Source organism: Podarcis bocagei (assembly GCF_964188305.1).
Source record: "Podarcis bocagei genome assembly, chromosome: 10".
NCBI lineage: Eukaryota > Metazoa > Chordata > Lepidosauria > Squamata > Lacertidae > Podarcis > Podarcis bocagei.
In genome coordinates, this window is record NC_138135.1 from 11,595,730 (window position 1) to 11,700,794 (window position 105,065).

Consider the following 105,065-nt stretch of genomic DNA (forward strand, 5'->3'; position numbering starts at 1 on the left):
AGGCTGGCCACATGACCCAGAAGCTGTACGCTGGCTCCATTGGTCAGTAAAGCGAGATGAACGCCGCAATTCCAGAGTCGTCTGCAACTGGACCTAACGGTCAGGGCTACCTTTACTTTTATCCCATATCTCAATTCAGCGGATTCACAAGGAATATGTTGTCAAAGAGCCATCCTGTAATAAACTTTGTATGTGTTATGTACTGAGTTGAATAGGATCCAAAATGCAGCAGTCTGATTGGTCCTAGAACAATAGGAATCAGAAAGCAGCAGTCTGATTGGTCCTAGAACAATGCAGCAGTATGATTGGTCCGCAGGAGCCACCCAATCCAGCTCCAGGTGGAAGTGAATCCACAACCTGATTGGCCTACAGGAGAATCCCGGTATTAGCCAATCACGTGCAGCCCACTGTGTAAATAATGTACATAAAGCAGATATTTTGGGGGAACTTTCATTCCTTCTCACCACTATGAGCTGAATAAAGAGCATGAAATCCACTCTCGACCCTGAGTATATTTCAGTATGCTTTAACCAATTCATTTCAAAACCCCTCTCTACTGTTAGCTCCCTGTGTCAGAGGTTAGCGAATGACTTCTCCAGAAAATGGTGGTGCTACAACATACACAGGGACCATAATTTAAATAGAAAAAAACACAACATCTGACCACAGTAACCGCTAACCTGCCTGCCCAGGGACCAGGTGTGGATGGGCAACTTCTGATTTTCCTTCTCCTGGTTCTTTGTCTTTGAACTGGAATTGGACTGGGCAACCCTTCATGGACGATACCTTCAGTGGAGACAACATGGTGCCCTTCAGATCTTGTTGGACTACAACTCCCATCATCCCTGACTGCTGGTCCTTCTCTCTGGGGCTGATGGGAGTGGCCAGGGACTGTATTGCTGGCTACCTCTGCAATGCATATGTTCAGTATATATATTCAATATATATATTCAGTTTTTCAAATTTTCTTTATACTTTTCAAGTTTATACATTTCACTAGTTTTATACATTTCACTAATTTTGCAATCATTTTAACATTTCAGAACTTGACTTCCTTCCCCCTCTTTCTGCAGTTCCTTAAATTTATTTTTAATATTCTCTGCATCTCCAAATTGACTTAATTTGCTCACTTATTCATCTACTTTAGATATATACTCTTATAAAACTGCAGTTTATTACAACAATCCTGCCAATGTTTACAATTTATCTGCAAATATTTAATAAACCATTTCCATTCTTTTATAAAAGGTTTGTTAGCTTGATTTCTTATCCTTCTGGTAAGTTTCGCCATTTCTGATTTCCGTAAGTTTTTGTATCCATTCTTCTTTTGCTGGGACTTCTGCTTCTTTCCATTTTGGGACGAGTAACATTCTTGCCGCTGCCGTGGCATACATGAATAAATTTCTATACATTTTAGGTAGTTCTGTCCACATAATCCCCAAACGCATGACATATAGGCATAAATATATACGAAGAGCCTGCCAGACACAGCCAATGGACCACCTAGTACAGAATCTTGTTGGCCAGTCATTTACTCGTGGGTAGCCCACAAGTATGGGACGCGGATGGCTCTGTGGGTTAAACCACAGAGCCTAGGACTTGCCGATCAGAAGGTCGGCGGTTTGAATCCCTGTGACGGGGTGAGCTCCTGTTGCTCGGTCCCTGCTCCTGCCAACCTAGCAGTTCGAAAGCACGTCAATGTGCAAGTAGATAAATAGGTACCACTCTGGTGGGACGGTAAATGGCATTTCTGTGCGCTGCTCTGGTTTGCCAGAAGCGGCTTAGTAATGCTGTCTGCAGACAAATGCCAGCTCCCTCGGCCAATAAAGCGAGATGAGTGCCGCAACCTCAGAGTCAGCCACGACTGGACCTAATAGTCAGGGCTCCCTTTACCTTTACCTAGCCCACAGGTAGGAACTGAAGGCAACAAGAATCTCACCTCTGATGTTCCCCAACTACTGGGATTGAGAAGCCTGCTGCCACCCTATGACTTCCAAAAGCAGAGAGATCTGGAAAAATGACCTGGTGGATCATGTTTTCCTAGAACTTCCACTCAATCTGTATTGATATCTGCATTTATCACAACTGCAGCGCACAACGGTTGGTCTCAATTAACTGCAACAGGCCATTAAATTTATTTCTCTTAGAGAACTCGAGCTCTTATCTTGGCATTGATGAGCCAATTAACACATGGAGTGTGATTTTTAAATATATATATATATATAAAATCCAAAGGGCTAATTCAGTCCACAAGTGATGTCACTGAGGTTCTGGATAAACTAAATCCAGTGGTTTCATGTAGTGCTAAAAATGTGAACTGAAAGCTGTGGCTTTCTTAGGGGAAAAACAACAGGATATATCACAATTTCTGTGGAAAGCTCAAGTTTTTCTCATCTTCTTTCCAAGCAAGAATGGGCAAATCTGCCAATTTCGGTTCCCCCCAGATTCTCAGCTTTCCAGTCTGAAGTTCATTTCTCTACATTTCTGCATCCGTTTGGGTTGGTTTGTTTTTCAAATAAAAAAGCCTCCCCCCCGATAATTCATCAGCAATTTCTTTTAATAATCTCTATTGTTCCGTGGAAGCAGGGGACTGCCTGGGGGCGGGGTCTTATTATTTCCTGTATGTTTCCTTTCTTCTTGTCATTTGTATATTTCCATGTTTTCTGAAAGTCAATAAATGTCTTATTTTAAAAAAGAGAACTTGTCAGCATTCTAGTGCAAATTGAAACACAGTATTAAAAACTCAAGAGCAGTCCTATTTTTCTCGAAAAAAAGAGGTGCCAGAACTCACCATGAGAATTCTCTTGGAATGGCCATGGTGCCCACTTAAGGGGGGCCAGAACTGAGTTCCAGAAAGTTCCAGCTGAAAAAAGGCCTTGGCCGAGAGAGTCCGTAGGGAAGATGGCAGTCTTTCAGGTATTTGGGGCCTGGTACTTAGGGCTTCAAACACTAATGTGAGAACCTCAAACAGGGAAACGAACTGAGAATCAATTCAGCATATTTCCAGTGTGATTTTGACTAAGGTTCACAAATTTGCAAAGCATTTCCCTCCGATCTGACGCATTTTTGTATTTCATCTTCATGAGCATATGCACTTTTATGCACGCTTTACCTCAGCATGTGCGTTTTTGCACACCGCGACTTGGCTGGTGGCGCTGTAGGTTAAACCACAGAGCCTAGGACTTGCCGATCAGAAGGTCGGCGGTTCGAATCCCCGTGACGGGGTGAGCTCCCATTGCTCAGTCCCAGCTCCTGCCAACCTAGCAGTTTGAAAGCACGTCAAAGTGCAAGTAGATAAATAGATACCGCTCCGGTGGGAAGGTAAACGGCGTTTCCATGTGCTGCTCTGGTTCGCCAGAAGCGGCTTAGTCATGCTGTCCACATGACCCGGAAGCTGTACGCCGGCTCCCTCGGCCAATAAAGCGAGATGAGCGCCGCAACCCCAGAGTCGGCCACAACTGGACCTAATGGTCAGGGGTCCCTTCACCCTTTACCTTACTTGGCTGGAGAGTTGCACTGCAGAATCTGGAGGTGCCCAGATTCCCGGCTGTGTTTTGGTCCAAGTATTGTCTCAGAATGTGAAAAGGAGTAGCTCCTCCTTTAAACGTGAGCCGAATCCTTTTTTTCTCCTCACCCTTTTTCCCAGGACAAGCATTCTCCATGAAAGATTAATTCAGGCGTTTTACATCCAGGCCTTATTGCCAAAGAGTGACGTCCTCGCCGAGGAAACTCGCAGCAGGTACCACGGCGAAAGCTGCTGGCTAGGACCTAGTGAAGGGGAGAAAACTCATTGATTCTCCATTAGCACTCCATTAATTTCCCAGTCTGCCTTCCTGACTCCATTCCTCTCGAGTTCAGGCTTGAAACAGGTACTGAAATTAGAAATGAAGGGGACTCATGGTGGCAAGCTGGGAGGTCAGCTCCTTCTCTCTCTCTCTCTCCCCCTCCCTTCCTCCATTGAACGGGCCAACACAATAGAAATAGCCTCTTCTCGTTCCTCATGACATTGCTTTAATTGCTTTTTGGTACTCTTATTACCATCAGTGCCTTTTTACGAACAATAAGATACTTGCAGAAATAGAGTGATACTGGTAAGCAAGAAATACCGTATTTTTTGCTCTATAAGCCTCACTTTTTCCCTCCTAAAAAGTAAGGGGAAAGGTGTGTGCATCTTATGGAGTGAATGCAGGCTGTGCAGCTATCCCAGAAGCCAGAACAGCAAGAGGGATTGCTGCTTTCACTGCGCAGCGATCCCTCTTGCTGTTCTGGCTTCTGAGATTCAGAATATTTTTTTTTTCTTGTTTCCCTCCTCCAAAAACTAGGTGTGTCTTGTGGTCTGGTGCGTCTTGTAGAGCGAAAAATACGGTACATAAAATATAATATTGGAATACACACACACACACACACACACATACATACATACACAAAACAAAATAATATGAATCTGTGCAAGGAATACAGATAATATAAGTAGTATAATGAGAATTATTGGAAATTATATATTTTAATTTGTCATGTAAGTGTAATATATTGTATTTGTTTATGTCTGTTTCTTTCGGGAGAATAGCTGCCTCAAACTGTAGCAGCAGACCATAGCCATCATGACTAATAGCCATCAATAGCCCTCTCCTCCATTAATTTGTCAATTAATGCCATCTGAATTGGTGGTGATCACTGCCTCTTGTAGCAAGGAGTTCCATAGGTTAACCATATCCTGTGTTCTTTCCTTTATCTGCCCCAATTCTCCGAACCCTCAGCTTCATTGGATGTTCATAAGTACTGGTGTGATGAGAGAAGGAGAGAGAAACTTTTCTCTATGTACTTTTTCCGTGCCGAATAAAAGATGGCGATCCAATGGGGTGGCGTTGGGCAGACCTGCCCATAAAATGATCTCTGCATTAAGGCGATCAGCATTCCATCTCTATCATTCTCCAGCCGATAAATGTTCTTGCAAGCAGGAGGCAAAGCGATCAAGAGAATTCTAAATGCTCGCGCACACAGCATAGGGCACCCTGACAACTCAGCGTCGAACATAGATCACGAGGTTATTAAATTACACTGGATAATGCAGGCCAGAACTGATGGAAGTTTACACATATTGATCTTCCATCTCTTTCTCAAATTATTCAATTTCCCTTGCAAGAGGAAAATCAGGTGCTGAAATGCAGCTTAAAATCTGGGTGGCCACGGATCCTGGTTCACAGAAGACAATCCTCTATTTTCCCATCGCAAGCCCTGTTTAAAGATTGTTGTTGTTTAGTCGTTTAGTCGTGTCCGACTCTTCGTGACCCCATGGACCAGAGCACGCCAGGCACTCCTGTCTTCCACTGCCTCCCGCAGTTTGTTCAGACTCATGTTCGTCGCTTCGAGAACACTGTCCCACCATCTCATCCTCTGTTGTCCCCTTCTCCTTGTGCCCTCCATCTTTCCCAACATCTAGGTCTTTTCCAGGGAGTCTTCTCTTCTCATGAGGTGGCCAAAGTATTGGAGCCTCAGCTTCACGATCTGTCCTTCCAGTGAGCACTCAGGGCTGATTTCCTTCAGAATGGAGAGGTTTGATCTTCTTGCAGTCCATAGGACACTCAAGAGTCTCCTCCAGCACCATAGTTCAAAAGCATCAATTCTTCGGTGATCAGCCTTCTTTATGGTCCAGCTCTCACTACCATACTTCACTACTAGGAAAACCATAGCTTGAACTATACGGACCTTTGTTGGCAAGGTGATGTCTCTGCTTTTTAAGATGCTGTCTATGTTTGTCATCACTTTTGTGGTCAGGCCACATTCTTGCGTACATGACACTGGGCTCACTGATACTGGGTTCAACAGTTGGCCGAAAAATGGAAGCAAGAAGAATTACCGACGATGGAAGAATGGAGGATGAAATTAATGGACTATGCGGAACTTGACAAACTAACAGGAAGGATCCGAAACCGGCAAGACCAGAAGTTTACCGAGGACTGGAGTAAATTTACGGATTATTTGAAAAGTATTTGTGACGACCAGACAATGTTTGTAGGTTTGCAAGAAGTTCTGTGAGGAACAATATTAGAAATATTGCAAAAATGGAGAAGGAGACGTGATATGTTAAGAATGTAAAGGCAATATTAAGTTAGGAAATGCGTAAGAAGTGATTAAGATGGAGGATTATCAGAGGTGCTGATGGAAGTCCAATAAGAATGTATTTGTGATAAATTGTGTGGTATGTTTTATAATTTTGTATGTTAAAAACCAATAAAAATATAATTATTATTTTTTTAAAAAAGATACTGGGTTCAACAGAAATCCCAAATCCGTCCTCCGACATCACGGACGCGGACTTATAAAAAATATTGGGGGGGCCCGGGAAAGCTCATGAATAATAAATAAGCTCATGAATATGCAAATAAAGTGGTGCCGCCTCCTCGTGAGCGAATAGCGCCTATTAATCAGCTCCGGAGTGGAAATTGGGGGGAGCTTTTGCTCGGGAGGGAGGGCAGGAGGCATGCAGCCCGATCCTGTGCATTTTGGGCTGGGGGAGGGGCGGCGATGGCGCTCTGCTGGAGGGGCGCCGGAGATTATTGGGGGGGCGGAGCCAAGAGCAGTTGTTCTTTCGATTCAAAGGCAAGAAGTGCACTTGTGGGTGAAGATTATGGGTTTTCTTGATTACACAATAACCAGCGGGCATAAAAACCACATGTCTATTCTGCACAACGTCTAAGTCAATCTGCAAAGCCTTTAAACTCCATTGCAACAAAAGCCTTCTCAAAATAATCTAGCTCATGTCTTTTTGTCTGCCTGGCTCTCTGCTCTTACGCTGAGTTTATTTATTTATAAAAAACATTTGTATACCGCTGCACCATCAAGAAGATAGTGGTTTGCAGCAATAAAAGCGTAAAACCACACATTGAAAACCATTCGGAAACAAACGTGAGTTAGCCGGTCTGGAAGAATGTATTCTTAGTTGCTTGCACAGACCTGGCAGAATAGAAAAGTTTTCAGCAGGTGTTTAAAAATTGGCACAGAAGGCGCCTGCTGAATTTCTGTTGGCAGAGAGTTCCACAGGACTGGGCTAATGATACTAAAAAGCTCAGTTTCTTCTTGTTGTCAAATGAGCCTCACCAATTTGGGGAACACCCCACCATGCTCCTTCAGATGATTGAGCTGAGAAATGAGGGCTCAGGCGGTCCCTGAGGGACCCTGGACCTAAGTTGTTCAGGACTTGGTAAATTAATATGAGAGCTTTGAAGCTGGCTGGTTAGTAGTACCGTATTTTTCGCTCTATAGGATGCACTGTTCCCCCTCCAAAAATTAAGGGGAAATGTGTGTGCGTCCTATGGAGCGAATGCAGGCTCCTTGGCTTCAGCGATAGCAACGCAAAGCCTCCGAAGCGCAGAGGGAGCGCTCCCTCTGCGCTCCGGAGGCTTGGCATTTCTTTCGCTGAAGCCTGGAGAGCTAGAGGGGTCGGTGCACACCAACCCCTCTCGCTCTCCAGGCTTCAGGGATAGCCGCCTGAAGCCTTTGGAGCTCAGTGCGAGTTCCCGCTGCATTCCGGAGGCTTCAGGTTCCTTTCGCTGAAGCCAGGAGAGTCTGGTCTTTGAGTCTGGTGGTGGGGGAAAGCAGCGCTTCCCACCACCACCAGCCCCACTAGCTCGGGGGGCAGCGGGAAGGCAAAATAGCAGAGAGAAGGTCTGGGAGAAGCGCACAGGCTGCCTGCAGCCTGTCCGCTGCTCCCAGAGCTGGGGGGTGTCATATTTTCCCCCTTGATTTCCCCCTCTGAAAACTAGGTGTAACCTATGGTCAGGTGCGCCCTATGGAGCTAAAAATATGGTAAGTTCTCTGAGGAACAGTGTTTCTGTCTCTTATATACTGGCGCTGCTGCACCTGGGAAAATTGCAAAGAGCTGCGGTCCCGAGGCCACCTAGGGGAAGTAACAATGGCACTGTCTCCTCTGCGAAATGTTCTCCCCAGGGAGATTCACATGGCGTCTTCATTATACACCTTTAGGCACCAGTCGACAATGTTCCTCTTCAACCACGTCTTGGGCTGGTTGACATCCGACAGCCTTTTAAATGTGTTGTGGGAGGGGCAACGACTGGTTTGCCTTTGTTCTTATTTTTGCTATGCATTCTGCGGTTTTCAGTGATCCACGCGATGGTCACCTCCGGGCTCGACTACTGTTATTCGCTCTATGCGGGGCTGCCCTTGAAATGGCCCCACAAACTCCAGCGGGTGCAGAATGCTGCAGCGAGGCTCCTCACGGGGTCCCTGCCATCGGAGCATATTCACCCAGTGCGTTACCAGTTGAACTGGCTCTCGGTGGAGAATAGGGTCAGGTTCAAGGTGCTGGTCTTGACCTTTAAAGCCCTTTGTGGCTTAGGGCCCTCGTATCTACAGGACCGCCTCTCCTGGTATGCCCTGCAGAAGACCTTAAGGTCCATGAATAACCATAGTTTAGAGGTCCCAGGCCCTAAGGAAGTCAGACTATCCTCCACCAGGGCCAGGGCCTTTTCAGTGATGGCTCCGACCTGGTGGAATGCTCTGTCCAATGAGACTAGGGCCCTTCAGGATTTAACCTCCTTCCGCTGGGCCTGTAAGACAGAGCTATTCCACTTGGCCTTTAATTTGAATTCAGCCTGATCTTTGATTTCCCTTCTCTTCCCTCCCCCTCCCCTTTTATGAAGATCACCCTCTCTGAGACCCCACAGCTAATTTTCCCCTGGCCTCCTCGCTGGCCCAAGTAGGACCAATTCAGCCAGCTAGCCCTGGTGACTATCTAATGCTTATTAGATGGATTTCCCTTAAATTGATTTCTGAACTTTGAATTTTATTGTTATTCATGTTTTTAGACTGTATTTTATGCTGCTTTTACAATTAAGTGCTTTAAATTTGTTGTTAGCCGCCTTGAGCCCGGTTTTTGAACCCGGAAAGGCGGGGTATGTATAAATAAATAAATAAATAAATAAATAATATATTGCAATTTTACGTCATGAACCTTCCTGAGATCTATGTATGAAGGGCAGCATACAAATTTAATAATTAACAGCAACGTCAACAATTCCATTTCCTGGCACATCAAAGGGTTGGTAAGCTGCCCTCCTCAGCTATCATTGCAGGAGTTTTGCTAAAGCTCCGTCACTGTCTTCCTGCAGCTCTGAACCTGCAAAACTGTTATGTACTGAGTTGAATAGGATCCAAAATGCAGCAGTCTGATTGGTCCTAGAACAATAGGATTCAGAATGCAGCAGTATGATTGGTCCGCAGGAGCCACCCAATCCAGCTCCAGGTGGAAGTGAATCTACAACCTGATTGGCCTACAGGAGAATCCCGGAAGTAGCCAATCACGTGGGGCCCATTGTGTAAATAATGTATATAAAGCAGATATTGTGGGGGAACTTCCATTCCTCCTCACCACTATGAGCCGAATAAAGAGCATGAAATCCACTCTCGACTCTGAGTATATTTCAAAAACCATAAGGCCATCCAAGTCGGTGGCCATCTTGTGGGAGCGAAGGCTGTAGGTTAACTACATAACCTGTGAGCTCATTGGCAATCCACCCAGCAGAAATAAAAGCCCAGAAATGTGTGTTTCTCCCCACCCACCAACCCCCTTTTCCAATTCAGGGCGCCGTGGTTAGGGCTCTGAAAGCAGCAAGCCATTAAAATCAAAAGAAACAACAGGAAATGGTGAATGCGTTTTAGATTTCTCTAAAAGCGAGGTGGGAAGTGTTATCTGACTCATCCGGCAGTCTGTCAGATTCGACAAGCCATCGAAAGCGATGGCTTCGTGTTTTCGTTTGTTTGATTTAAAAAAGACTTTTTGGTTCTTCCCACCGCCGAAGGGGCGACGAAAACAGGCCCCACCGCGATGCATTCATTCTTCTTTGAATGAGGCACTTGAGGGTGGGCTAAAACGTACCCAAGCTTTTAATTGATTTTTTTTAAAAAAAAAGGAAAGAAAATGATGGCACTTTTACAAGCCACTTATCTTCCTAAGCCTTGTTAGGGTAGCATTATCCCGTTGAAAGGCGCTGTTGTGCCAAAATGAGCTGCTTTGTAATTCCGAGTCCCTAATTGCTTATAAACCATACTGTTTACTGAGTATTAGCTCAGGCAGAGTTGTTTATTACGGGGGGTGCTTTGCTTAATGCCTGTAAAAAAAAAGCCATATAACTTAAATACACATTGCATTGTCACATTCTCCCCCATTAGCCTGCGCTCACATGTACTCCATCTTGGATGAGGGAGAGAGAGATTGAGAAAGAGGGAGGGAGGCAGATTACTAGGAATCTTTTTATAGGAACAAATAGAAATAGCGGGGACTCAGTATGATCCACACTGATCTTTCTCAACCTTGGGTTCCTGGATGTTGTTGGTCTACAATTCCCATCACCTCTGACCACTAATCCTGCAAGCTAGGGGTGATGGGAGTTGTAGTCCAACAAACATCTTGGGGACTCAAGGTTGAGAAAGCCTGGTCAACTGTGCTGGGCCCAGGGGTAACCCGGGCAACGCGGTCCAGGTCTGGTCCCGAATCCAATGGTTCTGCGAGGAGCCAGTCTGTCAGGGCCAACGCAGGACACAAGGCAGGAAACCAGGCAGGGACAGGTACAGGGTCTCAGGCAGATTCTAGCAAACAGCAATGTTGCTCCTGCAACCTGGGGCAGGGTCCGACAGCCTTTTATCTCTGTTGGGGTAACGGCCGGTCCTGATCCCCCGGCTTCTCACCTCCCTATTTCGCCCGAAGGCGAGCACTCCTCCTGCGAGTACTCAGGTCTCTCCTTCTCTCAGACCTCAGTCTCTGCAGCTCGGGAGACGTTGGTGGGTTACTAGACCCAGAGGCTGCCTCAGCCTCCCATGACCCAACCGGTAGTGGAGCAGCTGTAAGTGATGTCCCAGCTGAAGGCAACAAGGTAATCCCCGCATCTGGAGCCAGGGCAGGCTCAGGCCCCTGACTTGGCCCAGCTGGTACTTGTTGCAGGGGAACCTGTGCAGACTGGGGCTCTTCAGAATCAGGCCCCAGACTTGATTCAGATGCCGCCTGAGGCAAAGGATCCGGTGCAGACTGAGACTCCTCTGGTTCTGAGTCCGAGCCCGAGTCCCAGGCCATCACATCGACAATGGCTCGTAGCAGTTCTTCAGGATTTCAGACAGGGTTTTCTCCAAGCCGTACCTGGAGATACCAGGAACTGGACCTGGGACCTTTGGACCATGACGCATGTGCTCTACCACAATGAACAGTAGTCCTGAGTGCACATTTTAAAGCTGATTTTCACATCAGGTAGGAGCATGGCTTGGGCCAGTCCTGAGTAGAATTGGCATCCATCACTACATCTTACATGCTGTCCAACATTTTGGGAGGGCAAATCAGCCTCATATATATGCTTGGATGAAGCATGCACATAAGTGTAGGTATAATAATAATAATAATAATAATAATAATAATAATAATAATAATTGTATTAGTCTTCAATTACAGTCCAATAATAGCCTCATTATAACAGTACCAATTTATAATACAATTATTCATACCAATCGTTCAAATACTGAATCATATAATTTAGATAAAGCTCCCCTCCCCGCGTGCTAGATTTGATGATTGTCTTTATTTCTGCATTCCCAAATCTTATTAATTGCAATTACATTCCGCTCATCATAATAATCCCTCATACAACTACTGCAATGTTAATAACATCTAACTGGAAAATGGAGAAATTGACACCCTGAGACTTCGAATTAAAGGAGAAGGAAGGGACGCTGTCTCACTGTCTGCAATTTTGGACCAAAACATGGAAACAGTGTGCAAAGCCGATAGGCAGTCTTTCGCACCAGGTTCCTCGCCCCAGCAAGCTGCTCCGCTTTCCTCCCCTTGCTAGATAAGTGGCCTCCTGTACGTTTTGCTCTTATTAACAGGTCAGCGACCTAATGAAGCATTCAGATTAAGTCAGGCCATTAAAACAAATGCGGTTAGAATACTCTTGTACGCTCGCTTGGCGTGATCAGCGTACATTATGCTCTGACAAGGCGAGCATGAATCACCGGTGCAAATATGCTGCTCTCAGCAGCAATGAAGTGGAATTATCTAGTCTGGTGCTGGAAGGGAGGGCTTCCATTAAGCCTGATTTGTAGAGCTGCCGGAGGGTGGGAAGGATGTGCCAGCCCCATTTGTCCCTCCAGAGCAGTGGCGGACCTTGGCAATATGGCACCCTGTGTGTTACGGAAATTACGGCGGGGGGCACATCTTTAAAGTTGTTAAATGTTACAAATATTATGTATAAATGTATCCTTTCGACTTGGCAGCTCAGGGAAGTTACCTAGCTTTAACAATCATATAAAATCAACTCCTTTGCCAGTTTCCTCCATTCCAACACTATTTTGCCCTTGAAAAATAGGGACTCCAGGAAGTCCCCAGAGGTGACAATTGCTGAGCTGATTGTTGGCCAAGGAAAGCCTAATGCCATCACCAGACTTGCCAAGGGGTCCAGACATGCAAAGGAAGTTCTATTGTGCGTTGGGTGGTGGGACTTCAGAGGTGTTTGCCTATGCTAATCTTATACCTGGGTCTTGCCCTGACATGTCTGCTTATGCTAATCTTGTACCAAGGACTTGTCTGGACATGTTTGCCAAAGTTAAACTAGTGTAGCCTCTGTCTACCCCTCCCCTTTTGTGACATGTCAGTGATGTCGCAATGATGCTGTACGAATTGTATTCTGGGATATGGTGGGAAAGTTTTAAAAGTCCTTGTCACCCCATCCTCGGGGTTCAAAATCCCTCTTTGAACCTGTTGCGCAATAAACTTTGGTCTACAGCTATTTGCTCTGGTTGGTGGCTGGACTCTTTCCTTTATTCCTCAGGGACCTGCGGGCTCTGCCCGACGAGCTGGGTGACTGAGCAGCCTCACACCTAGATTTTTCCGTAACACTGTGCAAGGCCAAAATTTGACACACAGCCCCTCGTGGCGCCTTACCAAAGCTGAGTAAGGGAGGCACTGGACTTTGGAAAGGAGGTGTGAGACTCCGGCAGGATGCTGGAAGACTTCCGCCTCCTTCCCAAAGTGAGCAAGAGCAAACTAGGCTTTGGGATGGTGGAAAGAAGATTCTAGGATTGGGGTCAGCAAAGTTACCGCGCCTCGGGCCGGTGTCTCCAGCGCCGATCGCGTGGCGGGCTGGAGGGCAGGGGAGCGTGTGTCCATATGCACACATTATTTCCGGCGCACTTCTGGGCATAACTGTCAACTTTCAGATTTGAAAATAAGGGATCAGCAGCCTCACCTGTCCCGGGGACAGTCTATGGGATATCTAACAATCCGGGATAGCAGCAGGAAGCAGCGGGAAATGGCGCTGGAATAAGGGAATTTCCGGCAAAAAAGGGAAGGTTGGCAGCTATGCTTCCGGGTCGGAGGAGCACCAGAAATAGCTTGTGTGCATGTGCACTGGCCTCCTCCGACCCAGATGTGCACCGGAAATAATGCTTGCGCATGCGCACGACGCTTGCGCATGCGCACAAGCTATTTCCGGTGCTTCTCCGACCCGGACGTGGGCAGCCGTGCAGTGCAGTATCGGTAAGAGCGGGTGGCGGGGATCGCTGCAGGCTGGATAAACGAGTCCCTTGGGCCTTATCCAGCCCGCGGACCTTAGTTTGGGGACCCCTACTCTAGGACCCTGTCAGAGCCCTCATGCCTTCTTCCCAAGGCCCAGCCCTTACTAGACTTTGGGAAGAAGGAAGGAAGGCAACCAATTGGTCCCTATGCCCTGTGCAGGAGAACTGTCCTAAATCTACCAGTGCCCACACTTCCACACCTGCTCCATTGAACACGTGGGGCTCCACATCCCATCTCATGTGACATTTCCTATTTATCAGATCATTGCAAAAGGTATCCATCATCAAAACTGACCTCAAAAGGATTTGGAGCCAGAGGAGTCTTAGTCCGCACAGGATCCTTGGCCTCAGGTGGAAGCTGAACCAAGTCTGGGGCCTGACCCTGAAGAGTCCCAGTCTGCATAGGTTCCCCTGCAGCAAACACCAGCTGGGCCGAGTCAGGGGCCTGAGCCTGCCCTGGCTCCAGATGCGGGGATTCCCTCGTTGCCTCCAGCTGGGCCATCACTTACAGCTGCTCCACTACCGGTTGGGTCAGGGGAGGCTGAGGCGGACTCTGGGTCTAGTATCCCACCATTGTCTCCCAAGCTGCAGAGACTCAGGTCTGAGAGAAGGAGAGACCTGAGTACTTGTAGGAGGAGTGCTCGCCTTCGGGCGAGACAGGGAGGTGAGTCACCAGGGGATCAGAACCAGCCGTTACCTGGACACAGATAAAAGGCTGCGTGGACCCTGCCCCAGGTTGCGGGAGCAATGTTGCTGTTTGCCAGAACCTGCCTGTGATCCTGTGCCTGTCCTTGCCTGGTTTTCTGCCTCATGTCTTGCCTTGGCCCTGTCGGTTTGACTTCTTGAGGAACCCTTGGATTCAGGACCGGACCTGGACCGTGTTGCTGAGGTTGCCCCTGGGCTCAGCACACTAAGATCCCTTCCTCTGTCCCTTTGTTACAGGACCGCATCCTGGATTGTGCAGATTCATTCACGGAAAGCTGGTGGATCTTCCTGAGCTCTGAGAGGCACTGGGTGGGGTGGCCTCTGGTCTATTTCCTCGCCAGGATCTAGGAACCTTATATTTCTCTCCGCAGGTTTACACCGAGCGAGAGCCGTCACTCAGTTCCACGTGAGGAGATCCCAACAGATTGTGTTTGCCATTTGTGGAATCGTTCCCAGACAGGAAGCATATGGCACCAGCAGCTGCGGTTCCATTTATTTGTCATTAGCGAGGATTTTTAGTAATTGCACCATTTGACTGTCGGAGGAGCTGCTAGCGCCTGACACGGCAACCTCTCCGCCTGGTCCCCGGATGACACCGCTGGTTACTGCTCTGCAGAAAGCGGGTTCCCCTTTCTCCTAACGCTGTGCACGAATAAAGAGCTAATAGTGAGATGTTGGTGGGAATTATGCATGGCAGAGAGCGATGATTCTCTTTGCCTTTGACAGTGTAACCCAGTAGCAGGCAATTTGTGCAAAATATAATGATTTCAAATGAGCTGTTTTTCATGATTTTTGAGAAGGCAAGAAGTGCTTTCCTGGATCTGGTCCAAAGCCTATTCCATCTACATAATCATAACAACACTGAAATGTGGGTATTTCAACAGAGATCTGTAGAAGCTAAGAATTCCGTCACTTTACTTTTGGATAAATGCACATGATCTTTTAAAGCAGGACTGGGGAACCTTAGTTCTCCAGAATTCTGTCTAGAGTAGGGACAATACTTAGCTGAATGGAAAACAGTTGAACAGTTCCCTATTTTCCTGTTCAGAAACCCCAGAGGTCCTTAGAACGCTACATGCAAATAATAATAATAATAATAATAATAATAATAATAATAATAATAATAATAATGTTTTGTTGTCGTTTAGTCGTTTAGTCGTGTCCGACTCTTCGTGACCCCCTGGACCAGAGCACGCCAGGCACTCCTGTCTTTCACTGTCTCCCGCAGTTTGGTCAAACTCATGCTGGTAGCTTCGAGAATACTGTCCAACCATCTCATCCTCTGTCGTCCCCTTCTCCTTGTGCCCTCCATCTTTCCCAACATCAGGGTCTTTTCCAGGGAGTCTTCTCTTCTCATGAGGTGGCCAAAGTATTGGAGCCTCAGCTTCAGGATCTGTCCTTCCAGTGAGCACTCAGGGCTGGTTTCCTTAAGAATGGATACGTTTGATCTTCTTGCAGTCCATGGGACTCTCCAGAGTCTCCTCCAGCACCATAAGTCAAAAGCATCCATTCTTTGGCAATCAGCCTTCTTTATGGTCCAGCTCTCACTTCCAATTAATAATAATAAAAGGTTCCTATATTAAATGTAAAAGTTAACATGGAGAATTGAGGGCCGGGGGCACTGAACCCTCAGCAGTGTTTGGGATTTCTTGATGTCTGACACCCAGGTTTGAGAACAGGCATACTTCTCCATGCCATATGACACGCACATCTCAGAGAGAACCATGGCAGATACACATCCTCTCCTCCTAGTATGGAAGTGGGTGGCACTGTGGTCTAAACCACTGAGCCTCGCAGACTTGCCGACAGAAAGGTCGGCGGTTCGAATCCCCGCAACGGGGTGAGCTCCCGTTGCTCTGTCCCAGCTCCTGCCAACCTAGCAGTTCAAAAGCACATCAAAATGCAAGTAGATAAATAGGAGGGAAGGTAAACGGCATTTCCGTGTCCTGCTCTGGTTCGCCAGAAGCGGCTTAGTCATGCTGGTCACATGACCCGGAAGCTGTACGCCGGCTCCCTCGGCCAATAGAGCAAGATGAGCGCCACAACCCCAGAGTCGGCCATGACTGGACCTAACGGTCAGGGGTCCCTTTACCTTTTTAATCTCACTGTATCGTGTAATCTCACTGTATACAAGTTGTACAAAGTATTTCAATTTCAAGTAAGAAATTGTCCAATATTATCACTCCTATTAGATTGGAGTTGGAGCCCTTCTGCCCTGTGACACGAGGTGATGGCATCATCATTATGCACCGAGACCAGGGCCTAGATGTCTCAGAGTATGCTGCCACCTTCACCCCACTAACGGGGTCCTCCTGGTCATCTTCCCTGCCCCTGATGTGGAACAAAAAGGCTGGGGAGAATATGCTCTGCAACACAGAATTATTGGCAAATGATTTGGGGTGTGTGTGTGTCCAAGATTGGTTAGTCCCTAATTATTTAGCACATTGCAAAACACTCTGTAACACAGCGGAGGTTCTTGGCAAGAGATCTTGGTGGGTCCGAGATCTGTTGGCCCCTTCAGCACTCAATAGGCCCCAAGAAACTGCCCCGTCTTTCCGGATGCCACTGCTAGAGATCAGACTTGATACTGGCACGTCTGGGATGCATTGATAGAGCTAATTACTGAGCACAAAAGGAGCAGCAGCAGTGAGAAGACTTGCTAATGCTGACTGCTAAGAGATTATGCCAAACTCTCCGTATTATGCAGTCATTCATCTACATATTTTATAAACTCAAGGGAGGAACTGATACAATTTGAAATTGCCATATTGTTGTTTCTCCTGACTGCTTTCTCTACCCGCTGCTGCACAATTTAATAAGATATTTTGAATACCCATCTCTCCAATGGCGCCTTGTTTATTCATGAGCAAGAAGTGGAAAGATGAAATTTGCTTCTGAGGACCGTAATTAGCAGCCACTTTGCCCGTCCTGAAGGGACGCGGGTATTGCTGTGGGTTAAACCACAGAGCCTAGGACTTGCCGATCAGAAGGTCGGCGGTTCGAATCCCTGCGACAGGGTGAGCTCCCGTTGCTCGGTCCCTGCTCCTGCCAACCTAGCAGTTTGAAAGCACCTCAAAGTGCAAGTAGATCAATAGGTACCGCTCCGGCGGGAAGGTAAACGGCGTTTCCGTGCACTGCTCTGGTTCGCCAGAAGTGGCTTAGTCATGCTGGCCACATGACCCGGAAGCTGTATGCCGGCTCCCTCAGCCAATAAAGCAAGATGAGCGCCGCAACCCTAGAGTCGGTCACGACTCGATCTAATGGTCAGGGGTCCCTTCACCTTTGCCCGTCCTGTCTAAACGAGGTGCTTCCCAAAGTAGCCAGGTTTGAATTTAGGAGTTCTGAATTAGGTAGTCCTCAGCTCTGAGTGCTCACTGGAAGGACAGATCGTGAAGCTGAGGCTCCAATACTTTGGCCACCTCATGAGAAGAGAAGACTCCCTGGAAAAGACCCTGATGTTGGGAAAGATGGAGGGCACAAGGAGAAGGGGACGACAGAGGACAAGATGGTTGGACAGTGTTCTCGAAGCTACCAGCATGAGTTTGACCAGACTGCAGGAGGCAGTGGAAGACAGGAGTGCCTGGCGTGCTCTGGTCCAGGGGGTCACGAAGAGTCGGACATGACTAAACGACTAAACAACAACAACAAAATTTGCAAAGTGGAAATGATGCTTTAAGGCAGGGGCGATCAGCCTTTTTGAGCCTGTGGGGCGCCGTTTGCAAATTGGGGGCAACTGTCACGGGCAGCAAACACACACCACAGCCTTTCCTATTAGCTGCAACAGAATGGGTTGAACCTTACATCTAAGGCAATTGTTTGAGGGGTTCCTATTGTTCTGGGAGAGGAGAGGAGCCTCTGTCAACTCCAGTGGTAGTTCAGGTTCAGATAACGACCAAGAATTATCAGCTGAAGCAGCCACAGAGATGTGCGCTGGCAACAAGGGTGCAAAACGCAAATATGACTTATCTTATCTAAAGTTTGGTTTCATTAGTGCTGGGCCAGATTAGCTGAAGCCACAAAATGTGCTTTATTCAGAGGCGCTGTCTGATGCTAGTATGAAACTGCTGATGCAACAATGAAACCACGACAAACACAAGATTTTTCCAGCTCTAACGTGACCAAATGAAACAAAAGAAGAAACGCCGTGGTGCATCTGCAAGCAGCACAACAGGACGCCTTCATCTGCCCCAGCTGCAGCAAAACATGTCTTTCCCCTATCGGTCTCTACGGCCACAGCAGGCGCTGTAAAATCTCCAGTGGTTTGACTTGACATCCCTGAATGCGCACTCCTCCACTGTCTCCCCAGGCAGATGGATGCCTATAGCAAGAAGTCGCTTGTGAAAATAGCTGCAAGAAATCCTGCTGTAATGAAAGCAACTTTGCAAAAGCTAGGAAACCTCACACCACAGCTGATTTGGCCATATGTTGCAGGCATGGTGAAAGAAGTCTAGGGAGGGCGAGATGTGTGTCGTTCTTCTTTCGAACAATGCAATCAGTCCCCAAATTTCTGGGATGTCAGACAATGTGAATGAACAGTTAATCAAAACGTTGAAAACTGATGTTGCAAATTTGCTGAGCCCTTACAATTTGTGTACATTTCGTTAATCCTGTCTTTGTGGTTATTGAGGAAGGCTTTTTTACTCAGCAAAGAGCTGACAAGGGGAGAAGAATTTGAAGGAGCTGGGTATGTTTAGCCTGGAAAAGTGGAGACCGAGAGGAGATATGATAGCCATCTTCAAATATCTGAAGGGCTGTCACATGGAATATAATAATAATAAGGGTTAAGAACTTAATTCATTCTGGAGGTCTGTTCTTAACCTGAAACTGTTCTTAATCTGAGGTACCACTTTAGCCGCCACCGCGCGATTTCTGTTCTCATCCTGAAGCAAAGTTCTTAACCCGAGGTACTATTTCTGGGTTAGCAGAGTCTGAAGCGTCTGTATTTTGAAGCGTCTGTAACCCGAGGTACCACTGTATTATTATTATTACGACTACTACTACTGTTGTTGTTATTATTATTATTATTATTATTATTATTATTATTATTATTATTATTATTATTATCAGTAGTAGTAGTAGTAGTATTTTATCCAATTTCTTACCTACCAAAAAACAAGATCAGGTAAATTCAGAACCCCAAAATGAAAAAATAATTTTGGCTGAGGAGAATCAGACCCCTGTCCTTTTGCATGCAGGGATTTGGAGGCAGACACGCGAGGGCCCCTCAGCAGAAAAACTGACGTGAAGAGAGTTTCCCATATGAAGAGCAGTTTTGCAAACCTCTCAGCTCCAAGGGGTTTCATCACGGAATAATCCAATAACAGCCTGTTATGTTTCATTAGCATCAGCATGTGACTGTAAAGAATCCCATACAATTAAATTTGCAAGAGGAGGCACTTAATGCTCTTGGAACTACTATTTAGCTGTAATTTCTATTGCCTTTCTAATTCAGAAGACTCAAAACATGGGAGAGGGAGACGACATTTAACTAGACACAGGGGGCCAATAGGAGAGGGGAAATTCTCGAGTTCTTAAATAGAGGAATCACATATTCCGTTGCTCCTCTAGAAGCCCATTTAGCATATGGCACCGGGTGGCGCTGTGGGTTAAACCACAGAGCCCAGGGCTTGCCGATCAGAAGGTTGGTGGTTCGAATCCCAGCGACGGGGTGAGCTCCTGTTGCTCGGTCCCTGCTCCTGCCAACCTAGCAGTTCGAAAGCACACCAGTGCAAGTAGATAAATAGGTACCACTCCAGCAGGAAGGTAAACAGTGTTTTTGTGTGCTGCTCTGGTTCACCAGAAGCGGCTTAGGCATGCTGGCCACATGACCTGGAAGCCGTACGGCGGCTCCCTCGGCCAATAAAGCGAGATGAGAGCCGCAACCCCAGAGTCTGCCACGACTGGACCTAATGGTCAGGGGTCTCTTTACTTTTACCTATAGCTACCCGGCACAGCCCCAGGAAGGAAGGAAAGCAAGAAAACTGAATGAATGAACTGCCTAGCAGAGGATACCTGACACCCTAGGAGGGCCTCCCCCAAAACTCTTACCAAATGGTGGCGTACAGGGGGCCCATAAAATCATACAAGTTGTATTTTTTTAAAAAAAAAAAATCATACAAGTTGTAAGGGACCCCAAGAGTCATCTAGTCTAACCCCCTGCAATGTAGGAATCTCAGCTAAAGCACCCATGACAGATGGCCGTCCAATCTCTCTTCCGAAGCCTCTGAATGCATGTTGGTGGGCAAAGGTAAGTGGCAAGATTTGTCCTTCTTCCAGTTTACTTTAAGCATCTTTTCCATCGCTAGGTTAGATGAGGGCTCTTCTTCCATTCTCGTCCAGCTTTTGACTAAAACCTGTCCAGATGTCACCAAGAATTCCAGAAGCGGGACATGAAAACGGCAGCCCTGCCCGTCCCTCTGTTGCTAGTATTTGAGAAAACCTTGGGGTTCCATTGAGCTATAATGCTCAGCAGCGTCTCTCGGAGGGCTGTCCACAAGAGAACTTCCGTACGGATATTCAGTGTAGTCGTAATTTGGTTGTTGAACTTAAATCCGTTCCGGGAGTCCGTTCGCGACTCCCGGAACCGTTTGAAAACCAAGGCGTGGCTTCCGATTGGCTGCAGGAGTTTCCTGCACTCGATCGGAAACCACATTGGATGTTTGGCTTCCAAAGAATGTTCACAAACCAAAAGACTCACTTCCGGGTTTGAGGAGTTTGGGAGCCAAAACGTACGAGAACCAAGGTCATTTGAGAACCAAGGTACCACTGTACCCATGATCTGCGGTGGATGATGGGTCAAATTGTGTTCAAGCAGGAGGGAAAATGAGACATAAACAGACAGGCATCCTTTTGAATGACTTTATTAACAACAATCTGGTTTACAACGCTTCGAGTAAAAAGTTTTCTTTTGCTCCGTTTTTGAATAAAAATTAAAATAGAACTCTGAATATAGATTTCCCCCATTATTTACATGAAATCATATATATATATTTATATATATATTTATTTATATACAGAATACAATCTTGTACAGCAGAATTAACAATGTGCCTCATTCTTTTGTGGACAGGAAGCATAAGGAGACAGGATTATTCCCATCTCTCTCTTACCGTCTCTCGGGATTTTCGCCTTCCAAAACACTCTCAACCTGGGCTGTTACACACACCACACATTTAAAGCACATCCCCCACCCCATTAAAAAAATGCTGGGAACTGTAGTTTGACCTCCACAGAGCTACAGCTCCCAGCACCCTTAACTACAGTTCCAAGGCTGCTTTGGGGGAAGTCGTGTGCTTTATAAATGCATGGTGCGTAATGCAGCCTTGAAACTTCGATGCTGGTGTCGAACATTCACATCTGATGATGGGAGGCTTCCATCCTCCTGCTAGTAACAAGAAAAATAACAGGGCACGGACAGAAAAGTTTAATAATGCAAACGAATCCAATTCTTGTGTTTTCATAGAGCGCTGGGAGGGACCCTACGGGGTCATCTAAACCAACCCCCTGTAATGAAGGAATCACAGCTAAAGAATCCCTGACTGATGGCCATCCAACCTCTGCTTTAAAATCTCCTCTGATGAAGGAGAGTCTACAGTCCGAGCCGGGAACAAGGGCTAAAAGCACACCGGCCCTTTAAAAAGCCTGGGATCCTTCTAATGAGCTGCCTGAGAGTGAGGAAGGACTAGATTCAATGCGCCCAACTCTCCCATCCCTTCCAAAAGAGCTGCTTGTTGGGATGTTGGGTTTAAGAAAAAGTGATGCTCCTGTAGCCCACACGGCTACACATGTGCTCTGTTGGAGTGGAGCAAGCAGGCTGCCTGGGGCTGGAGGCAGGGCTGGAGAAAGGGGGGTGCGGTCCGTCCCGGGTGTCACCACTGAGGGGGGTGACAAAATACGGGCGGCACTCATCGCGCGGCCTGCAGCGCGCCTGAGCCACGCATCTCCCCTGGGAGTGACACAATGGCTTGGGCGCCTGAAAGCTCCGCGTTGCCCAAATGGTTCGCCTGCTGCCCCCCCCCCCAGCTGTAGGGTGGCTAAGTGGGAGGAGGCAGGCAGACTCTGGAGGCACCGGGGTGTATCCTGCCCCTATGGGCGGCTCGCCCCACGTGCCCAAGCAGCTTCCTCAGCCGCTGGCTGTAGGAATCGGGGAAGCGGGTGTCCCTCAATGCTCTGCAGTGCAAAATGGTTTGTATGATTTGGACCTTTAACCTTGCACAGTGGTTGGAAACTAGGAATGGCCGGGCCCGTCCATTTCAGCTTCTCTCAATTTCTCTTTTTTCCAATCTCAAATTCGGCTCTCGCGCTTTTAACCCACCAGCTGGTGATTTGAGTCCTCCTGAAAAATCCGTCCTGCCGACTTCTTCCCTATGCAGTTTAGCACACATTTCTTTGCAACGCAGCTTCCCCCACCGTGAACCAGTTTTGTGAGCTTTCCTTCTCATTTCTGCACACTTCAACTCAGCGCATGCGTTTCTGTACACAATTACTCGGCCAGGGAAATTGCACCGCAAGGATCAGGCCCAAATGACAGCCGCCCTGCCTTGAAGACCCCTCTTTCCCCTGTCAAGCGAAGTCATTCAAAATGGTGCTCTTGTGTGTGCTTTTGAATAGTGGATATAGGTTGCCGAGAACAGCAAATCAACACACGAAATAACCCCAGCGCTTACAGCGACGGGAAAGCAAGCTCGATTTGAGAAAGCGAGTGTCATCCTCATCATCTCATTTCTTTTCTGCCAGAGGTTCTCTACTGCAAAGTCCAGCCCTTGCGAGCTTACGCACATCCCTTTTCTATGCTGCAAATGTTCTGGGTGGGTATTTTTCTTCTTTTAGCTGTGCTTTAGTGCAAAAGTGCCCAACGCTGGGGAAAGCATGGCAGAACAACTCATGAAGCAGAATGGTACGCGTACGGTTTGGTATAAATCCATCACTAATGCAATCTTAATGAATCAGGGACAAGTTGCAGAATGCATCTGCAAAAAGCACCCCCAAAAACAAACAAACAAAAAAACCATCCATCTGGAGGGATCCTCTGCCTAACACTCTGTATCTTACCCCTTTACCTGACTCTCTTTGAGGCTCATAATCTCTCAGAAGGAGCCTGGAGTCTTACAGCCCTTACTCAGCCCCACCCCAATGCCCCAGCTGCAGGCCAGCCTACTCGTGAGCAAGCAGCTGGGCTGCCACCTTCTTCCCCGCAATATATATTTTATCAGCGCTTCCAAAAGGGTTCAGGGTCGGGAGAGCCAGGCACAACCTTGGAACGAAAGTCACGGAGACGGGAAAGTGGCAATTGGCGTGGTCAGTTGGCGTACTGGGCATAGAAAGCCAGTTTGACCCGCTCAATCTGGTGGCACAGCTTGATGGCGGGGCCGAGTTTGAGGTCCATGCACTCCTGGACGGTCGGCAGGGTCAGCAAGAGGAGAGCTTGGCCGTCAATGTCCTGCAGAAAGGAGAAGAAACATGCGTGATTTTTAATTTTTTTAATGTATGCTGCAATTTCAAAAAACTGTGGCACAGGAGCGTGCCAGTCAGTCATCACACCGTTCAAAGTTGGAGTTAAAGGCTGGGCTGCATGAATCCCAAGCCGGAATTAAGATTGCCAGAAGAAATATCAACAACCTCAGATACGCAGATGACACAAGCTTGATGGCAGAAAGTGAGGAGGAATTAAAGAACCTTTTAATGAGAGTGAAAGAGGAGAGCGCAAAATATGGTCTGAAGCTCAACATAAAAAAAACGAAGATCATGGCCACTGGTCCCATCACCTCCTGGCAAATAGAAGGGGAAGAAATGGAGGCAGTGAGAGATTTTACTTTCTTGGGCTCCATGATCACTGCAGATGGTGACAGAAGTCACGAAATTAAAAGACGCCTGCTTCTTGGGAGAAAAGCAATGACAAACCTAGACAGCATTTTAAAAAGCAGAGACATCTCTTTGCCGACATAGGTCCGTATAGTTAAAGCTATGGTTTTCCCAGTAGTGATGTATGGAAGTGAGAGCTGGACCATAAAGAAGGCTGATCGCCGAAGAATTGATGCTTTTGAATTATGGTGCTGGAGGAGACTCTTGAGAGTCCCATGGACTGCAAGAAGATCAAACCTATCCATTCTGAAGGAAATCGGCCCTGAGTGCTCACTGGAAGGACAGATCCTGAAGCTGAGGCTCCAATACTTTGGCCACCTCATGAGAAGAGAAGACTCCCTGGAAAAGACCCTGATGTTGGGAAAGATGGAGGGCATAAGGAGAAGGGGACGACAGAGGACGAGATGGCTGGACAGTGTTCTCGAAGCTACCAGCATGAGTTTGACCAAACTGTGGGAGGCAGTGGAAGACAGGAGTGCCTGGCGTGCTCTGGTCCATGGAGTCACAAAGAGTCGGACACGACTAAACAACAAAATTTATTAGCAAAAACACATAGCAGCTCACTCCCAGCGGTGTTATTCCGTGAAAATCGAGTTGCCGACACTGAAAGTCCCCATCTCTCTCCAGGGCTTTCCCCAGGCTCCTCCTCCCTTTTCATACCTCTTCTGGTTCTGGGAGCTGCCAGGAGGAGGGAGGAGAGCTTGTTGCAGCAGCAGGAGGCATCACAAGCAAAATGAGCGCATGAAGGCAAACCTGGGGGGTGGGAATTATGTTCAGTGGAAATTGCAACCTCAGACGATCTGGATTCAACTCTCAGCCCTGACACAGAAGAAGCGACAGAATGAAGAACGGCCCACCTGCTCCTGAAATATTTTGGCAAGAGGGGCACAGTCGGTCAGCTTGATGAACTTCACCACATCTGTGACAGTCCATTCCAATGGGTTGCTCTCCAGCACAAGCTTCTGTTCCGGCTCTGGCTTCATCACCTAAGAGGGCAAATAAATATATAAAAATAGAATCGCAGAAATGGATGGGATCCTGTGGCTTATCTAACCCAGTCTCCTGCCATAATAATAATAATAATAATAATAATAATAATAATAATAATAATAATAATAATTTATTATTTATACCCTGCCCATCTGGCAGGGTTTCCCCAGCCACTTTGGGCGGCTTCCAGAAAACACTAAAATACAATAACCTATTCAACATTAAAAGCTTCCCTAAACAGGGCTGCCTTCAGATGTCTTCTGAATGTCAGATAGTTGTTTATCTCTTTGACATCTGATGGGAGGGCGTTCCACAGGGTGGGCGCCACTGCCGAGAAGGCCCTCTGCCTGGTTCCCTGTAACTTGGCTATTCGCAGCGAGGGAACTGCCAGAAGGCCCTTGGAGCTGGACCTCAGTGTCCGGGCTGAACAATGGGGATGGAGACGCTCCTTCAGATATACTGGACCAAGGCCGTTTAGGGCTTTAAAGGTCAGCACCAACACTTTGAATTGTGCTCGGAAACATACTGGGAGCCAGTGTAGGTCTTTCAAGACCGGTGTTATATGGTCTCGGCAGCTGCTCCCAGTCACCAGTCTAGCTGCCGCATTCTGGATTAGTTGTAGTTTCCAGGTCACCTTCAAAGGTAGCCCCACGTAGAATGCATTGCAGGAGTCCAAGCGGGAGTCTTGTTGCAGTTATTAAACCGCTTCAGTAGCAACCGGAGCATGCTGGAAACATTGGTGACACGAGAAAGGGGTCCAAAACCTCACCTGTCTGAACCGAGCCCTTTTCTGCCCTTTGGCGCACAAGACAGCCAAGGTTTTCCGGGCTCGCCTGCTCCTCCCGCTGCGAGAGATTCGGTCCAGGTCAGCACTGCTGCGCAGCCTCATTGTGCTCGCAGGCTTGGCTGCAGGCAGCTCGGCCGAGGAGACGTCTGTCTGGTCATCTTGTAGCTCTGGGCTGGTCTCTTCACTCCACGTCTCGTCGTCCAGGGCCTCGGGTTCCTCCTCGTCGCTTTCCTGCAGGGAGTTGGGTTTCCACAGGGGTCAAAGACACAAATGGCAATGAAACTGAGGTAATATGAACTGGGTGGATGGTGCTGTTCAAGCAGTCCTGAATTCATAAGTTATCAGGAATGTATGTTTTTGTGGGGAAAAGAGGAAGCTGAGCGAAGGTTGTTCCCCAAATAATACTTACTTCATAAGAATTTTATAATTGTTTTCATTCTTGGAATCCAATTAAAAGCCATTTGGACATGTAAGTGGTTTATAAATTAGATATTAAGTCACAAAGTGTGATAATTGCTCCGGTTTCTTATTTCCCCAACTTAAAGTCCAATTTGCCCATTTCCACTTATTCACGATAAAATTATGCACAAAAATAATCACATGCATTTTTGGTGCTGATTTCTCCAAATATGCACATTTTTGTGTGTGCAATCATGGCCGATATATGCATTTCTTAAAGCTACCTCTTGCCTCTGCCAAATTTAATGTGGCCCTGTAGGCCGATTTAACTAATAAACACATTATCATGCACACTTTTTACTTGGATAAGTGCATTGCAATTTTTGGAGGTGTGTGAATTTTGCAGGGCAGTTTCGTTCCTGTCTGCTTACTGATTTAGGAACTGCAAATCTGGCAGGCTTGCAAAAGCTACCTTATCGGGGAAAGGCCCTAGCACTTTCCATGATATGCTAGCTTTCTACTAGCAGGGAGAAAGAGTTTAAAAGACAAAATGAGAAATCATTCCTGATATTGCACCTTACCCTCTACCTCCTCAAGGCTCTATCAACTCACGTTCCACTGACAATTTGCTTTTGAAAGAAATAAGATTTTTTAATCCAAAAATTCACCTCCGCGGATTCCGCTAGGTCTGTTATAGATGGCTGACTCTTCCTTTGCGCTGGAATGGGCTTCTGCATCTTCCTGCGCCTGGCTGGCTTGCCATGCCTGCTCTCCGGGCTGCGGTTGTTGTTTTCTCCAGCTGGAGCCTTGATGACTTTCCTCCTCTTTCCACAATAATAAGCTGGAGTGGAAGACGAACATCAAAAATACACCTGGTTAGTCGCCGAACTAACCTAAACCTATGGAGCTAATCCAGGCAGCAACGGCAGGAGGATAACACTATACTCTCATGATTTCGGGACATTCCTTAGCAGCTGACTGAGACTAAGTGGCTGATCGGTGCTAAACAGCTCTTTAGTGCTAGGGATGTGCAAAAGGTTCAACTGTTCATTCCACTACATTGGACGCTCGGGTTGCGAACGTGATCCATGCAGGAAGCACGTTCGCAATCCGCAGCGCTGTGTCTGCACATGCGTGGGTTGCGATTCGGTGCTTCTGCGCATGCGCAAAGCGTGATTTAATGCTTCTGCGCATGCACAAACGCCAAAACCTGGAGGTAACCCGTTCCAGTACTTCTGGGTTCTGTGCAACCCGAAATCGCGCAACCCGAAGCACCTGTAACCCGAGGTATGACTGTATTTAGTCATCCTAACCTGTGTTCATTGTCACCTGTGGCCCTCCAGATGTTGTTCGTGATGGGAATCTGCCAGAGGATATATTATTTAATCATCTACAGAGGATGCAAATTAATTAATAAAGGGGGGTGGGGTGGCTGATGCCTGTTATAAACAGGGCTTGCACATTACAGAGTTTAAATCCCAGCGTTGAGGCAGATTAAATGAGCCTAAGAATAGGTTATTAAACCTTTGTTCATTATGTTCCAGCTGCCTAAGGTGGCTGGCCCCCTTCCTCGCCCTCATGCAATGAAACAGACCACACTCCGAAGTAAGTTTAAAAAGGCTGTACTTACTTAATCTGAGGTCACGGCCATGCATTAGCCTTTGTGCAACAACAAGAAATGCAGGCAAATGTTCTCGGGTAGTGAAATATAGCAAAGGCAGCCTCAGACACATGTCTAAGGCAGAGAGCTAAGGTGAGACATTTCTGCCTCTGTTACTTGCAGAGTAAATAGGGAAAGAGAATGAGAGAGAGAAGGAACAGGAAACAAGCCTTCCTCCCTCTCAGGAGAAGAGGGGATGTGACATCACCGAACCTACTCTAACAAATTAGAACTCTGTGACCTTAACCCCTTCATATACTAACTAGCATGTCTAGGTTTGACTGCAGATGTCCACAGCTGAACCTCGGCTCTCACCTGTCCCAGGCAACATGGCAGACAGTCAGGGATGTTGGGAGGGTTACATCTGAAGGGTCACAGGTTCCTCACACCTGCTTAGCTTCTTCCCACTCTTTGGCTTTTAGGGAAAGGGGTCATTTTTCCTCTTTCTGAACACGAAACGTTCCATCTGTCCCCAAAGATAACCTGGGCAAGTTGGCAGGAAACTTCCACGAGCCAATGCAGTTCCATCATACTCACTATATTTCGTTTTAGTGTGAACGGAGCAGTTTTCCGGGCAGGCTTCAGTAACTGGGATGGGGCTGAATAAATTCGGGCAGCATTCCAGTTTAGCGCAAACTCTCCGGCAGAAATCCAGGACTTGATCAGACGTGCGGACAATCTTCACTGTGGCCCTGTAGGTTTTGCCTCTGTACCTGTGCAGGTGGGTTGTTGCAACACGGCAAACGTTACACAGGTCACGGGCCCAGCTAGCATGGCACCTGCCTACACTGGCTGGCAGTGACTCTCCAGGGTTCAATCTTTGGAATCAAACTTTGTGGGCAAGGGTACAGCATTTTGAAAGCAGCAACGGATCAGCTGGCTGCTGGAGGAGGCAAAGCCCAGTTGCCGCAAACCCCCTTAGGGTCCAGCCATATCTATCTATCTATCTATCTATCTATCTATCTATCTATCTATTTGGAGCATCTACATCCCCCTCTTCAGCCAAAAGGACTCCTGGAGCAGCTTAAATACAGTCAAAACAAGACTTCTGCATGTCCCTACATGCAGGCTCACAATCTTAAAAATAAAAATTAAAAAATGCAAGGCACAAGGGGAAAATGACAGAGGGGTGAGAGGAAAATCGAAATTTGACATTACACGTGACATCAGGTGAATATTGTTTAACCCATAGGTGTCCATTCAACCCCTTAGAGAACTTGCCCTGTTACAGGTGCCACATAATATTCTTTATGTGGCAGAAATTGATCTTGTAGTGTGGCAGCACCCTCTGGAACTCCCTGCCTATTGAAATCAGACCGATGCCTTCGCTGGACTCTTTTTGGCGCCTCCTTAAAACATTTTTGTTTAGGCAACCCTACCCAGACATGTGGAATGTTGACATGCATTTTAATCTGCTTTTAGATTATTGTTGATTCTAATTTTTGAACATTGGGTTGTTGTTTTTACTATGTGCGGGGGTTTTTTGTTTACTGACTATTTGTTATATTATTTGTTCCAGAATGAAGGGCGGTAAACAAATTTATTAAATAAATACATAAAATCTACACAAGCTTGGCTTTATGAGCTGAAATCTCCAAAATGTAAACCTCGACTGTATACAAATGTTGTGAGACTGGGCGAACAATTCCTGCATTGCAGAGTGTTGAACTAGATATCTCTTGTGGTCCCTTCCAATTCTATGATTCTATGCAATATATAGGGACGCGGGAGGCGCTGTGGGTTAAACCACAGAGCCTAGGACTTGCCGATCAGAAGGTCGTGGTTCGAATCCCCCTGACGGGGTGAGCTCCCGTTGCTCGGTCCCTGCTCCTGCCAACCTAGCAGTTCGAAAGCACGTCAAAGTGCAAGTAGATAAATAGGTACCACTCTGGCGGGAAGGTAAACGGCATTTCCGTGCGCTGCTCTGGTTCGCTAGAAGTGGCTTAGTCATGCTGGCCACATGACCCGGAAGCTGTACGCCGGCTCCCTCGGCCAATAAAGCGAGATGAGCGCTGCAACCCCAGAGTCGGCCATGACTGGACCTAAGGGTCAGGGGTACCTTTACCTTTGTGCAATATTTAATCAAGGGAAGTGGACACAACTTTGCAACAAAGCAAGCAAGCAAGCAAGCAAGCAAGCAAGCAAGCAAACAAACAAACAGGTGCCTGGGCCAAATGGGGTGGGGGCTGATTAGGCTTGAGGGCTGAAGGTTCCCTACCACTGATTTTACAGCATGCAAGACTTCTCCGCCTGCTAGTAAAAAGACCACTGGATTGAATGATGTCACCCTGGATATCCATATTATTAACAGCATAATCATTGCTCCAACGAGACTTTCATTTCGCCAGCTACCTTTGAGCAATAAAAAAACCCAACCCCCCACATCAGAAGCTATTAGCCAGCGGCGCTGCAAGACTTTAAAGTTCACTGGGCTTTGCGTCAATTGTAGCATTAAGGATTCCACAAGTAAAATCCATTTTGCTTTTCTAATTAAATGTATTACAACTGACGCTAAAGGGGCAAGGATCAAAGATTTCCAAAGTAATGACCCACATAAGAGAACTTCGAAGGGGGGGAAAACCCGCCACCAAGCTTAGACAGCCAGAATGCCCAGATTGCCTTGTTCACAGTAGAGATTTACAGCCAGACCTGCTATCTCATTGTGTGCACATCCAAAGTAATGATGCGCAGAATGCAGACTTTCATGCAAAAGAAGCAAAGACAATTCACATGTGTGTGTTTTTAAAAAGCAGGTTCCCAGACCTTATGTTGGGGCAAACTGAAAAGGACACCGGATAATGCATTGATTAGAATAAATTGTGCCCAATAAACAGGAACACACAGTCTCCCAACAGTTAAGTAAAATAACTGTGCAAGGCGTGCTTATTTTTTGTTACTGTTTTTGACTGCCCTTTTGTGCAAACGCGGCATATAAAGCGTATTTTTAAAAATCTAAAAAGTGACTTGGGCAGACGTAAGCAAATGTCCGTGAACATGCCTGCAAAATGCATCTGTTTTACAGTGGAACCTCTGTTTTCAAGCGTCTTGGAAGATGAACAATTCGGAACACGAATGCTGAAAACCCGGAAGTGAATGTTTCCGTTTTCGAAAGCGCCTCAGAAGTTGAACGGCTTCCGAGGTGCATTTCTCCATTAAAATTGCTGACCGCCCATTGCGCCTCGGTTGTAGAATGTTTCAGAAGACGAACGGTCTTACAGAAAGGATTACATTCGAAAACCAAGGTTCCACTGTATTTCTGAATTCCAGAATTCCATGTTCTGGAAATTCCAGAAATAATAATAATAATAATAATAATAATAATAATAATAATAATAATAATAAATTATTTGTACCCCTCCCACTCTGGGCGGCTTCCAACAAAGACAAAAAATACACAAAAATGTCACACATTAAATATTTCCCTGAACAGGGCTGCCTTCAGATGTCTTATGAATGTCAGGTAGTTGTTTATCTCTTTGACATCTGATGGGAGGGCGTTCCACAGGGCGGGCGCCACTACCGAGAAGGCCCTCTGCCTGGTTCCCTGTAACTTTGCTTCTCACAATGAGGGAACTGCCAGAAGGCCCTCGGCGCTGGACCTCAGCTTCTGAGCAGAACGATGGGGGCGGAGACGCTCCTTCAGGTATACTGGGCCAAGGCCATTTAGGGTTTTAAAGGTCAATGCCAACACTTTGAATTGCGGCCGGAAATGTACTGGGAGCCAATGTAGGTCTTTCAAGACCGATGTTATGTGGTCCCGGCGGCCACTCTCAGTCACCAGTCTATCTGCCACATTCTGGATTAGCTGTAGTTTCTGGGTCACCTTCAAAGGTAGCCCCACGTAGAGCGCAATGCAGTAGTCCAAGCGGGAGACAACTAGAGCATGCACCACTCTAGCGAGACGGTCTGAGGGCAGGGAGGGTCTCAGCCTGCGTACCAGATGGAGCTGGTAAAAAGCTGCCCTGGGCACAGAATTGACCTGCGCCTCCATGGACAGCTGTGAGTCCAAAATGACTCCCAGGCTGCGCACTTGGTCCTTCAGGGGCACAGTTACCTCATTCAGGATAATGAATGGATAATGAATACAGTACAAATACACAATGCAAAACCAACCGGTGTAGATGGGAAGCATAGAGGAAGTTTCTGTGGGGTATAAAACACTCACATACATAACTACCACTGAAGCTTCCTTTGGGGTTCAAACCCTGGTCTCCAGGGACCTAGTCTGACGCTCTAACCGCTATGCCACACTGCTCTCAATCCCACCCTCCTGCGGCCACACCAGGGATGGATTCCAAACGAGCAGGATTGAGGGAGGATGGAAGCAAACAGACTGGGCGTCTTCTCCAGCCTCATCACAGCAGAAAAGCGGACCCTCATCCCTGCTCAACGCCACCCCCAAGTTTGAAAGGAGGAAGCGAAAGGATCCCTTACTTTGCTTTGAGGGTCTCCTCCTGGAAATTCCACCTGGGGTCTTCAACAAGCTGCAGCTCCCGCAATACACTCCCGGGTTTGTAAGCAGAGTTGATCACCATGCTCAGGACCTGCCCAAAGAAAGCAAAATGGAGGGTGGAGGATAGAGAGAGATCATAGCATTTGGGACTTCTTAGAATCATGGAAGGGACGTGGGTGGTGCTGTGGGTTAAACCACAGAGCCTAGGGCTTGCCGATCAGAAGGTTGCCGGTTCGAATCCCCATGACGGGGTGAGCTCCCGTTGCTCAGTCCCTGCTCCTGCCAACCTAGCAGTTCGAAAGCATGTCAAAGTGCAAGTAGATAAATAGGTACCACTCCGGCGGGAAGGCAAACGGCATTTCTGTGCGCTGCTCTGGTTCGCCAGAAGTGGCTTAGTCATGCTGGCCACATGACCCGGAAGCTGTACGCCGGCTTCCTCGGCCAATAAAGCGAGATGAGCGTCGCAACCCCAGAGTCGGCCACGACTGGACCCAATGGTCAGGGGTCCCTTTATCTTTACCTTTAGAATCATGGAATGGAACTATTTGAAGAGCAACTGTAATCAACAAATTACGCTAGTAGGACTACAAGAAGTTTTGTAAGGAGGAATATATGAAATATTGCAAAGAAGATAAGGAGGGAGACATTAGTTATGATAATTAAATGTAATAGTGACATTAAGAAATGTAAATTAAGTGGAAAAGATTGCAAAATTTTCAGATGAGATTCATGGAAGTAAAAAAACACACCCTGTATAAGATATAAAAGTATGTTTTATATTTGTTGAAAAAGATATGTTTAAAAAAAATTATAAAAATATATATTAAAAAAAAGAATCATGGAATGGCCGAGTTGGAAAGGTCAATCTTCCTTCTGTTTCTGCATTAATCCACCCAAAGATTAATATTGAGTTGGATATTTATATATGCCTTTTTAGACACATTTCATCCCCAAATACAATTCTTTTAAAATGCAGTTTGGTGCACTTTTTGAGCCGAGAACAGTATTGCAAGATGACGGTTTCTAGACTGCCCTTCACCCGAGGATCGCAGGGTGGTTTACAATATAAAACCACAAAAATGCATAACATTTTTAAACAAAAACATTAACACACACACGCCCAACACATTTTAAAAGGCCATGGATTATTTAATTAGCCGACGGCCTGAGAGAAAAGATTTTTTGAGAGCAATGAAGGACCCATAAGGAAAATCATGTTGTTTCAGTCCAGGAGATACAAATTCATTTGGATAAAAAGGCCGGCCAAACGAAACACAGTGGGTGGAGCACGAGATTCTTTCTCTCAAGGTCGTGGGTTCGAGCCCCAAATGGGCAGACAGATTCCTGCATTGCAGGGGGTTGGAATAGATGACCCTCGTGGTCCCTTCCAATTCTATGAATTTTGGCCCCATCCCTTCAACACAACCCTCACCTCTTTAAGAACCAGCACGCACTTGCCCGGGCCAACAGACTGAGGCAGCTCGGCCAATCTTCCTTTGTTCAGGTGTGGTCCTGAGAAACAGCGGTGATTGATGAACAGCGCAGGGCAGCTGTATCTCCCATTGATGGTACCTGCGGAGAAGAAGCACATGGTCCAACATTCCTCCTGCATCCTCACTGAGCAACTTTTTCTCTCTTCTAGCTACCATCCGAGACCATATAACACCGGTCTTGAAAGACCTACAGTGGCTCTTAGTACGTTTCCGAGCACAGTTCAAAGTGTTGGTGCTGACCTTTAAAGCCCTAAACGGCCTCAGCCCAGTATACCTGAAGGAGTGTCTCCACCCCCATCGTTCTGCCCGGACACTGAGATCCAGCGCTGAGGGCTATCTGGCCGTTCCCTCATTGCGAGAAGAGAGGTTACAGGGAACCAGACAGAGGGCCTTCTCGGTAGTGGCACCCGCCCTGTGGAAAGCCCTCCCACCAGATGTCAAAGAGGAAAACAACTACAGTGGTACCTCGGGTTACATACACTTCAGGTTACATACGCTTCAGCTTACAGACTCCGCTAACCCAGAAATGGAGCTTCAGGATAAGAACTTTACTTCAGGATAAGAACAGAAATCGTGCTCCGGTGGCGTGGCGGCAGCGGGAGGCCCCATTAGCTAAAGTGGTGCTTCAGGTTAAGAACAGTTTCAGGTTAAGAATGGACCTCCGGAACGAATTAAGTACTTAACCCGAGGTACCACTGTACTAGACTTACAGAAGGCATCTGAAGGCAGCCCTCTTTAGGGAAGCTTTTAATGTTTAATCGGTTATTGTATTTTAATATTCTGTTGGAAGCCGCCCAGAGTGGCTTGGGAAACCCAGCTAGATGGGTGGGGTATAAGTAATAAATTGTTGTTGTTGTTATCATCATCATCATCATCATCATCATCCAGCATATTGGCAAGAAGAACAAGCAACTAGGACTGCCAATCTGGAGCCCGTGGGCACCACTGTCCCACCCCCAGTACCTCCTACAGTGCCCTTGAAAGGCCTCAGGAAATATCCCCTCCAAAATGTACCAGCAACTGTTTGCTATTCCTCTTTGCACTGGCTCAGCTTCTCCTACATTGAAGACACCCCCTTAAACACACCCACATTTCACTGGATGCCAGGATTATACACCTTCCCTCCCGTCTGCTCTGAACAGAGGTGCGAAAAGCTTCTCTCTCTGAGTGAGTGTGACAGGGGCTGTCCTCATAGCTGGGGCAGGTTGTGAAGTATAAATGCTGAATTGTGCACTGAAATGGAAAATAACTCTGGGTATGCTCTATATGTCTACTGCTGGTTGGGGAAATTCCACTGAAGCTAAGAAGAGCTCTCTGAGCACCTAAATGGGTTGATAACGCACATAGGATGTTCTCCGCTAGCTCTCAATGTGGTGCTTAACTTTAGATCACAGGAGAGGGTTATTCAGTTGCAAATCTCCATTTCGAAGGCCTTTGAGTCTTTCTCTGGGAGCCACATAGAGCAAAGGATGTGATTATGAGGTCTCTTCTGCACAGAAAACAGTTCCAGGCTAACGGAGAGAGGCTAGTGGAGAGAGGCAGACTTTTGATTTTAGTTCTGCTTGGAGCTATTTCAAATTTGCAAGAAGATGAACCTGTGCCTGACATGCTCATGATATTACACGACTCTTTGGATGCAACATTGATTATTATGTTTTGAAAGAAGTTCTGTTGGTAAAGCTTTGAAACCATATTTTGGGTCTGAACAATTTTTTATTCCAAGAGGAGTCAGTTTTTGTTCATCCAAGAGGAGTCATCCTATTGCTTCAAGTTGTGCAATATTAATATCTGCAATACAGGTGATAGAGGGGGCAGATGTCTGCCCCATTTTGAGGTCCTAAAGGTAAAGGTAAAGGGACCCCTGACCATTAGGTCCAGTTGTGACTGACTCTGGGGTTGCGGCGCTCATCTCACTTTATTGGCCGAGGGAGCCAGCGCACAGCTTCCGGGTCATGTGGCCAGCATGACTAAGCCGCTTCTGGCGAAGCAGAGCAGCACACGGAAACGCGTTTACCTGCCTGCCGGAGTGGTACCTATTTATCTACTTGCACTTTGACGTGCTTTCGAACTGCTAGGTTGGCAGGAGCAGGGACCGAGCAACGGGAGCTCATTCCGTCGCAGGGATTCGAACTGCCGACCTTCTGATTGGCAAGTCCTAAGCTCTGTGGTTTAACCCACAGATTTAGCCACGAGTGCTAAATCTGAGGAGTGAGCCAAAATTAAAATGCTAATTACAGGAACATTTAATGGTGGTACAGTGGTGCCCATAATGGTCAGGATTCATGTAAAGCACAGATGAAGAACCTTGCTGCTTCCCAGATGCTATAAGACTACAACTCCCATTATTCCTGACCATTGGCTATGCTGGCAGGGGACACTGGGATCTGTAGTCCAACAATGTCTAAAAGGCCACAAGTTCTCCAACCCTGATGTAATTGCTTCCATGCCCACAAGGTTCATTTAACAGCACCCAAAAAACTCACCTATTGCGTCTGTCTGTGGAAGCATGCATGGCTCGTGAATTTTTTTCTCCACAGGCTCTCCGTGTGGTAACCTGATGGATGACAAAAACCTACATTTAAATTCTGTGAAACCTGAGGATGGATCAGGGCTGCCTGTCGAAAAGACGTCATATTTATTCATTGCGGCCTCTTCACATTTCCAATGTTAAGGTTACGAGTTATGTTCCCTTACGTTATTATTATTATTTATTTTATCTGTACGGTGACAAACTGCACTTTCATAGCAAATCTAACAAGGCACTCTATAACATAAAAAAGTCAGTGCTACAACGACATAAAAAAAGACTGGCTAATGTTTTGTTTTTTAATCATGTTTCAAGGGCCTGTCTACACAGTACCGTTTTTAAAAAAGATGTCTTAAAGAAAGCAGGAACAAATCCCAGGAAGTTTCTAGTGGCCAGGAGTTCCGCACACTAAAAGCTTGGGTCCCTGGAACCCCAGAGACATGGAGGACACCCCATTAACAGATCTCGGCAATCGAGGTGGAGCATAAAGAATCAGGGAGCTGTAAAGGTATGCTGGGCTTAAGTTGTTTATGGAATTGTGAATTAACACAAGAGACTTAAACCTGCTCTGGTCTCCAAATGGTATACCGCCCCACTTTCCCCACCAAGGAGAGTATCAGCAGGCTCAAGTCCCTGACACAAGGTGGGTAAAGGTAAAGGTAAAGGGACCCCTGACCATTAGGTCCAGTCGTGGCCGACTCTGGGGCTGCGGCGCTCATCTTGCTTTACTGGCTGAGGGAGCTGGCGTGCAGCTTCCGGGTCATGTGGCCAGCATGACTAAGCCGCTTCTGGCGAACCAGAGAAGCGCATGGAAACGCCGTTTACCTTCCCACCAGAGTGGTACCTATTTATCTACTTGCACTTTGAGGTGCTTTCGAACTGCTAGGTTGGCAGGAGCAGGGACCGAGCAATGGGAGCTCACCCTGTCGCGGGGATTCGAACCGCCGACCTTCTGATCGGCAAGCCCAAGAGGCTCAGTGGTTTAACCCACAGCGCCACCCGTGTCCCACAAGGTGGGTAGGGGGATCAAATTCTGCCCACCCACCCCACCTGCCCATTCAGACACAACCAATACATGAGGGTTTTTTTTAGACATCCCCTTAAGATCTGCAGATGAAAACACGCAAACCTGTGCTCACCCAAGTCAGACAATGCGCATTCTGACCATGCGCACAGGCATCGTTTTAAGGAGAATATCTATGCACGCCCTGTGCTGTAAGCTTCAGCACGACTGCCGTTCGGCTTAGCTGCAAATCTTATTTATTATTTACATATTAAAGCTGCTGTGTTATTTACATTTTAAGTGCCTACTTACTGCTTCTCGGGCTGCACGACGGCAATCTTCCTCTTCCTTTGCACTGCAGAGCGAGAGAGCGAGAACAACACAATTTTGGTAATGCAGGCTTGTAAATGTCTAACAGATTCTGTTCTCGGCGGGGGGGGGGGACTTCAAATCTGCAAGAAAGACCAGATTCCCCCCCCCCCCCCGAGCACATAATAACTGCTTTGCTGGATCAAATTAGAAGTTCATTTGGTCCCCAAACATAGCCAAGTAGACCTGGTGGAGAAGTTTACAAGGCCAACCTGACCCTCCACAAACCTCCAAGGGTTTGGCACCCAAATAGGTTCTGCCTCTGAACATGGAAGATCAATGCAGTGGTTACAACAAACAGCTGTCGATTTTATTAACTGCACTGTGCTAGGCACCGATGGGGAACCTGTGGCCCTCCAGGCGTTTTGTTAGGCTTTGGTTAGCATTTCTATTCCACTCTTCGTTCAAACACGAGTATAACATCTAGATCAAGGGAAGTAATAGTGCCACTGTATTCTGCTCTGGTCAGACCTCACCTGGAGTACTGTGTCCAGTTCTGGGCACCACAATTCAAGAAGGACACTGACAAACTGGAACGTGTCCAGAGGAGGGCAACCAAAATGGTCAAAGGCCTGGAAACGATGCCTTATGAGGAACGGCTAAGGGAGCTGGGCATGTTTAGCCTGGAGAAGAGGAGGTTAAGGGGTGATATGATAGCCATGTTCAAATATATAAAAGGATGTCACATAGAGGAGGGAGAAAGGTTGTTTTCTGCTGCTCCAGAGAAGCGGACACGGAGCAATGGATCCAAACTACAAGAAAGAAGATTCCACCTAAACATTAGGAAGAACTTCCTGACAGTAAGAGCTGTTTGACAGTGGAATTTGCTGCCAAGGAGTGTGGTGGAGTCTCCTACTTTGGAGGTCTTTAAGCAGAGGCTTGACAACCATATGTCAGGAGTGCTCTGATGGTGTTTCCTGCTTGGCAGGGGGTTGGACTCGATGGCCCTTGTGGTCTATTCCAACTCCATGATTCTATGATTCTATGATTCTAAGAGTAACATCAGGGGACTCCAAAATATCAGCAACGTCCATGTTCGCTGCACCTGCCCCAAATCTCCCACTCTCCGGTTTCGGAGCCAAAAAATTATCCTTTGAGAATTTTCACTGATGATCTTAACATAATGCTATCACACACAATGAAGTTCACACTGCATACCAGGTGTTATGCGGGCTGCAAATTAGGCTGTATGCACACACCAAACTTTTAAAGTTTCCGAGCACAATTCAAAGTGTTGGTGCTGACCTTGAAAGCCCTAAACGGCCTCGGCCCAGTATATCTGAAGGAGGGTCTCCACCCCCATCGTTCAGCCCGGACACTGAGGTCCAGCTCCGAGGGCCTTCTGGCGGTTCCCTCACTGTGAGAAGTGAGGCTACAGGGAACCAGGCAGAGGGCCTTCTCAGTAGTGGTGCCTGCCCTGTGGAACGCCCTCCCAGCAGATGTCACCCAGATGGATGGGCTTTAAGTAATAAATTATTATTATTATTATCATTATTATTACAGTAATACCTCCATGAACATCCGCCTTGTCTAGCGTCCATTCCGGCGAACCTCCGCGGCAAACCCGGAAATGCTGCAACAGGTTATTTCTGGGTTTGCCGCTCACGCAGAAGCGCTAAATTGCGCTTTGCGCATGTGCAGAAGCACAAAACGCTCCGTGTGCATGCACAGATGCAGCACTTTGCTCTGCGTCCTTTTCGGCTAGTGGCCGGGGCAGCAAAACAAGGTACGACTGTATTATAATTATTATTATTATTAAAGCATCTGGCTACCCCCTAATTCTGGGAAATATAGTTTCCTAAGGGTGCTGGGAGTTGTAGCTGTTTGTATACGCAGCCCCAGTAACATGGACACCTCTTTGGCATAACTGCACTGACTGAGATATTAAATGCCGGCTTGCTTAACTGTGTGTGAAGCAAACAATTAGGCTTCAGCTTCATTAAGAAGCAGGCTGAAAGACTCTCCACAGGATCACTCATCTTGCTTTTACAGGACCTGTACTTTAATAATAATAATCCACCAACAATCTTATTACGCTGCTGGATTTTGCATGCTTGATTACCCCTGGTGTCTTTATTCACTTAATGTATTAATAGCAATGAAGGCTGTGTACTGCTGCCTCTGTTGTGTTCTCCCAAATTGGGGATAGCTCCTTGATTTTTTGTGTTTTGCTCTTCGTATTTTCCAACATGACCTGAAAAATTTCTGTGGAAGGTTTGCCATTTGTTCCATTCTGTATTTTACATTCAACAGGCAAGCTATGTCCCATCCTGACCCACCAAACAGCAAACTAATAGAGCCCATAGTTCCTTCTCATTGTTTTCAACCACCTTATTCCCCAACAATGTATTTTAAAATACAGTTGTCAGCCTGCTCCCATGAGACGATTTTTTTCTTTACTCAAGGAGTAGGCGCCTAGGGAAATGCAGCCCCACGGGGTCAAGCTAGGGTTGAGGTGAGAGATCCATCTTTGGGGCTGCTGGAGAACTGGGCCCAAACGAACAAAAGGAATTTCAATAGGGACAAATGTCAAGTCCTGCACATAGGCAGGATGAACCAGTTGCACAAATATAGGATGGAGGGTGTTATGTACTGAGTTGAATAGGATCCAAACTGAAGCAGTCTGATTGGTCCTAGAACAATGCAGCAGTATGATTGGTTGGCAGGAACCACCCAATCATGCTCCAGATATAAGTGAATCCACAACCTGATTGGCTTACAGTACAATTCCAGAATTAGCCAATCATGTGCAGCCCATTGTGTAAATAATGTATATAAAGCAGATACTTTGAGGGGACTTCCATTCATTCCTCCTCACCACTATGAGCTGAATAAAGAGCATGAAATCACTTTGCGACTCTGAGTATATATCAGAGGGGCACCTGACTTACTAGCAGTACAGTAGTACCTTGGTTTGCAAATGTCTTGGTACTCAAACAACTTGGAACCCAAACTCTGCAAACCCAGAAGTAATTGTTCCGGATTGCGAACTTTTTTCGAAAGCTGAACGTGCTCCGTTTTGAGTGCCACGCTTCCAATTTGAGTGTTATACTTCCGATTTGAATGTTATGCTTCCAATTTGAGAGCCACACTTCTATTTTGAGTGCCACGCTGAGGGGTCTCTTTTTGCTATCTATTTCGTGTTTTTGTTTTTGCAGCACTTTTTGTTTTGTTTTTGTGATTGTGTGGAACCCAGTTCAGCTACGGATTGATTGTGTGACTGCAGTACATTGTTTCTTGCTTTCATTTTATGGATCAATGGTCTTGTTAGAAAGTAAATTTCATGTTAAATTGCTGTTTTAGGGGTTGTTTTTAAAAGTCTGGAACGGATCAATCCGTTTTGCATTACTTTTTATGGGAAAGCGCACCTTGGTTTTGGAATGCTTTGGTTTTGGAACAGACTTCCAGAAGGGATTAAATTTGAGAACCAAGGTACCACTGTATATGTGAAAAGGATACTGGGGTCTTGGTGGACCACAAGCTTAACATGAGTCAACAGGGTGATGCAGCAGCAAAAAAAAGCTAATGCTATTCTAGGCTGCATCAACAGAAGTGGGTTTTGCTGTGCCAGGTTCCCAACCAACTATAATCGCACAATTTGCAAGGCTGTGACTGCATCCCTCTCCCTCCTGGAGTACTCATCCTCATCCCTCTCCCATCCTCATCCCTCTCCCATCCCTCTCCCTCCTGGAGTCCTCATCCCTCTCCCTCTGATGGTGTTTCCTGCTTGGCAGGGGGTTGGACTCGATGGCCCTTGTGGTCTATTCCAACTCTATGATTCTATGAAAGCAGCAACAGCCCGGAAGCTTGCCGAATCACTTCGCCTTCCGCCAACTAAGGCCTCGCTGCTGAAACAACACAGTAAAGGTTAACAGCCCAAATTTTGCTCTTTCATGTACTTACACACGGCTTTATGTGGCGCCGAGAGCTTGTAAGCATTTGCTTCACACCAGCCAACTGGGAATATGTTCATCGACTCCACATCGACGATGTATTCTGAAGCGGGCACCTGTGAACCTATAAAAGCAAATTTATTATGCCATTTGAAAGCCAGGAAGGCGGCAGCAGAAGTCGTCTCCTCCATCTCAAAAGGGTAAGACATGCAGCAAGGAATAATCTCTCTGTTCCAAAATATCCTTTCATCATATGAGGCCCTAAAGATAAACAAGGCTGCTGCATTTAAAAAATTCTGATATATATATATCTATATTTATATATAGAGAGAGAGGGTGCTAGCACAACAGCATTCAGGTTACATATACAGATGCCAACATCACAATACCATATTTTTCTGTGTATAAGATGAGCTTCTTTGACCCAAAAATGAGGTTCAAAATTTATACACGGGTAGTGCTGAGGGGGGACACGCGAATGGTTTTGTGGCGCGAGCCCGAGATTGTAGGCCGCGATTGGCTGCTTAATTGTTGGGGGGGGGGGGAGTTTGCCTAAAATCGCTCACCCACCAGAACGCAGAACACAACCGCTCTCACTTCGTTCCGACAGCTGAGCGATTTTAGGCATCTCTCCCCCCTCCCCAACAATCAAGCAGCCAATCACCGCTTACAATCTTGGGCCCAACCTGGAAACAATTCAGCTGAAAATAACGCTGCTAAAGTGGTGATTGGGGTTTGGGGGGAGGAGGAGACAAAGCAGGACAAGGAGGTGCAGGGAGCCCAGCTAAGAGATCAGCTCCGCAGCAAACATAGTTTCGGCGCCACCAGTCGAGTCAGACAAAATGGCAGCTTCTTCTTCTTTAACGACAACTAGTAAAAATACCCCCTAACGTGGCGCAGTGGGGTGTGTGCTGACTCCTTCCTCCCCAGCTGAGATCTCCCCACCACAATTAAGATTAAACAAAGCCTTCTTTTCTACTCTGCAAGTGAGTATCTTGCAGGTATTCTTTATCCAAAGTAAAATATCCCAGAAGTATACATTGCACAACAGTTGACAGAAGGCTTCCTCGTGCTTCTTCCTTCAAGCCCAATTTCTACAGAATCCCACAGGCACCAGTGAAGGCCTCTGAGGGCGTATGGCTGCCCATGGGTGCTCTGTTGCCGACCCACGCCCTAAGCCTATAAGGCCGCCGCCGCGCATTGAAAACTACAAAACATACCGTATTTTTTGCTCCATAAGACGCACCTAGTTTTTGGAGGAGGATCTGATGGTGAATTTGGGGTGACCCAATGCAAAAATCCTGAGGATCCATGTGGATCCATGCTTTGTAACCACATTTTTTGCACCATTGCAGCCCCAAGAAACAGTGGATGCATTACCGTATTTTTCGCTCTATAACACGCAGATTTTTGCTCCTAAAAAGGAAGGGGAAATGTCTGTGCGTGTTATGGAGCGAATGTGTGTCCCTGGAGCCGAAAAATGAGGCAAAAATCAAACCGCGCTTCAGGGAGAAGGGAGCTCCGTGAGACAGGAAGCTGCTTTCCTTCATTCTGCCTCAGGGTCTTACTGCCCACCCTGCTCTGTTTCGTTGCTGTGTTTGCTCAAACGGAACAAAGAGCAGGGAAAGCCCCTCCCCTCCAGGCAAGTAGAGAGGAGAGCAGAGCGTCCAAACAAAGAGCAGGGAAAGCCCCTCCCCTCCAGGCAAGTAGAGAGGAGAGCAGAGCGTCGCTCTATCCTCTCCCTGCTCCGGAGGGAACAATGTTTGTGAAGGGAAGAGAGATTACAGGTTCGGCTTAAAATTCTGATTTGACTTCCTGCTTTTTGTTTTTGGAGACACACAGCATTCAAATATGCTTTCTTCCATTTAAAAGGATGAAATCCTTAAACAGTGTTTTGCCTGTAAATTCATGCGATCTGGAAGATTACAGTGTCTGTACCTCTTAAGGGATGGCAAAGCTTAGGTTTCGCTGCTAAATAGTTCTTAATGCAGTTAAAATGCTTTCTTCTGTCATGCTGGTGGGAGGGAGAGAGAGAGAGAGAGAGCGCACGCTGGCTGGCTTGGGTGGGTGGATGGGGGGAAACTTTTGCCTTCCTTTCCTCACGTTATAGCCCTCTCCTGCATTCTTAGCCTTCTGTGTTTTTCCTTCCCTCCCCACTTAAAATGTGGTTACAAAGCATGGATCCACATGGATCCTCAGGATCTTTGCATTGGGTCACCCCAAATTCACCATCAGAGCACACAGCATGTCCATGGCTACAGCCTGCCCCCCCAAAATCACACACCCATTGTTGCCTGGGGCTGCAATGGTGCAAAAACGTGGTTACAAAGCATGGATCCACATGGATCCTCAGGATCTTTGCATTGGGTCAGCCAAAATTCACCATCAGAGCACATAGCATGTCCATGGCTACAGCCTGTCCCCCCCCCCAAAAAAAAAAATCACGCACCCACTGTTGCCTGGGGCTGCAATGGTGCAAAAACGTGGTTACAAAGCATGGATCCACAGGGATTCTCAGGATTTTTGCATTGGGTCACCCCAAATTCACCATCAGATCACATGTCTGTGGCCACAGCATGAAGCACAAAAATGATACGTCCACTGTTTCATTCAGAATATTTTTTCCCTTGTTTTCCTCCTCTAAAAACGATGTGCGTGTTATGGTCAGGTGCGTGTTATAGAGCGAAAAATACGGTATTTTCTTGGTGCAGGCTGTAGCCATGGACATGCTACGTGATCTGATGGTGAATTTGGGGTGACCCAATGCAAAAATCCTGAGGATCCATGGGCTTTTACCTCCCCCCTCCCAGGCAGCTTCCGCTAGCGTCCCTTATCTCTCTTTCGATCCCACTGATCAGCTGTTTCCTTTCAACACTCCCTTCCCTCTTGTTTGCCTTAGTGTCTTTTCCTTAGCTGGAGCAGTTTTTTGCTCCTCCTCCTCTTCTAATTTCTCTCCTTACTGCTTTAGTCTTCCTGTTTCCCCCCTTTGTAAGTTTGCTGTCTTTACCTCCCCACTCCCAGGCAGCCTCCTTTATCTCTAGTGTCCCTTATCTCTCTCCCCGATTGGCAAACAATCAGCAGCTTTGTTTCAACACCCACTTCCCTCTTTCAAAATCTGCTTTTTGCCCCTGGGCAATTTGGCTCCAGGGACCACGCATTCACTCCATAAGACGCACAGACATTTCCCCTTACTTTTTAGGAAGAAAGAAGTGCGTCTTATGGAGCAAAAAACACGGTAATAGATATTCTAACTTACCTTCCAAGCGGAGCCACATTAACCTCCCTTTTACTGAGATGACGGAAGCCACACAGATTTCAGCCTGGTTCTTAGGGTTCACGGCTTCTAGCTTCATGTTTTTCGTAAAGCCTCGGCTGAAGGATACCTGAAAGAGGCAGCCACATAGCCTTAGTTTTGTACCCTTTGGCCCTTGTGCAGATAGCAGCGCTTTGTCTAGTTTTCAGGACATTGACGGCAGCTTAAAAGAGGGCTGGATGCTCATCTTGAATATGTCCATTCCCCTAACACTTCTGGTTCAACAGGTGTTCAATGTTTTTGTTGATAACTGCAAGAACTGCAATTACAAATAACTAACCAAAGGATGACAGGGTGGCACGGTGGGTTAAAGCACAGAGCCTAGGACTTGCCAATCAGAAGGTCGGCAGTTCGAATCCCCGCGATGGGGTGAGCTCCCATTGCTCAGTCCCTGCTCCTGCCAACCTAGCAGTTTGAAAGCACGTCAAAGTGCAAGTAGATAAATAGGTACCGCTCCGGCGGGAAGGTAAACAGTGTTTCTGTGCACTGCTCTGGTTCGCCAGAAGTGGCTTAGTCATGCTGGCCACATGACCCGGAAGCTGTACGCCGGCTCCCTCGGCCAGTAAAGCGAGATGAGCGCCGCAACCCCAGAGTCGGCCACGACTGGACCTAATGGTCAGGGGTCCCTTTACCTTTAACCAAATGATTGAGATGTGTCAATGCTTCCAAGCACGAAATTTACGTTTGATCTGAGAAGCTGGCCCTCGCCATACAATCGCTTGGCCTTTGTCACCAATGTAATATTTCCTCAACTGAACAAATGACAGAATATAGTACAATCCTCAAGTTGTTTTGTGGTGCTCATTTGATAGATATTGAGATTTACCTCTGATGGAGGGCGGGGGAGAGAGAATGGCTAAAAAATATTGATCCTGAACCATTGAAGGTGCACCAGTTCCTACTGCATGCAGGCTAAAAGCAAAGCCATTAAATGTTGAGGGTCTGTAACCTGAACTTCGTTAATAAGACATTCATAAATCACCACCGTGCAAGGCCGCTTAAAAGAGTGCAGAGATTAATGGGGACTGATTTGAAGAGGATCTCATGCGGCTTGCTAAAGGGAAAACTGGAAAGAGCCACGTTCGGCCGAAATCCAAAACTGTGTCCAAATAAATAATATATATATAAATTATACCCACACGCCTGCCATAGTTGCCTTCATGCAATGGCTGTTACCAGAAGAACTTTAAGGGTAATTCCTGACCTTTTGAGCACCAGACATTTAAAACACTATTGCACCACTTTAAATAGCTGCTGCTAATAATAATAATAATAATAATAATAATAATAATAATAATAATAATAATAATTTATTTATACCCCGCCCATCTGGCTGAGTTTCCCCGCAAAGAATCCTGGGAAGTGTAGTCATCCCCCCCCCCATTTAAGGTGCTGAGTGTTGCTCTTAGAGCAACCCTCATAGAGTGCCAATTCCTCATGGGCAAAATGAGACAGGTGAACATCATTGGTTTATCAACCAATCGATCCCTCTTCCCAGGGAACTCTGGGAACTGAAATTCTGTGAGGGGAACAGGGGTCTCCTAGCAATTCTTAGCACCATTAAAGTTTTGAAGGGGTTTTTTTGGGGGGGGGTTGCTAAGCCCCAATGCCAACAGCTTTGAGGCTTCCTTGGACTGCAAAGGTATTCGATATCTTAGCTCTATGCTCAATAACAGTTCTGATATAATAGAACAAAGTGTTCACTGAGGAGCTGTTAAGCATTATGTTATAGCACTATGGGTTTTTATTTAGGCTGTTAATTTTCCATGAATCATTTTGAGCAGAAATGTATTCGTGGAAAGTGTGGTATGTATAAATAAACTGACGGTGACTAAGTGAGCAGCTGAATATTCTTTTAAAAAGGACATGCATTGATGTGGATGGAATAATCTGACCACTTTGGTTCCACTAAGTTTCTCACTTGTTCCAAGTGTCAAGTTCATTTTGCCCCGTTCCTTCACTGGTTTGAAAAAGTTTTACAAAACAAACAACCACACCGGCACAAAAATTCATGTGCATTTTGACCTTTCATATTTTGTCAAATAATGGCCAGTTGTTTTAAAACACTCAAATCAGTTACCTTATCGCCTTGCAACATTTCTGTGATGGATTAGACAGCAAAGCTACACTGTGATTTTATATTTGACAAAGCTACAGGTTTCTCTTGACGCAAACACTTCCTGCAAGCCATTTCCCCTAATATAATGCGTTTTTCAATGTTAGTTTGCCCTAATACGCATTTCTGTGACCGTTCTTTGGTTGGCGAACTGCCTCACAAAATTATAAGAAGCGAAAATGTGGTCTGGGAAGTACAAATTAGGTGGGTGCTCACTGAAAGATGAACGGACTCAAATTTCTCTCCCACAATCTTACTGTAAGAAACAGAAAGGAAGGAGCTTCTCAAGAACGGGCAGAGATAATGCAGCCCAGCTTTACAGGACAGGAAAACTCAAGCTACAGGTGGCAAGGGAAGCAAGGAGTGAGAAGAAGAGCTTTTTTTACCCTCAAATAAGAGAGAGGGAAATGATTATAGAATCCTAACAGCTGACCAAGAGAAGGCAGAACCTGAAGCTCATTGGTGAAGCGCCAGCCAATCATGTAGAACAGGCACCCCCAAACTCAGCCCTCCAGCTGTTTTGGGACTACAATTCCCATCATCCCTGACTACTGGCCCTGTTAGTTAGGGATGATGGGAGTTGTAGTCCTGAAACAGCTGGAGGGCCGAGTTTGGGGATCCCAGATGTAGAAGCTCCCTGTTTCAATCTCTGACACCTGCAAGTGGGACTGGGGATGCCCCCTACCCGAAGCCCAGGAGAGTGGCTGCCAGTCCGTGTAGACAGCACTGACCTGGATGGACCAGGTATAAGGAAGGTCCCTATGTTTCCTACTCTGCTCCTATTTTTCCTCCAACTCCTCCTCGAAGGGGAACTCTAGGCAACTCCACCCAGTTCTGAGTCCCATCCACAAAGTTTCCACTTGAAAAGGATCTTGGGAAGGAGGATCAGCAATGGTTTGTCTCTGCCTGGAGCTGTCCTTCAGAGTAGACGACACCAGGGCAACGGAGTCCAATGGACCAACTCGGTGTCAGGCAGTTTCCTGCGCTCGGGGAAACAAAACTTCTGAATGCTCCCTAGCAGGGGTAACCAATGTAGTGGCCTGCAGATGTTGCTTGGGACTACATCGAGACCACATAACACCGGTCTTGAAAGACCTACACTGGCTTCTGGTACGTTTCCGAGCACAATTCAAAGTGCTGGTGTTGACCTTTAAAGCCCTAAACGGCCTCGGCCCAGTATACCTGAAGGAGCGTCTCCACCCCAATCGTTCTGCTCAGAAGCTGAGGTCCAGCGCTGAGGGCCTTCTGGCGGTTCCCTCATTGCAAGAAGCAAAGCTACAGGGAACCAGGCAGAGGGCCTTTTCGGTAGTGGCGCCCGCCCTGTGGAACACCCTCCCATCAGATGTCAAAACAATAAACAACTACCTGACATTCAGAAGATATCTGAAGGCAGCCCTGTTCAGGGAAGTTTTTAATGTATGATATTTTAGTGTTTTTTGGTTTCTATGGAAGCCGCCCAGAGTGGCTGGGGAAACCCAGCCAGATGGGCGGGGTACAAATAAATTATTATTATTATTATTATTATTATTATTATTATTATTATTATTATTATTATCTCCCATCATCCTTTGGGTCAGGGGCCATTCTACCTAGGGTTTATGGGAAATGGAGTCCAGCAGAATCTAGGGAGTATCACTTTGGTGGACCCCAGTCTCTGGGCTGCTTCCGGCCTCCCTATTTTGTCCACCGCATACATTTCCCCACCAGGCCAGAGGCTCAAATGCCCAAGAAGGGATGCTATGTTGTTGTTATTTTTTAAAAGATAAATGATGCATTTCCTTCCCCCACCCCACCCCCATTGTTTAAGCAGTCCCTGCTGCGTAGTTCGTGGTGCTGAAAGGCAGAAGCTAAGAACCAGGAAATGAGGAGGCCGGTGTGGGATTAGTAGATATAAAAGAAACGCAGTCTGAAGACTGCGTTTTTCTAAGTCTGAATGCACAGCTTGCGTTCATCAATATCGTATGGGTCTTTAATCATATTTATGCTTCATTTTAGGGACACGGGTGGTGCAGTGGGTTAAACCACAGAGCCTAGGACTTGCCGATCAGAAGGTTGGCGGTTCGAATCCCCGTGACGGGGTGAGCTCCCGTTGTTTGGTCCCTGCTCCTGCCAACCTAGCAGTTCGAAAGCACATCAAAGTGCAAGTAGATAAATAGGTACCGCTCTGGCGGGCAGGTAAACGGCGTTTCCGTGAGCTGCTCTGGTTCGCCAGAAGCGGCTTAGTCATGCTGGCCACATGACCTGGAAGCTGTACGCCGGCTCCCTCGGCCAATAAAGCGAGATGAGCGCCGCAACCCCAAAGTCGGCCACGACTGGACCTAATGGTCAGGGGCCCCTTTACCTTTACTATGCTTCATCTTTCCTCCAAGGAGCTCAACGAGGCATTGATGGTTCTCTTCCCATTTTATCGTCCCACAACAACCCTGTGAGGTAAGTTAGGCTGAGAGACTGGGACTGGGATCCGGCAGGTTTCATGGATGAGCAGGGATTCGAACCCTGGTCTCCTAGTCCAACACTCTAACCACTACACCACAGTGGCTCTCACTAGATTTGGACACATGGGTTGCCTATATCAATTTACATATCGATGGGATATTTGCATTAGTGTCAGAAGATGAAGTTTCCCCCCTTTGTTACTTTTGCAGCCAGCCAAATAAATACAGTGGTGCCCCGCAAGACGAAATTAATTCGTTCCGCAATTTTTGTCGTCTAGCGAATTTTTCGTCTTGCGAAGCACGAAATCCCATAGGAATGCATTGAAAATCAATTAATGCGTTCCTATGGTCAAAAAAAGTCCAAACAAAGCCAAATTTGGTACAACAACAGTTTATTAACTGCTCTTTAAAGTCACACATACTGTAAAGAGCAGTTCAAAAATTGAAGGGAAAATAAATTAACTTTATAAACAAAACATGTCTTTGTTTTTAGACAAAGAAAACAAAGTCGCGAGACGTTTTCGTCTTGCGAAAAAAGCCCATAGGGAAATTCGTCTTGCGAGGCAAATCGAAAATGGAAAAACCTTTCGTCTAGCGAGTTTTTTGTCTTGCGAGGCATTCGTCTTGCGAGGTACCACTGTAAATAAATCTGTCTCAATTAAATCAATAAACCTTTTTTAGAAAAGGAAAACGGTATCTTACATTTCTGAAGCAGAACTGGGGAGCTGCTTCAGTTCCACATTGCTTCTGGTAATCTGCCCAGTCAAAGTCCTGGCTGGAATAACCTGCAAGACAACGCATAAGAATATAAACAGGGCTTTATTTTTCAGCCTCATCTCACCGGAACTCTGTTCGGGCACCTCACTGGTGGGTGCCTTTGCCGTTATAAGAAAACAGAGGTGAGTTCATGGTGAGTTCTGGCTCCTCTTTTTTTCTAGCACTGAATATAAGGACATAAGAAGCACATCGTTCAGCCCAGACACTGAGATCCAGCTCCGAGGGCCTTCTGGCAGTTCCCTCACTGCGAGAAGTGAAGTTACAGGGCCTTCTCGGTAGTGGCACCCACCCTCCGGAACGCCCTCCCATCGGATGTCAAACAGATAAATACTATAACTATATGGCTTTTAGAAGACGTCTGAAAGCAGTCCTGTATAGGGAAGTTTTTAATATTAGATGTTTTTCTGTGATTTAATAATTTGTTAGAAGCTGCTCAGAGGGTAGGATTTGAACCAACGGGTTCAAAGGAGATTCCAACTAAACATTCGGAAGAAATTCTGGACGGTAAAAGCAGTTTGGCAGCTTGGAAGGTGACGACTCTCCTTCCTTGGAGGTTTTAAAGCAGAGGTTGGATGGCCATCTGTCATGGATGCTTTAGCTGCGATTCCTGCATTGCAGCAGGGGGTTGGACTAGATGACCCAGGGGTCCCTTTGCGTTCTGCAGTTCTATGATTCTGGGTACCAAAAAGTTCCCACTGTCGAGGTCCCTTTGAAGAACGGCGGCTTGCCTCTTTGACAGCTGGATCTGCTGCAGCCTCAAATCTCCAGCTGTCTTCACTGTTCTTCCACCCGCACACTTATTGCAATTTTGGACTGTGGTCATGCCTGAAGTCAGCCCTTCTCCAACCGGGTGCAGTTCAGGTGCGTTGTACTACCTGAAGTATACCTGAAGGTGCGTCTCCACTCCCATCATTCAGCCCGGACACTGAGGTCCAGTGCCGAGGGCCTTCTGGTAGTTCCCTCGTTGCGAGAAGCCAAGTTACAGGGAACCAGGCAGAGGGCCTTTTCGGTGGTGGCACCCGCCCTGTGGAACACCCTCCCACCAGATGTCAAAGGGAAAAATAACTACCAAACTTTTAGAAGACATCTAAAGGCAGCCCTGTTTAGGGAAGCTTTTAATGTTTAATAGGTTATTGTATTTTAGTGTTTTGTTGGAAGCCGCCCAGAGTGGCTGGGGAAACCCAGCCAGATGGGCGGGGTATAAATAATAAATTATTACAGTGGTACCTCGGGTTACATACGCTTCAGGTTACATACGCTTCAGGTTACACACTCTGCTAACCCAGAAATAGTGCTTCAGGTTAAGAACTTTGCTTCAGGATAAGAATAGAAATTGGGCTCCAGTGGTGTGGCGGCAGTGGGAGGCCCCATTAGCTAAAGTGGTGCTTCAGGTTAAAAACAGTTTCAGGTTAAGAATGGACCTCCAGAACAAATTAAGTACTTAACCCGAGGTACCACTGTATTATTATTATTATTATTATTATTATTATTATTATTATTATTATTACTACTACTACTACTACTACTACTACTACTACAACAACTCCCATCAACCTCAGGCAGCAGGTGTTAGATGTTGGAGGCTAGCTGCCCTTTTATAACCAGCTAAATGTTTTATTAACTGCAGCGGCCCGTGTTAAGATTTCAGATGCTGGCAATAGCGTGCAGTCAAGGAGCGGCGCATGATTACATTCGAGCGCATAGCTGAGCGTTCTCTGCAACGTGCTGTAATCCTTGAGCAAATGCTCCCTCCCCTTAAATAGCTCATAAAAGGGCGCAATAGCTCTTAATGTTTAAGAAAGAAAGAAAAGAGGTCTATAAATCCAGCTTAGTAAATATAAGCAGTGCCAGCTCAGTGCTTACATTTGCTGGCAGTTAATGGAGATGCATTTGCTGGCTGGCACCAAACAGAGAGAGCACATGGGTCTATTTTTGGCCCCAGGGAACCCGCACAATTCTTCTTCCAGTTGTTTAATAGCAGGGAAGGAATGTATATTAAATCTGCCTCCAGGCAAAAGGGGTAAATTCAATTTAGGAAAAACATGCAGTCTAACCCTACCCGTCCCCAGAAAACCAGCCCCCAAAGCAGGTCGTGTTGGTACAGTGGTACCTCAGGTTAGATACGCTTCAGGTTACATACACTTCAGGTTACATATGCTTCAGGTTACAGATTCCAGAAATAGTGCTTCAGGTTAAGAACTTTGCTTCAGGATGAGAACAGAAATTGTGCTCTGGCGGCGCGGCGGCAGCAGGAGGCCCCATTAGCTAAAGTGGTGCTTCAGGTTAAGAACAGTTTAAGGTTAAGTACGGACCTCCGGAACGAATTAAGTACTTAACCCGAGGTACCACTGTATAGTAAAGCAGAATTTATTTATTAATTGGGTTTAGGTGTCACTTTCTAGACCAGCTCGGAAAAATAAGGATGTCTTGAAAGATATTGTTGTGTCACCATTTCACAGAACCCTAGAACTGGAAGTTCAACTGCAATGAAACTATCTCTCTTGTGACTCACTTGTTTTGTATGTGGCGCGATACACTGCCATTGCACTTTTGGGTTGTTTATAATGGCAATAAAGCTTATTTGGGGGAATAAATGCTTCTGCCCCCCCCATATATTATCCTCACAACCACCCTGTGAGGTAGGATGGGCTAGACGTAGAGAAACACTGAGTTAGGCTTAGAGATGATGCCAGGTTTCTCTAGCATTAAGCCAAAACTTGAACCACTATGCAAGGAGTCACCATTGCGGGTCTTTCCTGGCGCTCCTGAATGCCTTTCCCTTGCTGAAAGAGGAAATTCTGCAGTTGCTATTAAAACAGATTGTGGTGTGTGCTTGGTTGCGGTGTTCCTGTGGCGCCCACAACAGCTTCTCCAATTTGTGATTGCAAAAAGGCGTCCCCAAGAAAGGCTGGCGACTCTGAGGTACACCATGCCAGTTCTCAAACATACAGTATTTTCCCGTGTATAAGACGCCCAAAATTAAGAAATTAAGTTGTTTAGCTTTTTGGACGGGTGGGGGAGGTCACTTCCGCAACTGCTCACCTGCCTGCCCGCCACCAGTGATGGCTTGCCACAGCCACTGCCGATTGCACGCCTCGCCGCAGCTGCCAATTGTCTGTTTGCCGCCACCAACAACCCACCTGCCCACTTGCCGCAGCCAATCACCAGCAGGCCTTGCCACAGCCACCAATCACCCGCCCAATCACCACTGCCAATCTCCTGCATGCTGCTGCCATTAATCACACGTCCCCCCCCCCCCCTGCATTCACTATCCGTGTATAAGACAACACCCAATTTTTGCCTGGTTTTTTCTTAGCAAAAAGCATCATCTTATACACGGAAAAATACAGTAAATATCTGGGAGCTTCACGGCTGAGTCCCTCTCTCCAGATTCAGCATGCAGCACTTATAGGCTTCTTCCACGTCTCACGTCCTGGGTTACGCAACCCTGAAACCCACTATCAAAACCGAAACAACCTGTGGGCTAGCCAGGGCACCGTAGCACTCTGAAAACCCAGGAAAGACTTTTTGCCCAGAGAGAGCTATATATATATATATATATACAGACCTTTGGGCGGTGTCAGGTGGACTCCGTTTTTAAGGCACCACTGTACTGGCATGATCCCCAAGGAATCGGCATGGCAAATCATGGAGGCTGCACTCCCTTCGGGACGGAGGTCGTCAATGGTTACTTGAACAAAATGGTTGTTAAAAACCTGGAGGGAACCAAACAATTCTGCATTAAGGAAAAACCCCTGCCATCGACACACACAGAACGAATGTGAACTCTGTTCAGGGACCGGCCTTGTGTTTTCCTTTCATTTTGCACTGAAAATACTAGGTTTGGGATACTCATCAGCAAAAGTGGGTCTGCAATTTTCACACTTCAGGTCTGAAACGTACCTCACAGGGTTGTTGTGAGGATAAAATGGGGAGAGGGAGAACCACGTAAGACACCTGGAGTGCCATGGAGGAAAAGGTGGGGTAGAAATGCAAAATAATAAATAAATAAAGTGGGAGTGCTCTTTTTGGATAAAGGAAAGTTTGGTAAAAGTGTCCCCACCATTGAGTTTACCACTAATAACCCACCCTAGGACCTCACAGGGAAGGGAAGGGAAGGGAAGGGAAGGGAAGGGAAGGGAAGAAATCTTTATTATTATTATTATTATTATTATTATTATTATTATTATTATTATTATTATTTTCCATCTGTGTTAGAATCACAGAATTTTAGTGTTGGAAGGGACCCAAGGGTCATCTAGTCCAACCCCCTGCCTTCCCCCATTTTAAATTTCTCACCTTAGATATTGTAGCGGGACAAATCCTACATGGATCTTTCATATCCACTGCCTCCAATTTCATGCCCACTGTGAACAGGTGGTTCCTCAAGTCGTCATGGTCCTATGAAACAAAAACAAATAAATCCAAGGCTTTGTCCCCGAAGCTCAGAAGGTGATTAGGTAAAAAAGGTAAAGGACCCCTGGATGGTTAAGTCCGGTCAAAGGCGACTATGGGGTTGCAGCGCTCATCTCGCTTTCAGACCGAGGGAGCCGGCGTTTGTCGACAGGCAGCTTTCCGGGTCATGTGGCCAGCAGGACTAAACCGCCTCTGGCACAATGGGACACTGTGATGGAAGCCAGAGCACACAGAAATGCTGTTGACCTTCCCGCCGGAGTGGTACCTATTTATCTACTTGCACTGGCGTGCTTTTAAACTGCTAGGTTGGCAGGAGCAGGGACAGAGCAACGGGAGCTCACCCTGTCACAGGGATTCGAACCGCCGACCTTCCGATCGGCAAGCCCAAGATGCTCAGTGGAGTTCAAGTAGGGAGCAAGCACCATTTATCTGAATCCCTGGGGTCGGTTGTGGGCCCACCATAGCTACATGGGCCTGGTATCTTCTGTTCTCCATCCTGCCTTAGTTACATCCCCTTTTCTTGGCATCCGTCAGTCTCAAGAGACAATGGAGTTTGCCACCAGGGGTGAAACCAAACCGCTGTGTTACTAGGGTTGCCATATTTTGAAGAGCTAAAAAGAGGTCACATTTGCCAACTCCTACTTTTAAATAGAGATCCCTTTGACGACTCTCATTTCAAATGCCCCTACTATATGTAGGCTATAGAAGCTTGTGATAATATTCCTAGCCGCAATGTTCTCAACTTTCAACAACTAAATAATATATACATGTTGCGCCCTCACTTGCCACATGAAAGTATTTGTGTGTGTGCACAGAACAATTTATTAATCTGTTTAACATGTACATATGGACTCTCCTTAAGGGCAGGGGGATGTTAACTCTTGCCCTCCCAGACTCCTTCTCCAAGATCTTGTAGCTGAGCTAGCATCCTTTTAGTTCAGTCACAAGAGAAGGGATTTATACAGTATGTATAGCTAGTTTAAGACGCTTCTCGGTTGTGATTCTCTCCTGCAGACTAGCTTAGCCGGGTATCTTAGGTCCGAGTCTAATTGGGTTACTGGAAGCAAAAAAAGAACAACCCCCAGTCATTTTGCCAAATGTTAAAAATCTACCCAGACAGAATTTTTATTCCTGGAAAAGAGGACATGTCCTGGGAAAAGAGACTATATGGCAACCCTAGAAGTGACTTCCCCAAGGAGAAAGTGTGTGTACTGAGGTCCAGATGACAAGACTCCCCCCCCCCTGGCCTCGTTGGTGTCGTCCAAAGGAAAGAAGAGCAAGATGTTTTGCACCAGTTTGGCTGCAGGAATTGCTGGAAGGAGGCATAAAGTAAAGGTAAAGAGACCCCTGACCATTAGGTCCAGTCGTGACCGACTCTGGGGTTGCGGCGCTCACCTCGCTTTATTGGCCGAGGGAGCCGGTGTACAGCTTCCGGGTCATGTGGCCAGCAGGACTAAGCCGCTTCTGGCGAACCAGAGCAGCGCACGGAAACGTCGTTTACCTTCCCGCCAGAGCGGTACCTATTTATCTACTTGCACTTTGAGGTGCTTTCGAACTGCTAGGTTGGCAAGAGCAGGGACCGAGCAACAGGAGCTCACCCCGTTGCGGGGATTCGAACCGCCGACCTTCTGATGGACAAGTCCTAGGCCCTGTGGTTTAACCCATGGCGCCATCCACGTACAGGAAGGAGGCATACAAGGCGTCTAATACTCCACTCCAGATTTGTGTAGGGTTTATTCCTGAGCATTTTCTCCTCCCAAAGATATCCCGCCAGGCGGCAGAGGCTTAGGATCAGGGTTTTCCTTCTCTTAGATGGCCTGCCTTCCCAGGGTGATGTGCCCCAGTTTAACGGGAAGTGTGAGAAGGTGGCTTCAAATACGCTCCGTCCCAGCGAACCTTTTGCCAGCCTGTCTCAGATTCAGAGGAATGAATGAGACGGCAAACATATGCTCCCTTTCAAGACGCCAATTAATCTACATAATTTCTGAAGGATACATTTCACTGGAGCGAACAGAAAGCTTTTAATTGCTATTAGGCTCAAATTGACGCGCAGCCATGATGGATTGCTCTCTGAATTCCTTGGCGCACATCAATGGCAGATAATAAGACTTCTCTTTCTTACTCTTTACTCTTGAGACAAAAAAGAAAGTAGGGTCTCATGGATCCCACATGGTGCATCAAACACCGGTCCTTTACGTTCAATACGACATAGCAGATATATGTGATTGTGTGATACTTAACCCCTCTTACCAATTTGTACTTAAGAGACTTGAGAGCCAGTATAGTCTAGCGGTTAAAGGGCTGGACCAGGAGAAGGCAAACTAAGGCCCGGGGGCCGGATACGGCCCAATCGTCTTCTCAATCCGGCCCCCAGATGGTCTGGGAATCAGTGTGCAGGATGTGAACAGGAGCAGGATGTGTCCTTTTATTTAAAATGCATCTCTGGGTTATTTGTGGGGCCTGCCTGGTGTTTTTACATGAGTAGAATGTGTGCTTTTATTGAAAATGCATCTCTGGGTTATTTGTGGGGCATAGGAATTCGTTCATATTTTTTTATTCAAAATATAGTCTAGCCCCCCACAAGGTCTGAGGGACGGTGGACCGGCCCACAGCTGAAAAAGGTTGCTGGCCCCTGGGCTGGACTATAAGACCTGGGAGACCAGGGTTCAAATCTCCACTCAGCCACCCAAAGTTCACTGGGAGACCTCGGGCCAGTCACTGCCTCTCAGCCCAGCCTACCTCACAGGGATGTTTTGAGGATAAAATAGGAAGGAGGGGATGTATGCGGTCTTGCAGGGGGTTGGACTAGATGACCCTCAGGATCCCTCCCAATTCTACCATTGTGTGATTCTATGATTCATCTGACTGGGTTTCCCCAGCCACTCTGTGGCATCTTTGCATCTCAAAGCTCCTAGGTTCATCTGTATAAACAAAGCATTCTATGAAATACTCATGTAATATATAGACCAGGGTTAGGTAATTTAATTGATTGCAAATTAGTCGATTCACTAAGGCGTTTGCTGGGCTATTAGCTAACCATTTATATTTATATTGTTTCTATATTCTGCTGAAAGCCGCCCAGTGTGGCTAGGGAAACCCAGCCAGATGGGCGGGGTATAATAATAATAATAATAATAATAATAATAATAATAATAATAATAATAATAATAATGCTGCTATCCTAGTTGTTCTTTGGTGTTTCACCTGCTCGTTCTATGATTACTGATTGTAATACATTTGGTTTTTAAAAATTGTTCTCCAGCTCACTTTGCGATGAAGGGTGGGCTAAAATGGTGTTTAGACAAAATGAAATAAATCAAGAATCGTTGCTTTCAAATGCTGAAGGCAGCGACGGGCTGTTGGTGTCCCCAACCTTTCTGGGGGTCACATTTAAGTGAGTCTGCAGGACTCTGCAATCGAAAGGATTCGATTCCAGAAGCCACACATTTTGCGCTTCCAAACACAGCACTGACCCCTCTCCCCTCCAATTATGCGCCAATTTTGTGTGGTTTCCCACCACTGGAAAACTATTGCTTTCCAACAGCCTGGTTTTCATCAAAAGGAAGAGGACCACTTCCATCACTGACCTGCGTTGAAGCAACGACAGTATTCTTGATGCTACTAATTCCACTCCCCATTCTTCACAGGAACCAAGTGTTTTTTGAAAGCAGGAGCAATAACACACTCCCACACCCCCACTCAGAGATTATTGCAAAAGTCTTGTAGGATAGAGTGCACTTGTTTGCAATTCATCACCTTCTCCTTTTATTAAACCTGCAGAATTTTCCATACCGATATATATCCTCACCGCAGGGGAAACTGAACTCACAAGCCAGGAGGCTCAAGGTGAGAATTTATTGCTTTGACAGGGCATAGCTGGCAAGAAACTCAAATCCAAACAAAAGTAAGAAGGGAAGGGAAGGCAAAATGCAGGAAACAGGATTTTTGGGGAAGCTACTGCCTTCTCTCCACAGAGTTGCATCTGACCCCTTCGCTACGAAGCTACTGGCAAATGTTTGAGAAGCCACCCTGTTCCTGCGACTGCTATTTAACTGTTTTTAAAATAGTGGGTTTTAAATTGCTGGAAAAGCCACTTTCGCCCTGCAGAGGAGGTGGGATTGCGGGCGTCACGCCCCCCCCCCCTGTGCGATTGGGAGAATCCCTGGCCGTGTCATCCCCTGGCCAGCCAATCGGCTGACTTTGGGGGCATGGCCAGGGATCTCCCTCTTTTCCCGCATACCAGCTGTTCCTGAAGCCGGATAGTCGGTTAGGACCAATGCCTAAGCCAATACTGCTCATCACCTGTAACCAATAAAGTTGTGGCCATATTTAGCCCATTAACCTTAAATAATTGTGTCATGTGTCTATATTTCCACGGGGGGGGACGAGAACTCGCCACACAAGAAATGCGGGCTGAGATCTAGGGATGGAATGGGGAAGGGAGCGTGGCCTGGATCAGATATTAAAGCGAATCCACCTAAATGTCAGGGCTGGAGCCAGCAGCAAAAATAAATAAGTCGCTTGAGGCCAGTGAAGTTGGATCTTTATTCAAGGAAACAAACCACAGCTCAGGCCTAGTGGTCTCAGCAATGCTTTCGAGGAAGTCTTTCCCAGCATGACTCCCCTGGCTCTGAGCCTTCTTCCCACTGCCGGGGCGGGTTTTTCCCCAAGGGTGCCTCCCACAATTCCTCTGCCTCCAGCCTGTCCAGGACACTAATTCACATTTTCCCGAAACAATACGCAAACCGAAAACACAAAACCTTGGGGCAGATGCAGCAGTTCAATGCATACAGTACCAGTGGCATAGCAGGGGTTGCTGGCACCCGGGGCAGGCAAGCCACCAATGCGGATGGAGTGCCCCGCCACCAGAGCCAAGCAGGGTCGTGCTGTGCCGCCTGCTTGCTCACATGGGGGGGAGGGCTGGTCAGCCAATGCTGGCGCCTGAGTGGGTTATGCCCTCCTCTCAAATTTTGTGCCTGCCCCCCCCCTGCGCTACGCTACTGCACAGTACAAGCTAGATGGATCCAAGGTCTGACATGGTGTTAGGAGATTAGGCAAGCTTTCTCTCAGTGAAACGACAACACTAGGCATGGAAACGGCAAGGTTATAAGTGCCCATTCTAGCCTCTCCCAACGTGGCGTCATCCAGGCACATTGAACTACAACTCCCAACAACCCTGACCAGTCGTCTGGTGCTGATGGTCGGTGGAGTCCACAAAACTGGAGGGCACCGTTGGGGGTGGCTGTAGGCTGGAATTTGCAAAGATGGCTTCAACAGGCAACCCATGGAGGGACAGGCCCAGGGTTCAAAATGGCGGCAGCAGTAATAGAACTATGGAGAAAGTAGCATCAAGCAAGGAGCTGGCAGTCTCCATGAAGCCCATTCCCCCATTCCTTTCTCCGAACAAAGATGGATGAGTCTGATACGAGAATCAGGGGCCCAATACAGCGATGCCACCGAAATTCAAACCGGCTGTTTTTTTGGCTGAAAAGGGAATAGCAGATCCTACCTTAAACACTTCCATAGGGAGGGGAAATTGTGCTGCCTCAATCAGGGCTTTATCCAGAGCAGAATGCCATTCAGACACAGTCTTCAGAGAACAGATTTCTAAAACAAACCACATCAGAAATCACATGGACGTTGAAGCAGTGTATATTAACACTCTGCAATGCTTCATTCAAGTTCTGGGTCTGCAAATACGTGGTTGGCATCCGCCTGTCCCAAGACGCAATGGAGTGAGCCTCCAGGGGTGAAGTCAAACCGCCACATTAGCAGCACCGAAGTGGTTTTCCTGGGGCGCAAGCCTGGGCAGTGCATATGGAGGTCGTGGACTGCCCAGACAACAAGATCCTTGTCTTGGCATTGCTGGTGTGAGCCAAAAGAAAGCTGAGATAAATTTGGTACCAGCTTGGCTGCAGGAGTTGGCAAAAGGAGGCATACAAGGTGCCATCCTTAGGGAATCCACTGCAGTTACGTTTACGCCTTAGCCTTTTCTTCTCCCAAAGATATCCCAAAAAGGAGAGGAAGTTTAGGATCAGAGTTTGCGTTCTCCTAGGTGCGCCACTTTACCGGGTTCTCGTTCTCTCCCTCTCCCTCTCCCTCTCTCTCTCTCTCTCTCACACACACACACACACACTCACTCACTCACTCATATAGGCCTCATTTGCACACCTGGTAGATTTTACCAGATTTGTCCCAACAGACCCACACAGCAACCTGCTTTTAAGCTGCCCCGAGGACTCAACTGATGACCGTGCTTTGCAAAGTACAAAAACCGTAAATCAAGGGGGCGGGAAAGTTGTATTAGCTGCCTCACTCAGTGCTTTTAAGCAATTCACAGCGGGTTTTTCTTTAAACGCCTGTAAATCCATTCACAGGAGGAAAGTGAGATTAAAATAAAGCCTTTACTTCTGGGGCAATCTCTTGCCTCACTGCACCCCCACAAAACTGCACGCCCCAGAATACAACATGATGGGAGAGATAAGCAGGCTTTCCTACTAAGTGAAGCTAAAGCTCTCTTCCCGCTGCTCCTAGAATCAAGGTCAGTAAATCTGTTAATGAAGACAATAGGGCAAAGTTTTGGCACTCGGCCCGAAATACACTTTAACACTGTTATCACCTGTTTGCAGCACCTCTGGGATAAACACTGAGCTCACCTGCAACTTGAACTGATTTGTGAGGGTCCAATACCTGCCCAAGACATTTTGCGGCTTGAGACAGAGCAGTGAATGGCCTCTCACCCCATTAAGTCAAAGTGCATGCCCAAGGCCTGCCAAGTTATTTTGCCGCCCGAGGCAGAAGATCCCACAAGCACCTTTCTGGTAGTCAAAGCACAATACTGACGACTCTCAACTAGGGCTGGGCAATATATTGATATATCATCCCAAACAGGTTCCAAGTCCGTATCGTGATATCGGTTTCATAACTTTTGACCTGGCAATACAGTCATACCTCAGGTTACAGACGCTTTAGGTTGCGTGTTTTCGGGTTATGGACGCGCCGAAACCTGGAAGTACAGTGGTACCTCGGGTTAAGTACTTAATTCGTTCCGGAGGTCCGTACTTAACCTGAAACTCTTCTTAACCTGAAGCACCACTTTAGCTAATGGGGCCTCCTGCTGCTGCTGCGCTGCCGGAGCCCGATTTCTGTTCTTATCCTGAAGCAAAGTTCTTAACCTGAAGCACTATTTCTGGTTTAGTGGAGTGTGTAACCTGAAGCGTATGTAATCTGAAGCGTATGTAACCCGAGGTACCACTGTACTGGAATGGTTTGCTTCCAGGTTTTGGCGCTCGTGCAGAAGCACTAAATTGCGCTTTGCGCATGCACAGAAGCGCAGAAGCGCAACCTGCGCATGCGCAGACGCGGCACTGCAGGTTGTGAACTTGCCTCCCAAATGGATCACGTTCGCAACCCGAGTGTCCACTGTATATCGCAAATCATGACGTGTGTGTGTGTGCGCTATGCAAAAATCACGCTGCGGGGGAAAACTATGAACCCAGCCAATGCCTCTACATAGCCCCGTCCTTATTTCAGATGTCATGATTTATTGGTATATTGTGATGTTTAGCTGATGATGCTGAAAACCAGATATCGCCCAGCCCTACTCTTACGTTCTGGGGATAGCAAAATCATGTATGGTCTAAACACCTTGGGTTCAATGGCGGGTGAGGTTGCCAAAGTCCTTTCCCCCTCGGACACTTAATCCTTTTATGCCCACTTTTAATTCCTTTTGCCAATTGTGCAAAACTTATGCAACTTAAATGTGCGTAAGTTGTGAGTTACCTGTAACAGCAAACTAAGGCCATGTAGGTACCATACATTTAAAGCATATTATACTATTCATCAACCGCAGGCAGGCATGGCCCTGCCCTATAACATTTGCAGTATTAGGAAACTTATTTCTGCTTTTTTAAAATTTTTACCTGCGGGTGGATCCAGTCTGTACTTATTCTCTTGACACCAACCAACTGGTCGAAGTCTGTAATCCAAGTAAAACAACCACTGGTCATAGGATTCAGTCTCCTCCAATCCCACATAGCGAAGGCGTAATCTTCCTCCAACATTCTCAAGAACACTAACTATCCAGTATTGAAAGGGACTCTGGGAATCCTGAAGCTCTATTAAGGAATCAACTGTAATGAGGTCTACAGGGTTTTTCCCTCGCAGAGGCTGTTTAAACAGAAGCAAAACTCCTTATTTTAAACTTTATGCGAAGTCTTCTCACGGTAACAGAGACAGCAGAAGATTTATATATTTTATTTTTTTTATTCTATCTTTTGTGTGTGTGTGTGCGTATGCGGTTGGAAGATGGCTTTTCTTCACCTTTATCCCAGCGGTCTCTCCTTCCTCCTAATTTTAACCCAGTCATACATTCCAAACGCAAAAGAAAAAAAAGGAAAAAACAGGAAGAGAAATTAACTGTGCTTAATGCTCGACAATTATTTGTTTCAAAAACAACTCACTTCCCCCCATTAAAAAAAAAATTATTATTAATATCCCAGGAATCAGATTATGTGAAAATAAAATAAACGGTCTTAGCTGTGGGGAGCTGTGACAAGGAAATGCTTAGGGGAAAGGAGTGAGCTTTTAAATGTTCACTTTGCAAAGTCACACATATATTCAGATCCTGGCAGCAGAGGCTGGTCTATTTGGAGAAATAGGCTACTGCCCAGCCATCTTCAGTTTGCCCCCAGATAGCCCTCACCTGCCCTGTTTTCTTACTGACAAATACTCCAGGGGTGGCCCTGCCTGCCAATGTCCTCCTCCTTAAGTCCCAGTGTTGCGCTTGCAGAACTCAGCAGAAGGGCGGAGAAGGACAGGGGCAAAACTAGAATGAGCTGGCTCTACATGCCATCGGCTCTGGCGCCACCTACTGTCCACCTCCCAACCTTCCACCCTATCAGTAGCCACTGGATTCTGGGTGTTGATTTCTGAATTACGTGGATTTACATTATTATTTTTTAAAGGATGAGCTACGTATGGCCTTTAGGGTGTGCGTGTGCATGCACACACGTGTGTGTCAGCAAATGTGAAGAACGAACCAGACATTATTTTCATAGCGTGTTCAGCAAACACACCTGTGTTTTTTTGTTTTTAAAAAAGGACCAGGTATGTGTGTGTCAAAGGGATTTTTGTAGAGACTGTAGCATGTGGGAAAGAGAGGCTTCATCCTTCACGCCCCAACCACAATCCCAATGAAGTCCTCTAGCATGGCAAAAGCATTATAATAACAACTTCCATTAGTGCCAATGACAGTTGTTTTTCTAATGAATAATTTCCTTGTGGGGATCACTGCAAGTAGTATTGCAACTAGGGAGGGGAGGGACTGGCAAACTGCAGTCCCAATTAACCCCAATCCCATGTGCCTGTTAATTAATTAATTGTATTTTTAAAAACAAAAAAGGTGGTCGCTAAACACGCTGTTAAAGCAGCACCTGGTCAGCCCTTTACCAAAATAAATAAAATCATTTTTGAAACGTAAGCATCCAATCTGCAAAATCTTGAATGTTTTTAACATGACAATTTCCAGATGCTCGTAAGAATATCCGGGGAACGTTATGAAGGGGTGTTTTGGGGGTACAGGACGGAACCTGCAACAACTATGATCAGTGGCGTAGCGTGGGGGGTGCAGGGGGGGCCGGCCGCACCGGGCGCAACATCTGGGGGTTAGGGTTAGGGGGCGCAAATCCACGGGTTAGGGGGCGCAAATTACTTGCCTTGCCCCGGGTGCTGACAACCCACGCTACGCCACTGACTATGATGCCTGTCCTGCTAAAAACACATTCTATGTGTTTTTAAATTCCTGTTGGTTTGGGGTTTGCCTGATTAAAACTCTTAGGTGAGGAATGGGGGAAACAGAAGGAGAGCAGGATGTCTATCGACAATAATCAACTCTGCCTTGAGCATCCATTTCTACAGCAAAAGGACCCCGTAAGGAAACACCACGGTCTAGACAGCCTTTTTGCTAAACTGATAAGCAGTGATGGTGATAATAATTGTCATTAAATAATAATATCTGGCACCAGTTACAATTTGCACAGACACACACACACACTCCCGCCTGATCCTCACTCCTGGCTATTGAGCAAACAATGCAAGTAATTCTAGCAAGTAAGCTACCAATTCGGATAGCAAACTGTGAAACAGGCCTGGAGCCATACGTTTTGTAGCGGTGGTGATCGTAGGGAGGAGCTGAAAGTTAATACACCTCAAAACCAGCAGAGACTGAAATGCAAGCCGCTTGGCCTGTTAAAATTAAAAGCTATGGGGTATATTAAATACTCCAATAAAATGCAGTTGGGTGTCACTGGGCAGAATAAACACTGGGATTGAGTTGAACTGAGCAGCCAGACAGAATGTACTGCCTGCGTATTTCTCAGGAAAATAAAGAGCTAGAGGCTTTTTTATTTAAAAAAGTGGAATATCCATCGTAAGGAATATCCAGGGCTCACTTTACTGAAAGCACACCACAAGGCATTAAGAATATTCATTGCTCCTGCAATGCTTTAGCAAGCCACACACTGTGGTGCATGCCCAGATTTGCATCTCTCTGTGTGGCACCAAGAATGGAATCATAGAATTGTGGAGGTGGAAGGGACCCCAGCGGTCATCTAGTCCAACCCCAACCCCCCGCTACTGCAATGCAGGAATCACAGCTGGACTGGAGATAACCCTCATCTTGCAGAGACACAACTCAGAACCCACACAAACTCCACACCGTTGCAGACACACTGAACCGTCCAGCAATAATCTTGCAGCATAATCTCACCGAACTGCAGCCAATTAGGAGATCGTGAAGATAAGAGAAATGGCTTGTTAGATCCATTCTGTTCCAACATCGTATATTTGGTAGCTCAGTCAGTAGAGCATGAGACTCTTAAGCCTAGGGTTGTGGGTTCGAGCCCCATGCTGGGCAAAAGATTCCCGCATTGCAGGGGGTTGGACTAGATTACACTTGTGGTCCCTTCCAACTCTACAATTCTATGTTTTCCACCATCAGCACCATTCCCTCAACAGCAGGGCATGGGGACCTACAGCACTCCTCATCAGGCTTCCTCAAACTCGGCCCTCCAGATGTTTTTGGCCGACAACTCCCATGATCCCTAGCTAGCAGGATCAGTGGTCAGGGATGATGGGAATTGTAGTCTCAAATCCCGAGTTTGAGGAAGCCTGCTCTGGATGTTGCTGGACCACAGATCTTACCATACCTGCTGGCTAGGATTAACAATATCAAGAGGAGAATGTGTTTTCCAGCCCTTTACACCAGGGGCACTGACTTGGCCCTTATGTTATGGGTCCCCAACGGCGCCCGTGACATAACATGGCATCATGACATCACATCAGCGATGCACCGGCACTGCCGAGGCCTCACGGCATCTCGGAGGTTACATCTGAGACCTCTGAGCGACTTTTCTACATCGTCTGGGAGGTCGTGTCAGGCTCTGTGACGACTTCCAATAGAAACCAGAAGTCACAACGGAGCCCCGTGTTGTGGGTGCTAAACACCCATAAAAAAATTTGTGGGTACCCTGGTACCCAAGGCCCCCAAGACCTAGCGCCTATGCACTACACTAACCAGGTCGATGTCTCTGCAAAGGTCATTACTGTGAAAAGGAATTGCAAACAAGCATAGAATGTCTTGCTTCCATGCATTGAAAGAAACCCAAATAAGAAACTCTGGATCTGTTTGCCTCCCCTCCACCGCTCCAATAGCCTAGAATCCGATCACTTAAGAATGTAATTGCACTTAAAAGTTGTGCCTATCTTAGATGACCCACATGCAAACAATCAATGCTTTCCTTCTCACCCGCCACCTGACCAGATCTGGGCTAAAAAGCGAGGAGAGGGGAGTTAATTTTACAGGCTTAAATAATCGTACCACCACAAACACTGTAGCACTCAAGAGGATATATTAACTCAATACATACGCCTTCCAGTAAATTTGCAGGCGCCGTTCGCGAGCCCGTCAAATCACGTATGAGGAACGCCGTCCAGTCCGAATATTTCTCCTTGATAGCTGGGAAAGCAAGGCGAGCACATGATTAGCTAAGGAGACAGATTCTGACCCTTAAAAAGGCTAGACTGAAACTTTACAATAGAGGCAGACTGTACGAGGTAGCTTCCAAACTCTATGACCCATCACACTCTCGGTCCAGTAAACTATGGTTTGCAGGTACCATCCGTCCCAAGTCACTTGAGTTTCCATAGTGGAAGAAAGGCAGTAAATCCATGAAAATAAATAAATAAGGGGGGAAGGGAAATTCAGCAGTAAAAAGTACCAATGAGTGTCCCTGGGGAAATTAGTTGCTCCTAGCACTGCATGGATTTAGGTGTGAGCCAGGCATGCATACCCCAAAAAACGTGGATATCCCGTACCCCAGAAAAACCTGGACACCCCGTTTTTTATCGTGAGAGAAAGGCGGCCATATTGGGCATCGCGATCTCCCATGATTTCACGCCGCAATTTCTTCCCCACCCCACTAAAAAGTGGTTGTTTTTTCCAGGAGGATATCACAAAATGGCCGCCGTTCTCTCGCAATTAAAAAACAGGAAGATGGCATCAGGGAACATGGCCTCTTGGTTTTTGCCTTCAAGGTGTTGGGAGGGCATGTGCATGAGCACCACACATTACAAGGTTACAAACTGGGATTTGCGAGGTGACAGGAGCTCTCCAGAGGGATTGCGTTAGCAGCAGTGAAAGTGTCGGCCCAAACCGCTGGGATAAGAGGATTTAAAAAATCAGCAAGCAACAAGGCTGGATTTATATCCAGGCTCCGACATTAGCAGCTACCAGCAGATCCATCAAGGAAACAGCAGATGACAAAAGGCTGTAAATGTTACCAGCACAGAGAATCAATAGATAGCATCATTTACCGGCTGAAGGGGACCGATTGTATGACAAGGCCTAAACAAAGCAGCAAAATGTAACCGTTCCAAATGAGCTATTTAATTAACTTGTCACCCAGCTGGTTCTTCAAGGGGGAAGACACTGGCAAGGGAGCCAGGCCCAGCCGCTAAGATACTCTCGCTCCAACCAGGGAAGAGCATCAGTTAATTTAGGGTGGTGGCTGGTGTCCATTGGTAGGGCAAAAGAAGGCAGGGAGGTCAGAAACAGGTGGGGCAGGGCAGAGCTGCACCCTTTGCCTGGCTTGCTAGAAGTGCAACAGCAGGAACCATTCATAGGAACATAGGTGGAGTTGGAAGGGACCCAGGGGTCATCTAGTCCAACCCCCTGAAACGCAGGAATCTCAGCTCAAGCATCCATGACAGATGGCCACCCAACCTCTGCTTAAAAACCTCCAAGGAAGGAGAGTCCACCATCTCCCCACTGTCAAACAGCTAAAGTTATCCCCGATGTTGAGTCGGAATCTCCCTTGTTGTAACTTGCAGCTATGGGTTCGAGTCCTACCCTCCAGAGCAGGAGAAAACAGGCTTGCTCCCTCTTCCGTGTGGGATATCTGAAGATGGCTCTCCTATCTCTTCTCAGTCTCCTCTTTTCCAAGCTAAACACACCCAGCTCCCTCGACCATTCCTCATAAGGCATGGTTTCCAGACCCTTGATTGGCGGTCAGCAGCCTTTTTCAGTTGTGGGCCGGTCCCTCAGACCTTGTGTGGGGCCGGACCATATTTTGAAAAAAATATATGAACGAATTCCTATGCCCCACAAATAACCCAGAGATGTATTTTAAATCAAAGCACTTATTCTACTCATGTAAAAACACCAGGCAGGCCCCACAAATAGCCCAGAGATGCATTTTAAATAAAAGGACACATTCTACTCATGCAAAAACACACTGATTCCTGGACCATCCGCGGGCCGGATTGAGAAGGCGATTGGGCCTTAGTTTGCCTACCCCTGCCCTTGATCATCTTGGTCACCCTCCTTTGCACACTTTCCAGCTTGTCGACACCCTTCTTAAATTGTGGGGCCCAGAACCACAGCTGTCAACTTTCCCTTTTCTTGCGAGGAATCCTATTCGGAATAAGGGAATTTCCCTTTAAAAAGGGGGGAAAGTTGACATCTATGTCCAGAACTAGACATGGAATGTGTGACTTATGGAACTGATACTATTGAGCAATATGGACCAATGGTTTGACTCCGTATAAAGGTGACTTTCTATGCCCCTGAGACTCACCCCCCCCATAAAGGCCTGATCTCAGGAAGACGAACTGTTATTTTCTCGGCAGGTTATACTCTGCTCTTGTCCAGGTGTTGCTGGACTACAACTCCCATCATCCCTGACCATTGCTCATGCTGGCTGAGGCTGATGGGAGTTGGAGTCCAACAATGCCTGAAGATTCATGGCTTCTCCATCCCTCATTTTTAGGGCAACAAAAATATTCAATCACATCCCTGCACCTGCACTCAGACCTCTGGGCCCTCTTTGACTACATGGGGGGGGGGGAATGGGGGCCTGCAACATTGGCCCTTCTGATTGGTAGACAGTATGAGGCCTTCAAATTGGCCAGGCATAGTATATACCGTATTTTTCGCTCTATAAGACGCACCAGACCACAAGACGCACCTAGTTTTTGGAGGGGGAAAACAAGAAAAAAAATATTCTGAATCTCAGAAGCCAGAATACCAAGAGGGATTGCTGCGCAGTGAAAGCAGCAATCCCTCTTGCAGTTCTGGCTTCTGGGATAGCAGTGCAGCCTGCATTCACTCCATAAGAGGCACACATATTTCCCCCTACTTTTTAGGAGGGAAAAAGTGAGTCTTATAGAGCAAAAAATACGGTAAATATGCAGAATTTCTGCCCTGTTAACAGAGCAGTGCTTTATTCCAGACACTCTTTCGGTCTATCAGCGCCTCTGTGATTAAACTCACCTTATCCGGAACATGTATTGCTTATTACATTTCTGCTTTTAGAGCTTTGTGTAAATCTATTTAAACTAGGGGGGTGGGGGGAAATGCAAAGGTGACTTGCCTTGAAAAAGAAAAAAGAAAAAAATTAAAATAATAACTAACCATACGGTTTTACACAATGCTATCTTTGAATAGCGTCTCCAGAGGAATTAGCAATTTTATGGCCATGGAAATAAAGTGCTGCATTAGCTGAAAGGTTCACGCAGATAAATGGGACCTTCTTTCCCCCTACAGACTTAAGGCTTGCTCTCCCCGTTGCCTCTGAGCCTTGTCTAGTTAGGCTGCTTACTTCTGTGTATCAAAGGTCAATAGTTAAGTTCATTAGAGCAACATTTGCCGCCTGGAATGAATTTTTGTTGGGGCTTCGAACTTCGCCAAGCCTGATCTGGGCTGCTTGGGGCAGGAAGGAGAAGGAACATTGCCAGCTAGCAGCTTTAATAATAATAACAACAACAACAACAACAACAACAACAACAACAACAACAACAACAACAACAATTTATTTATACCCAGCCACTCTGGGCGGCTTCCAACAAAATATTAAAATACAGTAATGCATCAAACATTAAAAGCTTCACTAAACAAGGCTGCCTTCATTTTTTTTTTTTAATAATTTTTTATTGCTTTTTTTCCAAGGTCAGAAAAGATCGTCAACAACACAACAAAAGCGTTTTTACAGAAAAAAGAAGAAATTATAAAAGAAAGTTCACTTTTCCAGATCTATTTTCATAATCAACTGGACTTCCCCAGATCTTCCATCCCCTGCTTTCTTTACAATAGAAATAAACAGCAAATTGATACCTTATTTTATGTGTTTTTGTACTTTCATTTAGTTATATAATCTGTAATTTATACTTTTCAAAATCATAACTTAATTTCCATCATTTATAAATCTCAATGCTGAAGCATGTTTTTCCCAGAGACTTAGCAAATTCTCAACATTCATATAACTTATAATGTTTTTGTAAATAGTCCTTAAATTTTTTCCAATCCTCTTCCACTGCCTCTTCTCCCAGATCTCGGATTCTGCCGGTCATTTCGGCTAATTCCATGTAGTCCATCAGCTGCGAATGCCACTCTTCCAGCGTGGGCAACTCCTGTGCCTTCCAATGTTTAGCTATAAGGATTCTTGCTGCTGTAGTAGCATATAAAAAGAAAGTTCTATCTTTCTTTGACACTCTCTGGCCCACAATGCCCAGGAGGAAGGCCTCTGGTTTCTTATGGAAGGTGTACTTAAACACCTTTTTCAACTCATTATAAATCATTTCCCAAAAAACCTTCACCCTCGGGCATGTCCACCAGAGGTGAAAGAATGTTCCTTCAGCCTCCTTACATTTCCAACATTTATTGTCAGACAGATGGTATATCTTTGCAAGTTTGACTGGGGTCATGTACCACCTGTATACCATTTTCATAATGTTTTCTTTTAAGGCACTACATGCCGTGAATTTCATACCGGTGGTCCATAACCTTTCCCAGTCTTCAGACATAATGTTGTACCCAATGTCCTGTGCCCATTTTATCATAGCTGATTTAACTGTCTCATCTTGAGTATTCCATTTAAGCAACAAGTTATACATTCTTGAAAGCACTTTCGTCTTAGGTTCAAGTAGTTCTGTCTCTAGTTTTGATTTTTCCACCTGGAAACCAATTTTTTTATCCTTTTTAAACACCTCTAGAATTTGGGCATAATGAAACCAGTCTCGCACCTTTCCCTTCAATTTTTCAAAGCTCTGCAACCTCCAAGTATCACCATCTCTTTCTATTAATTCACAGTATTTTGCCCAGCCACTCTCCATATTACGTAGTTTAATGGCTTTAGCCTCCGTCGGTGATAACCACCTCGGGGTCTTATTTTCAAGTAAGTCCTTATATTTGGTCCAGACAATAAATAGAGCTTTCCTGACAATATGGCTTTTAAACAGTTTATGAAACTTTACCTTGTCGTACCACATAAACAAGGCTGCCTTCAGATGTCTTCTAAAAGTCTAGTAGTTGTTCTCTTTGAAATCTGGTGGGAGGGCGTTCCACAGGGAGGGCGCCACTACCGAGAAGGCCCTCTGCCTGGTTCCCTGTAACTTGGCTTCTCGCAGTGAGGGAACCGCCAGAAGGCCCTCAGCGCTGGACCTCAGTGTCCGGGCAGGATGATGGGGGTGGAGACGCTCCTTTAGGTATACAGGACCAAGGCTGTTTAGGGCTTTAAAGGTCAGCACCAACACTTTGAATTGTGCTCGGAAACGTACTGGGAGCCAATGTAGGTCTTTCAAGACCGGTGTTATATGGTCTTGGCAGCCGCTCCCAGTCACCAGTCTGGCTGCTGCGTTCTGGATTAGTTGTAGTTTCCGGGTCACCTTCAAAGGTAGCCCCACGTAGAGCACATTGCAGTAGTCCAAGCGGGAGATAATCACAGCATGCACCACTCTGGCGAGGAAGTCCGCAGGCAGATAGGGTCTCAGCCTGCGTACCAGATGGAGTTGGTACACAGCTGCCCTGGACACGGATTTAACCTGTGCCTCCATGGACAGCTGTGAGTCCAAAATGACTCCCAGGCTGCGCACCTGGTCCTTCAGGGGCACAGTTACCCCATTCAAGACCTCCTGTCCCCCAGAAACAGTACTTCTGTCTTGTCAGGATTCAATCTCAATCTGTTAGCTGCCATCCATCCTTCAACCGCTTCCAGACACTCACACAGGACCGTCACTGCCTTCACTGGTTCTGATTTGAAAGAGAGGTAGAGCTGGGTATCATCCGCATACTGATGAACACCCAGCCCAAACCCCGATGATCTCTCCCAGCAGCTGCATGTAGATGTTAAAAAGCATGGGGGAGAGGACAGAACCCTGAGGCACCCCACAAGTGAGAGCCCAGGGGTCTGAACACTCATCCCCCACCACCACTTTCTGAACACGGCCCAGGAGGAAGGAGCGGAACCATTCTGTGGACAGGTTAAAAGACCCCTGGACGGTTAAGTCCAGTCCAAGGCGACTATGGGGTTGCAGCGCTCATCTCGCTTTCAGGCCGAGGGAGCCGGCGTTTGGCAACAGACAGCTTTCCGGGTCATGTGGCCGGCAGGACTGAGCCGCTTCTAGTGCAACAGAACACTGAAACCAGAGCAGCGCATGGAAATGCTGTTTTCCTTCCCGCCGGAGCGGTACCTATTTATCTACTTGCGCTGGCCTGCTTTTGAACTGCTAGGTTGGCAGGAGCTGGGACTGAGCAACGGGAGCTCACCCCATCGTGGGGATTCGAATCGCCGACCTTCCGATCCGCAAGCCCAAGAGGCTCAGTGGTTTAGAACCAAGCCAGCGTAGACGTCGCTGAGACAGAAGTGCAAACATGCTGGGAATGTGGTCTTGGGAGAGCACACAGCCAAAGATTTATTGGTGCTTCCAGGCCCTAAATAGTTACAAGTTAAGGTATTGGGGGGTGATACCCCCTCCTTAGATATCAGATGTGGGTGCATCAGTCTTCAACTCCCTGTTGCCATGTCCTCTATACTTTCTTCAAGCTTGAGATTGTAAGCTGTTTGAGGCAGAGACCTTTATTTCCTTTCCTCATGCCGCGGAGTAGCATTTATTTAGGTAAAGGTAAAGGTAAAGGGTCCCCTGATGTGACCGACTCTGGGGTTGCGGCACTCATCTCGCTTTATTGGCTGAGGGAGCCTGCGTACAGCTTCCGGGTCATGTGGCCTGCAGGACTAAGCCACTTCTGGCGAACCAGAGCAGCTCACAGAAACGCCGTTTACCTTCCCGCCAGAGTGGTACCTATTTATCTACTTGCACTTTGACGTGCTTTTGAACTGCTAGGTTGGCAGGAGCAGGGACCGAGCAACGGGAGCTCACCCCGTTGTGGGGATTTGAACCACTGACCTTCTGATCGGCAATCCCTAGGCTCTGTGGTTTAACCCACAGCGCCACCCGCATCCCATAGCATTTATTTATGTCTATTAAATAATCCCCCGTCTCCCCTCGTATAATTGATATGTATGTTGCACCATGCAGGGCACAATAAATCCTCTTCATCTCCCTTTGTTTCCTCCCAAAATCAACTTCCCAGCTGTCATAAAGGCGGTGTTGGTGAGTGGATATTTTCATATAGTGCAGGGTCATTTCATTAAAACGGTTTCACTGCCTCCCAGAGCGGCGGTTATTCATTCCGAGCGTCCCATAAATCTGAGCCTCCTTATTTTTTACGACAGGCACAGCCTGCCATGATGATGCCGTTTCAAAAAAGAAAGGATGTTTTTCACGAGGAGGAGATCGGCGCACGCAGTGCTCCAAGGGACTGCCAACCGTGTTCATTAAACGAGTTCAGGCCTGCGCAGGAAGCTGTCAAATACAGAGTCAGACCAATGGCCTCTGTAGCTCAGTAAAGTCTACCACCCTTGCGGTGGGGAAAGGGTTGTTGCTTACCCACAGGAAGCGTCGCATCAGTAGCCAATGGAGGGAACAGATCCTAAACCAAAATTGGTGGGCAAAGTTTGAAGCATAGTGAGGACTGCAGAGCTCCCTCTCTTTCTGTCCCAACCCTTCACTTTCTTCTACCTTTAAGAATCTTTAAGAATTTAAGAATTTGAAATGATGACATTTGGATTTGAGGACTGAAGTGGCTTTGTTGGGTGTTATATTGGAGTGGGTGAAGTGAATACAGTGGTACCTCGGGTTAAGAACTGAATTCGTTCCGGAGGTCCGTTTTTAACCTGAAACTGTTCTTAACCTGAAGCACCACTTTAGCTAATGGGGCCTCCCGCTGCCACCGCTGCGCAATTTCTGTTCTCATCCTGAAGCAAAGTTCTTAACCTGAAGCACTATTTCTGGGTTAGCGGAATCTGTAACCTGAAGCGTATGTAACCTGAAGCGTATGTAACCCGAGGTACCACTGTACATTCATACCTTGGTTTTCGAACAGCTTAGTTCTCTAATGTTTCGGCTCCCCAACGCAGCAAACCCAGAAGTGACTGTTCCGGTTTGCAAACTATTTTCGGAGCCCAGACAGCCGATGGGGCTTCTGATTGGCTGCAGGAGCTTCCTGCAGCCAATCAGAAGCCACGCTTTGGTTTCCAAATATTTTGGAATTCCGTTCGACTTCCAAGGTAGGACTGTATTGTTTATATATAGCAGACAGATGAAAAATCGGATGTCTCTTGCCTTGATTTTATTTCTTTCTCTCTTTTCTACTTCTTTTTCTTTATTTCTCTCTTTCTCCATTCCTCTCCCACCCTTATTTTTTAAAAATTATTTAGATCAAAGCCTTTTTTTGTAAAAAAAGGGAAAAGATATTTGATATTAAGTTTTGCCTCTTTTTCTATAAGCCCGAATAAAAAAATTCTTTTAAAAAAACTATTTCAAAATTTTCCATGTTGATGGTTAACACTGTGTTCTGCGTGTACTTGAGTTCATCTGCCATGGATCTTCCAGCATTCCACCTCGCTTTTTATCCTGCAGATCTGGATTTCCCCCCCTGTCCCCTCCACCCCTCGCTTGAACTGGTCACTTGCAAGATGTCACTTCACTGCTTGTACTTCTCCAATGCAAGACACTCTTGGTCTTTCTCTCACTCCTTCTCTCACTCTTGGTGCTTCCTCCCCAGAGCCTTCCTGCCAATCCCCTTGCTGCCTGCCTTAAAGGTAATGGTAAAGGGACCCCTGACCATTAGGTCCAGTTGCGGACGAGTCTGGGGTTGCAGCACTCATCTCGCTTTATTGGCCGAGGGAGCCGGCGTACATCTTCCGGTTCATGTGGCCAGCATGACAAAGCCGCTTCTGGCTAACCAGAGCAGCGCACGGAAACACCGTTTACCTTCCTGCCGGAGTGGTACCTATTTATCTACTTGCATTTAGACATGCTTTCGAACTGCTAGGTTGGCAGGAGCAGAGACTGAGCAACGGGAACTCACCCCATCGCGGGGATTCGAACCATGACCTTCTGATCGGCAAGTCCTAGGCTCTGTGGTTTAACCCACAGCGCCACCCGCGTCCTACTTTAAAAGGGCACCAGTCACCACTAGGCTCCCACCCAGAGAGTGCAAATTCCCCATCTCAGCTCTGCAATGATGAGGTAGGGACTTTTCAGTGGTGGCACCGCTTTTTGGAATATTCCCTCCAAGAAGCTAGCTCAGCACAAACCCCGATATCTCTTGGGCACCAGGATCTTTTTATTTCCCTGTCATCATTATTTTGATTTATATGCTGCTCCCCCCCCAATGTAAAAAAGCTGTTGTTGTCTTTTAGTCAACATGATCTAATCAATATCCTCAGCAGATTCAGCTCACCCCCCCCCAAAAAAAACACAGCAACTGATCTCCAAAATCAGTAACTTAGCTTATGGAAAAACAATTAGAGAAACAAATTCTTCCAAGCTTTCTAACCAAAAAAATAAATGAAAATAAATCCATATTATTATTATTTAATCTGAAAGAGGAGAAGGGGGCGGAGAGTCCCCAACAATCTTTAAATACAGTACAGCATGCAGAAAGAATCCAATATCAAGCCTGACTGAAGAAGTTGATTAAATTAATTCAATTTAAAAACCTAAACAAACCCTGAAGGTGGCTCCTTTGTACACTGCTAAATCATTTACTACCCGAGAAGAACTGAACGGGCGCAAAATATTCATTCATTAAATCTTCCATAAATTTTCACTCGGTATTTGGCTGCAGCCACAATATTACTTAGAAGTCATTACATGCCGTTCATTTGGCGCCTGCTGTTTGGATGAAGTCCGGGCATTTCACACCACTTCTTGCCTGGTCTGCTCGCAAATTATTTGGAAGTTGTTGCATAGGACAGTCAAATTTCTTTCGATGAAGCAGGGCTGGGGGCCTGAGCTCAGCGACAGAGCGTCTGCCTTGCATGCAGAACGTCCCCAATTCAATCCCCGCCATCTCCAGGCAGGATTGGGAAAAACTCCCTGTCAGAAACCTTGGAGAGCCGCTGCCAGTCAGAGTTGCCAATAATAATAACAATAACAATAATAACAATAATAACAATAATAACAACAACAATAACAATAATAACAATAACAACAACAACAACAACAACAACAACAACAACAATAATAATAATAATAATAATAAATTATTTATGCCCCGCCCATCTGGCTGGGCTCCCCCAGCCACTCTGGACAGCTTCCAAAAATTAATAATAATTAATTTATTACTACCGAGAAGGCCCTCTGCCTGGTTCCCTGTAACTTGGCTTCTCGCAGTGAGGGAACCACCAGAAGGCCCTCGGCGCTGAACCTCAGTGTCCGGGTAGAATGATGGGGGTGGAGACGCTCCTTCAGGTATACTGGGCCGAGGCTGTTTAGGGCTTTAGAGGTCAGCACCAACACTTTGAATTGTGCTCAGAAACGTACTGGGAGCCAATGTAGGTCTCTCAGGACTGGTATTATGTGGTCTCGGCGGCCACTCCCAGTCACCAGTCTAGCTGCTGCATTCTGGATTAGTTGTAGTTTCCGGGTCACCTTCAAAGGTAGCCCCACGTAGAGCGCATTGCAGTAGTCCAAGCGGGAGATAACCAGAGCATGCACCACTCTGGCATGCTATCTACTGAGGTAGATAGACCAATGGTCTTAACTGGTAGAAGGAAACTTCCTATATTCCTCTGGTTGTTTACCACGAAGCTCGTAAGCTATGGCAAGCCCATGCCCAGGGCCGGCTCTATCACTGGGCAAAGTGAGGCAGCTTTTCATTCCAGTTGGATTCTGTATGCAGAATATGGATGGGGCACCATCCAGTCCTTGCCCAGAAGAGCAAAATGTCTTGGGCATTTGCCACCTATGATGGGAATTTATTTATCATGTCGTTCAGATCCTACGTTTCTTCCAAGGTGCTCAAACTGGTGGATGTAGAACTGTAGAGTTGAGACCCTGAGGATCATCTAATCCAAGGTTTCCCAAACTTGGGTCCCCAGCTGTTTTTGGACTACAACTCCCATCATCTGTAGCTAGCAAGACCAGTGGGCAGGGATGATGGGAATTGTAGTCCAAAAACAGTTGGAGTCCCAAGTTTGGGAAACCCAGACTTCTAGTCTAACCCCCTTGCAATGCAGGAATACGCAGATGTCTTATACAGGAATCGAACCTGCAACTTTGACGTTATCAGCACCATGCTCTCACCAACCTACATGATTCCTCTGCACCCCATGTTGTCTTCCCCACAACTGTGGGGCAGGTTGGGCAGAGACTATGGCTGGTCCAGAGAGCTTCATGGCTGAGGGAAGATTTGAACCCTGGAATCCCTGGTCAGAGTACAACACTCTAACCACTACACCACACTGTTGACAAGCCAAGAACAGAGTGCTAGTGCAGGGATAGGGAACTTTGATGTGCTTTCTAACTGCTAGGTTGGCAGGAGCAGGGACTGAGCAATGGGAGCTCACCGTTCAATAAATGAATGAATTAATCACATTTCTCCTCCACCCCTACAGCAATCCTAAGCTATGGCCCTTCTACACTGAAGTTATTTTTGCGGTGGCAGTTCGTTTCAGCCCGATGTAGCTTGCCGGTGATCAAAATTTGCAGGCAGAAGAAGAAGAAGAAGAGTTTGGATTTGATATCCCGCCTTTCACTCCCTTTAAGAAGTCTCAAAGCAGCTAACATTCTCCTTTCCCTTCCTCCCCCACAACAAACACTCTGTGAGGTGAGTGGGGCTGAGAGACTTCAGAGAAGTATGACTGGCCCAAGGTCATCCAGCAGCTGCGTGTGGCAGAGCGGAGACGCGAACCCAGTTCCCCAGATTACGAGACTACCGCTCTTAACCACTACACCACACTGGCAGAGGCACAACGCATCCCTAGAATACTAAGCGGAAGATCTTGGCCAACATATAAGTATCAAGATGCCAGACTTACTTACCATTGGGAGGCATGAGAACTTTGTTGTTCTGGGTGCACCAACCCACAGGGTGGAGATCGGCTGTCATCACATCGCACCAGAAATCAGCTCTGCGGTCGTCTTCGTAGCCGCAGTAACGCAGCAGCAAGAGCTGCCCGCATGTGGTGATGATAGTTGCCACCCAGTAGGTCTCTGGGTTGTGTTTGTTGGCCACCTCTAGCTTCATGCCAGGCTGGAAACTGCTCTGGAGGCTGACTTCCACCTTCCCCAAAAGGAGAAAGAAACAGGGTTGCTTTAGCTTAAGGAACAAGAAGGAAGCAAGATACAATTCCTCTAGAACTCCAGCAGGAGCAGAATGCCGTGGCGAGGCTCCTTACGGGGTCCTTGCTGCGGGATCACATTCATCCAGTGCTTTACCAGCTGCACTGGCTCCCGGTGGAGTACAGGGTCAAGTTTAAGGTGCTGGTTTTAAAGCCCTGTGCGGCCTAGGACCCTTGTACCTACGGGACCGCCTCTCCTGGTATGCCTCGCGGAGGACCTTAAGGTCCACAAATGACAACATTTTGGAGGTCCCAGGTCGCAAGGTGGTTAGGTTGGTCTCAACTAGGGCCAGGGCCTTTTCAGTACTGGCCCCGACATGGTGGGACGCTCTGCCACAAGAGACTAGGGCCCTGCGGGACTTGACATCTTTCCGAAGGGCCTGCGAGACAGAGCTGTTCCGCCTGGCCTTTGGTTCGGACTCAGTCTTCCCTCCCCTTACGGTTTTAATTTATGGGCTACTTTTAAAATGAGGCTGCTTTTTAAATAGCATTTTAACCTGTATTTTAAATTGGGTTTTTGTTTTGTTTTGTTTTCCCCCTATTATGTTTCTATTGTAATTTTACTGGTGTTAGCCGCTCTGAGCCCGGTTCTGGCCAGGGAAGGCAGGGTATAAATAATTTTTTTATCACTATTATTATTATTATTATTACTATTATTGTTATTATTATTAGAACAGCCTTTACAAATGTGCAGGTCTAAATGTTTCTAGACCTAGTACTGTCTGACGCTGTTTTGCTTCCTGCTGCAGTGGTACATCTATTTATCTACTTGCACTGGTGTGCTTTCAAACTGCTAGGTTGGCAGGAGCTGGGACCGAGCAATGGGAGCTCCCCCCATTGCGGGGATTCGAACCACCAACCTTCCAACCTTCCGATAGGCAAACCCAAGAGGCTCAGTGGTTTAGACCACAGCGCCACCCGCGTCCCTTCTCACAGTAGTTAACCATAGGCCTGTGGGCTTCCCACAAGCAAGACCTGAGAGCAACAGCATTCTCAGGTGCACTCTGAATAACCGGTATTCAGAAAAATACTGCCTCTGGCAGCGGTGCTAGAACATAGCCTTATCCTCCGTGAATTTGTCTAACACACTGAAGATTTTCTTGTTTTACAGAAGTAAGTGTAATGTCTCTCGTATTTTTTCCATGTAACATTTTACAAATCCATTTCATTTGTTGAGACATTAGGGGGAGGGGAAAAAAGGGGGTGGAGGGAGGGAAGATGGGTGGGGGTGGGGTCGGGTGGCAATGTTTCTCTTATGCTTAATGTATGTAGTGTTAGGATATTTCCGTTCCACCTTAAAAGGGAGCAGGCTTTGTGAGTCAGAGTCTGCGCATGTCCTGTTCACAGGATGCTTATGTTTGCTATTGCTTTCGTTTCTCTCTCTGTCGGAGACACTGTCGCAGGCAGTCATGTCTTTCTCTGTTCTGATCAACGCTGAATAAAGCTTGTAAATAATGCTCTCCTGCGTGCAACTTTTGGCTGTGCATTATCTGCTGATAGAGTGTGCATGAGCTCTAGAATGTGGCAAGTTTATTTTTCTAGAAACTCATGTCGCTAATAGCTGATACTGCGTGCCTACGGGAGATCGATGGATCGTCCGGCAGACGGCTTGGGGCCATGATGGACTTTATCTCCCTGGCAGTATCCCAACATGTAGGACTTGGTGTCAGCGTTGCTTGTGCTGTTCACTTGTGTTCCTTTGGTGGTGAGAAAGGTTGGGGTTGGCCTAGGGTGTGGTTGTTTGTTATTGGCTGTGGTGATCTTTGTTTTCGTGTGTGAGTGAGGTGGGTGGGTGTTTTGGATCAGGTTAGCCTTATTGATTAGTATGCTGTTGGTGGATTTTGTCATTGTTGGGCTGTGTATGTGATAAAGGGGAGCCATACCGGGGTGAAGGCGTCTTCTTCTGTTTGTCCCCGTGTCAGTTTCAGTTTATTAGTTAATGTTTCTAGTAGGGCTGTTTCCCATATTATTTGGTACCATTGGTCCATGCTTACTCCTGACAGGTCTCTCCAGTGTCTGGTTATGGTGTTTCTGGCTGCTGAAAGTAGGTGGGTTATGAGTTCTTTGTGGTGTAAATGGGCATTGTTGTCTTGGAAGATGTTTAGTAGGGCCAATTCTGGGGTGATGTCTAATACTTGCTTAGTTATTTTCCACATTTCTCGTGTGGCTGTTGTCCACAATGGATTTTGGAGCACTCCCACCACATGTGGAGGTATGTGCCTGTGGAGGTGCACATTGAAAAGCCATTTGCATTGGTGGGTATCGCTACCTCTCATGGGAGTGGATTCCAGTGTCTAACTAGGCACCATGTTTTCAAGCAGTGTTCGAAATTAGCCAAGTGTCAGGCACATTTTGCACCTGGTTTTCGACCGCCTGCGACCAAGAGAAGATGCCTGGGTGCCAGGATTGCACCTGACATCTCCACCATCTGGGGATCATTGGATCTGGACTGTTTCCACACACTCATATCCCATCCTGTAGAAATCTATCTGTTATATTTTATCTGCACAATCAGAATTTCTGGAGCAGGAGCAGTCACCATTAAGAAAAGAGGTCAGAATGGGCCAATATTCATATGAATTTTCTTCTTTAGTTTCTCAAATTCTCAACGGAGCTCAAGGTCATCATCTGAACTTGCCAGATGTTTAACTGAGAATCAATCCCAGTCATTTGAAAAGTAAGACTTTAAAGCTCTCTTGCCCCCAAAATGGCAACTAGACATTCTGTTTTGGCAACTGGTTTAAGGAGCCATTTGGCACCCGGCTGAGATATCTGAGTTTCTAACACTGTTTTCAAGGTTTCATCATTGGTAATGAGGACCAGAAACTCCAGGCAAAAAATACCTACGTGCTTAAACGAAGTGTGAGGGGCAGCGCAAGATCCTGTCTCTTCCAAGTATTCATCCCAGTTGAAATCAACGTCTTCGGAATTTGAACTTTCATCTGCTTAATATAAAACAAAAACACGTATGTTATGTGTTCAAGCCAGCAAGGAGGTCTTGTGTTGTACAAGTTATGTGAGAAAATGAAGAATGAGCGAATAGGCTCATTAGAAGCAGATTTGAATAGCTTTGCTTAGTTGCCTTTCAATCACTTTCCTTGCTTCTCTAATACGTTTAGTGGCACAACATTAGCTGTTTATCAGCTCTGGTACTTAGTCAACTCTGTCTGCTCCACGAAAAGGTGGGCTTCTGTTAGGCTAGCCTTTTCTACATCATCAAAAAAAGAGGGAATGTATCGCCACAGGAAAGAAAGGAGAAAGGCACGAAAGTTCTGCATAAATTTTGTGTGTGCTAATGTACAGTGGTACCTCTGGATACGAACGGGATCCATTCCGGAGCCCCATTCACATCCTGAAGTAAACATAACATGTGCGCAGGTCGCGTTTCGCCACTTCTGCGCATGACATCATTTTGAGCATCTGCGCATGCGCGAGAGGCGAAACCCGGAAGTAACGCGCTCCGTTACTCCCAGGTCGCCACAGAGCGCAACCCGAAAATACTTACCGTATTTTTCGCCCTATAGGACGCACTTTTTCCCCTCCAGAAATGAAGGTGAAATGTGTGTGCGTCCTATGGGGCGAATGCAGGCTTCAGGAAGCTATCTGCAAGCCTTGGGAGCCTGGCGCGACTTCCCGAGGGGCTCCCAAGGCTTGCGGACAGCAGCCTGCAGCCCGAAGCCGGGGGCTTGCTGAGCAGCGCGCCCCGGGCTTCAGGCAGATATCCACAAGCCTGGGGAGCCTGGCGGGAGTTCCAGCAGGCTCCCAAGGCTTGTGGATAGCAGCCTGCTCTGGGGGCTGGGGTCGGGGGAAACACGGGCTTCCCCCGCCCCAGCCCCGCGCCTGGGGGGGAAATAATTCCCCCCCCCTTTATCCCCCCCCCAAAAAACCTAGGTGCGCCCTATGGGCCGGTGCGCCCTATAGGGCGAAAAATACGGTAACTTGAAGCTACTTCAACCCGAGGTATGGCTGTACACGTATAGATTCAATTTTAAAAATAAAATAAAATAAATCTACAATTTAAATCAGCATAAGAGCATAAGAAGAGTCTGCTGGATCAGGCCCACAGCCCATCTAGTCCAGCATCCTGTTCTCACAGTGGCCAACCAGGTGCCTGTGGGAAACCGGCAAGCAGGATTCGAACACAAGACCCCCCTCTCCTCCTACGGCTTCCAGTGACTGGTATTCAGAAGTGTGGAGGCAGAGCACACGAGCAGCCTGAGATGGTCCTCTCCTCCATGAATTTGTCTAACCCTCTTTTAAAGCCATCTAGGTGGTGACCGGGGATGCGGGTGGCGCTGTGGGTTAAACCACAGAGCCTAGGACTTGCCGATCAGAAGGTCGGCGGTTCGAATCCCCGCGACGGGGTGAGCTCCCATTCCTCGGTCCCTGTCCCTGCCAACCCAACAGTTCGAAAGCACGTCAAAGTGCAAGCAGATAAATAGGTACTGCTCCAGCGGGAAGGTAAACAGTGTTTCCATGTGCTGCTCTGGTTCGCCAGAAGCAGCTTAGTCATGCTGGCCACATGACCCGGAAGCTGTACGCCGGCTCCCTCGGCCAATAAGTCGAGGTGAGCGCTGCAACTCCAGAGTCTGCCATGACTGGACCTAATGGTCAGGGTTCCCTTTACCTTTATGCTGGTGATCATCCCTGCGGCCAGTGGGAGGGAGTTCCATAGTTTAACAATGTGCTGCGAGAAGTACTTTCAAAATGCGCTATGTTTCACCGGGTGGTTGGGGAAAGCAGTGGCCATGTAGGCCTGCTGAGCTGAGCATTGATGAGCAACTTCTCATACCCCACTTTCCTTAACATATTGTGAGAACTTTTAATAATAATAATAACAATAATAATAATTGCAAAGTGATGCAGGGAAGCAAATTTAAAATTGGGAAATGGAGAGCAACCAAAATGGACAGATTTCTCCATCCCTGTGTATTAGCTGTATTTACGTATATCTCAGCTCTCTTCCGATTGCTCAGGGCAGCATGTTGCCCTTCTCCCCTAGTTTGTCACCAATCACAACATCCCTGTGAGGTAGGCTAGGCCAAGAGTTCGGGATTGGCTCAAGGTTGCCTGGCGACCTTCACAGCTGAGTAGGGACTTGAATCTAGCCACGCACAGCTCCTTCCAACACTTGTTGGCTGGCTTTTTTCTGGCCCACGTACGACCAGTCTGGATAGTTGGCCTTGGTGAAGATTTGACGTTTTCATCCCCCAAAAGTTTTTATTTGAGTTTCTACTGAAATGTGGCTGCAATTTAATGTTGTACTTTAATCTTGTTTTTAAGTTGTATTTTAATCAATTGTTTTTATATCTGGTGTTAGCCGCCCTGGGCCTGGTCTTGGCTGGGGAGGGTGGGGTATAGATAAAATTATTATACTATTATTATTACTATTATTATTATTACTATTACTATTATTATTATTACTATTATTATTATTATTATTATTATTATTATTATTATCTTAACTGCTACAGTACACCAGCTCATAAAGCTTAGCCAAAAATAAAAAGCCCACCTGAATAAAACTGTTCAGCATCCCCGTTGGCTAGGTCTGTATTTTCGTCCAAGGAAAGGCGCTGAGTCTCATTCATGCTGAAGATCACAGATCCTCTTGTCTCCATTGCTCAGAGAAAGGATTCTCTGAGTCCTAATTCATCATCACGAAGCACAGCCTTCCTGTGGCAAGAAAGAAGACCTTTCAGTAATCAATCTACATTTCCCTCCCCCTGCTCTCTTTCACATCACCTGGCCCTCGGAGCAAAAGATTATCTCCAAATATACTTGGAGCAAACCCACCAAAATGAATGGTCCTAACTTAAGTCATCATGCCCATTAACCTCAATGAATCTACTCAAGAGTACCACTAACATTGGCTTGAGTGACGAGATACCCTGAAAGCTTCTGGGTAATTTGTGGCAGAAGATGGTGAGGATGGGGGGACAGACCTTTCCCACTTAGAAACACGTTCTGACTTTGCAGATTTTTAGAATCATAGAATTGCAGAGTGGGAAGGGATCTAGTCCAATCCCGTCCAATCAAGAGTCCAGTCCTAGCCACGCGATCCAGGGCCCACAAATTTTGGCCGGCCTTGGCCAAACATTCGGGGTTGCCAGGTCCCTTACCGCCACCTGACAGGTGAGTTTTGTTCCTAACTTTGCACCGTTTCTCTAAAATTGAAACAACATCTCCCTCCACAAAAAAATGCTTAGTGTGGGGGGCAGAAAGAGAAATAAGCTGTGCAAATTTCCGCCACTAACGGCAATCCCTGCCCACAAAAAATTGATGAGAGAATTTCTCCTCCCCTGAAGAAATTCAGTGGGGCAGCCCCTCTTGATTTCTCTGTCGACAAATAAACATGGAGACACAGAATTTCCAGAGGCTGCTTGCACAAGTCTATCGTTCATAAGAGGCGTCCCTTGACATTGCAGCTATGATGGCCATGGGTGCATGACAAACTTGTCTCCTGCCCTCTCCCAACACTCCCACACAGCCATCATCCCATGCAGGGGTCCCAATCGCTAGGCTCACCAGCTTGGGGGTCCCTCCTGCTTCCAGCTATAAGTGCAAGCCCCAGACCTCATCTGAAGTTTGGAACCTCCTCTGACACGAGGTTTCTGTGACTGTTGTTGTCAAAGGTTATACAGTGGTACCTCTGGTTGCGAACGGGATCCGTTCTGGAGGCCCATTTGCAACATGAGCAGAACGCAACCCGCATCTGCGCGTGTTGCGATTCGCCGCTTCTGCGCATGACGTCATTTTGTGTGTCTGCGCATGCGGCGAAACCCAGAAGTAACCCATTCCGGTACTTCCGAGTCGCCGCGGGAAGCAACCTGAAAACGCTCAACCTGTTATACATTTATAAAAAAACCAGAAGCATTTTTACTAGGCATTGTTGGGCGTGATATCAATAGAAATGAATGTAAGCTCTTTTAACATGCAATAACAGCAGCAAGAATATTATTGGCCCAAAAATGGAAGCAAGAAGAATTACCAACGATTGAAGAATGGAGGATGAAGTTAATGGACTATGCAGAACTAGATAAACTAACAGGAAGGATCCGAAACCGGCGGGACCAGAAATTCACAGAAGAGTAAATTTACGGACTATCTGAAAAGTATTTGTGAAGATCAGATGACGTTTGTAGGTTTGTAAGAAGTTTTGTGAGGAGTATTATTGGAAGTTTTGCAAAAATGGATAAGGGGGAGGATGATTTGTTAAGAGATGTAAAGGCAATATAAAGTTAAGAATTGCATAAGAAGTGGTTAAAACGGTGGATCATCAGAGGTGCTGATGGAAGTCTAAAAAGATTGTATAAGTGATAAGTTTTGTGGTACATTTTATAATTTATATGTTAAAATCAATAAAATTTACATATATACACACACACACACACATATATACACACACACATATATATACATATATATACACAGATATATATATACATATATATATACACACACATATATATATACATATACACATACATATACATATATACATACATACATACATATATATATATATATATATACATATATATTTGCTTTCGTAGATTTTCACGGGTACAGGAATGCAGGTTTTGGTGTCTTCGGGTGTCTTCCCGTGTAAGAGTTGGGGTGTCTAGGCGACGTTTCGACGAGGTCTCACTCGTCATCTTCAGGCTGGTGCTTTCGGCTTCTTGTTACTGGAACAGAGCAGGATCTCAGTGTTTGAGTTCCTATAAATACTGTTGAGGGGGTGTGGTGTATAGCCTCCAACGTTCTGGGCAGAGAGGAAGTTCCCAGGTTAGTGTGTCTTTTCTTCTTTTGTTCATTAATTACTTGAGGGATATCTTGAGTGATTTCCTGAGTGACATTCTGAGTACCACTTAGGAGGGTCATTAGGTGTGGATTAGTTGCTAAAGCTTTCGTGTCTTGACCTCTTGACCTTGTGAAGAGTTTTTTCTGAGAAGATGGCTGTACTGCACTTAGTTGTGCTCTGGCTTGGCTTCGTGTATAGGGGCGAGCTGTGGTTTTGTGCCCTGTGCCAGCCAGATCTGTGTAGGGATTGCAGGGGGGTGCAGCATCCGGAGGTGCCACTATGGTTTGGCTACTGGATGGTGTCTGTAATTTATCTGTGGAGAGGGTCTGGGTTTGGGTCTGGTGTGGTTGATTGGAGATGGCGTTCTGTGTGCCTCTGGTTCTGGTGTCGGTTTTTGTGGGGAGGGCTATTTTCCAGATGTCTGGCAGGCGGGACGTATCGTCACGCTTGTTCATGTTGTGAGGGTGTTTCTCTATCTCGATGGCTTCCATGATTATTCTCTTGTGGTGGTGTTCCATGTTAAAGAGCAATTTGGAATCTGAAAAATTAATTTCGTGTCCTGTTTCTTTCATGTGTTGGTAAAGAGAGGAAGTTTTTTCTTCTTTTTTGACGGCATTCTTGTGTTCTGCGATACGTGCATTTATTCGTCTGTTTGTTTGTCCAATGTACGTGGCTGGGCAGACTTTGCAGGGTATTTCATAGACCCCTTGGTTTTCTAACTGGATTTTATCTTTGGGGTTTCTGAGGATATTGGCTATTTTTTGGTTGGTGCAAAAGGCTGTTTTGATATTGTGTTTATGGAGGATTTTGCTAATTTTATCTGTAGTGCCCTTGATATAAGGAAGGAGGGCCATGCCATTGTTTTCTTCTGTGTCTTGCTTTTTGGGGGGTGTTTCTTTTTGGATTAGCTTCGTAACCCTGTTTTGCTGGTATCCGTTGGCGATTAACACATTTGAAAGATTCTGTAACTCAGTTGTCAAGTGGTCTTTGTCAGCCAGGCGTTTGGTTCTGGAGATGAGAGTCTTGGCTACGGAGTTTATTTGTGCAGGGTGGTGGTGTGATTGTGCATGTAAGTAGCGGTTGGTGTGTGTTTTTTTCCGGTAGATAGTGTGTCCTAGGGAGCCATCAGGTTTTTTGTAGATTAGGACGTCAAGGAAGGGAAGTTGGTTGTTGGCTTCTATTTCCATAGTGAATTGTATTTTGGGGTGTAGGCTGTTGAGATGTGTGAGGAAGCTATCTAGTTTTTTCTTCCCGTGTGGCCAAATTACAAAGGTGTCGTCAACATAATCCAAAAAGAAAAGCTAATCCAACATAATCCAAAAAGAAAGCTAAAAGAAAAGCTAATCCAACATAATCCAAAAAGAAAGCTAATCCAAAAAGAAACACCCCCCAAAAAGCAAGACACAGAAGAAAACAATGGCATGGCCCTCCTTCCTTATATCAAGGGCACTACAGATAAAATTAGCAAAATCCTCCATAAACACAATATCAAAACAGCCTTTTGCACCAACCAAAAAATAGCCAATATCCTCAGAAACCCCAAAGATAAAATCCAGTTAGAAAACCAAGGGGTCTATGAAATACCCTGCAAAGTCTGCCCAGCCACGTACATTGGACAAACAAACAGACGAATAAATGCACGTATCGCAGAACACAAGAATGCCGTCAAAAAAGAAGAAAAAACTTCCTCTCTTTACCAACACATGAAAGAAACAGGACACGAAATTAATTTTTCAGATTCCAAATTGCTCTTTAACATGGAACACCACCACAAGAGAATAATCATGGAAGCCATCGAGATAGAGAAACACCCTCACAACATGAACAAGCGTGACGATACGTCCCGCCTGCCAGACATCTGGAAAATAGCCCTCCCCACAAAAACCGACACCAGAACCAGAGGCACACAGAACGCCATCTCCAATCAACCACACCAGACCCAAACCCAGACCCTCTCCACAGATAAATTACAGACACCATCCAGTAGCCAAACCATAGTGGCACCTCCGGATGCTGCACCCCCCTGCAATCCCTACACAGATCTGGCTGGCACAGGGCACAAAACCACAGCTCGCCCCTATACACGAAGCCAAGCCAGAGCACAACTAAGTGCAGTACAGCCATCTTCTCAGAAAAACTCTTCACAAGCTCAAGAGGTCAAGACACGAAAGCTTTAGCAACTAATCCACACCTAATGACCCTCCTAAGTGGTACTCAGAATATCACTCAAGAAATCACTCAAGATATCCCTCAAGTAATTAATGAACAAAAGAAGAAAAGGCACACTAACCTGGGAACTTCCTCTCTGCCCAGAACGTTGGAGGCTATACACCACACCCCCTCAACAGTATTTATAGGAACTCAAACACTGAGATCCTGCTCTGTTCTAGTAACAAGAAGCCGAAAGCACCAGCCTGAAGATGACGAGTGAGACCTCGTCGAAACGTCGCCTAGACACCCCAACTCTTACACGGGAAGACACCCGAAGACACCAAAACCTGCATATATATATATATATACATACACACACACATATATATATATATACACACACATATATATATACATATATATATATATATACATATATATATACATATACATATATATATGTGTATATATATATATACACACACACACACACAAATATATATATATACATATACATATACATATATATATATGAAAACGCTCAACCTGAAGCAAACGTAACATGAGGTATGACTCATGTATAATATTTATAAACTGCACTCATATAAACGTCAAGTTACGAAACGCGCTGAAAACAGCATACGGCTCTGTATTATCACTGGACTCGAACCCACAGCTTCAAGTTACAAGAAAGGAGTTTGTGACCAAACATCAGGAAGATGCTCTTTCTGACAGTAAGAGCTGTTTGACAGTGGAACAGTTTCCTCGCAAGGTGGTGGGCTCTCCTTCCGTGGAGGTTTTTAAACAGAGGTTGAATGGCCATCTGTAAATGCAGTTTGGGCAAGTTTTTGAGCCGAGAATAGTACTGCAAGATGATGATGATGATGGTGGTGATGATGGTGATTTCTAGACTGTCCTTCAACCGAGAATCACAGGGTGATTTACAATATAAAACCACAAAAATGCATAACATAGTAATAAAACATTTACAAATCTACTCTTCCTTTGTTGGTGTGTCCTGAGATTTCCATTTAGGTGAGTATATAGAATAGGCAAAATTAACTTCAATTATAAGATATCAATCAAATCAAAAGTTCAGAATGGAGTGGAAGTATTTCAAAGATTGTATGTCAAAATATTGTTCTGAAAATGACATGCTAACGGGCTTAGAATAAAAAATGTAAGCAATAACAAAACCGATAAAGAAAGAAGGAAAATTCAGAATGTAACAAAAATAATTTATTATAAAATGGAAGGGGGGAAGGTAGAAAGAAATATAAAGAAGTCGAATTGCTGTGGAGGAAAGTGGTGGGTAGTGGGTTTTACAATTAAGTGTATAATTAAGCAGCTGTTGTAATTTAGATATTATATTTTATGTGAGGAATTTTGGGAATTTTGGTTATTATGTATATATGTTATCTTGGGGGGGGGGAACATAGTAATAAAACAAAAACATTAACATACACACACATGCACCCCACATATTTTAAAAGGCTATGGATTATTTAATTAGCCGACAGCCTAAGAGAAAAGAAAAGTTTTTTGAGAGCAATGAAGGCTCCATAAATAAAAATCATGTTTTGCTATGTGTTTCAGTCCAGGAGATGCAAATTAATTTGGATAAAAAGGCCAGGAAAATGAAACACAGTTGGCGGAGCACGAGATTCTTTCTCTCGGAGTTTTGGGTTCGAGTCCCACAGTGGGCAGAAAGATTCCTGCACTGCAGGGGATTGGACTAGATGACCCTCGTGGTCACTTCCAGCTCTAGGATTCTATGATTCCAATGCATTTGCTGTTCTAATACATCCCAAAGAAAACCTATTTCTCCATGAATTCATTGAGCTGAATTACTTGCACCCTCCCAGAGCAGGTTTAATGATCGGAGTTTTTAAAGCAATGTACCGTATTTTTCGCTCTATAAGACGCACCAGACCGCAAGACGCACCTAGTTTTTGGAGGAGGAAAACAAGAAAAAAAAATATTCTGAATCTCAGAAGCCAGAACAGCAAGAGGGATCGCTGCGCAGGGAAAGCAGCAATCCCTCTTGCTGTTCTGGCTTCTGGGATAGCTGTGCAGCCTGCATTCGCTCCATAAGACGCACACACATTTCCCCTTACTTTTTAGGAGGGAAAAAGCGAGTCTTATAGAGCAAAAAATATGGTATATGCAGCCCAGGATGTAGCAGATTTTCTGCGTTGGCTAGGTGTCTTTTTGGTCCATTTCCAAGCTTAGGAGTCTATAAACCCCAATAAACCATAGCTGACTTCTGTTAACCGCTAGCTATTTTGGCTCCAGTTTTTAAAAAGCACTCCTTCTACCTGCGAAATGAAGTTTGGACTGTAGCACACATTATGAAGGCCGTCACTCAGCTTTAAAGAGTCTTTAATCAAGCATATGAATTTTGTTTGATTCATTGAGGGATTCAATTTGCATACATTTACATGCAGGTGAAAACAATAGTTTCAAAGCAAGGAGTGCGGTTGCTTTTTAAATGATGCTTTTTAAATGACTTATGGAAAGTGATCCCTTAGAATGGGAGACAAGCTATCTTAACCACAGCAATCCCCATACCCATCTCTCTGGAAATGGAGAAGAGGCAGATGGATTTCAAGTAATCTGAAAAGGGTGTGTATACGATTGTAAGAAGCAAAGGAGAACGGGTTCACCTCTGCTTACAGTTGCACATGGCACAGGAAACTTCCACTGGTGCAGTTTGTCATAAGGGGGAAGGGGGGGTGAGAGAGAAATATGCACATGAAATTTCCCCTTCAAGAAATAAGGTAAAGGTAAAGGGACCCCTGACCATTAGGTCCAGTCGTGGCCGACTCTGGGGTTGCGGCGCTCATCTCACTTTATTAGCCGAGGGAGCTGGCGTACAGCTTCCGGGTCACGTGGCCAGCATGACTAAGCCGCTTCTGGCGAACCAGAGCAGTGCATGGAAACACCGTTTACCTTCCTGCTGGAACGGTACCTATTTATCTACTTGCACTTTGACATGCTTTCAGACTGCTAGGTGGACAGGAGCAGGGACCAAGCAACAGGAGCTCACCCCGTCACGGGGATTCGAACCGCCAACCTTCTGATCGGCAAGTCCTAGGCTCTGTGGTTTAACCCACAGCGCCACCCGCATCCCTACTTTCAAGAAATTTGTTTCCAAGCACAATTCTAAGTACTCAGCTTGAAAAGCGCTTCTATGGCTTGGGAACAGGGTACCTGAGGGAGTTTATGTTATGCTGTGTCGTTTTAACATATTTTATTAATTTATTTCCAAGTTGATATCAAAAATTACAGGAAAATAAAATAAACAATAGTACCGTTCATTATAAAGAAACATTCATGCTTATTATATGAAAACTAAAATAAAGAAAAGATTGGGCTGTTCCTCCCTAGGTGTTAAAAAAAAAGGCAGAGAAGCCTCTTTTAAAATGGGGACTTCCTAAAAATGTATAATCAGCTGAAAGGATGCCCATAATTAACCATGTTAAGAACCGACTGAAAGAACTTGGAGGAATCCTTTTCCACCCCTAACATTCCTGCGCTGTCCTTTTCTAGTTTTTAATTTAATATTGGCAAGCATTTGAAGTGGCGAAACGCTAGAAATCTTTACTGAAAACTCATGTGCTTTTAACAAAAAATAAAAGGAGGCGTGGGGTGATTTGGAAATTTTAGACTCTGGACTTACGGGCGGGCTTATGGGGGGGGCAACACTTTCGACATTAATAAGGGTTATTTGAACATGTGGTTAATCCAGCCCTATGTTGCGAGGGGCTTCTGCTCAGTCTGCTGAGCCCCAGACTTCTGCGCTTTACCCCCACCCTGATGACACCGCTGAAAGGAATCATAGAATCATAGAACTTTGCAGGAGGAAGGGAGAACAAGGGTCATGTACTCCAACTCCCTGCAATGCCCAGGGTAGGACTCGAACTCATAACTCTGAGATTAAGAGATGCTCTACCGACAGAGCTCCCCATCCTTACCCAGCAGAATCTCCCGATATCCTTGCAGAGGTTATGTTCAGCCCGAAGAACCAAAAATATATTCTACCCCCATGTGAGCGGTCCTCTCTGGAATCAGCAGCAACACCAGGGTAGTAAGAGGTAGGTAGCCGTGTTGGTTTGCCGTAGTTGAAACAAAATAAAAAAATTCCTTCCAGCGACACCTCGGAGATCAACTAAGTTTGTTATTGGTATGAGCTTTCCTGTGAATGCACACTTCTTCAGATACCATGCACACGAAAGCACATACCAGTAACAAACCTAGTTGGTGTCTAAGGTGCCACTGGAAGGAATTTTTTTATTTTGTTTCAACCAGGGTAGAAAGTCCTTTTTCACAGATACAATTCCCACACACCTTCCCAAAAAGCTTTTTTTCTGCAGTGACTTGCAGCTATTTAATTAGCCACACGTCCGGACCAAGTTTGCTTTGAAAGCCTTTGAAAATTAGATTGCTGCTGCAAGCCCTTTCTTGGCACTCCAATAGAAACAGTATTCTCCTCTGTCATCCTTTGGCTATGCCAAGATTCGAACACAGAGCCTCGGGGTGAGACACTTGAAGCTTTGTGGTCTTGGAAAGAGGAGAGCATGGACCTGCTCACACGGGTGGGTCCCAGCCTAACTCCTCCACCCAACTTTCACAGATTCTCTTTTGTCAACATGATCCTTTCTGGGATGAATTTCCCCTCCAGGCTCCCCTTCCAGCCACCACCCTCACACAAATATGCTGTGAGGAGTCAAGTACATAAATTTAAAGGCGCTGTGAGCCCAAAGGAGCCACCCAGAGAAGAGGCTGCCCACTGTGTCTCTGCGATGAGTTACCGTTCTGAACTTGCTTCCTTCCGAAAACCAGCTGCTTTGAGAGGTGGGCGGATTCTGCTACCTAACTGTATTAGGTGTGACTCTGTCACTCTGGGTGCTGAGACACAGCCAGATTTACTCCCCTCCCGGAGGAGTCTGCCCAACGCATCTCTGCATGAGTTGCTGCTCCAGCCTTTCCTCCTTACAACAGAGGCCTCTGGTACGTCTGCATTCGAGGCAAATGAATCACTCACCCCTGAGATTCACGTAAAATCCCTAGTGATGAGGGTTCATAGAAGTGTAGAGTTGGAAGGGACTTCCAGGAGTCATCTAGTCTAACCCCCTGCAATGCAGGAATCTCAATATGCCATCCCATGGATGTAGCCAGGATTTATGTTGGGTGGGGGCAGGACACTCACCCGTCCTGTTCCAGAACCGAGCTACTTGCGTTGCTAGAATATGCACCCAAGTGACCACAGGGAGCATTTCAATTTCAAATATTCCGATTATTTCTATTTTTTTAGTTGTTGTTGCTGTTTAGTCGTGTCCGACTCTTGACCCATGGACCAGAGCATGCCAGGCACTCCTGTCTTCCACTGCCTCCCGCAGTTTGGTCAAACTTATGCTGGTAGCTTCGAGAACACTGTTCAACCATCTCGTCCTCTGTCGTCCCCTTCTCCTTGTGCCCTCCATCTTTCCCAACATCAGGGTCTTTTCCAGGGAGTCTTCTCTTCTCATGAGGTGGCCAAATTATTGGAGCCTCAGCTTCAGGATCTGTCCTTCCAGTGAGCACTCAGGGCTGGTTTCCTTCAGAATGGAGAGGTTTGATCTTCTTGCAGTCCATGGGACTCTCAAGAGTCTCCTCCAGCACCAGAATTCAAAAGCATCCATTCTTCGGCAATCAGCCTTCTTTATGGTCCAGCTCTCACTTCCATACATAGTTAAGTATTTTTTATTATTTGCTCGATCTGCTCCCCCCTAGACTGTGCGCAGTTCCCCATCCAATTTGAAACCACATCAGACCCTGCTTAGCTTTGCAAAGGTGCTAGCAGTTTTATTGCTGCACCACTCGGTGGATGGTTGAGAATCTCAACATTTTCACAACATAGAAGGCGAACGTTTTTGCAAACAAGAGTGATGCCTTAAGCCCAGTAAGAGGCTGTGAAAGGGTAGCGGCTCTCCAAGTCCTGGGAAACAACTGGCTGAGGAGGATTTTTTTAAAAAGGGGAAAACTTGCACATCTGGTGCAGATGTGGTGTGCCTCCAACAGCAGATGGCTGCAAAGGGTGACCTCTGTCAGGGCTTTGCAATCCAATCCCGGCAGGCGGCAGATCCACTTACACAGAAAAGGCTCCCCTGCCTTGTTGCTGATGGGAATTTGCAAAAGGAAACACAGAAAGTTCTTCCAAAACAAAAAACCAAAAAACGTTCCAGCAAGACAACTGAAAATCGACTCCCCCTTAGCCTCACTGTTGGCTGGTGATCAATCTGCGAGATTATATATATATAATGTCCTAGTGCACGAGTCACCCCCTCCTCCAATTTTTTAATTTTATTTTTGCAAAGTGACTCAAAACATGACTTTGGGAAAAGTTCCCAACCCTCGTTCTCTAGCAAACGGCGAGAAATTCCGCCCTGCTTTTAAAGAAGACTGCCGCCCACCAGCGCCTTTAGAATTATAATTTTAGAAATCCACTTTCTTTTCTACCACGCAGAGAGGGCGAGGCTCTCGTGCGAGGCGCTCCTTGCGCCGATCCAGAGAGGAAGGCGCTCGCGCAGCGCCGCGCAACTTCAGCCGCGCGGCGCTTTTCCTTTTTCCTTCTCGCCCGTCTCTCCTCCCAGCGCAGACATGCTTCCTCGGAAACAAGTCTCAGTTCAATGGGGTCTACCCGCGAGTAAGGGGGAGCATAGGATCGGATTGCGGGGTTGTTGTTGTTGTTGTTTTAAGTAGTTGCATTCTTTTTACGTCCTCAACAAACATTTACGCATGCAAGCCTTCTTTGCGTGAGGTAACTCGGGAGTAAAGGCCACTAACCGCAATGGGCTTGCTTCTAAGGACTTTCACACAGGATCGTGCATTGCGCGCTTTGCTTCGGAGTCAGCCCCGCAAATCCTCGATACCGAGCTAACATGCGTAGTAGGATCGGGCGCAGTTAAAAAGCAGGGAAACGCGCGTAGCGTTGCAACCCTGCTCAGAGTAACCCAACTACAAGGCTGTGATGCGCGCGCGCGCGCACACACACACAAAAAAAAACACCGCTTGGGGGCAACGCAGGTTGCGATCCTGCAAACATACCCGGCAGCAAGCCTTTCCAAGCGCATAGAGGTTTTTTTTACTTCTGAGTAGTCACCGCAAAGGGTTGGCAAAAGAGGCTAGACCTTCCAGAAAACGTGGCTCGGCTGCCCATCATAACCGCATGCGGTTTTTTTTGGAGAGCAAAATTTGGGGCAGCGGACACCTGCTTTCCACGCAGGACATTGCATCCCCTATATCTCCAGGTAAAAGCTGGGAATATGACAGCCCGGAGCCCGATGGAGAGCGGCGAGAGATAACGCTCAGCCCGGATTGGCTTAGTCCAAGGCAGTTTCCCATCTTCCAATTTGGAAAGGACTTGTAATACTGTAGTTGGTACCCATTGGAACTGATAGGGCAGAAGGCAGGGAGCCCAACAGCAGGGGGCGCCAGAGCCAATGAGACGCTGAGCCCACTCGCGCTAATTTTGTCTTCTTCACTGCGGAGTTCTGCTCTATCATCATCTATCTGTTTATTTAGGAGCTCAATATGGTCACATGGTTCTCCCTCCTCACAACAGCCCTGTGAGGTACGTCTGGCTGGGAGATGGGAGCCTGGCCCAAGGTCACCCAAGAAGCTAAATGGCTGAGTACAGTCCAGTACTCTAACCATTAGGTGACACTGCCTCTCAGCGCATAACTGAAAGGAGGAGGGCACTGGTTGTAAGCAAGAAGGAAGGCGGGGGTAGACTGAGGTCGGTGGGGCAGCGCCTCCATAGCTTTATGGGCGCAGTCTCCGGTATCCCAATGCCTCTGCCAGTCAGAGTAGACAGTGCTGGCTCCAATGGTTAGACTTGGTTAAAAAGCAACTTCCAAGGTCCCTGGAGTCAAGAAGCTTTTTGCATCTTGACGATGGGATCAGACTTAGCAAGCAAAGACTTTCTCCAGAACCCGGAGGCACATCTTCATAAAAGCGCACAGCCTGCTGTTTTTCCGCAAGAGTAAGAGACCGACAAGTCCGTGATTCGACGGCTATCTTGGCTGATCTCCCCCCAAAAATTCGGATCCAAAGTCCACACCATCACCGCCCGCTTCGCTCCCTGCGTCCTCACCCAGACTTTGGTCTCTGTCGATCGTTAACGCGCTTTCCCGCAGATAAGATCTCAAATGGGTAGGATCCTGCCAGCTCTACGTGCGCAGCCCACGTCTACTTAGAATCCAGTGATTGTAGAGTTGGAAGGGATCCTCCAAGCATCATCTAGGCGAACCCCCGTGCAAGGCAGGTATCTCAACTAAAGCATCCACAACGGGGGCCATCTTGCAGCCTTATACAGAGTCAGACCTGCAATCCAACCTCTGCTTAAAAACCTCCAAGGAAGGAGAGTCCATCCGATCTAGTGGGAGACCGTTCCGCTGGCGAAGAGCTCTTACAGTCAGAAAAGTCTTCCTGGTGTTTAGTCGGGAATCTCCTTTCTTGTAAATAAATAAAGCATCTCCTTTACTTGGATGTAAATCCCAACTTGTTGTGCAGGGCTTCACCCCTGCAGCCGCTGCCAGTCAGTGCCCATACTGCTAAGATAGTTGGACAGGCACTGACCGGCAGCGACTCTCCAAGATTTCAATGGCAGGCACTGAACCGTCTGCATGCCAAACAGATGTTGCGCAGTTGTGAGCTACAGCCCGCACGGATCCCTGGCCAAGCCCGAAACCAAAAGCAGATGCAGAACTGTACTCAGTCCAAACTTGCGATCATTTACTCCGGAGCAAGCGCCATAGGATACAATGGGGGGGTGCGTTCTGAGGCAGCCAGGATCGGGCCGTCTGCCTAGTTGCAGCGACACTTGCCTGCAGTTGGATCCGGTGTAGCTTACTCCGAAGTAAACCGTACCGCGCCAGGAGGAACCGAGGGTGCAATCCATAGTTTTGAGTGCGCATGTATAGGATTGCGTTGCGCTGCACGGCTCTAACCGCCCCCCCCCCAGGCAGATCGCGAGAAAATCAGCAGGTTAGAGAACTCGGGCTGCCGGCGTCTTTAGGATCGCAGCCGGAACTAGCTCTATCCTAGCCGGATCCTAAAGATGCTTACTCAGGAGCCCCAGAGATTTCCGCAGGATTTACGCCCAAGTAATGTGCCTACATAGGATGGCGTAGATTACACTGGAACACACACATTTCTCCGCCTTCCTCTACTCCACTTTGGGGGGGGGGACGTGTTTATTTTCAGTTTGTAGAGAAGCCTGAAACCCGCCATGTTGAAACTGACAAACCTCTTTAAATACCCATTTATACCGCAGTTACATAAAGGGAACTAAATCAATGAAGGGGGGGAGGGGCCGGGAATTAGTTTGGGGCGATTTTATACACATATCTAATAATCTGTATTCCATTGATCCGTCTCAGTTTCCCGTCCCTCCTTCCCCCGCTCCATGAAACTGACTCAAAATTTGTATTTTTTTTCTTTTTCTTTCTTTCAGTAAATTCTAAGCTGAGATCACATTAGATTTTTTTTTTATGAGATAAGCAGCCCCCCCAAAAAAAGGTAGGGGGCCAGTCTTCGGTTAATCTGGCGCGTTTCCAAATAGGAACTGGAGTATCCACGCGATGACATTAAACACGAGCCGCGCATTCCGCTCATCTCTACTCGCTAGGGCACAGATCCAAAAACGTGCCTTGCAAAAGGAAAAATAATACCTCAACACAGAGAAAAAGGCGCGCCCGCCCGCGCGCGCACACACAACCAGCAGCCGACCCGATGCATCTTTACGCAGAAGTAAGTCCAATTGCATGCAATGGATCGGACCACCCTAGGGAAAAAAGCGTGCATATTGGATCGCAACACCTCCCCCAATAAATGCACCCCAGCGTGATGTCATCCACAATCAAGCGCGGGTTTAGGCGCGCCTAGAACTCCATGCGTAGGATCGGGCGCACAACAATACGTAGGAGAACCCTGAACTTGGAAGGGCTGATTTCCGAGTTAACATGCATAGGATAGCACGGCCCGCCTGGAACCTCAGGCAGGAGGAAAGGCGAGAGAGGCACTTTTACTACTTCCGAGTAAGCGTGCACAGGATCGGGCTGCGCATTCGAAGCGGGGACGACGGACTTTTAGCAGAACGGCGAGATTAAAACACATAAAAAAATCACTTTGCAATAACTTGCTTTTTAGGGGGGGTCCTTGTCAGCTTTTTCTGCGCAAAGCAGAACGCATGCTAATAAACCCAAAAAATCGGGGGGGAGGGGAGGAAGAGAGAGAAGCCGCCCCCCCAAAAAAACCCACCGCGATCGGTCCATCCTCCGTAAGAAAAAAAGGGGGAGAGGGGGGAAAACCCCACCTTCCGTTAGATGCAGCCCGGGGAGGTCCGCGCGCCGCTGCGCGGGGCCGCGCCTTACCTGCGCGAAGTTTCCCTCCCCGGCGATCCCTCCCCCGCGTCGAAGGGGCGCAGCCCCCGCCGCGCCAGCCGCCCGCCAGCGCTATCCGCGCCCGCCTCGCTCACTGCCGCCGCCGCCGCCGCTGCTCCACACTCCTTCCAATATGGCATCCGCTCAATGCGCATGCCTCGCACTCTCTTGTACTTGGCGTGTGTGCGCCTATGTGTGTGTGAGCGTGTGCCAGGGTGCGCGCCGGCTCCTTCGCTGACCTTTTTTTTTTTTATCCCCCGGCACAGTTGCCAAACACGCGCGCGCACCGTGCGCCCGCCCCGTCTCCAAGTCCCCGTCGTGCAAATTCCCCCGCGGAATGGGAGAGAGTAGTCTTACTCCCGAGTAAGCGTGACAGCTTTGCACGCCCGAAGGACGCGCGCTTCGGGATGAAGTCCCGTCCTGTTGCGGGTTTAGCCGGGACGCCTTCCAAGGGGTTTACTATTGAACCCATTTCGCAGCTGTGTGCAGGCATGAGTAATAGGGGCGGAATCCCCAAAAGCAGTTTTACAGCACAATCCTAAATGGGGATTGCAGTCTGAGACTGGGATTTTATTTCACTGAATTTTATTTTCACTGAATATTTCACTGAATTTTATTTTATTGTTTTAAGGTTTATACACCAAGCCTTGGCTATTAAGGCTGCAGTCCTAACAGTGGCGTAGTGTGGGGGGTATAGGGGGGGCCGGCCGCACCGGGCGCAACATCTGGGGGTTAGGGTTAGGGGGCGCAAATCCACGGGTTAGGGGCGCAAATCCACGGGTTAGGGGGCACAAATTACTTGCCTTGCCCCTGGTGCTGACAACCCACGCTACGCCACTGAGTCCTAAACCCACTTACCTGAGAGTAAGGTGCTCCACAGAATTCAATAGGATTTCCTTCTGGGTTAGCATGCTTAGGATTGTGCGGTGACTCTCTGAAAGGGCCACCTGATGTTGTTGTCTTCATAGAATAATAGAGTTGTAGAGTTGGAAGGGCACAAGGGTCATCTAGTCCAACCCCCTTCAAATCAGGTTTCTTTTGCCCAACATGTGGCTTGAACCCACGACCCTGAGATAAAGTCTCATTCTCGACAGACTGAGCTGTCTTATATTAATTACATTAGTTATTACACTAGTGATTATATTAGTTATTATTATTATTATTATTATTATTATTATTATTATTATTATTATTATTATTACCACTACAGTACTGTACTACTATTACTACTTTGTGGTTGTTGGTGACCCGTGATTTTTTTGTGTGCGGCAACTAATCCGTAGAAATAACTACAGGGTTGTATTTAGCTCTGTTGTACTCATGGGGGGAAACACTTGGAAATGAATAAATCTAAGTTAAAGTAAAGGTAAAGGTAAAGGACCCCTGACAGTTAAGTCCAGTTGCAAACAACTCTGGGGTTGCGGCACTCAACTCGCTTTACTGGCCGAGGGAGCCAGCGTTTGTCCGCAGACAGTTTTTTCCGGGTCATGTGGCCAGCAGGTCAAAGCCGCTTCTGGCAAAACCAGAGCAGTGCACGGAAACGCCATTTACCTTCCCGCCGGAGCGGTACCTATTTATCTACTTGCACTTTGACGTGCTTTTGAACTGCTAGGTTGGCAGGAGCAGGGACCGAGCAACGGGAGCTCACCCCGTCGCGGGGATTTGAACCGCCGACCTTCCGATAGGCAAGCCCTAGGCTCAGTGGTTTAGACCACAGCGCCACCTGCGTCCCTTAAATCTAAGTTAGGCATGTCCAATAACTTCAGTGGGTCTCTGCGCTAAGTAGGTCCAAAGTGGTGGTGGGGGATGAGTGTTCAGACCCCTGGGCTCTCACTTGTGGGGTGCCTCAGGGTTCTGTCCTCTCCCCCATGCTTTTCAACATCTACATGCAGCTGCTGGGAGAGATCATCAGGGGGTTTGGGCTGGGTGTTCATCAGTATGCGGATGATACCCAGCTCTACCTCTCTTTCAAATCAGAACCAGTGAAGGCGGTGATGGTCCTGTGTGAGTGTCTGGAGGCGGTTGGAGGATGGATGGCGGTTAACAGATTGAGACTGAATCCTGACAAGACAGAAGTACTGTTTCTGGGGGACAGGAGGCGGGTAGGTGTGGAGGATTCCCTGGTCCTGAATGGGGTAACTGTGCCCCTGAAGGACCAGATGCGCAGCCTGGGAGTCATTTTGGACTCACAGCTGTCCATGGAGGCACAGGTTAAATCCGTGTCCAGGGCAGCTGTGTACCAGCTCCATCTGGTACGTAGGCTGAGACCCTATCTGCCCGCGGACTGCCTCGCCAGAGTGGTGCATGCTCTGGTTATCTCCCGCTTGGACTACTGCAATGCGCTCTATGTGGGGCTACCTTTGAAGGTGACCCGGAAACTACAACTAATCCAGAACGCAGCAGCCAGACTGGTGACTGGGAGCGGCCACCGAGACCATATAACACCGGTCTTGAAAGACCCACATGGGCTCCCAGTACGTTTCCGAGCACAATTCAAAGTGTTGGTGCTGACCTTTAAAGCCCTAAACGGCCTCGGTCCAGTATACCTGAAGGAGCGTCTCCACCTCCATCGTTCTACCCGGACACTGAGGTCTAGCACCGAGGGCCTTCTGGCGGTTCCCTCACTGCGAGAAGCCAAGTTACAGGGAACCAGGCAGAGGGCCTTCTCGGTAGTGGCGCCCTCCCTGTGGAACGCCCTCCCACCAGATGTCAAAGAGAACAACAACTACCAGATTTTTAGACGATATCTGAAGGCAGCCCTGTTTAGGGAAGCTTTTAATGTTTGATGTATCACAGTATTTTAATATTCTTTTGGAAGCCGCCCAGAGTGGCTGGGGAAACCCAGCCAGATGGGCGGGGTATAAATAATAAATTATTATTATTATTATTATTATTATTATTATTATTATTATTATTATTATTATCATCATCATCATCATCATCATCATTATTATTATTAATGTTGGAAACAACCCATAATAATTAAACACAACGTTTTGCTCGTGAGTAAAATTTCATCTTCAAGTGAGACTGCTTATGAGTTTACTACTTGGTAAATGCAACATTTTTAGAAACAGGTCAACCACAAAGATACACAAACACAACCACCCTTATGTGAGGGGTATTGGGACTTACTCCTGAGGCGTTATGTATGATTTTGCACTGTGACATTTTCGGTGACTTATTTGAATGCCATGAGAAGGACTCCTGAGTAAGCAGGCAAAAGATTGGGCTGGGAGCGAATAGTGCTCAGCGTTGGGCCTGTCAGATCTCAATTTTACACTTATTTACAGGGAAGCAAAAATTCTGTTCAATTGGACTTTGTCACTCATTCCCCACCTGGAAGGGGGGGGGTCAGAGGATTGCATTATTTAAAAGTCAGAAAGCAAGTTCAGTTACTGAATTCTGCAGAGTAATAAGATTGGGGTTCATACACTCAAGAGATTTCAGTTTTTAGAAAAACACTTTTAGGACTGATAAATAGAAAAATTACAATGTTGGCAGAATAGTCCAACCATGTCACTAGGACATTTCAGAGTGCATATAACATATGTGCACTTCATGTGTGTGAATTTCTGAGAAGCATGCGTGCAAATATGTATTTAACTCTTCCCTTCCCGTTCACTCTTTCTTTCGGAGCGTGGCAATTCCACTGTTTGCACATCACTTTCAAACCGAAAATCTTCTTTAGTGCTTTGGCAAAAAGTCAGGAAGGTATTGCAACCGGTCAGTAAACAGGCAGGCATGGGAGCAAGCAAACAACCCCCAAAGGATCACGCCTCTTCCAGTACGATCACAGGAAATTGGGAAACTCATGGATAAGAATAGAATATCTGGATGAAGGGGCAGAATTGTGGGGGGAGAATAAGCTCAGGGGCTCCCATTAAGTCCTGTGGGACAAAGTTAGGGGGTGCTCAGTTAAGGGTCCAAGCCTAATCTCTCTCGCAACTCCTCTAACCCAGCAGACAGGAAACTGGTTATCGCAGGAAAATAATTGCAAGGAGTTATCGCTGGCAAAAAAAGACCACATTTGGCACTGCTGAGAAAGCTGTGTTGCTGCCTCTTCTTCACCTATTTTCTGTTGACCATTGCCTTGTGCTTAGTAAGATTAGAGCAGCCCAGCCCTTATTTTATCTCCGTTGCTCCTGCGGTTTCTTCCCACCCACCACGTAGCTACAGTAGGGTGTCTCCAGAGACATTTCCCAGCTTTCTGTGGACTCACAAGAATCCAGAAGCACCTTGAAGGTTATCTAGAGACCTGCGGTGGAGCACTGGAAGCTGTCTTACATGGAATCCATCTCGCCCAGTAATGTCTACACTGACGGGCAGCACCTCTCCAGGATTTCGGCAAGGGACATTTGCAGCCCTGCCTGCAGATGCCAGGGATTCTGCTGGCAAAGCCAATGTTCTTCCACAGAGCTATGGTCATTTCCCCAAAGGATGAAGCTGCTGAGATGCTGCTGCTTCTTCATTAGATGGATTTGGCCCACTGGTCCACATCTGGGCCAGGACTATCAATTTAACAGTGTGTCCCCCCTCCCAAGATGTTGCTGGGCTCTGATCACCCCTGATCTTTGTCCAGGCTGGTTGGGCCTGATGTGAAACATCTGGAGAGCCAACCTCAGAGGGGGTCGAGAGGGGTCTCCCACAGTCTTGCCACTGAGATTCTTTGGATTAGCAATATTTCGAATTGAACCTGGTATGTTTTGAGTGCATTTGTACGCACGCTGAGCTGTGGTTTCTGCATCCATCCAGTTAGGTAAAAGGTAAAGGGACCCCTGACCATTAGGTCCAGTCGTGACCAACTCTGGGGTTGCGGTGCTCATCTCGCTTTATTGGCTGAGGGAGCCAGTGTACAGCTTCCGGGTCATGTGGCCAGCATGACTAAGCCGCTTCTGGCGAACCAGAGCAGCGCACGGAAATGCCGTTTACCTTCCCGCTGGAGCGGTACCTATTTATCTACTTGCACTTTGACATGCTTTCGAACTGCTGGGTTGGCAGGGACAGGGACCAAGCAACGGGAGCTCACCCTGTTGCGGGATCTGAACCGCTGACCTTCTGACCAGCAAGTCCTAGGCTCTGTGGTTTAACCCACAGTACCACCCGTGTCCCCAAAGCCCTGAGCATACCATTACCAGAATTAATGTATTTAGCATACAGGTGTTATCTCCCCAGTTCTCCTACCCTGCTATAAAGAGCAATCAGAATAATCAACTTGGAAGCTGCTGGATCCAGCCCCAGTTGATCAACACATTATTACTGTCAATCATTGAGCTTGGAAAAATGGGGCAGGGGAGAATATGCTTCTGGGGTTACCTTCTGGGTGGGAGACAAAAGGCAGAGATGCATCTGTGCCTGATATAAACACAACGCTGGCTTTGTGGGTGTAAACTTCATCCAGCCCACAGCACTTTGAGAAACCCATTTACCATATTAGGTCAAACTTTCAAATAACAGCCACACAATTTAGGACTAGCAAGCAAGATCATTTCTTGACCTGGTGGGGTGTGATGTAGACACCTTGCAAGAGAGACAGAGAAAAGGTCAATTTCAACTTTTGCAGTCTTAAGTTCATTGTTCCACATACCCATATCAGTATGGTTTTTGTTTTTAAAAAAGAAAAGTTTGCAGGAAAATTCATTCCCATTTTGCACGCAATTTTGCCAAATGTACATAAATCTACAAAGCAATGTTTCCTGATAGAAAGCAATTTTCCATGTTCTTTTCATTCACACGGGCATTTTTATTCTCACTTTGCCCTGGTGTGCGCAATTTTGGACACATTACTTGGCCGAAGGGTGTTGCGAAACTTGGAGAAGTGCAAATTCCAAACGACGGCTAGGTTTCAGTTTGTGTACCGCTTTGAAAAATGTGAATTACGTAGGTTC

General features: G+C 46.7%; 1 protein-coding gene across 3 annotated transcripts; it reads right to left on the minus strand.

Moving 5' to 3' along the window:
- Positions 1 to 21,124: 21,124 nt before the first annotated feature.
- Positions 21,125 to 99,264, minus strand: SFMBT2 (Scm like with four mbt domains 2). 3 transcript variants are annotated; one of them, XM_081209921.1, is made up of 21 exons: positions 99,169 to 99,264; positions 84,311 to 84,471; positions 81,643 to 81,737; positions 78,497 to 78,737; positions 66,700 to 66,788; positions 62,695 to 62,941; positions 60,282 to 60,379; positions 54,656 to 54,757; positions 53,925 to 54,072; positions 50,282 to 50,364; positions 44,972 to 45,098; positions 41,726 to 41,839; positions 37,766 to 37,808; positions 36,407 to 36,477; positions 33,863 to 34,002; positions 32,412 to 32,521; positions 28,515 to 28,690; positions 26,986 to 27,158; positions 25,901 to 26,149; positions 24,999 to 25,127; positions 21,125 to 23,719 (listed from the first exon to the last, which is right to left on the minus strand). In XM_081209921.1, the coding sequence occupies exons 2-21, from the start codon at positions 84,414 to 84,416 to the stop codon at positions 23,579 to 23,581; spliced, it is 2,682 nt and encodes an 893-aa protein (XP_081066047.1). In that variant the 5' UTR covers positions 84,417 to 84,471; positions 99,169 to 99,264; the 3' UTR covers positions 21,125 to 23,578. The 3 variants fall into 3 exon arrangements, with proteins under 3 accessions (XP_081066047.1, XP_081066046.1, XP_081066048.1); XM_081209920.1 differs by lacking the exon at positions 99,169 to 99,264 and having other exon boundaries at positions 84,311 to 85,835; XM_081209922.1 differs by lacking the exons at positions 25,901 to 26,149; positions 99,169 to 99,264 and having other exon boundaries at positions 84,311 to 85,845.
- Between the last annotated feature and the right edge of the window lie 5,801 nt (positions 99,265 to 105,065).

Coding starts and splice junctions, on each gene's coding strand:
- SFMBT2 (XM_081209921.1), bottom strand. CDS start 84,416: ATGGAGACAAGAGGATCTGTGATCTTCAGCATGAATGAGACTCAGCGC. Junction 78,738..81,642: donor CTCACACTTCGTTTAAGCAC/GTAGGTATTTTT, acceptor CTTTTGGGGAAG/GTGGAAGTCAGCCTCCAGAG. Junction 36,478..37,765: donor GTCGTGCAGCCCGAGAAGCA/GTAAGTAGGCAC, acceptor GTCATCCATCAG/GTTACCACACGGAGAGCCTG.